The sequence below is a fragment of the Schistocerca gregaria genome, chromosome 2 (assembly GCF_023897955.1).
Source record: "Schistocerca gregaria isolate iqSchGreg1 chromosome 2, iqSchGreg1.2, whole genome shotgun sequence".
Lineage (NCBI taxonomy): Eukaryota > Metazoa > Arthropoda > Insecta > Orthoptera > Acrididae > Schistocerca > Schistocerca gregaria.
In genome coordinates, this window is record NC_064921.1 from 836,909,749 (window position 1) to 837,053,927 (window position 144,179).

Below are 144,179 nucleotides of genomic sequence, written 5' to 3' on the forward strand. Positions count from 1 at the left end.
AGCTGTAATGGTCTACTCATGAAAGGGAAGAAAACAGAGCAATTAATAGATGTGTGTTTGGAAAAATCTTCAGCAAGGTGTGGCCAATAGCAGCATCCCCAGTAAATGACATGTCTGGGTTTCGTGCAAAAGGGATTTATCCTTTTGACCCAAAAGCTATTCCAGACACTGAATTTGCTCCCTCTCGTCCATCAGAGCGTCCTGACCTAGACGAGGACATGACAATTGCCCCTGAAACAGGGAAACTGCCAGAGACTCAATAAGTCCCAAAGGCTTCCCGCAATGTTCATTTATTTTTGAACTCAATATAGTTGTAGGATGTTGCACTTACTCGGAGTTTTACCACTTACTCATACTGAATACGAAAATCCTAAACGTTAGGTGGGCCTTATTTGGTACACGTACCTTACATACGCATGCTTGTGTTTCAGCCCTAGATCGCCGTATCGTTGCCGCCGCCTACCGGCAAATCGAGACACTAACAGTACAAACAGAACAACTCCTGCAGCGCACAGTCTCAACATTATTGGTGTAAAAATGGGTAGCTATACCGCAAAGTTTTGTGTCTACCGTGGCTCATGTAGTGAAGTTTAACTATAACCACCCAGTACAAGCACTGAAAAACTAATAATAGCTTCGAATTCGTTTTCAGCTTAATTCACAGCCTGGAGACTTACATAATTCACTTATGTAACTCTTCTTATGTTATGTGTGTTAAAAACTTGAAAATGTGGCATCACACTTTGGTATTCTGATTTAACGTGTTTGGTTGGTGCATATGTTAGTAGTTTTTTTCCATAAGTCTAATAAACACAGCATATACACATATCAGAAACGCTAGTCATCAATATTATATCCTACTTCACTATTTACAACAGTCTGACAACGCTAGGCTTAATTTTTGATTCCGAAACTGTAGAAATCACGTGTTTTTGAGGCGGAGAACTCGTCGAGCCATGTTCGGAGCGTATTTTCAGCCGGAAATGGAATTCTTTGAAGGTTTTTCGATAGAGAGCGTACAAGGTAACCTGAGGGCGAAATATGAGGTGAATAAAGTGGATGCAGAGCGACTTCCCAATCCAACTCCTGTATAGCGTTTTTTGTCAATCTAAGAGAATGCAGACGGGCGCTGTTGCAGAGTAGCATCACTTCACACAGTCTTCCTGTTCGTTGTTCTTGGACTGCTTCTATGAGGCGCCTCAGTTGTTGACAATAAAGGTCAGCAGTGATGGTTACTCCTCGGGGAAGCAATATATACTACACCACACTTTCGGTATTCCACCAGATACATAACGTTATCTTTTGTGGATGCGCGTAGGTCTTTGTACAGGGAGTTGCTGCTTTGTTTGGGTTCAACAATTCCTTTCTTTTCCTTACGTTAGCTTAAGGATACGATTTCTCGTCAGCTGTAACGATACAAGAGACGAATGATCGGGTAAGCAGAGACACACGTACGGGCAACCGCCGATTTTTGTAATATTGGCTTAGAGCATGCGGTACCCATACACCCGATTTTTTAACATTCCCCATTGCATGCAAACGTCGCTCGAGGGTGGAATGATCACAGTTCATCGCATCTGCCAGTTCTCGAGTACACTGACATGGACCATTGTGGATTAATGGGTTAATGTGTTTAAACGATATTCATCAAGCCTCGAAGGTCTATATATAGTTAAGGCTCACCGGCCATTTGACCATTTTTTTTTTTTGTGCGGATGCATAAACAGTGCCCGAACTCTTACGGGAATCAGCAACAAGCCGCGAGTAGTGAATGTAATGGGAAGGGGCACTTTGAATATGGTGCGGGACAGTAAGTTGAGAATGTGGGTCTCACGGGAGGCGTGCCAGAGATGACTCCCTGCAGTCGCACTATCCTCTGTGTCCTCGATGGCTCAGACGGATGCCGGCTTAGTAGCTCAGCGTGTTCGGTCAGAGGGTTTAGCTACCATCTGTAATAAAAAAACTGAGTGAACGGATCAACGAACAACCTGCACGTGTGTCGTCGAACGTCCGCCACGAACAAATTAAAAAAAAAAGGATAGGTCGTCTGCATTGTAAACAGGAGATCACGGGTTCAAGTCCCGGTCGGGGCACACGTTTTCAACTGTCCCCGTGGACTTATATGAACGCCTGTATGCAGATAGGGGTATTAATTTCGCTGTAATTCCTCGAAGGTCCTCCTGCACATGGGGTGTAACCAATGTCAAAACGATCCAAAGCGGGAAAACCATTTTTTTTGCCCAATTTTAATGACATTTCTCGCTTTTTCAGTAAGAGAGTTGATATAAGTTTTTGATCCTATATTTTCGCCATCTGCAAAAAGATAAAATTTAAAATTTCGTAAAATGAAAAGTCTAATAGCGGCTAGCGCTAGCAGTACACCATATCTGTGTAATTCTAGTTCTCGTTGTCTATTGCTATGCGATCGAGAAGAAATTGAAACATCGTGTTTTGAGTAAATGAGATAAAAAAAATTATGGAATTACTGTGTCTGCAGAGTCCATTAGGATGTTCATTGCCTAAATCTGCAAATATTTTATTACCATTTGCGCTTCGAACCAGTTATGAGATTAGCGACTTCGAGGCTACAGAAGAATCCTTTTTGTAGTGGCCGCTAATGAAGTGTTACGAATTTGCTCCACAAGCAGTACACAGACTGCGGCAGAGATGGAACGCTGGTTATAACATTTAATAAACTGAAGATACTAACACAGGTGGAAAGAGGGCGAGAGAGTCGTAAAACAGCGTATCTCATTGTGTTATAGCACTGAATAAGTACGAAACGTCAGTGACCCACGAAAGGGTCAGCGGCGCCTGCTACGAGATAGTCGTCTTGGAGTCGGTGGAAAAAGCCTGCCGAACAGGCATCGAAGTACGTAATTCACGGCTTTTTTGCGTGACGATACATTACGGCAGTTCGCTGACACGAACGCAATATCGAACACACCTTATAGAAGAACCACCCGTGAAGTGGTAGATCGCCTCCTATATAGATAGCGTTCATAGCGTTCTATTCTGTGATGGGATTCTCACGGCAGACAAATAAACAATACAGCCCAGACAGATCGCGACGTGCTAGGGACGCTGCGTTGTTCGCTGCTTTCAATTGATCGTCCGCGGTCTTCATTCACTCCCTCGTCTGCGGTAGAAAGTTAAATGTGCTTCCGTCACTGAAGGTGTTCGTTTTACAGCTACACTTGAAAATCATATATATTGATTCCCGGTTCAGCACTAAATTTATGTGCTTCTTTGTCGACAGGTATGGCTTGTCAGAGGAGTAATAATTCGATTCGGATTTCAGTCAGTTTCTACGAGCTTAAATCGCTGAATAGGCGGCCGGTGCATTCGTTGAGACGGTAACGAGCCTTCCCCCGGTAACATCACCCGGCAGCTTGGTAACAGTGAGTTCAATCTCCTTCGTCTGGTTTTGGCCGAATCAGCAAGGTGGCTAGACTACACTCTATCAAGGAGGTTAGAATCTACTCTAATAGGCCAAATACTACATACTCTTTCCTCATTTATTGGAGTAACAAGACACGTTCTACGAATATATGAGATGAAGAAAGGAACGTTGTACTACATACTCAAGAACATTCACGGTGACACTGAAAAGCAATATTACTAAGATATCTCTGCGTTCCCAAACCATTTTTACCGTCGAGTACCGTGAAGGTACTGATGCCTTGAAAAATGTCTTCTTTTCCTATCCCTCCCTCTTGTCAGTGTCTTCCACATATTATTTTCTTCGCCGATTCTGCAGAAAATCTAATCTTTTTGTACCTTATCAGTCCACCTTATTTTCGACTTTTATCTGTAGCACCACATCTCAAATACTTCCATTCCCTTGAGTGCTGCCGGCCGCGGTGGTCTAGCGGTTCTAGACGCTCAGTCAGGAAGCGCGGGACTGCTATGGTCGCAGGTTCGAATCCTGCCTCGGGAATGGATGAGTGTGATGTCCATACGTTAGTTAGGTTTAAGTAGTTCTAAGTTCTAGGGGACTGATGACCACAGATGTTAAGTCCCATAGTGCTCAGAACCATTTGAACCTTGAGTGCTGGTTTTACCACGGTCCACGTTTCACTACCATACAATGCTATGCTCCAAACTTACGTCCTCAGGAATTTCTTCCTCAACCTAAGGCCTGTGTTTGAGACCAGAAGACTCTTCTCGGCCAGGAATGTCCTCTTTGGGTGCGCTAGTCTGCTTTCTATGTCCTTGCTCCGTCCGTCATGGGTTATTTTGCGTCCAAGGTAGCAGAATTACTTTACTCCATCTACTTCGTGACCACCCATTTTGATGTTAACTTTCCCGCAGTTCTCGTTTCTGCTTCTTCTCATTAGATTTTTCATTATCCAGTTTACTCTCACAATCCAGATTCTGTACTCATTACACTGTTCATTCCATTCCACAGTTTCTATAATTCTTCATCACTTTCATTCAGAAAAGCAGTGCCATCAGCGAATCTTATCATTGATATATTTTCACCCTGAATCCCACTCTTGAACCTTTCTTTTATTTCTGCCATTGATTTTCGAGGACTATAATGAAGAGTACGGACGATAGACTGCATCCATATTTTGCACCCTTCTTAATCGGAGTGCTTTGTTCTTTATTTTCCAATCTTATTACTCCATCGGTGGTTCTTATACACATTGTATATCACTCCTTTTTCCCTGTAAATTAGTAGTATTTTTCCCAGCATTTCGAACATCTTGCACGATTTAACATCGTCGAATGCTTTTTTCAAAATCGACAAGTGCTATGAGTGTATCTTTTCTTCAATCTTACTTCCATTTCCAAGCGCAGCGTCAGGACTACCTTTTCTAAAGTCAAATTCATTGTCATTCAACAAATGCTCAGTTTTATTTTCCATTATTCTTCACATTATTCTTGTCAGCAGGTGGGATACATGAGTCGTTAAGCTTATTGTGCGACAGTTTTCGGTGTTATCTGCCCTTGCTCTTTTCGAAATTCTGTACATGATATTTTTCCCAAAATCTAATGGGATGTCGCCAATATCATAGATTCTGAATAACAACTTGAGAAATCGTTTGGTTAGTATTTTCCCGCAAGATTTTAGAAATTCCAATGGAATGTTACGTATCCCTTCAGCTTTATTTGATCTCAAGTCTTCCAGAGATCTTTTAAATTCTCTCTAAACTGGACAGCTACGTCATTTCTATCTACTACAGTTTCTTCTTCTATCATAAGTCGTCAGATAAGTCCTCCCCATAACAGAAGATTTCACTTATCCACTCTCTCCTCTGTTTTTAATAGTGGCATCCCACTGAACTCTTAATGTTATCACCCTAGCTTTTAATTTTGCGCAAGGTTGTTTTGACTTTTCTGTATATCTTTTCTTCTCAAGATCATTCCTTTTTTTGGATTTCTTGATACTTGTCCTGTATCCATTTCGGCATGGCTTCTGTGCTCTTCCTATTTGTTCCATTGCTAAGTGATCTACATTGCATCATTCTCGCCTTTACCTGAAGATTGTCGTTCTCCTTACTTTCTTGTGCTACCCAAGGGTTTTAGAGAAGTCCACTCCTTTTCAAGTAAACTGACATTCTCTTCTGCAGTACCCATATCCTTGGCGAACTTCAAATGCGTCTCATCATTCCTCAGTAACCTCCACATTTACTCTCTCCGAGGATTCTCCTAAACTTACGTCTACTCTTCATCATTATTAAATTATGATCTCAGTCTGTCTCTACTCCTGGGAATGTCTTCCATTACAATATCTGATTTTGGAGTCTCCGTTTGGCCATGATGTGATCTAGTTGGAATCTTCCCGTTGTAACGTTACGTGTATGTAGGCGAGCTAATCAGTGGCCTAGAATTGGTACAAGGTCAGATGAATTTGTTGTATGGTTTAAAGCTTGCGCTCCCAGGTGTCAAGGCGCACCGCGCTGGTGCTGGCTTCCAACTAGGTGAGCCATACAAGAGAGGCCAGGTACATGGTCTAGCAGCAAAGGACTGCATGTGGATAAATCTAAGTGCAGGTAATATTGGCGACAGACAGTCGCTTAGGAGGACGGACAATGCTCCAGGCAATCTCAAAGATGACTAAGTAACAGCCTTTTGAAATTCAGCAATAACTGACATCAAATATCAATGCATACATGAATATATTTGAGATCTAAGAAACATGAGCTGCATCCAATGACACAACTGTATCTTTAAAACTGCACAAACTAATATTGCACGGTGAATAAACATTTACACAGTGAAGCTCTGAATTAACAAATATTAATCGCTTCACGCGATTTCGACAAAACGATGTCTCACATGATAGCATTGCACTATCGCTGTCATCGCTGAAAGCCCCTCATCGGTATGTATTTTATATATTGACTTGTGACGTCTTCTATCCACTTTTTGCTTTGCAAATCTTTGTCAGAACATCGTATTCTCCACATATACACAGCAAATGAACACAGAATCAGTGCCTCATATTTTGTGATGCCTGAGTATTTATTTAATGAAAAGTTTACTGCATTTCTAGTAACTTTACTTAAATATTGACTGCAAGTGCATTTAAAAACTGTGATAATTTAAAAGTATGCTTATGGTAGCGGACACCACAACTGAACAGAGAACCAAAAGACACTTCTCTCAGGCAGGCCTAAACAATTGGTTAAGCAATATCTAAGGACAATCCGTAGTCATTTAACACGGTCGCATTTCCGCAACAATATTGTCTTATTTATTTATGGGTAACCATTTATCTATAATCATTATGTCTGGTCTGAGGGTGGCAGCATGTTTATAAAATTTCTTTTCCTGTTTTTGGTTGGGATGGCCTTCAGACAGCGGAGAAGCAGACAGAAGCAGAACACTATGGGAGTCAAGTAGAGACTGGGACTTTTCGAGTGAAGAGTGTTGGACTTTATGTCAAATTCCTGAATAAGGCGGACCTGGCTGAGGTAACGAGCGTGATTCAGTCGTAAGGGTATTTGATTCTGGACGGTCAGTGGCCACGACCGTACTTTAACATCTGAATGGACATACACTCCTGGAAATGGAAAAAAGAACACATTGACACCGGTGTGTCAGACCCACCATACTTGCTCCGGACACTGCGAGAGGGCTGTACAAGCAATGATCACACGCACGGCACAGCGGGCACACCAGGAACCACGGTGTTGGCCGTCGAATAGCGCTAGCTGCGCAGCATTTGTGCACCGCCGCCGTCAGTGTCAGCCAGTTTGCCGTGGCATACGGAGCTCCATCGCAGTCTTTAACACTGGTAGCATGCCGCGACAGCGTGGACGTGAACCGTATGTGCAGTTGACGGACTTGGAGCGAGGGCGTGTTGTGGGCATGCAGGAGGCCGGGTTAACGTACCGCCGAATTGCTCAAACGTGGGGCGTGAGGTCTCCACAGTACATCGATGTTGTCGCCAGTGGTCGGCGGATGTTTGGGACTGGATGAAGCGTTGTCTCTCGCGGTCTGCACGTCCAGCACGAACGCTGGTCCAACTGAGGCGCCAGGTGGAAATGGCATGGCAAGCCATTCCACAGGACTACATCCAGCATCGCTACGATCGTCTCCATGGGAGAATAGCAGCCTGCATTGCTGCGAAAGGTGGATATACACTGTACTAGTGCCGACATTGTACATGCTCTGTTGCCTGTGTCTATGTGCCTGTGGTTCTGTCAGTGTGATCATGTGATGTATCTGACTCCAGGAATGTGTCAATAAAGTTTCCCCTTCCTGGGACAATGATTTCAAGGTGTTCTTATTTCAATTTCCAGGAGTGTATATTTCGAGATGTTTTAATAAGCTCCAGAGTAGAACTAACTTTTTCTATCTGATTTATGGTACTGAGAACAAATAGAATATGAGTTCTATTCGTTTAATCACGCGTGTTAATTGTGAATCATTATGTTCATCTCTGAACAGTTTTGAACTGGTGCGTATTTCGTGTACTGTGATTACGAAATGGTTTTAGAATGTCATGGCTTGTTAATGCCAACAAGTTTCAAACCATATCTGAATTTATGAGAATGTGCATTTGGAGTACAGCATCAAATGGTAGAGAAACTTGGACTGTGGGAAACCGGAACAGATGAGAATCGAAGCATTTTAGATGTGGCGCTACGAATCTTTGATGGTTATTTAGTTTGCTTCGTAATGCTTCAACCAAACTTAACTGCGTTCGGTAAGGGTATTTTCTGTCTGTATTTTAACTGAATATTGTGGGAGCACTTTCTGTTTATCTGAAACGTCCTTTCTTGAATAAACGTTATTCAATATAATTCCCTGTCGCCTACATCAACTACAGACGTTAGAATAGAACCCTAGTCATTAAATTATTCACTTAACTTTTATTTTGTGTATTTTGCTAATTCGCAGTCTATCCAATGCATAGACTATTTGACTGTAGAATCGCAGCTACAAGTTATTTGTTGCACTGAATTAGCTGCGGGGTTTGAGAGTAGATGTGTGCGGCTCAACCCTGTGACAACATCGAGCTATTCTTTTTTAAACATAGCAATGTATAACCCAAGTACCTAAGGTACGAGTAAGGATGCAGTTGGTTTGCTCGTATAGGATGCTGTTTGGAAGAACAGCTAGGCAACAGTAACAGTTAGGTACATTCGCATCGTGTTTCTGAATCTTCTCCAAATATACCGTCTCTTCTAGCGATTCTTTTACATGGTATTCGCTATTACCATCGGAAACTTATTGGAGAATTCAGTTAATCTTTCTGCTCTCTGATTCCTACTGCTAGGCCCGTAATCTCCCGTAACCCCTCCTTCTGGTTCTTCCCCTACAAACGCGTTCCAATGCCCCATCAATATTCGATTATCCATCTCCCTTGACGTACTGAATTGCCCGTTCAATATACTCATATACTTTATCTCTTCATCTTCTGCTTGTGACGTTGGCATGTATACCTAAACTACCCACTACAGTAACTTCGAGGACCGAAACTGACTTACGTCACATTTCCCATTTGAATACACAAATTTTTCAGATCATAACGAACGCGTAAAATTTCTGATGCAGCTTTTGTCTGAACTGAAGATGACATGTAGCATTTTAAGTACAGGCGTGAGGCTGAAATGTCTAGACAGTCTCAGAACTCGCATAATTTAACGTAGTTTGACGTTCAGTTAATTCTTTAGTTTCAAAATTTTGTTGACAGGGAACCAGCAACTTATTTAATTCCTTGCCGCGCGGAGTGGCCGCCCTGTTCGAGGCGTCAAACATGGATTGCGCGGCCCTTCCCGCCGGAGGTTCGAGTCCTCCCATGGGCATGGGTGTGTGTGTTGTTCTTAGCGTAAGTTAGTTTAAGTAGTGTGTAAGCCCAGAGGCCGATGACCTCGGCAGTTTGGTTCCTTAGGAATTCACACACATTTGAAAAAATTCCTTAAAGCGTTTATTAACGACCCTGTCGACAGTTGTAGCATTTATATTAGGCGGCTAGTTCTGGACCTTACAGGTTCACTTTCAAGCCTGGCCTTCTGAGGTTGCATTGACAGAGCCTCATCTGATAATGAACACCAAAGTTGCAACAGATGCTTTATAAAAGTTTGCTTCTTTAGGCCAGGCTTGAAAATGAACCTGCAAGGCTCGAAACTAGTCGCCTAATACAAATACTACAACTGTTGACAGGATCGTTAATAAACGCTTTAAGAAGTTCGGTTAGTTGTTATTAAATATTTGATTTATTGGATACTTTTGGTTTTGAGAAAGTAGTGATTCCAGATTTCAGATTCCAAGGAATATCCCCTTTCATCCTGTAGTTGTATTCCTCATTCTCAGGATGCCACAAACCTTTTCTTTCTTGTAGTATCATATTTTGCGTGTGATATTGTCAGACGATTCTACTGAGGAAAATAGATTTCCGTTCCTCCGACCTTCGTCCGAGGTACGTACGTCAGGGCCCTGAGATCGCTCACGCTGAAGTTGTACCGTACTGATAGGTGAGGGTCGGCCATTGTCGGCCACTATCGGTTGTCACAGGAATGGCCCATTGTCGGCTGCACTGTCATCGGAGCCTAAGGCTAGCATATCGTACAATAATTAATAATGCTATCAGACCCGTAGGATTTAGTGTGTATCAAATGGTTCAAATGGCTCTGAGCACTATGAGACTTAACGTCTGAGGTCATCAGTCCCCTACAACTTGGAACTACTTAAGCCTAACTAACCTAAGGACATCACACACATACATGCCCGAGGCAGGATTCGAACCTGCGACCTTAGCAGTCGCGCGGTTCCAGACTGAAGCGCCTATAACCGCTCGGCCACCGCGGCCAGCGTTTACTGTGTTTCCACTGACTTCATGGAAACATATGTAATCGTTAATGACACTGCCATTGTCTCCTTTTCTCTTTCTATAACCACTGTCTACTACCTTCCAGAATTTATTAGATGGTTCAGATGGCTCTAAGCACTATGGGACTTAACATATGAGGTCATCAGTCCCCTAGACTTAGAACTAACTAACCTAAGGACATCACACACATCCATGCCCGAGGCTCTCCACTATATTAACATCGTCGTCGTCGTCCATCCTTTTCTTTATAAAAAAGGAAGCTCTCTGCTTTTATCAGAGTTTCACGCCAACTTGAGAGGTACTGTGCTACCACGCGTGGTTGAATTTCTGACGGCGTGCGCGGCGGAAAAAATTCTGAAAATGATTAGTGCGCTTAATTGGTTTTATGACTCTCTGAGTCACGTACAGGGAATTTGCGGCGTAATGGACAGCATGTGGCTGTTGTCTTATGTACTCTACAGGCTACAAAGAACATCTACCTGCCGTAGTGATATTTGGTGCTGATATGGAGTGAAGGTTAGCTATATCGTCAGCACCATGGTGGTATATGTTCGCCGAGTGCGGTAAAGGTAATACGAGCATGAGTCATGACCAATCGAAGAAGATGTTAAGTCTTATGATCGCAAACATCCGGGAAAGAAACTGGTAAAGTCGCCTCAGTGAAGGGGTCAGATGTTATCTTTTTTCCTGTTCTCGCTGTAACAATCTGCACGATAGCCAGGTTACTTACACGTACCTTACTAACATTTCCTTTAGTAAACGTTTTTTAATGTTTCATCTTTGACTAATCGTCTGCACCACAAAATTGCGTTTCTTTGTTGCCTGTCGTTTAGCGGGTGCAACAAACAGCATGTCTGCAAGTGTAATATGGGAACAGGAGTACGTTTCAGTTGAAGAGCACAAGAAAAATCGGGTAAATAGCGCCTGCCAGTTTTTTGAGAGAGCTGAATTGGAAGGTAAGAATTTTCAGAGCTCTGTCGTGATTGGTGACGAAACATAGGTGGATCATTACATACCAGAGCCAAAAAGATGGTCGTGACAGCGGCGACACACCAGTAACCCATCTGCCAAAAAATTCAGTTTCACAAGTTTGGTCTCAGTGTTTTGGGACCGAAAAGGCATCACTTTGGTCGAATTTCTGCGACAGGGAGAGATCATCATTGCATAACAATAGCTTGAGACGCCAAGAACAATTCAAAACTAACATCCAAAACAAAAGGAAGGGAATCCTGATGAAAGGAGTGTTCCTGTTGCACAAAAACGAGCGTCTTCACACATCCTTAGGCACCAAGGCGCTCTTGCACTCATTTGTTGGGTTGTTTTGAAACACGCCACGTATTGCCCTGACTGTGTGCCTTCAGATTGTCATCTCTCCACCTTCCTGAAGGCACACATGAGGGGAATTAAAGTTTCAACCAACGAGCTGATGCCGAAAGAAGGTCTGAAGAGAGGGAAGGAAAAGGCGACAGAATTCTTCGCGGAGGGCATAAGGACGCTTATGCCACCTGCATTGAATGGGGCTGCGATTACGCGGAAAAATAGTCAACAAATGAATCAACAATTTGCTGTAATTTTGTTTTCAAACAGACGTTTTATAAAGAAGATAAAAACATAGTAAATTTACTTTCTGAACATGCCTCGTAGACAGGTTCGTTAAGCAGTAAATTATCTTAAAATTGGGATATGAAATCCCTGTGCAGTACGTCTCAGAAAAAGAAGTGGCCCGGGCTGGGAGTTGGTGTGATAGTGCTACACAAAGTATCATCTACCATACAACTATAGGTGGATTGCGGAGTGTACATTTATCAGCCAGGACATTACGCCCACCGACCTACTATCGATATAAACCTGTCCAGGAGATAGCAGGAGATGTTGTGTGGAATGACAACTAGTCAGATACACGCTTTATGCATGTAGTATCAGTGAGAGTGCTCTCCGTTTGTAGAATGGGAAAGGTCCACGATCTATCTGAGTTCGATTGAGTGCCGATTGTGACGGCACGGAGGCTCGGCACGAGCATTTCGGAAACTGCAGGACATATCGGGCATTTGAGGGGTGCTGTGCAGAATATCTTCAACACGTGGAGAAGCCAAAGCGAAACCAAGTACAGATGTTGTGGCGTTGGATGGCCGCCCCCTTCATTACAGACATCATACTTCGTGGGCTGGACAGATAGGTAAAACAGCCTTCAATGCTGGACGGAGTAAAAGTGTTTCTGAACACACAGTGCATCGTAAACTCCTAACGATGGGCCTCCGCAGTCGACGAGCCATGCGTGTACCACTGTTAACACCCGGACATCGGCAACTACGACTCAAATGGGCACGTGACCATCGGCACTGCACGTTAGTGCAGTGGCAGAGCGTTGCATGGTTTGATGAATTCCGCTGCCTTCTTCATCAAACCGATGGGAGGGTGCGAATCTGTCGTCTTGCAGGGAAACACCTCTTGACACCTGTACTGCTGGACGGAGACGAGCTGACGGCGACTCGATTATGCTCTTGAAACGCTCACGTGTGCATCCACACGTCCACTAGGACTCGTGCAAGGCACGATGACGGCCAAATGGGTGTCGTGCACTGGTTGCAGACCACGTACAACCGTTCATTACGATCATGTTTCCCGACGGCAGCGACATTTTTCCAAGGTAATGCGCCATGTCACAAATGCAGGAGAGTGATGGAGTAGTTCGAGGAAAACAGTGGCGAATTATAATTTATATGATAGGAATTAGGTGTGGGTGCAGATGTGCAGCCAACTCCCTCCAGCAACCTATCAAGGTCTGACTGCTTCCATGCCATGACGCGTCGCCACCGATATCCGTGCCAAAGGTGGACATACGGGCTATTAGATAGATGGTCAGAATGATCTGACTGATAAGTGTAGTCGTAAATGAAGATATCTGTGTAACAATATTCAATACTGTTGCGAGTGATCACATTATGATTTCAGTGACGAGAGAGCCTCTTAGTAAAAGAAGCCCTGAACTGGCAAATCCGCTTACCACCTCTCTGTATTTCGCAGAGTGGTGACGCAGTGACTGCCCAAACTGTCAGGGTGGACCTTACGTAAATAACGCGAAAATCTGACGGCGGCTGGCGGGTAGGGGGAGCCTCCAGTCCACCCCCCGAATGCGAGGCTCTCGCCAGATGTCCAGTGGGCTGACGTCAGGGCGACTGTCGGGATGCAATTAGTTAGCGGACGGACACTGGCCAGCTCCGTCCGGCATCGAGGAAATTGCATGTGGGCGCGGTCGCACACCCTCGCCGTGATATCATCCCCTCTGGGTGCGGGCCACCCCCTCTGTCCATTACCTTGCTCTGCTCTGCTCGGCACGGCTCACCCCAAGGAGACGGCGGGAATTTGCGAGGAGGGCGGCACAGTTATTCAATAACACACTGCTACCCGCAATTTGCGCGCCCGGCTCACACACAGTGCTGCTCCGCTCAACTCGCTCTGTACGAGACCGCAATGTAAACGAATCCAGTTCATTAGTGTCTTCTAATCCCGCAGTTAGAACGTATAAAACAACGTAACATAAGCGAGAAAATCCTTTGTACAACAGCTTATATCCAGTTTAGAGCCTTGTGGAGGAAACGATTTTCAGCGGTGTACATCGTGAGCGAATAGAAAAAAAAAAAAAAAATTCAAATGTGTGTGAAATCTTATGCTACTTAATTGTTAAGGTCATCAGACGCTAAGCTTACACACTACTTAACCTAAATTATCCTAACGACAAACACACACACCCGTGCCCAAGTGAGGGCTCGAACCTCCGCCGAGACCAGCCGCGCAGTCCATAACTGCAGCACCTCAGACAGCTCGGCTAATCCCGCGCGGCGAGCGAGTAGACCGTATATTTATGCAAGGTGTTGCTAAAAATAACCTGAATGAGTTTATGTCTGATTATTGCGCCATAGAAGAACTCGTTTTACTTCCGAATTGTACGGACTGGGATAATGTGATTCAGCCTGGTGAAAGTAGCTAAATAGTTTCTTGTTGTATAGCAATGTATAGTTATATGTACTGGTATTTTGCCTGTTTGGTAATGTGAAGCTGAACTCTTGGTTACAGAAACAGTTAAGCTCGTATTTAATTCCGTAACTAATCTCGTAATTCTTGAAAAGTGATCAGCAATGTAAAAGCTTATCAGAAATGCAACATTAAACGACGTACTGCAACTCTCTTGACTAGAGTACAGTGTGTTCTGTTACATTTAAGAAAGCTATGCTGTTGGCAACAATACAAATCATGTGACTGCGAGAAAAATATGGAATATAAATAACTACCAAAAATGCCCTGTCTAAAAAGCATGTCACTGTTGAAATGTTAATTGTATCAGTCGTAAATTGTAAATGGTCAACCTGTTTGCGTAATAAATAAATGTTGTGCCGCTGCTAGCCCCAAATTACTGCGGCTATTGCTTCTATGGTACTAAATTAAAACTACCAGCAACGCTATGGGCAATGCGTGCTATAGAGACATCCACAAAATGTCTGTGCAAATAAATCGCATTACTGCAGTGATCATTATCAATTAAAGTTCTATTACTGAGAAACTCGGGAAAGGAAGATTATATATGTGAAGCTTAAAAAAAGGCGACGAATGCTGATTCACGAAAAAACAATAAAGTAACTCCATTTTAACAAAACTTTACATGACTAAGTCAAAATGCTTTATTTTCACAAGTCCGTCTTGGTCACACAGATTTCTTACACTTTATTACCGGTTTCGGCATACTGCCATCCTCAGATGATTAAAATATTCTGATGTAAATCATCATCAAGTTAAACATGTACTCACCGGTAATAAAGTGTAAGAAACTCTGTGATCAAGACAGACTTGTGAAAATAAAGAGCCAAAACTGATTGCGGACTCATTTACAGACTTCATGTCTTCAATTAACAAAATACTTTAACAGCTGAAATATTAAAAATTCACTTCATATGAGTAGTGGAAAAAACCTGAACAAATTATCTTTACTTTCTTACGAACACGTATGCTATCCATCTTTGTAGAAATATCAGTAAAGCACACATTGTTACGTTGTTACAAAAATCTCCAATTTTACGTCCATGACGAAATTAATTACTGCACTTGGATGTCTCGGCAAATGCGCTGTTACAGTACCTTTTGACGTCATCTGAATGAATTTACAAAACATCTCTCCATAAATGAAAAATAAAACAAGAAAATTATTGCCCGCACACAGCACGGCCCAAACACATTTTACTCCATCAAGGGGTACAACTCGACTCCTCCTCTCTCTCTGTCCAAGACTGCACTCAACTCACAAGCAATGGTTCTACTAACAGTTTCTCGCAGCGCAACCTCTTTGGCAGAGATGTTGCCCACTATTACTCAGATGCTAATGAAGCTTTACTTTTCCACTCAACATCCAAAATATTAAATATGATTACAATTTTCTGTATGAAATAAAACCTTTACACTGGTCCACTAAATTATGTAAACAACACACAATTCCGTTACTAATGCCCTGCACACTGTAGGATAGACTACTGCACATTAACAGGTTAACCGAATCCTCGCGTTATCCGACCATGTGTCCGATTATCGGTCTGCGCTCCGCTTCGAACAGCGTGCCAGCGTTGTCGATCGATTTTGATCCTGTAACCAATAAGAAGTACGTGTACGTTGGCTGCACCGGTGGAAAAATCGTCACAACTTTAGGCAAGTTGCTATTTCAGGTGACAATCTTTCTGCTGGTGACGGTGCAGGAAGGGAGTTTGTTGAAAAAGTTGAAAAAAAAGTATCGGGAAACAAAATAGTAACTGCTCAGTTATACAATATTAATGAGACTGGGCCGCACTGTAAAATGCTGCCTCAAAAACCCCTTGCCTCAAAGAATGAAACAGCCACAAACGCAACACTGGCATAGGACAACGTGACCATTGCACCATGCAGCAACGAAAGTGGTGACGATAAATTGATGTTTGCAATCCCCGTATCTAATAAACAAAGAGCCTTAAAAACACAAACTTGTCAGCACTACAAATCTCAGAAATGTGATTGGATGAACGGTAATTTCCTTAAAGGACCACCGTTTTTGGAGCATTTGTTTTGTATTGTTAGATAATGCCCAATCCATCCATGCCGAATGTAATTTTTTTTAACTTAATTTTGATGTATTACATCAGTTTTCTTTAATTCCTCTCTGATTATCTGACAATTTTTAGCGTTCCGATCATCCCCAGGTCCCAGGAGTGACGGTTAATCGAGGTTTTACTTTGTACGTCTGTTCACTTACCCCTAGAATAATCAACAACTGGGTTTTTACTCGTGAAAGTGACGTAATATGAGTGTAAGTAAATTAATTAATTAAAAATAGTCTTCGATGCAGTTTATTGTTTTATTATTACTATTACTATTCTTATTTGTTATCATCTTAAAATTTTCCTTTTTCCTTCCACAACATTTAAAAACCATTAAATGGCTCCACACTAAGATGAAGCACGCACCAGCCTGGACTGCTGCAACAACTTTATGAAGGCGTGTGCTGGTTTGATTTGACGTGTGCTTCAGCCTGCACAGAGTCGATTCATAGTTTTTAAAATGTTGTAAAACTAAAATTTCAAGGTAATCTGAAGAAGCCTCACAAAAGTGAAATTCGTTGTTAATAAAGGAATAAACTGCCACCAAGACTTTTTCTAATTTAAATTTTATTTTAATGCTTTCTCATTTCAGATATTTCCTGTGTGTAATAAGGTTCTTTCCGCTTATAGTGGGGTACTGTAGATTAGAGGCTCTCATGATGGAAAGGCTGCCTCAAATTTCACTTATGGTGAAGGATACACTGAGCTGACAAAATTCATGGGATACCTTCTAATATCGTGTCGACCTCCTTTTGCCCAGCGTAGGGCAACAACTGGACGCGGCATGGACTCAAGAAGTTAGTGGAAGTCCCCTGCAGAAATACTGAGTCATGCTGCCTCTGTAGCCGTCCATAATTACGAACGTGTTGCCGGTGCAGGATTTTGTGCGCGAACTGACCTCTCGATTCTTTCCCATAAATGATCGATGTGATTCATGTCGGGCGACCTGCGTTGGCAAATCATTCACTCGAACTGTCCAGAATGTCGTTCAAACCAGCTGTGAACAACTGCAGCCCAGTAACATGGTGCACTTCCATCCATAAAAACGTCATCGTGGTTAGTTAACATGAAGTGTATGAATGGTTGCATATGGTAGGCAAGTAGCCAAACATGACTGTTTTCTATCAATGATCGGTTCAGCTAGACTAGAGACCCGTCCCTTTCATCTAAACACAGCCAACATTATTATGGAGCCACCATCAGCTTGCACAGTACCTTGTTGACAACATGTCTCTGTGGCTTCGTAGGGTCTGTACTGCACTTGAGCCATACCATCACCAGCTGCTATCAGGAATCATCTACAGTCGAACTTGTGCTGTTGACAAAGGTACTAGTGTCGGACGTCTACTTTCGTCATATGTCTCACATTGATTTCTGCTGTTATTTCATGCAGTGTTTTCCTGTTCTACGGCCATAATCACGTTGGAAACCATTTTCAATGTATCATCTGAGTACAAATGTCAGTGTCGCCGATACACCATCCTTTTATACCTTCCGTATATTATACTAATGCCATCCACATGTGTGAATCTATCCTACGAGTTTTATTACAGTGTATATTAAATTACGTTAAAGTTTTTTTTCTATTCTTCTCTGTATCCTGCCCACCTGTCGCAGTATATGAAAACAGTAAGATTCAGTAGAAACATAATACGTCGAAAAGTCGAGCCCTGCTACAGTGATACTGACAGGAGAACTTCTCTTATAACATATTGGTTATGTGAGAGCAGAGAAGGAAGAGTCAGAGACTAAGCAACGTCAGAGTAACATCTTTAATACTGCCCCAATACACTGAGGTTACAAAATACAGCCATATTAATCGAACCCACAGTTATGCCAGCAATAGTAGTGAAGCAAAGAGAGCATCACCCCACTCTCCATTGTTGCCCAATTTATTCCAGATGGCGTATCAAAGATGGGGCGATAGATATGACGACATCCCAATGACTTCATGGCGGGAAGTTCACATATTGGCGGGAAGATAGATCAAATGAGCTACCTCCACTAACCTACACTGATACAACATGCTTGGGGTCACACTACACAGCACACAGAGCTTCGAACTACTTGTGAATCACCGAAATAAAGCAGTACACTGATGTACATATACGCAAACAACTCGTAAATTACCGAAATAATGCATTTCACACGCTACCCGGAACTACTCATGGATCACCGAAATAACACATGTAAAACGCTCTTCAGAAACGCTTGCTAAATGTAAACCGTCCAAATAATGCATTGCATAGCCTACAGACCTGCAAACTACTCATAAATCACCGAGTTAATGAAATACATTGGTGTGCAGAGCGGCAAACAACTCGTAAATTGTCAAAATCACGCATCTAAAAGATGGTGCAAACACGATTGCTATTCGTCAAGTGTCGAAATGATGCACTGCACACCTGTTCACAAAATAGGCCAACAGACAGGAAAACAACTCATAAATTGTCAAAAGATAATGCATGTGTAACACTGACAATGCTTAAACAGCCGAAAATAATCCAATACACAAACACACAGTGCACGTAAAAAACTATCAGCAACCGCAACTATCAGAGGCTCCAACGCACGCACTCACTTTGCATGGTCAGCCAAATGCAACCCAGCACCGGAGGCAAGCCATTTGCTCTTGCGCCACTGCTGACAGAGTGTGAAAGTAGCGTCTACAGGTAGAGTTCTTCGAGCGTTATACTGACGTCACATCTCTATATAAATAAGCGCTCACTGCTGCTGGTGTGATCCCTCTCTCTACCTAGGGAAGACCGAATTGCCAAGCGACTTACCCTTGCAGACGGTGCAGAAATCAATTTCATTGCTTCCCAGAATAGCACAGGCTCCTTACTCTCTAACGATCCCAACGGGACATGCGAGTCGCATCTAATCATGCATACGTGCTTACCATTCAACCACCTTGGATCCTATGGAGAAGTCCTTTAATGATTACAGCCTCTAGTTAACCATATTTCTGGCACTCTCATATCTCGAAACGACTCACCTTTCCCGAACCTATCGGCTACAGTAAAATTTTAGTTAATCCCTACACGTCTTTCAACTGCTGTCATTTCTGCAGCTTTGTATGTGTGGTTGTTCCAGTTTAATTCGGAATTGAGCAGAAGTCGGAGAGAGCCATATCCACTACATGTTGCAACCAGTGTAGAAACAGAGTGACCTGCATTAGAGCAACAGGTCTGCGTTTTGACCATTCGGTGGAAATCTGATCAAGTCGTCATAGATCTGCCAACAGTGTAACGTCAGTGTCAGACGAAGTCTCCTCCTGCAGCTCTAGATAGTATGAAAGACAGTACAGGAACTGGGAGAAATACAAGGATTTTTCTACTTAACTGTGGTGCATCCCCAAACTACATACAGATACTACAGTCCAAAACAGATCATTGTCCCTCAGGGCGAATTCACGTGTATCAGCACAACATGCTATCTTTGTTAACCTGCACCATACAACAGAGAAAAATTACAAACTATAAAAGCTCCTCTAACTTCATCCAACAGAAAACTCAATAAGATTTTTACTGCATCTCCCTCCTTCCATATATCACAAACAAATACCGTCTGCATGCCAGCATCGAGCACATGTGACGATCCTATTAAATATACAGTATTGATCACTGCATATACCAGTTTAAAGTTTCATCACATGTACTGTAGTAGGATGACCATATCCCACGAACTATACTATAAGTCGAAGAGACCCTCCCTGTGACACTGTATTGTTTAAAACATTGTTTTTTTCTGTAGCTTTGCACACTGCCATACACTATGTTTTTTCCTCCACGACTTCAAGTTCTAGGCGCGCAGTCCGGAACCGTGCGACTGCTACGGTCGCAGGTTCGAATCCTGCCTCGGGCATGGATGTGTGTGATGTCCTTAGGTTAGTTAGGTTTAAGTAGTTCTAAGTTCTAGGGGACTTATGACCACAGCAGTTGAGTCCCATACTGCTCAGAGCCATTTGAACCAATTTGAACGACTTCAAGGTCCATGTCATGTGCTAAAGTAACATTAACACGTTCTGATCCATTGCTAGACGTCACATGGTATAAGTCATGTTGTTTCTGCTCCTACCATGTTGTTGTTGTTGTGGTCTTCAGTCCTGAGTCTGGTTTGATGCAGCTCTCCGTGCTACTCTATCCTGTGCAAGCTTCTTCATCTCCCAGTACCTACTGCAACCTACATCCTTCTGAATCTGCTTAGTGTAGTCATCTCTTGGTCTCCCTCTCCGATTTTTACCCTCCACGCTGCCCTCCAATACTAAATTGGTGATCCCTTGATGCCTCAGAACATGTCCTACCAACCGATCCCTTCTTTTAGTCAAGTTGTGCCACAAACTTCTCTTCTCCCCAAACCTATACAATACTTCCTCATTACTTATATGATCTACCCATCTAATCTTCAGCATTCTTCTGTAACATCACATTTCGAAAGCTTCTATTCTCTTCTTGTCCAAACTATTTATCGTCCAAGCTTCACTTCCATACATGGCTACACTCCATACAAATACTTTCAGAAATGTATTCCTGACACTTAAATCTATACTCGATGTTAACAAATTTCTCTTCTTCAGAAACACTTTCCTTGCCATTGCCAGTCTACGTTTTATATCCTCTCTACTTCGACCATCATCAGTTATTTTGCTCCCCAAATAGCAAAACTCCTTTACTACTTTAAGTGTCTCATTTCCTAATCTAATTTCCTCAGTATCACCCGACTTACTTCTACTACATTCCATTATCCTCGTTTGGCTTTTGTTGATGTTCATCTTATATCTTCCTTTCAAGACACTATCCATTCCATTCAACAGCTCTTCCAAGTCCTTTGCTGTCTCTGACAGAATTACGATGTCATCGGCGAACCTCAAAGTTTTTATTTCTTCTCCATGGATTTTAATACCTACTCCAATTTTTTCTTTTGTTTCCTTTACTGCTTGCTCAATATACAGATTGAATAACATCGGGGAGAGACTACAACCCTGTCTCGCTCCCTTCCCAAAGACTACTTCCCTCGACTCTTATAACTGCCATCTGGTTTCTGTACAAATTGTAAACAGCCTTTCGCTCCCTGTATTTTACCCCTGCCACCTTCAGAATTTGAAAGAGAGTATTCCAGTCAACATTGTCAAAAGCTTTCTCTAAGTCTACAAGTGCTAGAAACGTAGGTTTGCCCTTCCTTAATCTAGCTTCTAAGATAAGTCGTAGGGTCAGTATTGCCTCACGTGTTCCAACATTTCTACGGAATCCAAACTGATCTTCCCCGAGGTCGGCTTCTACCAGTTTTTCCATTCGTCTGTAAAGAATTCGTGTTAGTATTTTGCAGCTGTGACTTATTAAACTTATAGTTCGGTAATTTTTACATCTGTCAGCACCTGCTTTCTTTGGGATTGGAATTATTACATTCTTCTTGAAGCCGGAGGGTATTTCGCCTATCTCATTCATCTTACACACCAGATGGTAGAGTTTTGTCATGACTGGCTCTCCCAAGGCTGTCAGTAGTTCCAATGGAATGTTGTCTATTCCGGGGGCCTTGTTTCGACTCAGGTCTTTCAGTGCTCTGTCAAACTCTTCACGCAGTATCGTATCTCCCATTTCATCTTCATCTACATCCTCTTCCATTTCTATAATATTGTCCTCATTTGCTCCTACCATAACACACCACAACTACTGGATGATTTTAAATAAAAGATGGTTACAACTTAAGGCATAACTGGTGGCATTGTGGAGAGTTTCCTAACTGCAGTCCGAAGGTGTTGACACTTTTACATTTAAACTCATCTGTCACAGTGACAGAATAGCTGATGGCTCTGCATTCCATTTCGACTGATTTCTCATACTGCAGTCATGTACGTGATCACTGTTTTGGTGTTAGCAATCCCCAGAAGGTGTTACCCTTCAACCAAAACTCTTTCTCCAACTCGGACAAGCGATATTAGTCAGTCATTATGTGGTAACCAACAGCATACCAGTGGATGGGTGGGATGAAAAAGACAAATTTAATGTACTGTAAGATAAACATCACAGTTGATAGCGCAAACAATTTTAAATTTTACAGTAATTTCAGCACCGACCAATGATGCAACCACATGTTCCCCCAGTTTCAGTTTCATAGCTAAACCACCCCTTCTCTACTTTGCTAGTATCGTTGCAAATGTAGATAGATGACTGCCCAGTACGTTAATTCTCGAACATATACATCATCAAAGTATACCAGACGGCACATCAAGCATAGTGCTTAATTCACACTATCTCCATGCGGATGGGAGTCACAGAGCATTCTTGCAGTCTCAGGATAAAATTACAGACAGAAAAACCCCCTCGCACTGTCACTGACCAACCTGCCCTGCAGCACCATTACCAACTTAATCTGCAGCTGACCAGAAGTTGACCGCTATGTTCCACGTCTCGTGAATGAATTGAGCTTGCCGTGTCCCCACCCATCCAAGTGCACAAGGTTTCTGCAGATGTGCCCATGTCGAGGAGGTCAGCACTCCTTATCGATGTGTAGTAACAGGTTTGAAAGTGTTGTGATGTAATAGCAGACAGTTAAGAAGAATAAGAAACGGGTGATTTTTATGAATGGTGGAGCTCCAGACAGATAGTGTTCGAAATATTTTACGTAAATCAACTACGCTATCAATTTTAAAGTATTTTCTAGGCTCTGGGATCAGTACTTGGAGGGCCTTGGTAAGAGGCAACATAAACACTTTCACTCCTAAACTAAGACTCCACGGTTCTGCACTTAAAACGAGCTATAATGTTAGATCGCCTGTGTTCCGACCTATCAGTCGTGTGGAATGCAGAGTTTTTAATATTCCAATGTAAGAAACATATTTCCAACATTTGACATACATCTTTCTTGCAGGTTTCTCTACGATAAACTATGGTAACAAACTGTAAAACGAAAAAACTACTTCCTTAAAATAGTGGCTCTGTGTGATACATGCACACATATAATATTAATTACTGAAGCCGAGACATGCAGCTGAGATTGATAAAATTCAAAAACATTGTTCAGTACATTGTGACCTTGTGAGATGGTTATTGCTTTAGCGTCTTACGTTTGTGAATTATTTAATCAGAGGCTATAAAAAGTCTATAAAATATCCATCTACAACTGAACTGGAAAATTTTTCCGCAATCCATAGCATGGATGTTCAAATAGTTCGTATATACCATTCCTTCGTTTTCATATTGGCAACACACCGTTAGCTGGTGCGTTACTCCAATTATTTTCTTTCGTCACTAGCCGTCGGTCTTTCGGATTTGGGATGTCCTTCATGATAATCATCTACGAAACACGTATGATCACATTAGAATTCAGCCACCCACATCTAAACTCGTGATAATGCACGGATTGATGCACTTTATATTCTGACCAACTTGTATAAATTACTATTGGCTATATACTACCCAAACAAAAAGATTCTGTTGGTAGGATATTCCATGTTATCCATTTATACGAGAACGCTGGACGTTTCAAATTTGAAAAGAAGTACATACAAATGTAGTCCCAAATCATGTTGGTACCTGAATTTGCATACTGCACAGCATGCATTAACGTAACATATGCAAAATTTAATTAATATCAACATGTATTTAAGTTAAACAAAGGACGCTTCGCTTTCCGGATGTTAATTACGTGGGAAAGGGAAAGCTTTCTAGGCTGTACATAAATATGTGTTGATAGTAACTGAATTTTGCTTATGCTAACATAAAGTACTTATTAGCGATGTTATAACATTGTATCTGCGATATCTATCAGATGTGCATTTTTTTCGGTTTTGTTTGATGACAGGCTGAGTGCTCACCCCACATTTGGCAATGTGCAAAAAGCTGTGTTATTTATAGCGTGTGTAGTAATATTGTAAGTCGTGTAGACGGTGAAAGTTCAGATTTAGATAGCCAACAGATTACAGAATGTACGTTGCTTGTAGCAGTTAGGGCTCTGGGGTCTCCAGAATTAGCCTGCTGTGTTTGCGTAAGGCGGCTTCTGCTCTGAGCAAGTGAGGATCAGCAGATGTGCACCGCTGACGTCACAGGCAGACGGCGAGAGTGTTTACTTACCTGATTCTGTATTGAGGGAGAGAGTCATGCGCAGATTTCGCGAGCACTGCTCGCCTCTAAAGGCGATATTTTCTGGTTGATGGAAAAGGTTAACTCTAGGGGTGCATAAGTATACAGACAAAGAAACCAATCAGAACATGAAGAGAGAGTTTAACGTCCCGTCGACAAAGATGTAATTAGAGGCAAAGCAGAATGTCACACTGGGCATGCACTGGGAATGCAATCGGCCATGTTGTTTTCAAAGAAACCTTAGAAAATCCATATTAGCGGTTTAGAGAAATAACGGAAAACCTAAAACTGGATGAACACAAAGGAAATTTAACCCTGCTCCTCCTAAATGACTTAATAACTGCGCCAGATCCTTATGTCAGTTCGAAAGTAACGAGTCACGCAGACAAAATTTTCCTCTGAGATATCAACAGAAAACACGTTTAGTAACGCCATAGGAGGCAAAGAGACGAGAGATATTGAGGAACTCGACGAAATTACAAACGCAAGAAAAATATTTTATTGGTAGTACTGGAACAACTATAGCTAAAAATTTTACAGACAATAAACATAATTCATTTTTGTAGAGTTCACGTTCTCTTACTTGTATACACATTACATCCATTTTTTAGGAGCTCCATCACTCGATGCGACTGATTAACTGATTTAGAAATGGTTATTCAACCGACGAATTAATATCCTGCTTTGTTGCGACAGAATATTTCAGTCTTATACGTACTAGATATAGTGCAATATTAATTAGTAAACGAAGAACGCTTCTATGACGACAGTCGGTATAAGAAAATAGTGTGTTGATAAGTATTGAAAATCTTAGATATTAATACTGGCAACTAATATAGAAGCTACTCGGAGCCCTCCAATACAAGTACATTTTTTTGTATGTGCATCCTCCTTCATCTAACTGAAATTTCATCACGTCTGCTCTTGTCTTCCACAAGCTTTTATTGACTCAGCTCTTTGAAAGTTTGTTTTTACTGATTTAAAAAAAAACTCCGTCCCACTTACTGTTCGCTAACCTAACTGCAGTACTGAATGCGCTTGTGAGCTAAATGGCGATGCGATACTAATTTTCCATGTGCTAGATTTTTAAAGTTGAGACTCCACAATGATGAGCGAACCAATATTTACTGCCATACTTAACTCAAAATCGACACCTGAAAGCGCAGATGGAGATATTTTGAGTATTAATAAATTGACCAATTGTCTTCTTTCTTTTGTACACCCTTGCATTACGGTTTGCTTAATAATGACCCAAAACACTATAACCACTGCTCACTGCAGGATTAAATTTTGCCTGGTGGCGGTGCGGGCACATGACTCAATACGAAAAGTGTATAAGAGGAGAAAAGACGAATCGGAATCATTTTAAGGTTGGTATTCGCTGCAGATGGGGAAATGCACTGACATCAAAGACTTTGCCAAAGGCACACTGTTATGGCCTGGTAACTGCGGTCGAGCATCTCGGAAAAAACGTAGCGTGTTGCTATTATGAGCATATACGAAAAGCGGCTGAAGAGCGGTGAAATCACGTGAATGTGACAAGGTGTCGGATGTCCACGTCTCACCAGAGAATTTGGAAGTCGAAGGCATGACTGCAGCCTAAAGTAGGATAGGCGGCCATCTATGGAAAAAATGACGACTGCAGCCTAAAGTAGGATAGGCGGCCATCTATGGAAAAAATGACGGCAGAGTACAAAGCTGGTGTAGGCCAAGTGTTTTGGAGCACATCATTCAGCAGACATTCTTGAACATGAGTCTCCACCGCAACAAACGACCTCTACGTGTTCCCATGCTGATCCAACGGCAACATCAATTACAAACACATTGGGCACAGAATAATCGAGATTGGACCATGAATCAATGGGAACGTGTCGGATGACTCACGTTACTTATTATACCAGGTCGATGTACGTGTCCGCGTACGACCTCATTCAGGAGAAGCGCTGCTTGAAACATGCACCACGTCCCGGATGCAGGCTGGTGGTGGCTGTACATTGTTATGGAGATTCATCTCGGCTTTCGTATTTGTGATAGTAATTGAAGACATCATAACATCTGTGGACTACATGAACATTGTTGCAGTCCACTTGCACGCTGTTATGCAACTGTTTTTCCCAAAACTCACCTGTAACTAACACAAAACTGGAGTTAAAAATTCTAATTATATAGGAATAATTAATCCCCATCGACTAGAGCCTCAAATGTTCTACGTTAATGAGCAGTAATTGCATACAGATACTATCTGTATGGTGCGACAAGTGGCGGTTGACCCTGAATGAAGAAAAGTGTGAAGTTATTCGCATGAGTACTAAAAGAAATCTGCTAAAATTCGATTACGCGATAAGTCACACAAATCTGAAGGCTGTGAATTCAACTAAATACTTAGGGATTACAATTACAAATACCCTAAATTGGAACGATCGTATAAATAATGTTGTGGGTAGAGCCAACCAAAGACTGCGTTTCATTGGCAGAACACTTAGAAGGTGCAAAAGGTCTACTAAAGAGACTGCCTACACCACGCTTATCCGACTTATTCTGGAGTATTGCTGTGCGGTGTGGGATCCGCATCAGAAGCTACTGAAGGATTACATCGAAAAAGCTCAAAGAAGGGTAGCTCGTTTTGTATTATCGCGAAGTAGGGGAATAGTACCACAGTCATGACACATTAATTGGAGCGATTTCCAGTAGCTAAAGAATTTCATCTCAATAGGCGGCCACTCTGGACACATATTTGCCTGCAGGCGAGCATTCGAACATCAGTTCAAGGATGTGTACACCCAAGGAAGGGTTGCCGGAGAGCGCTAGCTGGCAGCTGCTCATGTCAACGTCACTTAGTCATCTGGCCTTTGTTTCTGGAGACGCCGCTGGGAACCAGCTACTGAAGTCACTAGATACGATCTCCCACAGTGTAAGGAAAGAGTCTGTCTCACAACATGCAACTGAAAAGAGGAGAAATGCCGCTTCTGACGAGGTCAAGTAGGACGTTTTTGTGAACAAAAAGCAGAAAAGACAGCTTCCTTCGAAAAACATCACACTCAAACATGAGATCGGAATGTGAAGCGTGAAGCCTTAGTCAGGCCACCTTTAAGTGTTTGGGATACACCGAGCGCAGTCACTGCAAAAACCGAATATTTAAAACACTCTTAGAGCCGCCAGGACTGGGTAACGCAAATAAATTAAGACTTAGACAGAAAAGCCCGGCTGTGCTTGCGACGGGTCAGGCTCTTATCGCGCAGTTTCCTTTCCCTGAAAGAAAATCCACCTACCTCGTTTCTTAGGTAGTTGCTGCACTCGCCTCTCCTGATAGCAGCTACTGGAAAAATTGCAGAAAAGCAGTGTTGAAGAAACTGCAATTTAATAGCCGCTCACCGGAGGCCGCGATACATGTTTGCTGAAATACAATCTATGAGCAATCTTCCTAAATAAATTGAGTTATTGGAATGGTAGTAATTGTTTACTCAAACGAGAACGCGAAGTTGGTAATTCTATTTAAGCTCTTTATTGTCTTTAAGCCTGATCATCAGCCCGCTAATCTACGTTTGAAGAAAGTTCAGTTCACAATTCTATCCACACTCAAACCCCGCCAGAATTAGCTTTCAAAGTTACGGAATTTACTTTACTGCAACACAGACGATTTTCTAACATACACGTTTGCAGTCGATGTTCAATAATAGTTCGTTTTTTAACGTTAATGCTCGCCATAAGCACTTAGTAAAAGTTTACGAAGTACCGCCACGCTTTTAATTATTAAAGTTACTCGCGTCTTTCGCGGAACGAAAAGTCACAACTCGCTCAAACTCACACTACGCGTTACTGGACTCTTCCAGTCTCAAATCGCACAGTACCGAACCGATGAAGCCGTTTTATGACTTCATTTTACACATTATTCGCGAGGACACATCAAGCATGTCTCTTCTCGATCACAGTTCCTTCGCGACTCTCCCTCCACTCGCGACTCACTCTCCTAGTCTGCTAACCGTCCTCGCATCTCATTGGCTCACACATCACACAGCCAATCAGAATTAACTCTTTGGGTGCGCCTCGCGCCAAAATCTAGCACGCACCAGTCATGACTTCTGAATCATTTACGTCATGATTTCTTGTTACACAAATTTACTGTATAATTTCACAAACCGAAAGGAAAACTAGACTTTACTTTATTTCCAGAAATTATTTAAATACTCGCGAACGTTCTGGCTGCTTGTACAATACCATACACTCTTGGACATCCGACATTCACTAAGATGGGGAACCACTGGCGACTCTGTTCCCACGGTTACATCGTCTGAACACTTGCGAGTTCCAACCTAGATTTTATACACTTGCAAAGAATGGCGAATGTCCCTCTTTCATTCACTCAGGCACACTCATTCACTCTCACCTACTCATATAAAATAACTGTTCACAAAAATTCAAAACATTTATGGTTTTAACAAAGTTATAGGTGAATTTCTAAAAGTAAAATTCTCAAAATAAATACAAAAGCACGGAAGGTGATTTTGTTTCATAGTTGGATGGTCACTGAAGGTGATCTATACATAATGGTATTTAGACTCGAAAATTGTAGAAATTTGCGTTTTCTGTAAGATTTTTCTAATTTCCAAAATATGCAGGTTTCAAAGCTCAAATTTGGATGACTTATTTTTATTCATAACAGAAACTAGTATATTAACTTTTAATTTCCTCAGGTTCCTCAGTTAGAAGTTATTAAAGATGAAAGTTCCACGTTATACACGCGGCTAGTTAGCGCACAGGTCTTACATTCTCACGGTACAGACATGCCATATGGTCGTGACGTCAGACGAACGGACACCGGTAATCTGCCCGCTACAGCACATATGCTAATCTGATGGCTACTTTACAGTCTGTCTACATTTCACAGTAAATATTTGATAGAAAACTGTGCGCTCGCACTAGTTGCGACGCCACACACCTCCTGAGGAAACTAAATTTTTTCATTCATGACAAACTTTTAGTTTTCTAAAAAAATTTCTATTAAAGATTTACTCAAACAGCTATTTAACATTTATAGTTCCTGTACATCAATCATCCACTTATACCTAGGGCTGACGACCTACAAAACATCTTATATCTAAACATGCACTTTTATCATCATTCAAAAAAAAATTTTTCAGATTACAAAATTCTATTTACAAATTCCTGAAAGAGAAAACAAACCTAAATACTATCTTGATGTACGTCACACGCACACTAACACTACTATCGCTATGGTGAGCGTCACTTTTTTACTACTTACACTTAAGATTTTGATAGCACTCGTAGTTCGACCGGGTCCTGCTTGGGAGGTCCATTTTAAGTCTCGTGCTACCACCTCTGTTTACTTCGGCGCACCTGAAACATCAGCTGGCCTCAGTTCCCTTTCTAACTGCTACGTCTTAACCTACAGCAGCGATAAATGGCGCTATCTGCTTGACTCTAAAGTCTCATATTTTTGATAAAATTTACTTTACAGTATGTACAATTTTCAAAATTTGTTTTTTTTTTTTTTTTTTTTTTAAGTGAAAAGTGAATTGACTTTCCTAATGCAGTGCCGAAGTGGCACATTTACTCTTTAATTACTTCTTCATCTCATAATCAAACAAGTTATGGTTACATAAGAAATACTAAGAAAAACAATTCCTACAAATAGTTCACAAATACATAATAAATCTCCGCCAGCACTGGTGACTCTCCAGTTCCTGTACAATACACAACAATATAAAATATACACAAAATTATCAATATTACAATTCTGTCTCCAGGCAATCTCCTGTAGTCCTGTATCATAAATTAAACACTGAAAAATACATATTTACTTATTCATTTATCAACACTACAATCCTTATACTAATCTCTACGACAAACTTGGGGAGCTTTGTGTGTCTCTGGTCAAAAATGGAATCGATGTCATGGGTACTTTCCTCATCTCACATATCTGGAGTTACTTCAATTTCTTGTCAACATCAGGTTTTCTCTAGTCACATTCGGGTTTAATTTACAACTCTCATACTCATACTTCACACACTCAGGTTAGTATTTGTTAAAGCGTTTCCTACTAATCTGCGAAACCTCGTTACCCATACTTTCTAACATACATCCACCTCCTGAGTTACCAACGTCGCCTCAGCTCTGTTTACATTCGTAGCCTCACTTCCTTTTGTTTACAAACATCTCCTCTGTTTACCAACAAACGCCACCTCTGGTTACCAACATTAAGCTTTTTATTTACTCACCTTCGTAGCCTCACTTTTTCCTAATATCGAGCTAGCCAAACACTATGCTCATTCTTTCTCCTTTTCTCACATATTTCTCTTCATTTGACAGTCAGTCCTGCTGCACTGTCCCTTTAACTTAACTTCCTTTACCCCTTTGACAGTCAACCTTGTTGCACTGTACCTTTACTCATTTTACCACTAAATCACCTCCTGAGGCTCTGACTTCATTGAACAGACAGTTTTTCTGTACTGCTCCATTTCCTTTCCTAAACATTAGCTTAATGCTACGTCTTAACATATCGTTCTGTTACTTAACAAACAGCTTCAATGTTCGTCACCATATTTTCTGAGGCTCTTACATTTCTTAGTTATTTTACCTTTCTAAGGGCATTACTCACACCTTAGGCCAAACATTTACTTTACTGAGACTTATTACTTATCTGAGGTATCTTAATCCTTTTTGATTTTCTCTTACACTCATTCCTTACGCTTAACCTATACTGCACTGAGGTTCTTTCCTACTCATTACTTAAACACTTTATCACTTAAAAACTACGATAGAGAAGAAGGAAAGACGATAGAATTTTAGTTCTGAATGAAAGAAGAGGTAGGTTGACAATACGGAAAAGAAAGTGGAAGAAATATTGTCAAACGACTCGAGACCTAGTGCTCGTCACGCACTTAGCTCTGCAAAGAGTGCAAAGCTCTCTGAGGTATCTACTCACTCCTGGCCACGTCTCTCTTTTGAACATATCTTTTCAAATCCACAATGTTCCTAAGCCCTAACACCTTATGTGATTTCACAAACTCCAGTCTATAAGCATTTGGGTGAGGCTTCTCTACGATTCTAAATGGGCCCACGTACTCATCGGTAAACTTCTTTGTTTCTGACGTAAGTTTCTTAGATCTTTCCCTAGTTTTCACTAGCACTAGATCCCCTACCTGAAAACTAGTGGGATCAGCTCTTGCGTCATGCCTTCTCTTTCTTTCCAGGGCCTTCTTTCTTATATTAATACGTGCCAGTCTCTCCTTCTCTTCGATGGCTATGTCTGTGAGATTTGGAAACTCGACCAGGTCGAATAAAATATTATTCGGCCTAATGTCACACATTAGCTCTACTGGTGCATATCCTGTGGCTTCATGCTTCAGATGGTTTATTACTTCTTCGAAGTATTCAATATAATTGGCCCAAGCGGAGTGTTTTTTATGACAATATGTTCTACACAATCTGTTTAACTCCTTCATAATTCGCTCACACATGTTCCCTTGAGGAAAGTACGCGGAGATTGTTATGTGATCGATACCTCTCTGTTGTAAACATTCACTAAATTTCTTAGAGATAAACTGGGGCCCATTGTCTGACAATATTGCCTTTGGCACTCCTATCTTCCCAAAATAGTCCTTCTCCAACTTATTCACTAATACTTTAGAGTTGGCTTTCTTAATTGGGTAAAATTTTACGTACTTAGTAAACCCATCCACCATCACAAACACATATTCACATCCCCCTCTAGACACTGGTAGTGGACCAAATAAATCTACAGCTACTAAATCCAGCCGATTTTGTGGTTCTACTGAATACATCTGTCCTTGGATAGTTCTATTGTTGGCCCTAACTTTCTGGCAACGATCACAGGATTCTAATCGCTGTTGCACCCTTCTCCACATATTATCAAAAATTACCACTTCACTTAACTTAGCTATACATTTACGAGCGCCATAATGCCCATACTTACAATGTACGTAGTCTATAAGTGCATCTACATGTTGCTCCGGAAAACATATTTTCCAATTCTCCTCACTGTCTTTCCTGCGCCTAAATAAGACATCTTTATGCACTTTATAGTAGACCAGTAATTTTGGGTAGTCTGGATGACCTAATCTACTCTTTACTAATTTAATGTTGTCATCCTGGTTCTGTTCCCTCCGTAGGTTCTTACAAATGCGCTTAATTAAGCCATCGTCCTGGAGCTGCATGATGGCCAACATTACTTCATTATTATCGGTATTTCTTAAAGATTTCCCTTCTTGTCCTGTATCTTTCACACTTCTTGATAAGGCGTCCGCCACGATGTTCTCGGAACCCTTAATGTATATCATCTTATAATTAAATTGCTGTAAATACAGGGACCACCTTCTTAATCTAGCATGTTTTAGCTGACATGAGTCTAAATATGTAAGGGCACTATGGTCTGTGTAGATCCAAATTTCATGTCCTAAAAGGTACTTTTCAAATTTTTGCAGGCCGAAAATAACAGCTAATGCTTCAAGTTCAGATATACTATAATTTTTCTCGGATTGTTGCAATGACCTGCTCGCAAAGGCTATGGTCTTGTGGACTTCCTCTTCTCCTTCTTTTTCCAACTGAAATAGTTCAACTCCTAACCCGTAACCACAAGCATCAGATCCCAAACAAAATGGTTTCGAAAAATCGGGATGGTTCAAAATCTTACTATTAATAAGAGCTTCTTTCAATTCTTCAAACGCCTTCTGACACTCAGAAGTCCATTTATAAACTACATTTTTCTTTAAGAGTTCTCGCAGGCACGGTGCATTGAATAATTGTCCAGACACAAATTTTCTATAAAACCCAAACAAACCAAACATCCCCTTTAATGCTTTACGTGTTGTAGGTGCAGCATAATCCCTTATTGCTCTAATCTTTTCTGGATCCGGCATGATACCATCGCCACTCACTATGTGCCCCAAGAATTTAATTTCTTTCTTCACAAATTCAGTTTTGTCTAGCTTCAATTTCATACCCCCCAATTTTATGGCCCTCAATACTTCATCCAATAACATACAGTGTTCCTCCCACGTTGGTGTCGATATCAAAACGTCGTCTACATACACTGTAATTCTTCTTAGTAGATGGTCCCCTAATACCTGCGACATAGCTCTTACAAAGGCACATACACTTATATTTAAACCAAACGGCACCACCTTATACTGATAACATCTACCTTCGAATAAGAATGCCGTGTACTTTCTTGATTCCTTTGCTAACGGTAGGTTCCAATATCCACAGGTCACATCCATGGATGTAAAGAACTTAGCACCTTTAAACTTTTGTAGCAGTTCTTCAATATTCTCCGGACGGTCACTCTCAGGTAGTACTATTTTGTTTAATGCTCGAGTATCCAACACTAGTCTAATTGAGCCATCCTTCTTAGGAACTATGACTAGCGGGTTATTGTACACACTAACAGCCCTTTCAATAATTCCCCACTCTAACATATTTTGAATTAAGTCACGTACTGCCTCCTTATGTACTTCTGGGATTGCAAATGGTTTTTTGAAGAAATGAGCGTCTTTCTGCACTGTCAAAAAACACTCATAATCCTTTACTAGCCCTGGTTGATCTGAGAAAACCTCGGCATGTTTGACTAGTATTTGTCTTAAATCGTTTTTCCTTGCTTCATCAATATCAATTAATTCTAGTAATTTCTCCTCGATCCTATTTCTGACACTCACAAGCTCAGACGGATCCTCTACTTTTTTGCCACCGTACTCATTATAGCCCTCCAAGAATTTCTCTGTTTTACAAATACATATAGGAAAATCATTCTGCTCAGGATCCTCACATAGCTGCTTACCGATGAAAGGTATAGTAATTAGTTTACCCTTAATTTTTACCATAACATCATTGGTAGAAAAATTCACCCATCCTTCATATTTATTCAAAAAGTCAGCCCCCACCAATATGTCTACACTCAGTCCATTTATAACTAAGAAGTTCTGTCTTATTTCTACTTCCTTAAATGCTATGGGTAGAAACACTTCCTGTTTTACTGTCTTCTTAGTCTTACCGGTTGCTACTACAATGTTCAAGCCACTTACTGGCATCTTAACAATCTGTTTACTGTTAGGGAGTTCATTTACCAAGTTCTGGGATACTGCACAGACTTCCGATCCAGTATCTATCAAACATTTAACTGGTTCATTTAATACTCTTAGCTCTACTATCGGTTGCCCTAAGTACTCTTTATTTATTTTGGGTTCTGCTTCCTCCAATAAATCTTGCACAATTTCTCTCCTTTCGAAGCCTGTCTTTTGGGTGGCAATCACATTCACACTTACAGGGTTTATTTCATGCTTATTATCACCCTCAATTCTAGTGGCAGCTCCTATTAGCCTATCCACTATTGCTAAGTCAAAACATTTTTCCAATGTTTCCCCCTCTTTCTCATTAACCTCCTTTTCTACGACCCTATCCAAGGCGTCGTCATTAACCTCTACCTCCTCCTCTAATCTATCCTCTTCTTCGTAACTATCTACAACATCAATTATCTTATCAAGCACAGTCACAACCCTGCCATTATTACTGTTCTCACCCCTATCCGACAGCTCTTCATTAGTTTTACTGTGCATAATGTCTTTCTGATTATTACCCTTATAACTAGTACTTAGTTCTTCAATAAGTGGCTTCTTATGATTATTCTTACAGTTAATTGGTTCATTAACCTCCACTTGACTTAAAGCTACTATCTCTGTCTGTTTTACGTTATCCTCCCTAAATTTTGTAGCAACAACATTTATGTTAGGTGGTCGTTCAGGCTGCTTTCTTATGAATGGTTTTGCCAGCGGATTTAACTTTAAACGCTGTTGCCTACGATCGCCAGCACACTCGTAGACAATGGTTTTCCGAGCGCGGTGCGTCATCACTATGCCTCCAGCTGACCGCCTCACCTCCTGACATCTGTCGGCCGCTGTCATACTGCTCGCGTTCATTGAACCTGTTAACATATGTTCTTCCTCTACCACGTGAACTGCCACGGTATCCGCCGCCTCTCTGAACACCCATCCTATTAATGTTTACATCCGCGCGATTGTCATTCTGCCTAGCAGGCGGGCGATGCTCCCTCCTCATGTTTTCTTCTTCTTTTTGGACGGATTCAACCCTTTCTAAATACTGTACGAACTTGTCAATGTTATCTCGGGGCGCAGATATGATCTTAGTTTTCCAGTTCCACGGTAGCTTATTTTCTACCCCTAATATGATCTGTTCTGTTTCTAACTTATTACTAAGGTAGGACAGAGTTGTTACCCACCTTTGAACAAATCGTTTGATGCCCTCTCTCTTGGGGTCATACTTCTCTCCCGACCAGAACCGATTAAGAACATCCATCTGCTTTCTCTTTCCCCAGTATTCCTCAAAGAACGCTAATTTAAATTCTGACAATTTCGCGTATTTTTCAGAGGCTAAATTCCCCCATACTCTGGCCTCTCCCATCAAATTTGAAGTGATAAAGCCTATCTTTTGTTTATCGCTCCATACTTTCGGCAAAACGTCTTCAAAATCGTTCCAAAATTCTCTGGGGTGCATGTTCTTACTTGGGTCAAATTTTAAAAACTGTCTGTGGGTAACATACGCAACCTCGGTAGATTCAATTATTCCACTGGAAATTATACTACCACTATGGTTAGAAACACACTGTTCTACTTTGGTTAGTCTGCATTCATGCCCACAAAGTTGCTCATTCACACTTTCACTGAAATGGCTTATGTGAGTCTCTAAATTATTGACCTTATTTACAACTTGCTCTCCAAGTTTCTCACACCGAATTTTGGTATCATTTACTTTACATTCTAAGGCGGCATGATTAATTTCATTGGAATTCTCTACCACTTTTATGTGCTCACATACTTTATCTAATTCTGCATCAACATGGGATTTAAATTGCTGTTGATCCTCAGTAACCTGTTCGATTCGTGTCGTCAATTCACTTTGCACTTGAACAATATTTTCTGTACATTCTAGTTTAACCTGCTGTATTTCAACATTTACTTTACTACTGAGCACTGCTAAATCTTGCTTCCAACAGTCTCTGAGATCGGATATTTTGGAATCTAAATCAGCGCCCATTTTAGTCATCTCATTACTTAAATCAGATCCTAATTTAGACATTTTTGAATCCATTTTACTTGACATATTAGTTTCCATTTGTGACATATTAGTTTCCATTTTTGACATACTGGAATCCATCTTACTTGACATATTGGAATCCAACACGTTCATCTTAGTTAATAGATTCATCAGCATACTGGCGACATTATCCTTCGCCCCCTCATTTGCTGATACAATGTCCCTATTAACATTAACTACCGGCATGGGTAACTGTAACTCACTGGGCACTGACATATTTGGATCTGACTCCAAACTATAATTAACATAGGATGAATCAGTCAAACTACTACTGAAATTGGGTTGAGACACGTCTAAACTAAAATTCATGGGGTCATTTTCCCCTGTCTCCATCCCACTATCACAACTTAGTTCCGCCTTTTTGTCACTTGGTTGAAACTCAGCCATTTTTCTCAGTTTGACTCCACAAACACACAAAGTTTTCAAAAGCACTGTACTTAACTTTGTGCTTCGGCGTGCTGCGTTGCTGCTAGATGAAACTGCGGGTCCGTTCACCATACACTGCAATGCTGTACCAGTTTCCGGGCCCCCGCTCGAATCAGCGCTGCCAACTGCCACTGCTGTCGTCGCCTCTGCGTAGTCTCCGTAGCTCGTCGTCTGCCAGACGCCGTCGTAGACTGCTATTCCAATCGGCGCGTAGTCACCGAAAAATTCTTCCGTTCCGTACAACACATTACAGTTCACGGACACTTTCACTGTCCTTCCTATTCACGTGGCGATATCAATTTGTACGCTACACAGTTCCTACACATAGCGAGCACTTCTGTATTGTCCGGTAATTGTCACTACTGCTTTTTTTTTTTAAATTCACTGGAATTTACTATTTTTATTTCCCGGCCGATGCACCACTTGCGACGGGTCAGGCTCTTATCGCGCAGTTTCCTTTCCCTGAAAGAAAATCCACCTACCTCGTTTCTTAGGTAGTTGCTGCACTCGCCTCTCCTGATAGCAGCTACTGGAAAAATTGCAGAAAAGCAGTGTTGAAGAAACTGCAATTTAATAGCCGCTCACCGGAGGCCGCGATACATGTTTGCTGAAATACAATCTATGAGCAATCTTCCTAAATAAATTGAGTTATTGGAATGGTAGTAATTGTTTACTCAAACGAGAACGCGAAGTTGGTAATTCTATTTAAGCTCTTTATTGTCTTTAAGCCTGATCATCAGCCCGCTAATCTACGTTTGAAGAAAGTTCAGTTCACAATTCTATCCACACTCAAACCCCGCCAGAATTAGCTTTCAAAGTTACGGAATTTACTTTACTGCAACACAGACGATTTTCTAACATACACGTTTGCAGTCGATGTTCAATAATAGTTCGTTTTTTAACGTTAATGCTCGCCATAAGCACTTAGTAAAAGTTTACGAAGTACCGCCACGCTTTTAATTATTAAAGTTACTCGCGTCTTTCGCGGAACGAAAAGTCACAACTCGCTCAAACTCACACTACGCGTTACTGGACTCTTCCAGTCTCAAATCGCACAGTACCGAACCGATGAAGCCGTTTTATGACTTCATTTTACACATTATTCGCGAGGACACATCAAGCATGTCTCTTCTCGATCACAGTTCCTTCGCGACTCTCCCTCCACTCGCGACTCACTCTCCTAGTCTGCTAACCGTCCTCGCATCTCATTGGCTCACACATCACACAGCCAATCAGAATTAACTCTTTGGGTGCGCCTCGCGCCAAAATCTAGCACGCACCAGTCATGACTTCTGAATCATTTACGTCATGATTTCTTGTTACACAAATTTACTGTATAATTTCACAAACCGAAAGGAAAACTAGACTTTACTTTATTTCCAGAAATTATTTAAATACTCGCGAACGTTCTGGCTGCTTGTACAGTACCATACACTCTTGGACATCCGACATTCACTAAGATGGGGAACCACTGGCGACTCTGTTCCCACGGTTACATCGTCTGAACACTTGCGAGTTCCAACCTAGATTTTATACACTTGCAAAGAATGGCGAATGTCCCTCTTTCATTCACTCAGGCACACTCATTCACTCTCACCTACTCATATAAAATAACTGTTCACAAAAATTCAAAACATTTATGGTTTTAACAAAGTTATAGGTGAATTTCTAAAAGTAAAATTCTCAAAATAAATACAAAAGCACGGAAGGTGATTTTGTTTCATAGTTGGATGGTCACTGAAGGTGATCTATACATAATGGTATTTATTTAGACTCGAAAATTGTAGAAATTTGCGTTTTCTGTAAGATTTTTCTAATTTCCAAAATATGCAGGTTTCAAAGCTCAAATTTGGATGACTTATTTTTATTCATAACAGAAACTAGTATATTAACTTTTAATTTCCTCAGGTTCCTCAGTTAGAAGTTATTAAAGATGAAAGTTCCACGTTATACACGCGGCTAGTTAGCGAACAGGTCTTACATTCTCACGGTACAGACATGCCATATGGTCGTGACGTCAGACGAACGGACACCGGTAATCTGCCCGCTACAGCACATATGCTAATCTGATGGCTACTTTACAGTCTGTCTACATTTCACAGTAAATATTTGATAGAAAACTGTGCGCTCGCACTAGTTGCGACGCCACATGCTGTCGAGGACCCATCTCATGGGCCATGGGCAAACAGAGAGAAAGAGAGAGAGAGAGAGAGAGAGAGAGAGAGAGAGAGAGAGAGAGAGAGAGCAGGACCACGTTTTTCAGCACCAATTGTTAGGGAAGAGCTAAATGCGTGCAATCAGGATGGGCCCAGCTTCTTTTAAGTCATCGGCGTTCGAAATACCGGTAGCTCAGCGAAAATGCGATAACTCAGGTCCTCCTTTTCGGAAACAGATGGAACAAAATCGCTTCACTGGCAGACTTCATCATCAGCAGCCTTCGCCATAAGGAGCAGTTCTCGCCGGGCACGTATTTGAGCAGATAAGCCGAGGGACTTGGAAATATTTTGATCTGAATTGAACGTAGTCACTGACACAAGCTGTTGGTATGAAATCAATGACTGGTTTTGCAGACACTTCAGTCTCTACCTGCAGTTTAACATGGTGAGATCCAGCCACGACAACGAGATAGATTGTAGGGCCAGTCTAATCATGTGTAGTGAGTTTCAGTAATTTTCAGATTTCACTCAGAAGATTTGTTGCAGACTTTTATGATCAATATGCTTTCACTTCCAGCGTCAGATGCAAACGCATGCTCGTCTATAGCGCTATCCGCGTCTTAATACTAAACGTTTCAGTAATCACTGCTTTACACTGAGTCGCCATTATTAGAAGCAGACCTCAGATCATTCATATAGATTTGCCAAGGTAATAATCTGATATTACCAATATTTTAATATTGTCGATTTTTTCAGATGACTTTATGCTCGCCTTAATGTAATAAAGTGAATTAATTGTGATTCTTGTCTAATTTTGTAGCTAATGAATTCCCTATTTATTATTTTGCAAACGCCTATGATTTATTTCTGTCAGATTAAGAGGCCCATATTACATAACTTAGAAGCCTATTCACGGCGTCCACAAGCAATTGCTTCATCGTCGGCATTTTCTTTGATGGTTATGGCACCTCCCAGCAGGATACCTGCACAAATCACAGCGCCAGAATCGTGGTTCGACGAACATGATAGTGACTCAATTCTTGGTCATCGAATTCTCCTGATCTGAACCTGTTGTAACACACCTGAAATGCTATCGGGTGCCAAGTGAGCACGAATAATACTATATATTGTGGCAATCCAATGGAAGGGTTTGGATTGGGGAAAGCGTGAAGAACAATACCTCTCGTTAGCGCCATTAATGCCTGCAGTGATGTACGGTAGAGATGGTGTTACGGTATACGGCAATTGTTCTTGGTTTGGAGTGAAGTTCTGTTACTGTGCTTAGTAAATCACTAAATATGGAACGATATAAACAATTTTTATAGCATCGTCTATTCCATACAGTGGAGGAAAAGGTGGGAAACGACGATTCCCTATCAGCATGACAGTGAAAAATGGCTCTGAGCACTATGGGACTCAACTGCTGAGGTCATTAGTCCCCTAGAACTTAGAACTAGTTAAATCTAACTAACCTAAGGAAATCACACATATCCATGCCCAAGGCAGGATTCGAACCTGCGACCGTAGCGGTCTCGCGGTTCCTGACTGCAGCGCCAAGAACCGCATGGCCACTTCGGCCGGCATGACAGTGAATCATATCATAAAATTAGCATTTGTGATGCAAGGGTTTCTGCACAGTTACATTCTTGAATTGGACTGGCCTGCCCAGAATCCTGATATGAGCCCAATGGTAGACCTCTGGGATGAGACAGAACGACGACCGCTCTAGATCCAGCGTCCACCATCAACACCTTCTCTGCTTTCGGATCCTGAAGAAAAATGAGTTGCCGTTCCGGACATTCCCTCACATATATACCGACACCTAATTGAAAATGTCACCGGCAGATTTAATGCCATAGCAAATGCGAATCGTGAAAACACCCCATGCTGTTAATGACCAGCAGAAAGAGTCCGAACACATTTCATCAGTAATAACTTTTGTAAGACTGCGAGATACTTCACTTTTCAAAAAAACTGTAACTGCATAGGCGGCAGGGGCACTTCAGATTCGGTGGCGGTCCCTTTAAATTCCGAAATGAAGAATACGCTGCACTTCGAAACAAAGTTTTGTAAAACGACTTGTGCTACTTCATATTGGTACTATTAATTGAAATCAGATACTAAAGAGAGAAAGAAAGAGACCATTAACGTTTTAACGTTTGTTCGCCATAGAAGTTTCAAGTGTTTTACTACAAAAAATCAATGACAGTTTGAGTTCCCTTTCTGAATTATATGAAGGCGTCCTCCTCTACTGGTGGAAGACAATTCGTTAGCTCCTCCTGCCATAAACTATTATTTTTCTGTATCGTGCAAGGCAGTCAGATACACACCAGTTCCTTTAATGGGAAGAGATTCATTCGGCTCTCCGCTGCGATCTGGGGAGCCGACCGGAAGGCGGGTGATAGCTTATCGCTGCTCGCTCAGTGAACACAAGTGCCGACGTTTGCTCTCGCAGCATTTGCTTCCAACAGGGCTGGAGTGGAACTGTGTGACACACCAGATCATGACGACCTAGGATCTGAGATGCGATGCCTCAAAACTAAACAGTGAATAGCAAATGAAATACATTGTTGCGCAAGGTTCTCTGTAGACAAAGAAAAGACCAAGTAAATCGCTGCTACCATTTCAGGCAGTTCTATTGAAACTTCTTTATTAAGATTTTTACTTAAACTACTGAATGCTTACTCATTGTTGTTAAACTGCTGAGTGAAATTGAATGCAAGTGAACCTGCTTAAACTGCTTAGTGAAACTGAACGCACTGTCTCTTTGCTTGCCTTTATCATTTCATTTCTGACCTACTGAATTTACTCTAACAGAACTCAGCCGCGCGGAATTAGCCGAGCGGTCTCGGACGCTGCAGTCATGGATTGTTCAGCTGGTCCCGGCGGAGGTTCGAGTCCTCCCTCGGGCATGGGTGTGTGTGTGTTAGTCCTTAGGATAATTTTGGTTAAGTAGTGTGTAAGCTTAGGCACTGATGGCCTTGGCAGTTAAGTCCCATAAGGTTTCACACACATTTGAACAGAACTAAAACTTTTTCCTATTCATTAATTACTCACAATATTCAAGAATAACGCGATCTGACTGCTTTAAAATTGATAACCTGACTTCAAATAATTAATACAAAAGAATGGCCCTGAATTAGAGGAAAAATCTAACAATAACCTATATCGTAAGTCACTTACCTCACTAGAATCTTCATTACACGAACTACTCCCATACAGCAAGCGCCAATACAATCAACTAAATAAAATATTCTAACTCCTGAAGGCTCTAACTGCTGATAGGCATGTGGTTAGCAAAGGAAAGATTTTTATTGCAGAGCAAACAATGTATTTACCTTAATAATGTGACAGCCGGCCGGGGTGGCCGAGCGGTTCTAGGCGCTACAGTCAGACACCGAGCGATCGCTACGGTCGCAGGTTCGAATCCTGCCTCGGGCATGGATGTGTGTAATGTCCTTAGGTTAGTTAGGTTTAAGTAGTTATAAGTTCTAGGTTACTGATGACCTCAGAAGTTAAATCCGATAGTGCTCAGAGCCATTTGAACCATTTAATAATGTGACAACCAATTCAAAAAATATATAATCGACCGTGACATCCAGTTCCAAAAATTATATAATCATTAATGATATTCAATCTCCAAGTCCGACACGTCCAGATCGTCCGCTTTCGCTAACACTTCAAACATCTTACCGCCGTCAATGCTAACTGCTCACTTCCAGCCTCCATCACTACTGGCTGTTCACGTTCAACTTCCATTACTGCTGACTGTTTACTTCCAACTGCTGAGTCCGACCAGCGACAGAGTCTCTTACAGAGTGCGCACAGCGCTGTCAGGGTTATTACTGCAAGGCGCTACATAGCGCTGCCAACATACAAACACATAAACAGCCTACATACACTGTGACCTATTCCAAAGACTAATACCGTGTTTTCTAACATGTATTTGGCTGTTTCCCATCTCTGGTTATCATCAGATCTCCATGTTAACCATCTGAAGCAAAGTATGTCGTCACAAATAGACAATTCCGACGGTTTACGTAGAGGTTTGGTTACTGCAAATCGACATCTCCGGCTTTTCTGCACTGAAAGTCTGGCTCCACGGTATGTGGCCTAGCGTATGTAGTGTATACCTATATCTACATCCGCGTCCGTGGATGAGGATACTCTGAGAACTTCTATCATTTCCTCACTTTTACTGTCCTAGTCGTGAATGGGCCGCGGAAAGAACAGTTACTGATAATAAATAAACAGTTTTATTTACGAGAGACAAACAAAAAAAGGTTCAAATGGCTCTGAGCACTATGGGATTTAACTTCTGAGTTCTTCAGTCCCCTAGCACTTAGAACTACGTAAACCTAACTAACCTAAGGACATCATACACATCCATCCGAACTGAAGTTTTTATTACAAGTTCGTACAAATGTTGTTTGTTGAAAACTAACAACTTTCTTAATTTTTCTATGAGCAACACTGCACTCTATTTTTGTTCATCTGTTATGATAGTCAGTTTGGCTTTATGAAAGGCAAAGGCACCAGAGAGGCAGCTCTGACGTTAAAGTTAATAATGGAACGAAGACTGAAGAAAAATCAAAACATGTTCAGAGGATTTGTCGACCTGGAGAAGCTTAGGACAATGTGAAATTGTGCAAGATGTTCGAAATACTACGAAAAGTGGGGGTAAGCTGTAGGGAAAGACGAGTAACATGAAAGATGTCCAACAACCAAGAGGGACCTTGAAGAGTGGCAGACGAAGAACGAAGTCGATGGATTAACAAGGGAGTAAGACAGTGATGTAGACTTTCGCCCCTGTTGTTCAGTTTATCCGTCGCAGAAGTAATGACGGAAATAAAAGGAAGATTCAAGAGAGGGATAAAAATACAAAAGAAAAGAATATCTGTGTTAAGATTCGTTGATGACACTGCTATCCTCAGTGAAAATGAAGAACAATTTACAGGATCTGTCGAGTGGAATGAACATTTTATTGAGTACACCATATGGATTGAGAGTAAATCGAAGAAAGACGAAAGAAATGAGAAGTACTGAACTGTATTACTGCTCAAGTTACGTACTAGAGAAATCAAAATTGAATACCCATAGCTACTCAAAGGAGACAGGAAGCTAGGGATCTTTGCTGATGGTTGGTATATAATTTTAATTTCAACTAAAGAACAAATTTCATTATTACAGAATTACAGAATCAGAATAACAATATAGAATATTAATTCGGACCTTTCTCCTCTTAAGAAAATATACAACTGACTTTAACCGACAGCACCAATTTTTTTTTTAAAAAAAAGGATACAAATGGAATTATCAAAGATCAAGTCTTTAAATTTCGGACCCTTGTCCTTCACCAAACTTAGGAAAACTATGTGATTAGATCATGAATTAATATAACAAACATTATTTTAAAGATAATAATTAGATCTGATTACTAAAGGATCACAGACAGTAACCACAATAAGCACACTAACAAGTTCATTGCTTACGTAACCAAAATTTATACAACAATAATGATTCACCTTCAGTTATTTATGAAAAGATCTCGTCCGTCCCGGCGGACAGGCCGGGTATTTAACTAAACGATGGAAGCGCGGCTTATACACAGTGGTACTCGGAACAAATGAGTAGAAAACAACCGCCAAGCAATTCTGAAGATGATCAGGCTGTAAGCCAGGGCATAAAACACGCAGAACACACGATCTCAGCCTGCCCAGCAAATAATACACACGGCAGACAAATTCAACTCGTGATTCACCTTTTTCAAGGCCATGCAGGCTTACTAACTAAGTGACTATTTGTAACATAACTGAAAACCAAACTGAGAAATTTACTGAATAAAAGAACAATTAAAATTACACTGGCTTAACAAAATCTCTACTCTTCATATTAAAAGAAAGTTTAAAACCAAAACTGGACGAAGAGCACACTAATTAACTTACTACATCAAATTAACACTGCAAGGAACCTTTAAATGAAGCAGTAAAACTCTATTCTCCTTTGCATTTGCCGAAATAGACTACTGGCCATTAAAATTGCTACTCCACGAAGATGACGTGCTACAGACGCGAAATTTAACCGATAGGAAGAAGATGCTGTGACATGAAAATGATTAGCTTTTCGGAGCATTCACACAAGGTTGGCGCCGGTGGCGACACCTACAACGTGCTGACATGAGGAAAGTTTCCAACCGATTTCTCATACACAAACAGAGTTGACCGGCGTTGCCTGGTGAAACGTTGATGTGATGCCTCGTGTAAGGAGGGGAAATGCGTACCATTACGTTTCGGACTTTGATAAAGGCTGGATTCTAGCCTATCGCGAATGCGGTTTATCGTATCGCGACATTGCTGCTCGCGTTGGTCGAGATCCAATGACTGTTAGCAGAATATGGAATCGGTGGGTTCAGGAGGGTAATATGGAACGCCGTGCTGGATCCCAACGGCCTCGTATCACTAGCAGTCGAGATTACAGGCATCTTATCCGCATGTCTATAACAGATTGTGCAGCCAGGTCTCGATCCCTGAGTCAACATATGGGGACGTTCGCAAGACAACAACCATCTGCACGAACAGTTCGACGACTTTTGCAGCAGCATGGACTATCAGCTCGGAGACCATGGCTGCTGTTACCCTTGACGCTGAATCACAGACAGGAGCGACTGCGATGGCGTACTCAACGACGAACCTGGGTGCACGAAAGGCAAAAGTCATTTTTTTATGAATCCTAGGTTCTATTTACAGCATCATGATGGACGCATCCGTGTTTGGCGACATCGCGGTGAACGCACATTGGAAGCCTGTATTCGTCATCGCCATACTAGCGTATCACCCGGAGTGGTGGTATCGGGTGCCATTGGTTTCGCGTCTCGGTCACCTCTTGTTCGCATTGACGGCACTTTGGACCGTGGACGTTACATTTCAGATATGTTACGACCCGTGGCCCTGCCCTCCATTCGTTCCCTGCGAAACCCTAAATTTCAGCAGGATAATGCACGATACGACCCGTGGCCCTACCCTCCATTCGATCCCTGCGAAACCCTAAATTTCAGCAGGATAATGCACAATACGACCCATGGTCCTACCCTCCATTCGATCCCTGCGAAACCCTACATTTCAGCAGGATAATGCACGACCACTTGTTGCAGTCCTGTACGGGCCTTTCTGCATACAGAAAATGTTCGACTGCTGACTTGGCCGGCACATTCATCAGATCCCAAACGAATTGAAAACGTCTGGTCAATGGTGGCCGAGCAACTATTTCGTCACAATACCCCAGTCACTACTCTTGATGAACTGTGGTATCGTGTTGAAGCTGCATGGGCAGCTGTACCTGTACACTCCATCAGAGCTCTGTTTGACTCAATGCCCAGGCGTACCATGGCCGTTATTACGGCCAGAGGTGGTTGTTCTGGGTACTGATTTCTCAGGATCTATGCACCCAAATTGCGTGAAAATGGCATCACATCGGTTCTAGTATAATATATTTGTTCAATGAGTACCCGTTTATCATCTGCATTTCTTCTTGGTGTAGCAATTGTAATGGCCAGCATTGTTCAAATGTGTGTGAAATCTTATGGGACTTAACTGCCAAGGTCATCAGTCCCTAATGTTACACACTACTTAACCTAAATTATCCTAATGACGAACACACAAACACCCACGCCCGAAGGAGGACTCGAACCTCCGCCGGGACCAGCCGCACAGTCCATGACTGCAGCGTCTGAGACTGATCGGCTAACCGCGCGCGGCGCTCTCTTATTCAAACCACCCTTAACTGATCTCCGGTAGATAAAACATGCCACCATAAGTTTCACAAATCTTCACAGGTCAAGAGCAGAATATGAGTCATAAGTAACTTCATGCTTCCAATTACGCAATGACAAGATGTCCAGCATGAGATGACGGACCCGCCACCGTTTCGCACGCAAACGCGCCGACTTATCAGCACCGTACTCCCGGCGCGCGGTCATACGGCAAGAACGTCGAGGGCGGTGACAACGGCGAGGCCCAGGCACAGCGAATCGAGACGAGGGCCTGCCTTCAAAACACGTTGCCTTGTTGGACGCCGACCGGAGATAGACCCCGGCCACACGCCAAACCTGAAAAACAAAGGCGGGACAGTCAGAGATAGAATACCAGACGAGTGTCAATATCAGGGGTGTCGATATCAGCGACATAAATGGAGCATAACTAGCGCCAGTCGCCACGGCTCAGTACCAATGAAACATCATAACTGGTAATCACGAAGAAGATAAAACTGAGGAACTCCGCCCGTAGGCAGCAAAATAACTCATGACGGACGGAGCAAGGAGGACACCAAAAGCAGACTAGCAATGGCAAAAAGGTCATTCCTGGCCAAGAAGCGTCTTCTAATATCAAACGTAGGTCTTAATTTTGAGGAAGAAATTTCTGAGAATGTGCAGTCGTGCTCAAAAGTAGCCGGACGACATGAATTGCATTTTGCCTGATTCGCATGCGACCCACATAAGGCAGCTGTCTAGCAGATCCTCTAATCCCTCCTCGGTACACTAGTTTGACTATAGAAAATGGTTCCAACAAGTAACCACTAGGAAACACTGCTCTTTATCGCAATATCTCAAGATGTAAATTTATACCACGATACTACAAATATCGGGGAACATCTTATTACAGATAACACTGTTCTTAAGGCTTGTAAGCTCACATTTATTACAATAAATGACATACCTGGAGTGTTACCACACTCATTTTTACGTCAGATAGGTAATGCACGTAGTAAGTTCATCGTATTCATGATTTCCTCTTCAAAGTAACATACTGTACGTATTATTTAACACAAAATGACATTACAAATTTAATTATTCACGAGCTGCTAGTTTGAATATACATGAACTTAAAATGACACGAGGAAGCGTCTCTTTTGGCATATGGATTCAAACCCAGGTCATGCAGACTAAGCAAAGATTTCGAGACTGACAGGAACTAACAGTCATTCCTGACTATGCATACAGAGAGTGATATACCTCGGCTTTAGACAGTTTCAGTAGGCAAAAATCAACTTTAAATTACATAACGTAAACATTTTTAACAGACGGAATTCCTATCCAGGGATGTTAAATATTGCTTCTTCGCAAGTAACTTACTTGAAATGCTTGAGGTAAAGCTTTGTGTTGGACAGGGATTCGAATCCAGAACCTAATCAGATTGTTATCGAAGCACAATCAACTGCTCATATCGGATTTTCTCGTCAGTAGCTAAATGTTTTAACTGAAATTACGAGACGAAACATTGATTTTTTTCCTTCCCAGGACTCCAACCCGACACCTATCGCTGTTACGTTCTAGAGAAAACGAACATGTTTGCTTGTCCTTAGGATAATCTAGGTTAAGTATTGTGTAAGCTTAGGGACTGATGACCTTAGCAGTTAAGTCCCATAAGATTTCACACATATTTGAACATTTTTTGAACTAATATCAACCACACACATATCGTTGTTGATTACACACAAAGAGACGTCAGCAACCGAATTTTTCTCCACCGGCATCCTGGAACTTACAGTGATCTCGCAAATAGTTCTGTGTCTCACTGGGAGTCAAAAACGTCAGATATAGTTAGTGTTGACAACGAATGAAAATACATTAAAAATCAAAATTATTACCCACCAGCAGATAGGTATTCTCATGCCAGAGCTTGATAATACATAATGAAAAGTTTAGTGCTGCGCCAAGATTCGAACCCATTCACGCGCAGTATGTGGATATGTTGAAGAATCTGCAGTTTTGAACAAACAACAAATTGTAGTCGAGCTGTATTGTCAGGAAAGGATCAAATTCCGCGTTAAGGGCGGTCTGAGTTGCATTCCCAGTTCAGAACCAATTTTATCGACATACAGAAGCTCAAATAGAATATGGAATAAGCGTCCTGTGACCCTACATAGCGTTTGTCTCGTCACTAGAAATAAATAACTAGTATAATAATGGTTACAGGTGATGGAGTTTCTACATGTCGCCACATCTGACTTAATTGTGGATCAACCTAACGTCTACTTGGTAGAGAAGGAATATCATGATTAATGGGAATGTCAGACCACAATACAGTTATACCTTCTTCACTTGGCTTATCCAGAAGAGAATAGAATCTGTCTCTCCCTATCAAAAACATTTAGAAAAATTTGGAATCGAACCCAGACCATAGGCACACAAATCTATTATGAATCCAACAGACCACCGAATCCTCTGTTCATACTGCCACACTGGATCAGGATTCTGACACACAGGCTCCCTGTAGTGGTTTGCAGCATGTTCAATACAGTCATTTACTTGGTTGACCGAATCGCCTTCAACTAGCTGCCACAACTACCCAGTGCATACATTCGATACTATTTTGTAATCACCGAAATGAAATCACGTAACTGCCACCTACACAGAAGTGCCAACAGTGTAGGATGCAGAAATGTAAATAGGCAGTGTTCCTTTCCACTTGAGCTGTTCTATTGCGCTATCTGTTTGTTGAAAACGTCATGCAGTGCAAAAGAAAAACTGTAATTGTCTGTCTCTCAGAAGTCTATATCGGGCCATATGCGTTAACTCACAGCACCGTGGAATGCGGAAGTTCTGGAGGCATTGTAACTATAATGTGGAGACGCCGCTTGTCTGTGTCAGCTGGTAGCATAATGGTAAGTTTCTCGCCCTGTAGGTAAGCTGTCGCGAGTTCGAGTACATTCACTCCTACGTTTTTTAAAACACAATTCTGCTCTCTGCTGACGTTATCAATCTAATGGAACTTTGAACATAATTCTCTTCACTTCTCATCCCAAAATAGTCGCATGAGGAAAAACTGCTAACTTCTGCGACATTTTGTTCTTTTCAGGTTTAATAGACGGCCAGGCAGCAGATGCATTTTGGAACTTTTGTATTATGTATGGGGGAAGCGCATCGTGCCAAAATATGTCAGAAAAGTCTTTTCTACACGAGCTGTCGAGTGGTAGTGGCATTTTATTCTTCTTCAAACATTGTTTGACAGCTTTAACTCAGAACAAGTTTTCTACATACATGTAATCAATAAACTGCATGTGCACTCTCAGACTGTTATAAAGAACATCAGAGAATTCGTTTATACCATTGATGATTAATTTCTCTCTCATGTTTACTATTGTTTTAACAACACTAAAAGAAACCTTACAAAAATTGAGCACTGTATTATAAGAAATGAAATATAACTACCCACTATAACTTTTGGACGATAGTCTGTTTAATAAAACTGAGTATCTGTACACAAGCGTGCCTCTATTGGCACGAATTAGTAAAACACATATCACTTAGATTTCAATTGGGACTGTGTTCAATTAGTAGGCTGTGTCGTACTTAAGAGGTATGCAGATGTGGCATTTCTTAAATAATGTTATGTATTAGTAGAAACCCAAAACTTGCCTGTCAGCAGCGGAAAGAGGCGTTACCTGTAGTGCAGTATTTTAAGTTTTCACTATTGAACTATGAGCTGAAAGTATTTTCTTGCGATTTCCTTATCGATGTTTGATCAGACTGCTTGCAGCTCTTTCACAGAAGGGATAAAAAGTTTATTGTCAACGAAACTGGAACCGTGAACCGTAACAAACCCTTTTTCAGAGGTCAGCATGGAACCACAGAGCCAATGAATAGGTATGTCTTAAAACTCTTTCTTATGAGGCCAAAAATGCCTAGAACTCGTAAACAACTATTTAAAGGACGAGATTTGTTGCGATTTCCACTTGCAACGACTTTCCTGGGCTGAAAATCATAAATTTACAAACTTTTGTTATACCTCACGTGATAATAACTCAGATTATTCAATGGAAGTGACAAGGAAAATCAAGTGAACTTTGATGCTTAATTCCGTGCACACCAGGAAGTAACTCGTCGATCACAGAGTTGCCAAACATACCTTGCCTTGTTGCCAAATCTCAGTTACACTACCAGCAGTGGGCTGGGCTGGGCTCTGACAGTAGTTGGCGTCTCAAAGACACAGCTGCTATGGCCTGGAATACGTAATGCTTCTGATTCGCATTTCAGTAACCAGGTTTTGGGACTGGAGCGTAGTTACTAATAATACTCAGAATTGACTGCAAACTAAGCATCATAAGTCAGTAACTCTCATAGTTGTTTTTATATTTCTTTTGAAGTGTACTCAAAACTACGAAACTCATTCACAGTCGTTTTTGTGCTTCACCAACAGCCGAGGGCAACAAACAAATAAAAAAATGTGCATGTGTGTGTGTGTGTGTGTGTGTGTGAGAGAGAGAGAGAGAGAGAGAGAGAGAGAGAGAGAGAGAGACAGAAGAGAGAGAGAAATAAACATAAAAACGAACTAGAGAGAGTAACAAATTGTTGTAAGGAAATTGAATCACAGTATGTAAAGAAAGCTTTCAGTAAAATGACACGTTCCACATCATTAAAAAATGTTGTATTCATGATCTATGGAAGAAGTATGGAAGAGTCATGAATTTCGGAAATTTTCGCCAATATCAGTAACCAAATCTAAACTTGAAAATAAAAGACGACAGTTTTTGTAATAAACCAGGACTCACATCAAGACCCTTTCGTCCCTGTTAACTAACCATGAATGATTGTATATTTACGGTTTTCAGTCCAGGGAAATCATTGCAAGTGGAAATCTCAACAAATCTCGTCCTTTAAATAGTTGTTTTCGAGTTCTAGGCATTTTTGGCTTCGTAAGAAGGAGCTTAAAGACATACCCCTTCATTGGCTCTGTGCTTCCGTGCTGACCTCTGAAAAAGGGTTTGTTACAGTTCACGGTTCCAGTCTCGCTGACACTAAACTATTTATCCCTTCTGTGAAAGAGCTACAAGCAGTCAGATCAAACATCGATAAGGAAATCGCAAGAAAATACTTTCGGCTCATAGTGCAATAGTGAAAAACTTAAAATACTGCACTACGGGTTACGCCTCTTTCCGCTGCTGACAGGCAAGTTTTGGGTTTCTAGTAATACATAACTTTATTTAAGAAATGCCACATCTGCATACCTCTTGAGTACAACACAGACTAGTAATTGAACACAGTCCCAATTGAAATCTAAGTGATATGTGTTTTACTAATTCGTGCCAATAGAGGCACGCTTGTGTACAGATACTCAGTTTTATTAAACAGACTATCGTCCAAAAGTTATAGTGGGTAGTTATAATACAGTGCTCAATTTTTGTAAGGTTTCCTTTAGTGTTGTTAAAACAATAGTAAACATGAGAGAGAAATTAATCATCAATGGTACACACGAATTCTCTGATGTTCTTTATAACAGTCTGAGAGTGCACATGCAGTTTATTGATTACATGTATGTCGAAAACATGTTCTGAGTTTAAACTGTCGAACAAGGTTTGAAGAAGAATAAAATGCCACTACCACTCGACAGCTAGTGTAGAAAAACCTTTTTTGGTGTATTTTGGCACGATGAGCTCTCCCCATGTATAATGCAAAAGTTACGAGATGCATCTGCTGTCTGGCTGTCGATCACACCTGAAAAGAACAAAATGTCGCAGATGTTAGCCCTTTTTCCACATGCGAATATTTTGGGTTGGGAAGTAAAGGGTTTTATGTTCAAAGCGCCATTAGATTGATAACTTCAAAAGACTGCAGAATTGCATTTTAAAAATCTTAGCAGTTAATGTGCCCGAACTCTAACTCGCGACATTGCATCTATGGTGCGTGACACTTACCATTACACTACTAGCTCACACAATGCGCTGGCACCTCCAAAGTTCAATAACGTTTCCTCCGAAACTTCCGTATTCCACAGTGCTGTGAGATAATGCATATGGCCAGATCTAGACTTCTGAGAGGCAGACAATTACAGTTTTTCTTTTGCACTGCACGACATTTTCGACAAACAGATAGCGCAATAGAGTAGCTCAGGTGGAAAGGAACACATCGTATTTAAATTTCTGTATCAACTGTTTGCAGTTCTGTGTAGGTGGTAGTTACGTGATTCCATTTCCCTTCCTGACAATACAGCTCGACTGCATTTTGTTGTTTGTTTAAAACTGCAGATTTTGCAACACCTCCACATATTTCACATGAATGGGTTCGAATCCTGACCCAGCACTAAAGCTTTCATTATGTATTATCAAGCACTAGCATGAGAACACCTCTCTGCTGGTGGATAATAATTTTGATTTTTAATGTATTTTCATTCGTTGTCAACACTAATGACATCTGACATATCTGATGCCCAGTGAGACACAGAACTATTTTCCGAGATAACTGTAAGTTCAAGGATGCTGGTGGAGAAAAATTCGGTAGCTGACGTTTCTTTGTGTGTAGTCAACAACGATAGGTGTGGGGTTCGATTCCCAGTCAGCACTAAACTCTTCGTCTCATTATTTCTAGTTCCAACGTGCTCACATGTCACATGTCGTTTTCTCTAGAATATAACAGCGATAGGTGTCTGGTTTGAGTCCTGGGAAGGAAAAAATTAATGTTTCGTCTCGTCATTTCAGTTAAAACATCTAGCTAACGCCGAGAAAATTCGATATGCACAATTGATTGTGCTTCGATAACAATCTGATAAGGTTCTGGGTTCGAATCCCTGTCTAACACAAAGCTTTACCTCAATGCACTTCAGGCAAGTTATTTGTGAAGAAGCTATATTTAACATCTCTTGTAGTTCGTTAACAGGAACAATAGATGCTGGGTAGGAATTCCTGTCCGTTAAAAATGTTTACGTTATGTAATTTAAAGTTGATATTTGGTAACTGATACCATCTAAAATCGAGGTATATCACTCTCTGTATGCATAGTCAGGAGTGACTCTTAGTTTCTGTCAGTCACGAAATCTTCGCTTAGTCTGATGACTTGCGTTTGTATCCATATGCAGAACGAGACGGTTTGTCGTGTCATTTTAAGTTCATACATATTCTGAACTAGCAGCTCGTGAATAATTAAATTTGTAATTCCATTTTATGTTAAACAATAAGTACGGTATGTTACTTTGAAGAGGAAATCATAAATACGACGAACTTACTACGTGCATTACCTATCTGACGTAATAAGGAGAGTGGTAACATATCAGGTATGTCATTTATTGTAATAAATGTGAGCTTACAAGCCTTAATAACAGAGTTATCTGTGATAGGAGGTTCCCTGATATTTGTAGTATCGTGGTATAACTTTACATCTTGAATTATTGCGATAAATATCAGTGTTTCCTAGTGGTCACATGTTGGAACCATTTTCAATAGTCAAAAGACTGTACTAAGGAGCGATTAGAGGACCTGCTAGACAGCTGCCCTATGTGGGATGGATGCGAATCAGGCGGTATGCAATTCAGGTCGTTCGGATACTTTTCAGCACAACTGTACGTTTGGAGCACAGCACTGTACAACAGTGAGACGCGAACTGTGGGGAAACCAGAACAGAAGAGAATCGAATCATTTGAGACGTGGTGCTATAAAAGAATGTTGAAAATCAGATGGACTGATAAGATAGGAAATGAAGAGGTTCTCCGCAGACTCCCGTGGTTTTTGATAGTATTTCGTCCACCCAGGGCATTTCATTTTCCCAGTACCTCGCATATCTGGAAGGATTCAATCTATCCACCATATTGGGATGCGCCAGACATTATCTAACAACGTCACACCTAAGTACTGAGTACGAACAATCTCTGTACTTGCAAATTAACCTGTAAAAATATTGTTCAATTGGTTCAAATGGCTCTGAGCACTATGGGACTCAACTGCTGTGGTCATCAGTCCCCTAGAACTTAGAACTACTTAAACCTAACTAACCTAAGGACATCACACACATCCATGTCCGAGGCAGGATTCGAACCTGCGTCCGTAGCAGTCGCACGGAAAAATATTGTTTGTATTGCTTGTCCAAGAACGGTGTCAATAGCTAGGATTATAAGTATAGGAAAGCAAAAGGATGGAAGGTCCTCTGTGAGAAAGAGGCAAAAGTGCTCCAATGGAAAAGGACGAAATAATACTCAGGTTTCAACTGTCAAACAGTGCACCTCCTGGCTTGAATACGACGCTAAAATATACACAGTTACCAGAAATTTGAGCCTCGGCTCTGCTGGAACAGATATGAAATGTTTAAACAGTGCTCCATGTCAGTTACTGATTGGAGGAAGAACCATGTGTGAGACGGTGCTGATGCATCTTCACCTCCATGTACTGTACAGCTTTCTTTAGTGTTATAAATCACATGGTCCAATCTTTTTTGTGCATTCTTTTATCAATATAGTGGGCAGCTAAGTTTACGTGTGTATGCTGACTGATTTTGACAAAAGTCAAGTTACCTGTGACAACTTCCTGGTTTGATTTATAACAGTTGTCTTACCGCCATAATTAAAATAAAAAACTGTCCGATTTCTTAGCAAAAACTATCAGAGAAATGTTAACCGGAAAAAAATTTACCAATTGTGGATAGTTAAAAAAATTTCCAAGTTTAAATTTTACGCCCTGTCGTAATACAATCTGAATTTCATGAATGGTTAACCTTCATCCTAACAGTAACCCAATTCTCACAGCAATATTAAAAAACATACGTGAAAATTGCTTAAAATGTGGTTATCATTGCAAGGGAAAGAGTGACAAGTTTATGTTCATGTACGTGTATCGTTATTTAGGGGATATCCACATGAAGAAAGTAGGGATGCAGATTAACTTCCATGGTTAAGTTAGATATTGGGACGCTCAGAATCGTCCAGAATATTTTCGTAACCATTAATGTGAAGGAGTGATTCTCTGGTTAATTACTGTCTCACACCAAAGTGAATAGTCAATAATACAGTTAAAACTTAGATCAGTAGGTTACTTATGAAGTAATTAATGAACAGAGTTACTTACTGATTGAGATTTTGGGTTAAACTATAGCAATTTTCTTGCTCACTAAGATATATGTGCGATTTGGATCGGCAAACTTCACATTACCTTGCCACAACTCATAACCGCAGTTAAGTGTTACCTAGCAGAAACGATTAACAATCCACGTGGTTTTGAACATTGATTACAATATGTTTCGGGGAAAAATAACTTTCAGTCCGATGGCCTAAGGAAATCATTCGTAAATAAATCACAGTTAAAATTCAGTAGTATAACAGCACACATCTTATATGCACGAGGGGATGTTATTTGTCGCCAGCAAAAAAAAAAAAAAAAAAAAAAAAAAAAAAAGGACAGCTAGCGTTAGACAATAAACTTTGCAGTTTAAGGTGCTGTTAATGAGTATTTGTCAGGTACTGTAACGAAAATTTAAAAACAGAATCTTAAGTATCTTTCTTATCCGCAGCTGCCGATGTTGCCAAGATCCAACGACCAGTCCGCTGTTCATTTGCTTCCAGCTAGCGCTCGTCTGCGAGATGTTGGCGAAGACAAACGGCAGCAATTTTCAGGGAACACACTCGCATCTCCGCCATGACAAAGTCCGTCGTTTGTCACGGAGCTCTGCCTAGGAACATCATGAGGAGCCGCACTGAATCACCGCACGGCTGTGGGGAAGCTGCACATAGCCGAGAACTTTGTGTGACATATGGAGCAACCTTTCTGGAATACGCCCCTTGCAGATAACGGTGATAGCTAAGACGTGAAATTGTTTTTCTTTGAATCATACCTCTATACTTTTATGTATTGACATATTTAAGGATAGTTATATCCGAGTTATCAAACGCGCAACTTCCCGCACTCAGGAAGTGACTGCAATGTATACAAGTATTATACTTATTTGTCGTAATGGCGTCATATCTTTATTAGTTGTCTTTAATTTTATACAACTGTAATAGTAGCAAAGAACATCAGCGCGAAGATATTAATCTACATAAATAACACTGGTTCACATAGATTTCATGCGCTGAAAACGAGAATGGAAGTTAAATTTGCCTCCTAATCAAGGATTACACATAAAAAGGCGTTTCCGTTCCACAGTCGCACTTATGGGTCCTTATAAAAGCTACCTTCAAAGGCACTCTGACAGTGCTTCCTGTGCTGCAAGTGAATTAGGTGGATGCTTCTCGCAAAAACTGGCAAAACTTGTTTCCAGTCTATATCTACATCTACATTTATACCCCGCAAGCCACCCAACGGCACGGAGGGCACTTTACGTGCCACTGTCATTACCTCCCTTTCCTGTTCCAGTCGCGTATGGTTCGCGGGAAGAACGACTGCCGGATAGCCTCCGTGCACGCTCGAACCTCTCTAATTATACATGCGTGATCTCCCCGGGATGTATAAGTAAGGGGAAGCAATATATTCGATACCTCATCCAGAAACACATCCTCTCGAATTCTGGACAGCAAGCTACACCGCGATGCAGAGCGCCTCTCTTGCAGAGTCTGCCACTTGACTTTGCTAAACATCACGCTTACCAAATAACCATGTGACGTAACACGCCGCTTTTCTTTGGATCTTCTCTATCTCCTCTATCAACTCGACCTGGTACGTACCCCACGCTGATGAGCAAAACGCAAGTATAGGTCGAACGACAGTTTTGTAAGCCACCTCCTTTGTTGATGGACTGCATTTTCTGAGCACTCTCCCAATGAATCTCAACCTGGCATCCGCCTTGCCAGCAATTAATTTTATGTGATCATTCCACTTCCAAGATATTTTACAGAAGTAACTGCTACCAGAGTTTGTTCCGCTGTCATATAATCATACGATAAAGGATCCTCCTTTGTATGTATTCGCAATACATTACATTTGTCTATGTTAAGGGTCAGTTGCCACTCCCGGCCACAAGTGCCTATCCGCTGCAGATTTTCTGCATTTCGCTGCAATTTTCTAGTGCTGCAACTTCTCTGTATACTACAGCATCATCCGCGAAAAGCCGCATGGAACTTCCGACACTGTCTACTGGGTTGGTTGGTTGGTTTTGGGGAACCAGACCAGACAGCGAGGTCATCGGGCTTATCGGGTTAGGGAAGGACGGGGAAGGAAGTCGACGGTGCCCTTTGTAAGGAACCATCCCGGCATTTGCCTGGAGCGATTTAGGAAAATCACGGAAAACCTAAATCAGGATGGCCGGACGCGGGACTGAACCGTCGTCCTCGTCTACTAGGTCATTTCTATATATTTTGAAAAGCAATGGTCTCATAACGCTCCCCTGTGTTTTGTTTGCTAAAAACTCTTCAATCCAGCCACACAGCTGGTCTGATATTCCGTAGGCTCTTACTTTGTTTATCAGGCAACAGTGCGGAACTGTATCGAACGCTTTCCGGAAGTCAAGGAAAATGACATCTACCGGGGAGCCTGTATCAAATATTTTCTGGGTCTCATGAACAAATAAAGTGAGTTGGCTCTCATACGATTTCCTGAATCCATGTCGATTCCTACAGAGTATATTCTGGGTTTCCAGAAATGACATGATACGCGAGCAAAAAATATGTTCCAAAATTCTACAACAGATCGATGTCAGAGATATAGGCCTATAGTTTTGCGCATGTGCTCGACGACCCTTCTTGAAAACAGGAACTACCTGTGCTCTTTTCCAATCATTTGGAACCTTAAGTTCCTCTACGGACTTGCGGTACACGGATGTTAGAAGGGGGGCAAGTTCTTTCGCGTACTCTGTGTAGAATCGAATTGGTATCCCGTGAGGTCCAGTGGACTTTCCCCTGTTGAGTGATTGTGGTCCTCTGTGAGTGACTGCTGAGTCACGTGATCATTGTTGGATGTAGCGACCAGAAGCGATTTTAGTTGTCTTTCGTCAAGGCAGCGTGGTCCTGTAGTGCGTTAGTTCACTTCTTACTGGAATGAGAGTCGTGGCGGTCAGCAGTGAATGTCTGTGAGGTGAAGTACAGGAATTGTGAGCATGTACACTTTCATGAAAGTGCCCCACGCCTGCCGTAGCAAACCTGATAGCTCTTTTTGCGTTTGTTATATGTGATTCAAGAAGGCGACAACTGACTAAAACAGTGTAATATGCATACACCTTGTATTTCGGGTGTAGAGCTGGAGCTCAAGATAAATCGTCGGCTCCACGCATGGGTAACATTTGTGGTAAGCTTCTACAGGACTAAACTGCTGAGGTCATCGGTCCCCAGGCTTCCGCACTATTTAATTTAATTTAAACTAATTTACGCTAAGGACAACACACCCACGTATGCCCGAGGGAAGCCTCTAACATCCGACGGGGGAACCCGCACTTACTGCGAAAAGACACCTGAGACCGCGCGTCTATACTGTGTGGCCTCCATGCATGGGTTGCACCTAGTGTTCGTCTACACTGAATGCTTGAATGCATGATAGAAACGTCTCAATAAGGTTTGGTGTGCCTGCTATTTGGCGTGAACCCACGAATCATGCATCGGACTTCTATTTTTGCTTGAATTCATAAATCATGCATCGGAGTTCTAGTTTTGCATGCTACCTCCCTTGAGAAAAGGAGTCAGTACGAAGAGGCAGAGGAATATTCAATACTCTCATATCCCACCTGCGATTCACCCTGTCACTCATGGTGAAGGATTACCATTTCCTTTTCTCCCACATGTACCACTATAAAGCAGTGATAACAATGTAACATGTAGTTATTTATTTGAAAGTGCTGGTGGGTAAAGCTATTTTGTAATAGCGCGCAAGTGGATAACGTATCTTAATGTCTTCTCAAGCCCAGGGTGGTAAGCAGACATTCTATATAGCTGTAACACCGCTAATGTTAGGTGCGGATCATCTCAAATTATTTATAAATTCTGCTGTGACATAACAAGAATGCACAAATTGATATAAATGAGAGGTTGGGATTTTTTATAAGATGATAACACAACGTCTCCCTTTTTAATTCTACATTTATCACTGCTTTCAGAGTTCATGTGATACATAACAAGCAAGTTCAAATACTTTCAACTCTCTACAAAATAATTAACATTCAGACATTGAATATGTGATTATTAAATCCTTATCTCTATATATGCGAATGTTATAAATAGCAAAACAATTAAATCTTCATCAGTGAAATTTACATTTACGTTGTCGTAGCTGTTCAATGGACTAGGTTAGTGGAGAATGAAATTTTATCTTTTAAACTAATCAACCTCTCATGTACTCAATGGAGGGTATGTTATTATTCAACTCTTGAAATTCTATAGTCAAAGCGTATGCAGGATGGAGTGGGCTACGATAACATGTTCCCATTTCCACTGGATGGTCAAAACTCGCTCCATCACACTAACTCAGGTCACTTTGTTTCTACACGGGTTGCAGAAGGTGGTGGATATAGCTCTCTCCGACTTCTGCTCAGTTCTGACTTAAATTGGAACAATCACATGCGCAAAGCTGCAGAGATGACAGCAGTTGTAGAAGGCATAGGGACTATCTAAAATTTTACTGCATCTGATAGGTTCTAAAAACGTGACGCGTTTCGAGATATGAGAGTGACAGAAATATGATTCACTAGTGACAGTAATCGTTAAAGGACTTCTCCATAGGATCCAACACAGATATGTGACTGAACTGAAAGACTTGATTTCTAATTCCAGACAGCATTTCTACCGGAGAGTGGAACATTAGAGATCTGAAAAGCGTGTGTACATGTCTTACGACCTCAATCAGCACACCATCCACGGTTTGTGATCCTTCTCAATCAACCTTAGCCTGTAACCCACAGGATACATAGCAGAACCTCTGACATGGCATCGAAACAGAATACGTTACAAATACTGGACAAGTATCTAACGGTGGCATGAGGGAGTTGCAAATACCGGTTTCATACCACATTCCTTAGCCAAATCGGTTTCAAAATTCTGTGATTTTATCACTAGCTTGCATCGTGAGCTGCATGTAAGCGCACTGTTGGTCTGGTAATATACACTCTAGCAATCACCGTCTGTATTCAGTGTCACAGTATTTGCCTGGAAAAAGCAATTCATTTGGAGGTAATGCCATAAATCGATTTACAAAGCGTGTGTAGCTTATAACACGAATACTTGTGTGCAACTATAGAATCAAGTCCGATTGTGACAGTAATATGGTCGCGTTTCTTTAATATATAACGGTTTGTACTGTGATTACGCCGCTCTTTCTAAGACACCAGTGGTCGCACTCGCAGGAGAAACTTATGAGACATGTCCACCCATCACTGATTTTCTCTCAGTGTTATTTCGTACTGCCAATAATTAGATTAGTGGAGGTAGCTCAATTGAACTAGCTTCCTGCCAAAATTTTAACTTCCAGCCACGACGCGTTTGCGACGTTAACATATCTATCGCCACCATCTTGAATAAATTTGGCAACAATGAAGAGTGGGGTTACACTAACTTCGTTTCTCTACTCGCAGAAAAAGTCTCTTGACCTGTTTCTATTTTTGCTTGAATTCATAAATCATGCATCGGAGTCCTAGTTTTGCATGCTACCTCCCTTAAGAAAAGGAGTCAGTACGAAGAGGCAGAGGAATATTCAATACTCTCATATCTCATCTGCCATTCACCCTGTCACTCATTGAACTCTGGTGGTCAAAATTCTTAACTACATTAAAGTTCTTTCTGTTTAGTCATGTCCGCTACTGTCCTATAATAGACGGAAATTAGAACTAAGTACTGGACTGAACCCGCTTCAGACCATCTGTCACTGTGGATGCATGAGTCTTTCTCCCGATACACAGGCTCTAGGCAGGAGGGGTATAAGGCGCCACACTTAACAGTCGCTTACATCACTTTAAACGATGTTTTTAGGAAAGATGTATATAACAACTGCAATAAGAAATTTGAAGGTGGAGTTCTCGCAAAGTGTTCAGAGTAACGTTTCGACATTGCAAGCAGTTTGCAATAGGCGATAGATTCCATGACACTCCACAAGAACGCGGTACTGTAGGCCAAAATTAACTGGATCTAATACATACACAAGACTGTCGTTATAAACACAATAAAACTAACACACGCAATATAGCGTGGCAAAAGATAGCTGAATCTCGCACTCTCGGGATTATTTTCAGCGATTAGCAGCCCTGTTTCCTTAAATATCAATCTGTTTTACGATATAAGAAAGTACAAGTAAAAAAAAAAAATCCTGGTACCTGCTGGTATAACAGAAATCTACAACAAATTTAGATAATTTTTCATCTATTAAGAGAAGTAGAAATTTTTTGATTTCCAGACCCGTACTACTGGTCTTAAATAGACAGTTTCATTAATACTAAGAGAGCCCAGGCTGAGCCAATTCCACAAGGCTGGCCGCAGGAATACAGATGTCAGGTTGTCTCACCAAATGGCCAATGCAAGAAACACCAAGCACGTAATTAGAGGGAACGTTTACCACGGGAGGCTGAACCTTGTCAAACATATCAAATGATTTAAACAGCAAGATGATTGTCGGCTTCCCTCAGATGTACGCCCAGTTAACGAGCACTGTCCAAGTTAGCGCACTTTGCAAGACACTCGGCTGATTTAACATGTCGTAATTGTAGTTTCAACAGCTGGTGGACTGCAGAATGTAAGGACTTACTTCAAGGTCCTCACTGTGCACTAAAGGAGAGAGGTAAACATGCAGTTTGCGGTCCCCTGGCGGCACGTAGAGTAGAACTCTGGCACAGGTGGTGGTTTCCAGCACCAGTCCTTAGGCCGCGGTGGAAGAGGCCACTCTTCCCGCCATGCCATCAGCTACGGCGAAACGCGGCCCGCACATCTGTCATCGAAATTACAGCAGCCAGCCCTGAAGTGCCAAGTGCTTCACATGCCCTTGAGCTTTATAGCTAAGAACCATCTGCCTCCTAGGAGGGCTGTCTGAGAGTCAGCTCGCTAGAGACCTCTTAGAAGCCTCCCGTGGACAACATCTAGGCAAAGATAAGCATACACGAAAGCCTGGAGTGATAGGGCGATTCGCGACACGGGTCAGCCAGCTACTGACTTCTGGCCCCATTTCGGCTACAAGTGAGGTTGGATTCTACCTACATGTCGATCAAGAGAACTGAAAATGGCATAGTGAAACGGTGAAACTGGTCACATGATAAAAATATGAAATATATACCGCCGGAGGAGTTTTGCTTGACATTTCCTTTCATTTGAGGTTACTGATCGATCACAAGCAAACACCTCGTTGCACGAATAGACGTCCCTATTGGTAGTGCTGGCACGCTCGAACACCAGTTGGGTTCTCAACGGTGTGTGCCCTGTATCTCATTCATCCTACAGCCCAAATCTGACAGCTTCCGGCTTTCATCTGTTTCGCCCAATGGAGGATGCGCCCCGCGCGAAGCTGTACATGGATGATGGAATGTTATTGATGCTACAAGACGCTGGCTCCGATATCGACTCGTAAAGATGAAACGTCCCACAGCGAGCGCCACTACTGCCAGCCAAATAAAAGATTCAAACTTCGGAAGTCACTAACTACTGATAGGCATAGTTAGCAAATGAAAGATTTTGATAGAGAACAAACAGTGTATTTACCTCAATAGTGTTCAAAAGTCATAATGTATATAGCAGTTCATGAGATCCAGTCTTACAAGTTTCAAAACTCCGCCATCTCTCTCCCCATATCCACCACTGCTGGCGGCTCACATCCAACTGCGCAACGTTACGCGCTGCAAACAGCCAACTGCCCAACACTACAACAGCCAACAACAATGCAAAGCAGCCACAGACTGCACACAGCACTGCCAGTGATTTTCATACAGAGCGCTACATGGTGTTACCATTAAAAAAAAAACTAAATACCCTACTTACATAGCCCCATGCTCCCCACAAAAAATTTACAAATTGTTTTAGGCAGTGGCCAAAACAGGTTTGAAAAAAATTTTCATGATGACAATAACAAAGAAATCAAATGCACACACTTATCGATACCATGTTGCTCAAAAGCTAAAATTTTCTCACAGTCCATAAAGACAGTTCTGATCGTTCATCACAGTAAAATAGCAGTGTTTTTCTCTATGTCTGAGCAGTAAAAGAAAATGCACACGGAAGTAGTGGATTTCCATGCAGTCTTGAAGAGGTAGTGTTGTCCTTCCAACAGAAAGACAGTGCTGACTCTTGACATGCTGACAGGTAATGGCCCACAACAGAGCAAACTCACAGCAGAGTCAGTCGAAGTTGAAGGATATTGGTAGGTAGGTCATCACAGAGCAGACGAACTGTAGTCCTGGCAGAGACTACGGTATTGGTGGGCCACCAGAGGTGCAGACCCAGTGCAGTCTTTGTAGAAATAATGGTATTGGTGGGCCATCAAAGGTGTAGACCCACTGTAGTCCTTGTAGAAATAATGGTATTTGTGGGTCATCAAAGGTGCAGACCCATTGCAGTCCTTGTAGAGATGGCCAGCAGCCATCTGTTTGACTGTGCAGGTGCCCAATCACCATCGAAGAGTGTTGCGGAGAATATAGCAAGTCCGTAAACCATCACTTGTCCACTCACAAATTTTTTTTTTGAAATGTCCTTAGAACCAGCAATGCTGTTATCCAGTCCCTTGCTGAATTATCAACACACATGCAAACACTATCAGTCCCTACTTCTCACATATTTTCCATATACTATGACCAACAGAAATGTGTGCAGTCAAATGTAACTTACAAGTTACTTAATTTGATGAACTGGTGTCAATTACGATTTTATAACATAAGAATACAATAATAATGGAACAAAATACTTCATTAAAAACATAACAATACAGATAACATTTGTAGTAACAGGGGCTTTACAAAAGAATAAAAATAAACATATACATCAGTGTTACAGGAATTATGACATAAGTAAATACATAAAAGATCAGAATAACTTTTGAAACATCAACTTCACACATGAGCATTAAAACAAAACAGAATTAATAATGTCTAAAATCTTTACAAAGTAAATAACATATTATTAATGCAAATTATATTTGAGGATAACAGTATTCCTCATCATAGTTCATGTAATTGAGTATTCGAAAAATTCTACAACATAAGTCTTATCAGATAAACATATAAAGACAGGAAGAACATAAATACACAAGGGTACACAAACACATAGTGGGATAACACAAGGAAAGGACAGGGCTTGTTTTACTGCAGTGTTTTGCAAACAAACCTTTCTTTTCTTCTCGGAGATCTCCCTTCATTCTTCATTATTTCCAAAAAGTCCTATCTATACCTGCTTTGTGTACTTTTTTCGTATAACTTCTCAGTGCATTTCTTCCAATTCATCGCAACTCATTCTCTTATATAGTCTACCCCCTGTTAAGCTAACCTAAATCTACTGAGCTCAGATGCTAAACTAAGGGACGAGGCAATGCAGCAGCACAAAACAATTAATACAATCAGCAATGAAAAAATGGAAATTTTCAATTTAAGCAGCAGCAAATGCAATAACTTATATCTAAACATGACAAAGCTCAAGCAGAAAGAATATTACAGTAAAGATGGCCGTGTCTAATACCTATGTCACATCTTAACACTAGAGTGATGCATCACCTTGACTTACTCTAGCAGATAAGTTACAAAACTGTTAAAAAATTATTTTTGCAATTCCTGTGAAGGGAAATGTCTATTTTTGCTCTCCTTTCTACGAACGTACATCATAAAATTATTCTTTACTGGATCTATAGACAGAAAATAGTGATATTAGTACATCTATAAAATTTTATTTTAACCAATGCTGCAGTCCAGCTAGAAGCAAGATATTACACAAAATGAGTAAATAAATACATAAAGCAAGCCATATGGCATATCTCTCAACTAGCAAGACGATAGCTGTGAAATGTTTCTCATTGCTTCATTAGGCATTTTAGTAAATAAAAAGTACTGTGCTCTAACGTATTGTTGTGCTATGGAAAAGGCTGTCTCATGGTAGCTATATCACAAAAGTTACTACTAAAACATGTTTTACTTTCCAAAATAATACAGAAAAATTGTGCAGATGTAAAACAGATACACCGCAAAAGCAACAATGTAAATTGTGTCACATATTAGTAGCGTCGTGATATAATCGTGTAGCTGTCAAATAAACTAACCATTGTGACATATGGTATCTCTCAGAAAGTACTTTAAATCTAGAATGTGTTTTGAAGTAAACCAAAATATTGCATCAAAATCTCATTAGCAGTACCGGTACATGTTTTAAGTATGTCAGCCTCATAGTCGTTACGTAATCGTGCAACTAACAAGCAAGAATGTACACACACAATAGCACTGTGTCGTCTGTTCACTATGACAATGCACTCGTAAATACTGTCTAAATAAGTTCTCTTGGTTCTTGACTGGATATTTAACTTCAAAACATTGTTGCATGTTAACAGTTTCTAAGTCTGACAAAGCATACTAGTAACGTGAAGTGAAAAGTTTTATGGCAAAGACAAAGTTTAAAAGCAGATTATCTTTCAATGAACGGTTTCACATGTGAAATGTGGTGTAAACCTTTACTCTTCCTAGTGGACAGAGTTTAAACTTCAAAGCAATTATCCTGTTGTATATGTCGGTAAGGAATGCTAAAATTTTTTTCAAGGTTAGCTGAGCCAACCGGCGCATGTGTCTGCCTGCGGTGCGAGTCATTGTCTGTCTCTTCGTTGCCGTACGTCATTACTTGGATTTGGAAGTCTAACTTCTACGAATTCACCTTGTCGAGAGGGCCCTGCCCTTTTTAAATCCCGCCAGTTCTGTTGCAATTCAGTTCTATCGTTACGATCATATCGTCTGTCGTCTTGTCGGTAGATTCCATAGTTTCTTTCTTGTCGGTCACATGGTGGAGAATTTCTCCCTGAATCGTAACTGCGCGCTGGACCGTTGCGTCTAAAGTTATTCTGTCTCCGTTGATAATAATTATTTTGGTTCCCATATTGTCTGTTTCTCTGATTGCCTCTTTGATAGTCACTACCGCGGAGAGGTGATCTTTCCCTGTAATTATTACTACCCTGCTTACGGTTATCATACGGGTGGTGTCTGTTTTGATCACGATATGTGTTGTGAGAATAGCCTTGTCATGTCCAGTTATTATTTCTTTCATCGCGGAATTGCGACGGATGTGACCTGCAATTGTTGTGTTCCTGTTTTCGCGTTCCGCGATTGTCAGTGTCAATTTCTAATTCTGGTAAGAACCCCTTAAAAGCTTCAATGTCGTCTTTGCAACGTCCTGCCAAAATAATATGTCGTAAATGTTCAGGTAATTTGATTAAGCAAATGCGGATGAGTTCTGAGGGGCTGTATGGGTTTGACAGGTACTAACTCTTGTGCAACATGTCTTCAAAAAATTTTACAAGACTGGAAAATTCAGATTGTTGGAAACGTTTCATCATTATGATGCTATGTTTTACTCGGTCTTGTGTAGCTTGAGACCAATATTCTGAGAGGAAGGCATGATAAAATTCTCCTTCACTGCGGCAATCGTGAATGACCGATCGCATTCTTACAGCTGGCTCATTCTCTAAATTGCCACACATAAATTCTAATCTGTGCTCTAATGACCAGTTGGGAGGAAACCAATGAGAGAACTGATGAAGCCATGCTTGTGGATGAATGTCGTTGTCAGAATTCTTCAATGTTTTGAATTTACGTGTAGTAATGAACAGCTTATAGTCAAAATCATCGTGTCGGCGAGTAGCATATCGGTCATTATTACGTCGTGTCGGCGGTTCCATCTCAAAATTCGGTGCACCTTGCCAATTTCTTTCATGATTTCCGAAATGCCCTGTGTTATTATTTTATGGTTGTTCTGTATTTCTATGTCCCTCTTCGCATACTTGGGCCAACAGGTCTTGTACATCCCGCATTTCTCTTTTGTACTGTGTGTTGATTTGATTTTCATTCTGTTTGAATAAACTAATTTGTTCATACTCTTCAGTGTCAGTGAAGGTTACAGGTTTTGTGTCATTCATATCATCATCTACAGGGTGTTTCAAAAATGACCGGTATATTTGAAACGGCAATACAAACTAAACGAGCAGCGATAGAAATACATCGTTTGTTGCAATATGCTTGGGACAACAGTACATTTTCAGGCAGACAAACTTTCGAAATTACAGTAGTTACAATTGTCAACAACAGATGGCGCTGCGGTCTGGGAAACTCTATAGTACGATATTTTCCACATATCCACCATGCGTACCAATAATATAGCGTAGTCTCTGAATGAAATTACCCGAAACCATTGTCAACGTGTCTGGCGGAATGGCTTCACATGCAAATGAGATGTACTGCTTCAGCTGTTCAATTGTTTCTGGATTCTGGCGGTACACCTGGTCTTTCAAGTGTCCCCACAGAAAGAAGTCACAGGGTTTCATGTCTGGCGAATAGGGAGGCCAATCCACGCCGCCTCCTGTATGTTTCGGATAGCCCAAAGCAATCATACGATCATCGAAATATTCATTCAGGAAATTAAAGACGTCGGACGTGCGATGTGGCCGGGCACCAGCTTGCATAAACCACGAGGTGTTCGCTGTGTCGTCTAAGGCAGTTTGTACCGCCACAATTTCACGAAGAATGTCCAGATAGGGTGATGCAGTAATCGTTTCGGATCTGAAAAATGGGCCAATGATTCCTTTGGAAGAAATGGCGGCCCAGACCAGTACTTTTTGAGGATGCAGGGACGATGGGACTGCAACATGGGGCTTTTCGGTTCCCCACATGCGCCAGTTCTGTTTATTGACGAAGCCGTCCAGGTAAAAATAAGCTTCGTCAGTAAACCAAATGCTGCCCACATGCATATCGCCGTCATCAATCCTGTGCACTATATCGTTAGCGAATGTCTCTCGTGCAGCAGTGGTAGTGGCGGTGAGGGGTTGCCGCGTTTGAATTTTGTATGGATAGAGGTGTAAACTCTGGCGCATGAGACGATACGTGGACGTTGGTGTCATTTGAACAGCAGCTGCAACACGGCAAAGGGAAACGCGATGCCGCTGTTGTATCACCTGCTGCACTAGCTGCGTGTTGCCCTCTGTGGCTGCCGTACGCGGTCGCCCTACCTTTCCAGCACATTCATTCGTCACGTTCCCAGTCCGTTGAAATTTTTCAAACAGATCCTTTATTGTATCGCTTTTCGGTCCTTTGGTTACATTAAACCTCCGTTGAAAACTTCGTCTTGTTGCAACAACACTGTGTTCTAGGCGGTGGAATTCCAACAGCAGAAAAATCCTCTGTTCTAAGGAATAAACCATGTTGTCCACAGCACACTTGCACGTTGTGAACAGCACACGCTTACAGCAGAAAGACTACGTACAGAATGGCGCACCCACAGACTGCGTTGTCTTCTATATCTTTCACATCACTTGCAGCGCCATCTGTTGTTGAAAATTGTAACTACTGTAATTTCGAAAGTTTGTCCGCCTGAAAATGTACTATTGGCCCAAGCATATTGCAACAAACTGTGTATTTCTATCGCTGCTCGTTTAGTTTTTATTGCCGTTTCAAATATACCAGTCATTTTTGAAACACCCTGTACCTTTGTAGATAAGTTTGTGAACTGATCTGAAAGTTCGGCTACTGTATCCGATAGTGAAATTATTTCCTTTGTATGTTTTTCTGAACAAAGTTTCAGAATGACCATTTGTGTTGGAATCGTATCTACTGTGTTCTTTAAGTTTTCCTGAGTTTTTGCAAGTTGCATAACTGAATCGGTAGATGCAACTGAGTCAATTTTAGCTTGCAAGGTCTCATGATCTTCATGAACAATAGTTTGCAGTTCTTTTATGGCTGCTTCGTGATTCTGTAATGCATTTTCATGCCGCGAAAAAAGGTTGAAAATGCTCACAAATTTGTGTTTTTACGTCATTACAGACTTTTTGACATTTCGATTCGATTTTATGTAACTCAGTCGTTAAATCTTCACGTGATTGTTCAAGTGTGGAGTCTAACTTTTGAAGATTTTGTTCCATTATGTCTAACTTCCGAAGATTTTGTTCCATTGTGTCTAACGTTTGAAGATTTTGTTCCATTGTGTCTAACTTTTGAAGCTTTTGCTCTGTTTGTCTCTGGTTTTGTCCCATTTGTTGCATTAATTGTAATAATAATGTACTAGTGTCTGGAATCTGTTTCTCTATGCTTTTTGGCAGTGCATTTTCACCGGCGACATTCACATTTTGACAAGCAGAAAATGTGTCTTGACTCATATGAGAAAACGGTGAGGACCCAAATCCTGAGTCTACAGTTTTTGCAATATTGTGTTCCGTCATTTCGGATTCCTGAGGCGAGCTGTTGCCGACCGATCGATCGATAACGCTTCCCTGTTCACTACTTGTTTCATTGTCTACACCATTATGTGCTGCCCGCTCCATTTCCCTATGCACAATTACCAAATTACTATTTCGAATGCCGGCCGGAGTGGCCGTGCGGTTCTGGGCGCTACAGTCTGGAGCCGAGCGACCGCCTCAGTCGCAGGTTCAAATCCTGCCTCTGGCATGGATGTGTGTGATGTCCTTAGGTTAGTTAGGTTTAATTAGTTCTAAGTTCTAGGCAACTGATGACCTCAGAAGTTAAGCTCATTCACTACACAGTGGTGCTGATAAGCTACGCTCGTCGTCACTATGATTTATCAGTTTACTTTGGAGCCTAGTGTTACGTTTTTCACACGCCATTATTGTCACACTATTTCACACGGTAACACAGAAAAGTATAATTTGAAGAGCAAAAATAAGAGAACACGTTAACATAGCACTGAAAATAATATGTAGTTAATTGCAAGTGCAGATGCGAAATACTTGGTGCAAATATACATGCATGCCACAACTGTTTTACTGTACAACAATGAAAGACTGCAACTACAAAGGTGATTCTCTCTACAATTACGTGCTAGCAATAAACAAAAGCTACTCTAATTACACAAACTAGAAGAAAAAAATCAGAAGATTCCAGTGAGGTATCTTCGGTTAAGGGTTCACGTATGAAACGTCCCCTTACAAAAATTATACATGACTGTGCTTAAACTGACACACAATATTTTTTTAGCGCAACACAATCTGACTTCCGATAATCCCTACAAAAGAATAGCCCTGAGTATCATTAACCTATACGTTTCACAAATCACTTACCTCACAAAAATCTTGGTTACTCGAACTACTGCAATACAGCGAGCGCCACTACTGCCAGCTAAATAAAAGATTCTAACTACGGAAGGCATAGTCAGCAAATGAAAGATTTTAATGGAGAACAAACAATGTATTTACCTCAATAGTGTTCTAAAGTCATAATGTATACAGCAGTTCATGACATCCAGTCTTACAAATTTCAAAATTCCGCCATCTCCCTCCCCACATCCACCACTGCTGGCGGCTCACCTCCAACTGCGCAACGCTACGCGCTCCTAACAGCCAATTGCCCAACACTACAATAGCCAACAACAATGCAAAGCAGCCACAGACTGCACACAGCACAGCCAGTGATTTTCTTACAGAGCGCTACGTGGTGTTACCATTAAAAAAACCTAAACAGCCTACTTACAAAGTGCTACCACGTGGACATACAGGCCCTCCCATTAAACATCGCTGGAAAGTGGTACCATGCGAGCATAAAGTCCCCCCCCCCCCCCCTCCCCCAGTGTAAAGTGACATAAGGTCATCGCTTGGAACGGAGATTATGTTGAAAAATAGGGTTTTGTAGCCAAAAGAGTGGGAAAAATATGGTATACGGGAATCCTGAATAAAATCAACCTACTTACAGAAACAAAGTGCTGGATTACTTATTGAACGCATCTCATACATTGACCTCGCGCCAAACTCTTTCATCTCCAATTACTTGTGGCGCATTAAAGACATCTGTAGAGGAACAGTGAGCAAGGACTGATGAAACATACCGCAATGCGTTTCGCAATTGCGTTAATAACCAAGATACAGGAATATTGAATCTAAGGATTTTTTTCTGCTGGTCCCGGTGGAGGTTTGAGTCCTCCATCGGGCATGGGTATGTGTGTGTTCGTCCTTAGGATAATTTAACTAGTTTGTAAGCTTAGGGACTGATGACCTTAGCAGTTAAGTCACATAAGATTTCACACACATTTGAATATTTGATTTTTTTCTGACGTTGAATTGTCTGCCACAGGAAGTATGGAAGAATACGACACTCTTCAGGTAAAATCGGGCCACTGGGATAGGACGCAATGTCATACTTTTGTGTTAGAATTAAAGAAATCATAAACTTGTTTTGTACCAAATAATGTGTTATTTTGCTGAAAAGTCACTCGTTCGATATTAAGATGAGGCCTCCCAGAAAATCGGACAAACAGATATCCATGAGAACGTCTGATGCTCGGAAAGGAACGTTTGTTAATGACAAACTAATTAGATTTTGCAGGATACATTTATTATCAGAAATACGTTAAAATATTAAATGAAATAAATGGAACCAAAGGTTATGAAGATATTATTATATGCTGTCACATTTCTGTTGGTGGATTTTTGAACATTATGTGCAGAGTGAGAACTCTGACACTTTCATACACTCTGCATCGCTGATGAACTGACTCCTGTTAGACTCTCTAACTGCTGTCAGCATATTTGGAGTAATGGGTTTACACACATCAATAATTCGCTCCAACAGGTCCTCCAACTCGTTGGAACTTCCTTATTGACCATCTATTTTACAGAGCTCCAGGCGAAGAAGTCTGTGGACGTCGGACACCCCCCATTGCTATCCGGTGTAATTTGAATGCCGTGCAGTATATGAACAGGATCATTCAGTATGTTATCCACAACATCCCAGTGATGGTTGGAGTTGTGGAACGTTAATGCATGATCACACTGTACCCATCTTGTGAACATATTTCCTCAGACGTCAAGAGCCAACCTAATGGAATAGCGTTTTGTATTTGCTGACATGAGTAGCTCCTGACGTGATCCCAACTGAACATTTTTATGAAATAATTTAGTTTAGTTTCCAAATAAAGTACACTAGGGAGGATAGTCCTGTTTATAGGAAAAACTAATCAATAGAGTTACCCCTTTTACAGGATTTGACCATATGATGTGTCTAATGGAAAAGTAAATCAGACCACGTTTTTCCTAAGATCTTTCTCAGCAATTAAATAGAAACACAGTATGAATAATATTATACTGAAGCTAGGACAACTCAGTTCCAAATTCATTTAGTTTTTTAAAACAAGAACTAATGGCCGCCAGCTTATCCAGGGAATGAAACAGTGAAGTATTGGAAAAGCAGAAGTTTGCCGATCTTCTCGCTGCTCCTTTACTTGGTTCTTCAAATAAATATTCTATATATATATATATATATATATATATATATATATATATATATATATATATATATATACGAATCCCGCTCCAGCTCCTGCCGGGTCTGGGTGCTGATGAGTCCTCTCCATTTGGCTCGGTCCTCCCACCACTTTTCTTCCTCCACTTGCTGCCAGGTCAAACCTCTCCTTTCAGCAGATATTCTCACCCTCGTTTTCCACCGTGTTCTTGGCCGCCCTCTAGGTCTTTTCCCATCCATCTTTAGTTCTTCCATAATTTGCGGGGGGGGGGGGGGGGGTCTCTGCCCATGCATCCTCTTAACATGCCCATACCATCTTAATCTCTTTCTTTCAATTTCTTCTGTCATAGGTCCTTTCTAATCTCTACATCCCTTACTCTGTCCATTCTTGTTTTTCCCTTAACTGCTCTGAGAAATTTCATTTCCCCTGCTTGCAGTCTGCTCCAGTCCCTTTCTGTCATTGTCCATGTTTCTCCACCATAGGTGACAATAGGGATGTAATAATTCTTACACAAAAGGAGTTTTGCTCCTTGTGAAACTTCATTATTCCAAATCAGGTGTTTTATTGTTTGGTAGAAATTGCCTCCCTTCTGTAACCTCCTATTAATTTCGTTAGTTATTCTTCCATCCCTAGATATTTCACCCCCTAAATAAGTGAAACTTTCTACCACTTTGAGGGGTTCTCCATTCAAGGTAATATTTCCGTTGATTCCTTTCTCTTTTCCAAATACCATTACTTCACTCTTATCTTTATTTATTTTTAATCCATACCTTTTCATTATTTCCTTCCACGTATCAAGCTGTAACTGTACATCTACCTCTTTATCACCCCATATTACCATATCATCTGCAAAAATCTTATTTTTGTCTTTTTATTTTACTGTATCTTTAACTGCCCTATTCATTCCCTCCATCACAACATTAAAAAGCGCAGGAGATAGAATACTTCCTTGCTTAAGTCCTTGTCTTATTTCGAAGTATTCAGAGTTCCCCAATGGTGTACTAATTCTGCAATTGTGGCCTCTGTACATTGTCTTTATAACATTAATGTATCCATCTTCTATATCTTTCTTTTTCAGTTTTTCCCAGAGTCTTTCCCTATCAACTGAGTCATATGCCTTTTCTATGTCTATAAAAACCATTATCACCCTATTGTTATACTCCCAACTTTTTTCCATCAGTTGACAGATAGAAAATATGAGGGCGATCGTGCTTCTTCCTTTCCTAAACCCATGCTGTTCTTCACTCAGCTCCTTTTCTATCTTTTCACTTATTCGATTTAGCAAAATTCTTTCAAAAATCTTGGCTGTATGACTCGTGAGGGTTATTCCACTGTAGTTTTTACAAAGTCTTTGTTGAAGATGGAAACGATGTCTCCTGTTCTCCAGTCGTCAGGTATTTTACTATTTCTCCACACGCTTGACAGTACTCTATACAGCCACTGCATTCCCACTGGACCTGCTGCTCTTATCATGTCTACTGATACTTCATCAGGTCCTGGGGCTTTCCCCTCTTCATTTTCTTCACAGTTTTTTCCATTTCTTCCCGTGTAATTTGTCCTAACTCTGCTTCCCAACTTCTCTCAGTTTCTCCATTATTTGTAGTTTCCTCATGTACCTGCTCCTCACCGTTTAACAGCTTCTTAAAATGTTCTTTCCAGAGATCTTTTATATTCCCTGGATCTTCAATAATGGTACCGTCCTCTGTTTCCATCTTTACTGGTACTTAAGAAGCCTTCCTTTTATTTTTTCATCATTTTATAGAACATTTTCTTATTGCCGTTCACATCTTCTTCAAGTTCTTCAGATAAATACACTCCTGGATATTGAAATAAGAACACCGTGAATTCATTGTCCCAAGAAGGGGAAACTTTATTGACACATTCCTTGGGTCAGATACATCACATGATCACACTGACAGAACCACAGGCACATAGACACAGGCAACAGAGCATGCACAATGTCGGCACTAGTACAGTGTATATCCACCTTTCGCAGCAATGCAGGCTGCTATTCTCCCATGGAGACGATCGTAGAGATGCTGGATGTAGTCCTGTGGAACGGCTTGCCATGCCATTTCCTCCTGGCGTTCGTGCTGGACGTGCAGACCGCGTGAGACGACGCTTCATCCAGTCCCAAACATGCTCAATGGGGGACAGATCCGGAGATCTTGCTGGCCAGGGTAGTTGACTTACACCTTCTAGAGCACGTTGGGTGGCACGGCATACATGCGGACGTGCATTGTCCTGTTGGAACAGCAAGTTTCCTTGCCGGTCTAGGAATGGTAGAACGATGGGTTCGATGACGGTTTGGATGTACCGCGCACTATTCAGTGTCCCCTCGACGATCACCAGAGGTGTACGGCCAGTGTAGGAGATCGCTCCCCACACCATGATGCCGGGTGTTGGCCCTGTGTGCCTCGGTCGTATGCAGTCCTGATTGTGGCGCTCACCTGCACGGCGCCAAACACGCATACGACCATCATTGGCACCAAGGCAGAAGCGACTCTCATCGCTGAAGACGACACGTCTCCATTCGTCCCTCCATTCACGCCTGTCGCACCACCACTGGAGGCGGGCTGCACGATGTTGGGGCGTGAGCGGAAGACGGCCTAACGGTGTGCGGGACCGTAGCCCAGCTTCATGGAGACGGTTGCGAATGGTCCTCGCCGATACCCCAGGAGCAACAGTGTCCCTAATGTGCTGGGAAGAGGCAGCGCGGTCCCCTATGGCACTGTGTAGGATCCTACGGTCTTAGCGTGCATCCGTGCGTCGCTGCGGTCCGGTCCCAGGTCGACGGGCACGTGCACCTTCCGCCGACCACTGGCGACAACATCGATGTACTGTGGAGACCTCACGCCCCACGTGTTGAGCAATTCGGCGGTACGTCCACCCGGCCTCCCGCATGCCCACTGTACGACCTCGCTCAAAGTCCGTCAACTGCACATACGGTTCACGTCCACGCTGTCGCGGCATGCTACCAGTGTTAAAGACTGCGATGGAGCTCCGTATGCCACGGCAAACTGGCTGACACTGACGGCGGCGGTGCACAAATGCTGAGCAGCTAGCGCCATTCGACAGCCAACACCGCGGTTCCTGGTGTGTCCGCTGTGCTGTGCGTGTGATCATTGCTTGTACAGCCCTCTCGCAGTGTCTGGAGCAAGTATGGTGGGTCTGACACACCGGTGTCAATGTGTTCTTTTTTCCATTTCCAGGAGTGTATTAATCCGCTTAAACAATGTCGGACTACACCCTTACACACTACGCTTTTTTAAGAAAGATAAATCTCGGTAGATAACTTCAAGGAAGCTACAAAAATTTGCTCAGCCGAACCTTTAGAAAAGCAATTTCCATAATCAACAAATATAAATACTAAGATACTAGATACTAAAGCACACACTTTTTCTACTGAACATTTCGCTTTAAGAAAACCTCTTTCTTACTGGAATTTACTTTCAACTTTTTGTTTGAATTAACTCTGTATAGACACTTAACAGATTCTAATAATTTGGCTACACTCTGACTTTTACATAAACAAAATTTTATTATAACACTTTTCAGTACTTAAGAAAACACAAAATTAATTTAAATAGTGCCTCTTTATATTAACTTGGCACTTCATAAGTCTTTAACATAGGATAATCAAACACCAGGAAGGAACCCTGTATAGGTGTATGATTGGAATGAAATAACAGGGTGAACCACTTGCTTTAAAGTTGAGGAATGATTATTAAAACACAGTTTAAGTTAATGGTTCACGCTGTACAAAAGTAAAAATGCAAAAAAAAAAATTATCTAGTGGTTGTAGACTTGGGTGTGGCGACCAATTATGACGGCTACACTACCCACAGTACAGCCAGCAAGAGTCTTGCTGTATGGGCTCAATTTCTCATTTTGGCGTCGTTCAGTTTTATGTACAGTAGCCCAACAACTCGCAGCTATGCCGTAAGCCCATAAGCCGTTCGCAGTCTTCATCTGAAGCATTTTTGTGCAAATCTGCAGGCAAAGCTTCTCCTGCTCCACAAAGGTGTCGTGTCAATCATTTCTGTCTACAGACTATGTGACTTACTTACAGTGCTTGCTCTAAGTAGAGTGCCAATTAGCCCTTGGCACCTTTTTCATTCCCCAGAGCCACTTTCGTTTCAAACAAAGAGACACTGGCTTTTACATAACACTTATTTCTTACATTGCTCTTAAGCGTCATCATTTCTTAAATTGTCAAATTTACATCAACATGATCAATTTATACAACAAATATATTTAAATACAAAATGTCATCAGAAAATTATTTAACGTAATAAACAATTTACATAGTATGTTACATGCATTACACACATACAGTACAAGAACTTCAAACTTTACATTCACAGAAAATGTAGTTCCAATATGCGAAAATTTTAAAGCAAAAAAAAAAATTTAAAAATGTAAATGAACTATAACAAATAAGGTTATAATATTACAATATAAAAGACGGATCATCACGTTACAGAATATTATCCAATTTCATAATTTGAATCCATTGTAGCACACTTTCAAACTGCCTTTATTTTATTTGTTGTTTTCTTTCTATTCATTTCATAATTTTTCTAAATTCAGTTTCCTAAGGCGTATTCCTTCACAAGTTCGCTTATACCCAGGAGGTGGAAACTTTCTTCGAGCAGTTTACAAAGTTTGCTTTCAGTCTCTTAACTAGTTCTGTTTCGAAAAATGAACGCTAACGGATCGGGTCTTGTTGCTCCGTTTTGATGTTTTGTGTTTCAGTGCATGTACACATGTTCTTTTCCGTTATTTCTTGTACCAGCGTGGCAGCATAAAATAATCCTAGAAACACAGGCAGTTTCACAACCAGTAGAATGAAACACGCCGTAACAACAGCACTCAGCTGAAATGTAATATTCGTTGCAATACTACTTGCAGAAAACAGATAAAATGACATTTACGTTGTTTATCATCCAAAGCACTTGGATCCATTGGGGTCAGAAACGTCATCGTTCGTAATTTGAAATAATTTTGTAACTGAAAGCATAATTTGTATACATGACGTCCAAACTCCGTAGGATCTAAATTTTGTAGGCAGTAAAGAATACTGAGAACAAGGGCGCAGTATTGAGGTCAGTTCTTGTATCCTTACAAAATTTCTGGAGAGGGACTCTCATTTCTGTGGAGAAAAGGAGGTAAATAAGAAAATAACCGTATCTACTCTCCACTGTGAAAACTATCCAGCGTTTTAGTGGCAATCACGCGGATTTCATAGGAGGTAATGGCTCCAGTCAACACTTTTACTCAGAAGTAAGGCATGATCGACGATAGCTGTCACAAGTCATGTTTAGCATACAGATAAGAAAAATTCTGTCTTTTTCAACTGGATGCTTCGTCTTTTCGTATTAGTTATCATCAGTGGCCTATAAAATAACGAAAATTACACAAACCAAAAAAAGTTTTGCATCACCCCAGTTCAGAGAACGTCTGAAGATAGACGTTGACTGGATAATCACAGACACGGTCCCTTTCACTGTTCAGAGAGGTCACTAAACCAGGCCAAAGATGTAAACAACCATGCACGAGCAGCGTCTATTAGACAGAGGGCGTTCGAGGGCCTATCAGTTCCAGCCATTCCACCAGGAATGAAGTACACGGCTCGTGTTGTCTGCAGTTCAACCGTGACTAGACGGTCAATACCGCGGTTCGATCACGTCCGCATGGTTACTTTGTGCCAGGAAGGGCTCTCACCAAGGGAAGTGTCCAGTCGTCTCGCAGTAACAAAAGCGTTGTTCGGACATGGAGGAGATACAGAGAGACAGGAACTGTCGATGACATGCCTCGCTCAGACCGCCCAATGGCTACTAATGCAGTGGACGACCGCTGCCTACGGTATGGCTCGGAGGAACCCTGACAGCAGCGCCACCCCACCATGTTGAATAATGCTTTTCGTGCAGCCACAGGACGTCGTGTTGCGACTCAAACTGCGCAATAGGCTGCATGATGCAGAACTTCACTCCCGACATTCATGGCGAGACCCATCTTTGCAACCATGACACCATGCAGCGCGGTGCAAATGGGCCAAACAACAAGCCGAATGGACCGCTCAGGATTGGCATCATGTTCTCTTCACCGATGAGTGTCGCATGTGCCTTCAACCAGACAACCGTCGGAGATGTGTTTGGAGGCAACCCGGTCAGGCTGAATGCCTTAGACACACTGTCCAGCGAGTGAGTACGGTGGAGGTTCCTTGCTGTTTTGGGGTGGCCTTATGTGGTACCGACGTACACCCGTGGTGGTCATGGATGGCGCCGAAACGGCTGTACGATAAGTGAATGCCGTCGTCCGACCGGTAATGCAAGCATATCGGCAGCATATTGGCGAGGCACTCGTTTTCATGGACGACAGTGACTTCCTTCAGGATAACGACATCGCTCGACTAGAGTGGCCAGCATGTTCTCCAGACATGAATCCTATCGAACATGCTTGGGATAGGTTGAAAAGGTCTGTTTATGGACGACGTGACCCACCAACCACTCTGAGGGATCTACGCCGAATCGCCGTTGAGTATTGGGACAATCTGGACCAACAGTGCCTTGATGAACTTATGGATAGTATGCCAAGACGAATAAAGGCATTTGTCAATGCAAGAGGACGTGCTACTGGGTATTCGAGGTACTGGTGCGTACAGCAATCTGGACCACCACCTCTGAAGGTCTCGCTGTATGGTGGTACAACATGCAATGTGTGGTTTTCATGAGCAATAAAAAGGGCGGAAATGATGTTTATGTTGATCTTTATTTCAGTTTTCTGTACAGTTTTCGGAACCATCGAAACAGAGGTGATGCAAAACTTTTTGATGTGTTTATTTAGTTACATATATTTTATACCTTGAGCAAGCAGTGCACGAAATTAAGGCAAAATTTGGGGAAGGAGTTAAAGTTCAGGCACGATGAATAAAAATTTTGAAATCTGTTGATGACATTATGATTCTGTCAGAGACAACATAGGATTTGGAAGAGGAGGTGAACGGAATGGATAGTGTCTTCAAAAGATGTTATAAGATAAGCATGAACCAAGTAAAACATGGATAATGGGATGTAGTGGAATTAAATCATGTGGTGCTGAAGGAATTAGATTATGAAATGAAACACTAAAAGTAGTAGATGGGTTCTGCTACTTTGACACTGAAATAACTGATTATGGCCTAAGTAAGGACGATATAAAATGCAAACCGCCAATAGAATGGAAAGCACGTCAGAAAAAAAAGAAATTCTTGATACTGAATAAAAACTTGAGTGAGAGGGGGGGGGGGGGGAGGTTGAAGGGACCAGACTACAAAAGCCATCGGTTAAAAATTTAAGTGATGAGAAGAGTTTTCTGAAAGTTTTTGCTGGACTGTAGCTTTATATGGGCAATGAAAGGTAGACGATAAAGCTATAGAGACAACAACAGAAGCCTTTGAAATGCTGTGCAGTAGAACAATGCTGAAAATTAGATGGACAGACCGCGTAACTAATGAGGGGGTACTAAGCCGAACTAGGGCACATCTTGAATAAAAGAAGGGGATAGCTGATAGGGCACATCATGAGATATAAAGGAGTTGTCAATATTATTTTGGTGGTTATATAACAGGGTGGGATAGGGGGGAGCGGGGGTGGAGTTAAAATTGTAGAGGGATATCAAGTGATGAATGCTACGACCAAGTTCAAATGGGTCATAGTAGTTATTCGGAGATAAAGAGGCTTACATAGGACAGAGTGGCATGGAGAGCTGTATCACACCAGTCTTAGGACTAAGGCCACTAAAATATATATATATTTTGTTACAGGATCTTTGCTGTTTCATAACTGCACTTTTAACAAATCTAAATGCACTGAAGCGCCAAATAAACTGGTATAGGCTGGTGTATTCAAGTACAGAGATATGTAAACACACAGAATACGGCGCAGCGGTCGGCAACGCCTATATAAGACAACAAGTGTCTGGCACAGTTGTTAGATCGGTTACTGCTGCTAAAATGGTTATCAAAATTTAAGTGAGTTTGGCTCTTCAGTGTATTTACAGACATACAGTTGTGATTCACCACGTAGTGTCATTCTCTATTCTTTTCACGTGTCTACCAGTCATTCAGCAATCACTAGATGCACACAATACAGTTTCCAATTTATAGTAGTTAAATAATTTAAATGTGCTGACAGGAAGCATTACAAATCTAGAAAATGTAAAAAATTATATAATTTCCTGAAACTTCCTGGCAGATTAAAACTGTGTGCCGGACCGAGACTCGAACCTTTGCCTTTCACGGGCAACTGCTCTACCAATGAGCTATGCAAGCACGACTCACGCCCTCAGAGCTTCACTTCTGGCAGTAACTCGTCTCCTACCTTCCAAACTTTACAGAAACTCTCCTGCGAAACTTGCAGAACTAGCACTCCTGAAAGAAAGGATATTGCGGAGACGGCTTAGCCACAGCTTGGGGGATGTTTCCATAATGAAATTTTCACTCTGCAGCGGAGTGAAAATCTCATTCATATAATTTCCCTTATATTTTAGACCACTGATTATGCCTTGTACGGACAGGCGAAATATGTTACTTTGAAATTAAATCCAGTTGAAAAAGGCGGAATTCACTCATATTTACTGCTGCAGCAGTGCATATGGTGTAAATTAAATCATTACATTTCCAGATCAATAGCACAAGCGGTTCTAAGGTAGACAACCACATTAGTACTTGGTGTAGCCTCCACAGGCAGCAACGCAGGTGATGATTCCGGCAACCAGTCGATTGAACGGACAGCGAATACCGTCCTGAGACACGTGATGCCACGCCTGCTCGACCTCTTCACGTAATTCTGTAAGAATTGTTGACTGAGGAGTCGCACGAGTCACTTATCGTTCCATCATATCCCACACGGTCTCTTTTGGAAACAAGTCCGGAGAAGCCAGTGAAGTTGGTGCACGTCTTGGCGAGCTCTTTGAGTCTCTCCGGAAGTGTCTGGACGAGCATCAGCTTGTTGCAGCAATACGTCACCTTCCTGTTGCATGAACGGCAAAATAACTGGTCTAACAACATTCTGCAAGTACCAAGAGCTGGTTAGCGTCCCCACCAGAAACACCAAATATGAACGAGGGCTGTAGAGTATCGCACCCCAGACAAGTCCTTCGGTGGGGCCGGTGTGTCTTGGGTAAATGCACTTTACGAGGCAATGCTCATCGGTTGTACGTCGCATGCGCAAACGACCATCACTTGCGTGGAGGGAATAAGCAGCTTTCATAGCTGAAGACCACGGCGCGCCATTCCAAGTTAACCCCTGATGGCACCAGTCACGCCGTGCACGTCGATGCTGTTGGCTGAGTGGATGACGGGATAGAGGTGTACAATCCAATAGTTACATTGCTAATAACTGATTCGCAATAGTTATGAAAAAGAAACCAAAGAAATAGTTAGTACTGATTAATGCATCGGGGTTTGATATATACTAACACATAACAGCAGTAATATCGAAAGCGATCTACGCATCCACAAACACAGTGACAGTCTATGCCAAAAACTAACAACAGAAGAAAACTACTACCTAAAAAGGCTACAGTAGAAGAGAAAAACGTAATAAACGAAAACACAACACTTTGCAGGAACACACTCCTTACCGCTTTGAGAGAACTGACCTAGACAGAGAGAACACACACGCAAAAGAACCACTTCCCCATAACACACAGAAACATAAATAAGATACAGAAGTCGTCAGAACGCCCGCTGCAGTTTTCATTTCAAAATGGTTCAAATGGCTCTGAGCACTATGGGACTCAACTACTGTGGTCATGAGCCCCTAGAACTTAGAACTATTTAAACCTAACTAACCTAAGGACATCACACACATCCATTCCCGAGGCAGGATTCTAACCTGCGACTGCGCGCCTAGAACGGCGAGACCACCGCGGCCGGCTAGTTTTCATTTCTCGCGACACACGCAAACAGAAAGATGGCATGTTCTGGATTATAAACAAAGTGCGAAATTCTTTTTATGTGCATAAAATTAGCTGCATGCCGTTCAATTAACACGAGTGCACGACAAACTAACTGACAACCTAGTACGCACTAAAACTGTATCCACAACACTGCCGCAATCACAAGTGTATAACTTTGACATACGTTAAGTTCACCTTTCAGTATTTGATTACTAACAGCCCCTCACACAGTAGCTGGTGACACGATGTATGCCGAGAAAAATCGCAACAGAAAACCACAGAAAATATGCCACAAACAGCGACAACTCTTAAAAACACGCTATAACGTAAAATAAACAAGGTAGTATGAAAGTACCCACAGAAAACTATATTCAAAAAACACACAGTAGAAATGTAATGATGTGTTTATAAGTATGTTATTTTCCGCATGTTTTAAATTTAAAGAACCCACTCATGACGGCATTTTTGTCGCTGAAACTGGTTTGGGGAATACATAAGTAAACAAATAACGAAATGTGTTTCGCATCAAGGCGGACTCACAATTCCCATATTGTTGATACTAAGGCGTGTTCCAAAAAAAAAATTCTAGACATAGAAATAGGATAAACGCTCTGTGAGTCCAAAATGTTCCGAAACTGGTTTTATTCGTGACGATCAGCGACGTTAGTAGGGTACTTCGGTGGTAGTTTGAACTGGCAACTGTAAGCGATAGATGTGTACTCGACCCTGATAGTTGCGAGCAGGTAGTGTTAAGTAGTGGATGTGAGGCGCGATTGTGTCAACGTTGTGTTAAATATCGCAGTCAAGCAATATCTCCGTATCAAGTGCTCGAGACAGTCTCCAGAACGTTTCGAAGAAGAGAAAAGTGTGTCCAAAGTCTCTAGCGCTCATCTTGACACCCGAACATAAACAACATGTGGACGCCAGCCGCGACTTGGAAAATGGAAAATGGGGAAAATGCTTTTCTGGAAAAAAATCGTCACTGTTGAGGAGATCTGGTGTTAACAATACGGATCTCCCACAAAATGACTTAGTGTAGAAATCCACATCTAGGATCAACGCTTTGATGACACAACCGACAACGAAGCCAATGTGGCGTGCGAGCTGAACAACTTTCCGAAGAAAACCTTTTGCGGCAGTGTCACATGGTAGTTGAATGCTTTGAACACTGTACTCAGGTGTGGAGCAGACGATGTAGAACATTTGAAGCATTAAAACTACCATATATCGTCCTGTCTCAAAACTTTTTGTTCTAAGCTGTGTAGAGATATTGTGAAGAAGGACATATAGACAGCTGCGTGCCATGCACTTCATAAAATAGTTGAAGTGGCAGCTGAGGAAGAAATGCTGCAGATATTAACAGCTTTAACAGTACGTTGTTATACCGCAGTGCTGCAGCCGCGAGCTCTTAGCTTGAAGCGGAACACGACGTGCCTCAGAACGTAGCGGGGTTCTTAGGGGGCGGGGCGGGGTGGAGACTGCCACGTCATACCTGCCCTGGGTCCCCGCGTTCCAGAGCTTAGAGGCAATCTATTATTTATTGGGTTCGACGTGTATATCTTTCTCCCCACGCCGGCGGCAGCGACGGCGAGAACTCTTAATCATGGCGACCCCAGCACAGGGGGCGGCCAGTGTAATAGCGGGGTAGTTGGAGCGTGACGCCCCGCCGGGGAGGAGAAAGTAAACCGAGCCAGAGGGCTGTGACGGGCGCCGCGGGCCACGCCTACAAGGCGCAAAGGCCGCTCGGCTGCTCCGGACTTGGCGTCGCGTCGGCGTAGCACAACAGAGGCGGTGGCGGGCGCTTTGACGGCGCTCGCCTCTTTCCTCAATGAAGCCGCCCAGTGAGGGGTGCCACTTCCTTAGATACTCGGCGTGTCCGCTCATCCGAGTTTGTGCCACGGTCCATCATTACTGATGATGTGTGGAAAAGACTTCATCCTGATTCGAGGCATGCTGCCATAGGATGTTATGTCCGCAACTGCTCAATACCGAGGAAATATCACACACACACACACACATATATATATATATATATATATATATATATATATATATATATATATATGAAATGGAGATCATAAATGGGTATTCAACGGACAAATATATTATACTAGAACTGACACGTGATTACATTTTCACGCAATTTAGGTACATAGATCCTGAGAAATCAGTATCCAGAATCAAGATCAACCACATCTGGCCGTAATAAAGGCCTTGATACGCCTGGGCATTGAGCTTGGATGGTTTGTACAGATGCCCATGGAGCTTCAACACGATACCACAGTTCATCAAGAGTAGTGACTGGCGTATTGTGACGAGCCAGCTGCTCGGCCACTATCGACCAGAAGTTTTCAATTGGTGAGAGATCTGGAGAACGTGCTAGCCAAGGCAGCAGTCGAACATTTCCTGTATCCAGAAATGCCAGTACAGGACCTGCAACATGCGGTCGTGCATTATCCTGCTGAAATGTAGGATTTCGCAGGGATCGAATGAAGGGTAGAGCCACGGGTTGTAACACATCTGAAATGTAACGTCCACTGTTCAAAGTACCGTCAATGCGAACAAGAGGTGACATAGACGTGTGCGATAGCGTTCTCGCTTCCCGCACCCGGGTTCCCGGGTTCGATTCCCAGCGGGGTCATGGATTTTATCTACCTCGTGATGACTAGGTGTTGTGCGCTGTCCTTAGGTTAGTTTGGTTTAAGTAGTTCTAAGTTCTAGGGGACTGATGACTATTGATGTTAAGTCCCCTAGTGGTCAGAGCCATTTGAACCAGGGCAGTCAGTCCATGATGTCCTAACAGACGTCCTATCGTCCTGTCCCTTCTCCTTGTCAGTGTTTTCCAAATATTCCTTTGCTCTCCGATTCTTTGCAGAACCTTATCAGTCCACCTAATTTTCAACACTCGTCTGCAGCACCACATCCAGCGCGCTGGAATGCCACGCACGGGAACCCGGGTTCGATTCCCGGATTAGGTGGGAGATTTTCTCCCTTCAGGGACTGGGTGCAGTATTGTCTTCATTATCATTTCATCCCCATTGTCGACGCGCAAGTCGCCCACTGTGGCGTCGCACTCAATAAGACCTGCACTTGGCGGCCAAACTTACCGCCTGGGAACTCCCGGCCACTGAAGCCATACGATCATTTCGTTTTCCAGCACCACAACTCGAATTCTTCGATTCTCTTCTGTTCCGGTTTTCCCACAGTCCATGTTTCACTACGATACAATGCTGTGCTCCAGACATACGTTCTGAGATATTTTTTCTTCAAATTAAGACCTGTGTTTGATACTAGTAGACTTCTTTTGGCCAGGAATGCCCTATTTGCCAGTGCTAGTCTGCTTTCGACGTCCTCTTTGCTCCGTATGTCATTGGTTACTTTGCTGCCTAGGTAGCAGAATTCCTTAACTTCCTCTACTCCGTGACCATCAACCCTCATGTTAAGTTTCTCGATGTCCTCATTTCTTATACTTGCCATTACTTTTGTCATTCTTCGATGTACTCTCAATCCATATTCTTTCCTCAACGACTATCCATTCCATTCAACAGAACATGTACTTCTTCTTTACTTTCACTCAGGATAGCAATGTCATCAGCGAATCGTATCTCTGATACACTGTCACCTTGAATTTTAATTCCAGTGCAACCATTGAGGCTTTCTCAGTCAAGGCGAAGAGATTTCAACTCTTTCGGCAGTCATTCGACAGTAGTTAGGTTGGTGGCACAAAGGATTCCTCTGGTCACTTCCGGCTACCTGAGGGATTTTCGTTGCAGGGAGAGCGTCCTCTTGGCACTCGAGACTGGAACTTTGCTTAATGAAGATGGTACTCTTAAGAGCGACTTGACGCTGGTTACTTTGTTAATGTGTAATGGTATGTAGCTATTCCAACTGAAGTACACGTTTGATCTGCTAGTTCGTTTTCAAAATGTTTTAAAATGCAGTTGTCTGCCTTCTCTTTTAACCGGGTTGTAAGTGTGAATTTTCCTCGTGTGTATGTGATTTCATTTCTTCTATATTTCATTTCGTTTCAGTTTTAAGATTGTGAAGCTTTTTTCATGTGATGTGATGATAATTTCACCGTGTGTTATTTCAGTATCATTTTGAATAAGTTTTACTCTTAATTCCAAGTGATGTTTAATTGATATTTTAGTCTCTACAATTTACATTTGTGTTCTTGAGATTTTTACTAGTCTTCAAAATTTTGCCTTGTTCATGAATATTCACGGCATTTGCTAGTATTTCGCGCCACCGTGGCTTAGTTTGATGTACAAGGTGATGCAGATAAATTTCTTCGTCGGAAAGTGTTCCTTAGTATTCTTGTTCATAATAATTCAACCATAGAGATAGGGATGAACCTCGGTCCGCAGCTCGTGGTCGTGCGGTAGCGTTCTCGCTTCCCGCGCCCGGGTTCCCGGGTTCGATTCCCGGCGGGGTCAGTGATTTTCTCTGCCTCTTGATGACTGCGTGTTGTGTTATGTCCTTAGGTTAGTTAGGTTTAAGTAGTTCTAAGTTCTAGGGGACTGATGACAATAGCTGTGAAGTCCCATAGTCCTCAGAGCATTTGAACAATTTGGATGAACCTCTGAGCCTGTGAATTACTGTGGAGGGCAAAATTCTTTTTATCCCTAGTCTTGTGTGTGAATCGTATGGGTTTGTGTGAACTTTTTCCAAGCCTTCCTTTTTATTTATCACCGCACTGTACCACAGTACTCAGTATAATAATAATAATAATACAGGGTGTTTATAAATGAATATCGCGGTTTTAACGCTTTATAATATTTATTATATAAAACTTACAGTTATAAATGATATGTCAAATTAAAGAGCAACTCAAACTGTTTTACCAGAAACCTTATATATGTTCAGTGTTAGCACCATTTGTCACACGGGACACATCAAGTCTATAGCTGCGTTCTTCCTAAACGTTGATAAGTGAGTCTTCAGTGATTGTAGCAACAGCAGCTTCAATTCGGTTTCTTAATTCAGGGAGGTCTGCTGGTAGCGCAGGCACGTACACACGATCTATGATGAAGCCCAAAGGAAAAAAATCGCATGGCATTAGGTAGGGTTAACGTGCAGGCCATGCAAAGCAAGCCCTGTCATTGGGCCACTTACCTATGTTTGCTAAGAACTCGGCTATAGACTTGATGTGTGCCCTGTGACAGATGGTGCTCACATTGAACATTTATAAGGTTCTTGGTATAGCTATTTGACTTGCTCTTTTATTTGACATATCATTTATAACTGTAAGTTTAATATAATAAATATTATAAAGCGTTAAAACCCTGATATTCATTTATAATCACCTTATATAAGTGAGTTAATCAGTTAAATAATAGGGAACGACAGATCATTGTGGAGAATTATTTTCTGAATTTTTAGTATGATGGTTTATTTTAATAAAGTATGTTAAACTATGTTGACTGTTTCTCAGACAAACCTGTCCCCTTTTTGTAAGATTATTTTTACCACCTGGCATTTCTCAAGCGTAAAAGGCTGGTCTTATATTCTTAAACTTTGTTTGATTACCTTATTCTTTTTGTTGAAGCTTAAACACCTGCTTGCTCTGAATTATTTGATTTAACCATTACACTTAAATTGTTACCGTATACTCATTCCATATATTCACTAGGATCATTTTATTAACACGTTAGACCTGCTTACCAAATCAGTGATTTGGCCGTGCGGTTCTAGGTGCTACAGTCTGGAGCCGAGCGACCGCTACGGTCGCAGGTTTGAATCCTGCCTCGGGCATGGACGTGTGTGATATCCTTAGGTTACTTAGGTTTAATTAGTTCTAAGTACTAGGCAACGAATACCATACCCTCGAATCGTGCAAGAACGGGAAACCACCTTGAGAGAGGAGTGGGACAATATCCCTCAAGGACTTCTCAACAGTTTGTTAGCTAGCATGAGTAACAGGTGCAAAACGTGCGTTAGTGCCTCAGGAGGACATATTCTTTATTGAGAATCCGATGTAGACATTTACAATGGGGGGTCTGACCTGAGCTGAACATGAACTTTATTTATGTCTGTTATCCTGCTTTCCAATGTAGTGAAATCTGTTGTATGCCGCGTTATAAACATACCATTCCACCTCTATATACCTCTATGTGCTACGCATGGCGTCCACCGATGGCTGTGAATACTCCTGTCTAACAATGTCTCTGTTCCTTAGTAACTGTAGCGTGGTGTAGATGTCTTTGTAAAAGGCTCGCAGTTCCTATAAATTAGGTCCATTTGTTTAGAGACGCGAAGCCGGCCTCGACAATGTCCCAGACGTATTCTATGTACCAGGCTAATTTGATGGCCATCTTGCCGCTGACGCACACTGTGCGTGGTATCTTACGGTCAACGGGAAGGAAGTATCCTGGTCACGCCTTCACGTGATTCACATTGCATACACCCCGTTGTGTGTCGGCTGTAGTGCTGTCGACAAGGGCGAGCAACGCATGGTGTGCGGATCAGCGATAGGTGTGTCGTTCTTGGTGCAACAGATGCTGGCCCTAATTACCCATACGACTCCTCGTCAGATACCTCTTCACCTGCTCCCCTTTCCAGACTCGGGAGACTTCCCACAAATGAAGACGAGCACCGTGAAGTGGATTTGTGGGCACGCAGTTCACTACTTGTTTACTTTCGGTGAGAAAAATGTTCTCGTTTTTGGCCCTTCCTTAATGAACGCCCTAATCCAGATGTCCACAATCTTAAACACAATTTTTCACCAATTTTCTTTGCAGCGCCTTTCTTAACCCACCCCAGGACTGAGGTGTCACCGTAATGAGAAGTTAATACATGCCTCTGCCACCCTTAAAACCGGTTGTTCTCTGGTCATCGGTATGTGCTTCTCCAAAAAGCTATGCATCGATAGTCTCAACGAATCTGGCAACTTGCCGCACCTTTCTCCTCGCTACGTCAGTTTCCAGGTATTTTCGGAGGTATTAATAATAATTTTAAAAAATAAATTAATAAATTATAGATATACTTGTACCCCTACTCCACGTTCCCTAAGCTTTCCTTGGTTCCTGGGTGGAGGGAATGATGGACAGGCCCCTCGTTGCGGCACCGGTCCACTTTGCCATCACCCCTGTCCCTTTAGGCGTTGAGAAGATTCCTTTGTAGAAAAGAACAAGAAAAAAAGGGGTAGCGTCTTTGTCTGCTAATCAAAACGCCCTCGGTCGCGTGTTCGAAACCCATCACTGCTTAAAATTTGAATAAAAATCATCCATATTGGCAGGTGAAGAATTCCGGAATAAGAAGTCACCCTATTCTGCTAACGGCCTTGTCAAAGAGGACGGAGGATCGCACAGAATTTCAGGGCACTGTTTTGCCCTTGGACGGGTAAACTACCCCTAAAGGAGGAAGAATCAGCACTGATCAATGGCATGAGGATGTAGAAGGCAATTGAAACCACTTCGTTAAAGACAAATGATGTATATACACAGGACATTTAGCCGATATCTGAAAAAGTGCCACGATGATCTTTCCGTTGGCAAAAGATTCCTGTATAGTACCGCAATCGGATCTCCGGGAGGGGATTGCCAAGGGGGAGGTGCCCATGAGAAAAAGACTGAATGACAAATGAAAGGATAATGTTCTACAAGTCGGGGCGAGGAATGTCAGAAGCTCGAACGTGCTATCAACAGCAGCAGTAAATGTATAACGGGAATACGATTTCTTGTGAATAGAAATGCGGGGCAGTGAGTGTGTTGTTGTGAACAGTTCAGTGACAATGTTGTTCTCATCAGAATTGGCAGCAAACCAATCCGATATCGATTGTTAGGGTATACATGCCGACGTTACAAGCTGAAAATACAGATATAGAGGAAGTATATCAGACTGTCGAACAGGTAATGCAGTACGTATATGGAGATGAAACAGTAATAGCCATGGGGGACTGTTATGTGTTTATAGGGGTTGGAGCAGACGACAGGGTTACGGGAGAATGTGGGCGTAGTATTAGAAATGAGAAAGGAGAAAGACTAATTACGTTCTGTAACGAAATTCAGCTAGTAATAGTCAATATTCTGTCTAGAATCATAAAAGCAGGATTTATACTTGGAGATACGGGAAGATGTCAGATTGCAGCATCGTCAGACAGAGATTACGAAATCAAATACTGGATTGTAATTCGTACCCAGGAGCAAATATAGACTCAGATGACAATATAGTAGTGATGTAGAGTAGACAGAAGTTTAAGAGATTAATCAGGAAGAATCAATAAGCAAAGAAGTGGAGCACGGAAATACTAAGGAATGACGAGATACACTTGAAGCTGTCTGTATTAAGGAATAGCTCAGTGGATAGTTAACACATTAGTCAGGAAGAATTAATACTCAAAGAAACGGGATACGAAATACCAAGGAATGAAGAGATAAGATTGATGATCTCTGAGGCTATACACACTGCAATGCTGCAATAAGGAATAGCTCAATAGGCATTCAATTGAAGCAGAATGAACATGTCTAAAAATGACAATCGCAGTAGTTACACAGCGATACATAGGTAAAAAGAAGGTGACTGCGAAGAAACCGTGGATAACAAGAGAAATATCTCAGTTGATCGATGAAAGAAGGAAGTACAAAATTGTTCAGAGAAATACAATCGCTGAGGAATGAAATAAATAGGAAGAGTAGGGAAGGTAGGATGAAATGGCTGAGTGAAAAATGTGAATAAATAGAAAATGAAACGGTTGTCGGAAGGACTGACTCATCACACAGAATAGTCAAAACAACCATCGGTGAAACTGAAAGCAAGTGTTGCATCATTAGGAGCGCCATGATAATTCCATTAACAAATGCGGAGGAGAGGGAGGAGAGAGCAAGTAGTTTGAAAGAGTCCGCTGAAGGCCTCTACGATGCGGAATATTTGTCTGATGTGATGAAAGAAGAAACAGAAGTCAATAAAGAAAAGGTAGGGGATCCAGTATTAGAATCAGAATTTAAAAGAACTTTGGAAGACATAAGATCAAATGAGGGAGAAGGGCTAGATTGAGGAAGTGGGCGACTATTCGCGTTGGTGTGTAGCATGAACGAGTCTGGCGATGTACCACCTAACTTTCGAAAAAATATGAACCACACAGACCCGAAGACTGTAAGACCTGGCAAGTGGGAGAATTATTTCAAATCAGCTTAGCAGCTCATGCATCAGGTTGGATGGAAAAGAAAATTGAGAATGTGTTGGATGACGATCAGTTTGAGTTAAGGCACTGGAGAGGCAGTTCTCACGTTTCGACAACTGAAGCAAGACCATTGAAAAACCAAGACAAGTTCAATGTCAGACTGAGCAAGATGTTCGAAATTCTGAGGAAAATTGGGATAAAGTAAAGGATGTGACGTGTAACATACAACGTGTACAAGAGCCAAGAGGGATCAACTAGAATTGAGCACCAAGAACGAAGTGTTCGGATTAAAAAGTGTGTAAGACAGGGGTGTAGTGTTTCGCCCGTAGTGTTCAATCTATAAATTAAAGAAGCAATTAAAGACATAACAGAAGGGTTCAAAAGTTGAATTAAAATTCAAGGTGAAAGGAAATCAATGAAGAGCTTCGCTGACGACATTGTTATCCTCAGTGAAAGTGAAGAAGAATTATGGGATGTATTGATGGAATGAACAGCCCAATGAGTATAAAATACGGACTGAGAGTAAGCTGAATAAAGACGAAAGTAATGAGAAATAGCAGAAATGAGATCAGCGAGAAACTTAACACCAGGGTTGACAGTCACGATGAAGGTAAGGAATTCTGCTACGTAGGTAGAAAAATAGCCAGTGACGGATAGAGCAAGGAGGACATCAAAAGCAGACTAGTACTGGATATAGGGCATTCCTGGCCAAGAGAAGTCTGGTAGTATCAAACATAAGCCTTAATTTGAGGACGAAATTCCTGAGAATGCACGTTTGGAGCACAGCATTGTATGGTGTGTTACATTTTGTTGAAGAAACTGTACTTTCTGCAGCAGAAAATTGGATGTACTGTGTTTTTTCAAAGTTTAGAGCAAGCCTATTTGCAGAAAACCAATTAATGACTTTTCCAAAGACCTTATTTGTATGATTTTCAATCGTAATATCTTTTACTGGATTAATAATGATGCTTGTATCATCAGCAAACAGTGTCAGTTCAGCTTCCTGTTTCAGATAGGAAGGGAGGTCGTTCACATATATCAAGAACAGAAGGAGACCCATGATTGAACCCTGTGGAACACCTAATGTAATTTCACCCCAGTTAGATGCAGTAGCAAACTTATTTAAGTCGCTTGACCCATATACGGAATATTTTGCTTCCTGTTCTGCAGATATGACTTAAACCACTCATATGCTATTCCACTTATACCATAGAATTGTAATTTCTGTAACATAATGTCATGGTTCACACAATCAAATGCTTTAGAGAAGTCACAGAAAATTCCTATTGGTGACTCTATTATGTGAACATTGAAATTGTATACTGCTGTATCAGTGGAACTGTGATTTACTAAGTGTTCCATTACTGTTGAGATGGTTAACCACTCTCGAGTACACTGCTTTCTCGAAGATTTTTGAAAATGTTGTAAGCAAGGATAGTGGCCAATAATTAGTGACAGCTGTGGTGTCCCCCTTTTTGTAGCGATGCCTGACAATGGCATATTTTAACCTGTCTGGGAAAATACCTTGAGTTAGTGATGCATTACATATGTGACTCAGAACACCAGCTGTAATTGCTCCACATTGTTTTAATATCTTATTAGAAATGTCATCTACTCCAACAGAACATATATTTTTCAAATATTTAATAACTTTACTTATTTCACAAGAGGTTGTTAGGTGAAACTTAATCTGACAAAAATGTTTTCAAAACAGACTCCTCCATGTACTTCCTGGCTTTTTCTTTTGAACTGTTCTTACCAATTTTTTCTCCTACACTTAATCAGTGATTGTTAAATACATTAGCTACTTGTATACTGTTGGTTATGATGGTGTCGTTCTCTTTAATAGTAATACTACCTCCCCCAATGGTTACTTTTCCTGTCTCTCTTCTAACATTTCATAATGATTTTATTTTATTGCTGGAGTTGTTAATTTCTTCTCTAACATACATATTTCTTGATTTCCTTACAACTTTCCTAAGTATGTTACAATAATTTTTATAGTATGAAACTACTTCTGGATCTTTACTAGTTCTTGCTGTCTCATATAGTTTTCTTTTTCTTTCTGAAGACACTTTATTACCAGTTGTAATCCAAGGTTTCTTTGAGAAGTGTGTGGTGTTCCGTTTAGTTATTTTCTTTGGGAAACAATGTTCAAAGAGGGATAAAAATTTATCAAGAAATATGTTGCATTTATCATTAGCATTTGACTCATTATATACATCTATTCAATGAAAATTTCTTAAGCTTTCTCTGAAGTGCTCTACAGATACCAGGTTGAGCGACCTCACAGATTCTAAGTTATGTGTTGTTCAAAAAATGGCTCAAATGGCTCTGAGCACTATGGGACTCAACTGCTGAAGTTATAAATCCCCTAGAACTTAGAACTACTTAAACCTAACTAACCTAAGGACATCGCACACATCCACGCCCGAGGCAGGATTTGAACCTGCGACCGTAGCGGTCGTGCGGTTCCAGACTGTAGCGCCTAGAACCGCTCGGCCACTCCGGCCGGCTATGTGTTGTTAATAACACTTGTAGTTCATTTTTCCTATCAGAATTACTTGGAAAGTTTACATTGAAATCACCACAGATTAATAATTTCTTCTTTTTGTCTGACAGACAGCATAATAGGGGGTCAAACGTTTTATGAACATCTCCCAGATTCCTGATGCGGACCTGTACACTGTTGCTGATATCAATATTACATTATCTAGCTGAAGTTCAAATGCACAAACCTCAAAGTGATGATCAACACAAAATTTGCTTACTTCTACAGTTTTGCATTTATACCCTTGTTTTATGGAAAGGGCAACCCCTCCTTTATCCATCCTAGATCTACAGGTGTAAGATGCCAAATTATACCCATTTATACTGACACTATCCATGCCCACAGCTACATAGTGTTCAGACAGACAGAGTATATCACTCTCATTCTTACTCTTGAGATCATCTAAATACACTAAAAGCCATCTACTTTATTTTTTATTTCCCTGATATTTTGATGAAGTAAGTTGATACTGCCCTTAGCTTTACCCCTATTTCCTGTACATGACGTTTCTTTTATTCTCTGTATCTTAATTGTCATATGTCTGGACTTTGGCTTTAACCTAAAAAAACTGTCTGCCTGGACCCATTAACCACAGGGATCACCCCTTGTGTGACTGTAGACCCTCTTGCCGTTTCTGGTAATAGGGAAGCTAACTTATTTTTCCCCGTCCTATTCAGGTGCAGGCTATGTGTAGTGTATCCCCACCTACCAATAGCATTTACTGGAACAACACTTATGTGAAATTTTGCTGGTGTATGAAGCATCCTGCTCAGATCAATGTTAACATGCCTTACAGCAGTGTTTACCCAGGGCAGATCATGACGCTGAAAGACCTCCACAAAACCCACGTTTGTGTGTCCAGTTGCTGCTCCTGTTTTATCTAGGTCACTCCTCATACTGTATCTTGGATTCATAGCCAGGGTGTTTCCTGCTCCCAGAACTATAATTACATGAGCTTCCTTCTCACAGTCCCTGCACAGCTGACCTGTCTAAGGCTAGCACTTGGTTTCACAAAACTTGTGACCTGGTACCTTGCACCTAATTTCTCCTGAAACTGCTGGCCCCCACCCCTCCCATGACTGCTGCCTATAAGCAGAAATCCTTTTTTTCCTATTCTGGTTTGATCGCAACCTGTCTTTTTTCTTTAAGCTAATATTCTGCTTCAACCTACTTTCAACTACATCTGGATGAGGCCCTTCCTCCACTTCAGATAGAAAGCCAAACTGATTTGCTAATTGAATTTGTGGAGGTTTTTCAATTGTGTTCCTTTTTAGCTGTTTGCTACATAATTCCAAGTTCGCTTCTTCTAATTCAGCCATAAGGGCACAAATTTTTGCCTCGTGTTCAGCGATTTTTCTGTCCTTTCTACACTGACATGGAAGAGCCTCATTTTCTGCCCTCGTTTCCTTGCCTCTACATTCGCCCCAATGAAACCATAACATACAGTCTACACAGAACACCAACCTTTTCAAATTTCTACGGCAACTACCACATTTGTCACACATGGTTTGATAGACAAACTTAACGCAAAAGCAGAGAATGAGTTGGCACAAGACCACAGTAGTTTTGTAACCTGTGGCCTACTAATCCCTAAATAAACACTAATGTAAACAAACTTTTAAACTTACCTCCGCAAGTTTTAACTACCTAAACTCTGTGTGACCGACACGAATTAATTTGCCTTTGAAGCGATAACTCTAGTCAAAAACTAAAATCTACACTCGCGCGAAATTTACGCCTAAAAAATGTAAGCAAAACTAGCGACTGCCTGCCTTTTACGAATTACTTCCTTTTCGATGTAAAGACGGTCAGAAAAGCGAAAACTTCAATAGGTAGCCTAGAGAAGGACTATGTACCCTAGTCTAAAATGTAATATTAACTAAATTAGCTCTTATTTCAATATTAATCACTTAACTTAGCGAGAGCTTCTTACACTCGAGTCTGCCTAGCGACGGGACATCATGCCATGTGAAATACGTTTAATGCAATATGCACTTTTTTCTTTAATTGTCTTTATTAAACATAGCCGTTATAATACCTACAACAATGATATTATTCTATAATTTATACATTATATAAAATTGTATTTCATCTATTTATTACTACCTTACGTCACTTTATCTCCATCTATTCTACTTGTTTAACAGATTTCTGGTCCTGCCTACTAGAAGTTACTGCCACTATCCCGTTCTGATACATTACCTAACCTGGTACCTAAAACTAATTTAAATTTGATACAAAACGCCTGTTACGAGGGTCATTTAATAATGTAAAGCGATAACACACCGTGCCTAGTGAAGGCAATTCCGAACACAGGGAATCAGAGCTTTTGTGTTATCTGGTATGTGTGCGAGAAGTGTTAGTCATTTGATCGATTAATATTTATGCAAATATAGCATCTAATTTTTTACTTACGAATCCTTGTCCTCTCGAAGAAAGTAGTTTTGAATGACAGCGTACTGTGCTCCAATTTTTATATTTTGAAAGGGTTCACCTATTAGAAATACTTTCTCCGATGAGATGGTAGTTCTATGAACCATAAGAGCTTTTACTTATGGGTAGAACAGTATGAAAGTGGCCGCAGAAGCGTATACAACGAGCATCGCTTCAGGAGTCTTGTAGCAGAATCGATCTCGGCCTAACAAGCTAATATTTATTCATTTATCCAAGAAGATCGATGAAGTGAAGTTGAACAGATTGCTGATACGACTCATTCTATCATTCGGAACAAAATAAACTACTCAGAGATCTTACTTTTGATCACAAGGAACAGAGATTTCCCATTTGTAGCAAACCAAACAATAGTTTCAATAGCGAAGGTGATGTACTTTTGAGCTAAAGTCCCAGTATAAAAGAATGCAATGAAAATATCCTAATATAACACCATATAAAACTGATAGCGGGAAAAGTAGACACAAGACTGAGATTCATCGGAAGAATCTTAAGGAAAAGTAGCTCATCTAAGAAAGAAGTGGATTAAAAGGGGCTTGTTCGCCCGATTCTTGAGTATTGTTCATCTATATGGGATCCCGATCAGGTAGGACTGATAGAGGAGACAGAGAAGATCCAACGAGGAGCGGAGCGTTTCGTCACGGGATCGTTTAGTTGGCGAGAGAGCGTTACGGGGATGCTAAAAAAAACCACTGGCAGACGTTACAAGAGAGACTTTGTGCATCACGGAAAGATTTGCTATTGAAACTTCGGGACTGTACTTTTCAGGAGGAATCAGATAAAATATTAGTTCCTCCCACATACATCTCGCGTACTGACCACGAGGAAAAAATTCGAGAAATTAGAGCCAATACAGAGGCTTACCGACAATCATTCTTACCACTAACTATTCGCGCCTGGAATAGGGTTTGAGGGATCAGATAGTGGTACCGAAAGTACCCTCCACCACACACCATTAGGTGGCTTGCAGAGTATGATGTAGATGTTTATGAACCGGCTGTCCATAAGATATTCAAACCACAGTCGTGATAATATTGTATCACTTGTCTTCTGGAGCGCACATAAGTAGCATAACAAGGACAGTTCTGCTTCAATGATGTCACGCAATGTTGCTGTTTTCACATCCGCTTCTAACACAGGCCAACTGCACTTGGTAGGGCAATAAAAAAACGCTAGGAAATTCAAAAAATGGTGGAAAATTGCAAATAACTCGGTTGTAGTACAGGTTTTCCCAACTTCTATTACATCACTGTGGAAGCATAGCTGTTGTCCAAAATATAAAATGGCAGGAAATTTAAAAATCCATAATGGGGCAGTGTCCTGTTGATGTGAAAATCAAAAATGCCTGGGCAGTTATACGAGCAAAGTCTGCATTGTTGCCAGATTTCCTGGATTCTCCCCACCCATCATGCCAGTCTGAGCCTCCTTGGGAGACAGCCAGCAGAAAAGATGTTTGTTATCCCCTGCAGGTCCAAGATGCCTCTTAGACAAAAAAATTTCTCCTCCAGCCAGTGTGAGCTAGTTGGCTATTTACAGGATTTTTTAGCATTTCAGGGTCCTCACTGGTGCCCTACTGTGTTCAGTATGGTCAGTGAAAGTTCCTGGATGCACTGGCAGTGTCATGAAGAGAAGACTCAACTGTCAGTTAAGTTTTTTTAGTAATATTACAGTGCAAACAGCATTTTCCATCCTCTGCTAGATCCAGGGGGTCTGCTGTTGTGGTCCCAAGGGTGCCCTTCTGGGAGCATGTGGCAGTGCTTCGTCCCCTCCACGACCCTTCTCCCTTCCCACAATGCATTATGGTTTCGTCAGGTACAGCGATGCTCAATGCTATTGCTCTACCAGGCACTGCATGTTACCATGTTTTCAGTTGTCATTATGACTGACGCTACTGCCCATCAGGTGACTGCGGTGTCGCATTGTCGTTCTGTTTGCCAAGGCTGACCCTCCCTTTAGCAACCCAGAGGTGGATCAGAGGCTGCAGAGGGTCTGTTCGGCGGAGTTTAGGCCTTTTTATTATTCACTCAGACATGTAGTGACCTGCAGGACTACTTTTTTTAGCAGTTAGGTCACTTTTTGTGAGTATAGAATGACTACTGGGTTTTCCCGCCTCTGACATTACACGTACTGCTTGTCCAATTCTCTCCTGATTTGACCTCAGGTTTAGATTTGTTCACTTTTGCTATGCTGGAACAGGATAGAGATGTTTACATCTTTATTTTAAACCAACTGGCCTCATCCACAGTCTTCAGATACGCTGGTCAGAAGCCGTCTAGCAGCCATGCAAAGACATGGACTGCACGCTATACTGTGTCTCAGATGACAAGCTGCAGAACGCCAAAGCTTCGGTCTCACTGTGTCGTGTTAGACGGCAGGGACATTCGATTCCAGCACAACACTAGTCACGAAGCTAGGAGACGGTCTACTGTGCACCGGTGACAGTGACGCCAGAGGATGTACATAATACGGAAGTAATCATGCCTTTTGGCCTCTTTGAAAAGGTACGGATGTGTGCTTCACAAATATGGCAACGTTTTGTTGATTAGGTTCTTCGCAGCCCCAATTTCTGCCTTGTGTACCACGACAAAGTGTTAATTTTTCCTGCATCTGGTTCTGAGCATGAAATTCAAATATGTACTATTTTTAGAGGATTTCAAATTATGTATTGAAGATAAACAGTGACAACTGCGTGCTTAGCAGTGGACTTTTTGGGCACCTGTTACTCACGAAGGTATTAAGCCCGTTACAGTCTAAGATGGACTTCTTTCAATTGGTTTCCCTTCCCAATGTGTACAGGCTCCACATACCGCTTGCAGCAGGTATCAAGGCATTGTTATCAGCAACCACTTTGTGACTTCATGAGGAAAACGCTGCGTCGCGCGGGCACCTGAAATGTTGTCCAATTTGTTCACCCTCGGCCTTCACCATCACTGGCTGTAGTAATAGACACCAGCCAGATTGCCTTGGGGACGGTGCTAAAACAGTAAGTAAAAGGGTGAAGGTAGAGCCTCGATTCCCCCCCCCCCCCCGCCCCTCCTCTCCCCCCCCCCCCCCCCCGTAGCCCCCCGTAGCCTGACGTGAAGACTAAATGGAGTGCCAACGACCAATAACTGTTAGCAGTCTGCCAAGCATTTAGATATTTACGATCACAAGTTGAGGAACACCACTGTCTTTACAGACCATAAAACAGTTTCTTCAGTGTTTAACAATCCACACAATTCCTGCTCTCTTCGGCAGTTTCGACAGTTTGAATTCGCTTGCGATTTTCGTCACTTGCGAAGGGCTGACAACGTAGTTGCCGACTGTTTCTCAAGTATCAACGCCATGTCTGTAAGAGTGGATCCAACCCAACACTCTCTAGCACAGTAAATGGACGAGGATTTACATGAGTTCATTACAAAACAAACGATTGGACTGCAGCTGAAACAAATACCTATGGGGAACTTTCTCATCTGGTATGACATTTCTGAGTGCCAATCTCTACCTTCTTTTCCTTTCATTTGTAGGTAACAGGTTTTTAACGCAGTTCACGATCTCGAACATTCTGGAGCCAACACAATTATTCGTATAGTAACGGAAAGGCACGTTTGGCTGGACGTACGAAGTGGTTGTCGTTTGGGGGTTAAAATCTGCTTACCTTGTCAGTCGGCCACTTCCAGAAGCCTCTAAGCTTCTTTCTTCAACCAACATGCCATGTTAGTCATGTCCACATATACCTTGTAGGGCCACTGCCTCCATTACTGGGATTCAGATTATTCTCATGGCCATTGACAGGTCTATTCGCTGGGTCAAAGCCACGTCCAACAATACCTTGTAATTCATGGCAAATCCTCACTTGTAGTTTTTACAGTCTGATTCCGTTTGCTAACAGTCGCCCTAAGTTCTGAGAGGGAGTTTACATCGGGTATGTTACTGTCGCCTGTATGGATACCGTTCCTGATACAGACGTAGTGCAGATTACATAAAACAGCTTAAGTAGCGGTAACTGAATCACCCTATATAGGAAACATAACAAAACTGAAACATGCCTACTATTAAAGCACAGTGACTCACCAAAGGTAAAGACAAAAGTGCATGCAGTTATCAATATAAAAACGAATACTGTTATGACAATTTAAATTTACTGTTATTGCAATCCCACAACCAGTGACCCTACCTGCTTCTGAAACATGGAAGGCATTTACAAGGAACCGCCAAATTCCACAAATAGAAAGATACATGACTCACGTACGTCAGTTACGTCAACCGCAGCGCAATTGTTGCATTTAAATGTACTGGATCAAATCGTGACAAATTTGCAAGGGGACAAGAAATTCTTTAAAACAAATATCCAATACAAAACTGCAAAAAAAGAACATAAATGACAAAGTGCATTCATTAGCTTAATACTCATCGAGATTCCCTTATAGCCTTGTCACAACTGGTGCATTAATCCTTACAGAATCAAATGGCACCAATCTGAGGTCAGCAGCTTCATACATCATTGGCCATTAAAATTGCTGCACCACGAAGATGACGTGCTACAGACGCGAAATTTAACCGACAGGAATAAGATGCTGTGATATGCAAATGATTAGCTTTTCAGAGCATTCACACTAGGTTGGCGCCGTTGGCGACACCAAGAACGTTCTGACACGAGAAAAGTTTCCAACCGATTTCTTATACACAAATGGCAGTTGATCGTCGTTGCCTGATGAGACGTTTCTTGTGATGCCTCGTGTAAGGGGGAGAAATGCGTACCATCACGTTTCCGACTTCGACAAAGGTCGGATTGTAGCCTATCGCGATTGCGCTTAATCGTTTCGTGACATTGCTGCTCTAGTTGGTCCACATCCAATGATTGTTAGCAGAATATGGAATCGGTGGGTACAGGAGTGTAATTCGACGACGTTTGCAGCAGCAATGGACTATTAGCTTGGAGGCCATGGCTGCGGTTACCATGATGCTTCATCACAAACAGGAGCGCCTGCTATGGTGTACTCAACGACGACCTGGGTGCACGAAGGGCAAAACGTCATTTTTTCGGATGAATCCAGGTTCGGTTTACAGCATCATGATGGTCGCATCCGGGTTTGGCGACATCGCGTTGAACGCACATTGGAAGCGTGTATTCGTCATAGCCATACTGGCGTATCACCCAGCGTGATGGTATAGGGTGCCATTGGTACCCTTCATTCGATTCCTGCGAAACCCTACATTTCAGCAGGATAATGCACGAGTGCATGTGGCAGGTCCTGTAAGGGCCTTTCTGGATACAGAAAATGTTCGACTGCTGCCCCGGCCAGCAGAGTCTGGTCAATGGTGGCCAAGCAACTGGCTCGTCATAATACGCCAGTCACTACTATTGATGAACTGTGGTATCGTGTTAAAGATGTATGGGTAGCTGTACCTGTACAAGCCATCCAAGCTCTGTTTGACTCAATTCCCAGGCGTAATCAAGGCCGTTATAACAGCCAGAGGTGGTTGTTCTCGGTACTGTTTTCTCAGGATCTATGCATCTAAATTGCGTGAAAATGTAATCGCATGTCAGTTCTAGTATAATATATTTGTGCAATGAATACCCTTTCATCAGGTGCATTTCTTCTTGGTGTAGCAATTGTAATGGCCAGTAGTGTATATTTGGAACTATCCACTTGACAATCTCAGCACTAAGAGTGCAATAAATATGTGACAGTATTGGAATGGCTGAAAGCTTCACAGTTTAGCCTCTCAATAAAATATGGATGTGCTTGCAGCACATAAAACACTTGGACACAAACATAGGTACATAAAAGACCAGCCAAGCTAACCACTAAATTCAGCCGACAGGAGCGGACGAGGAGAAACTTCACAATCAAAAACAGCTCACTCAGTTGTACCAGAGCCCACACACACAGCCTGTGATCTGAGATACAGTTTAGCAAATGCAGTCACTCAGACGTGGCAGGAAGGACTATTACAACTGTATCAGCTGTACAAACATGGCATCAAAGGCACCAGAAGAAACATGATATCGTACAAGTCACGCCCGCGACGAAACAATGTCGTTCCCACACATGATCGATCTCTTGTAGCCGAAGCTGAGCGCCACGCTAATTTGATCCCATCAACTTGGCATCCGCATCAACTGCGTCGAGACAGCCATACAATGTACCTAGGTTCTGTCCTTCACACACAGTGGCGAGAAAGTGGCGATCCGACAGCTTATGTCCGTCACCGAGGAGCTATCATCATCGCACACGGCTAGAACTCCAATACACAAGCCGGTAGCTACCCAAGGAGCCCCAGACGACCTTGCTTTCCCGGCTCCATACTCAAAGCCTGTGCCAGTTAACGCTTCTGCAACTGCGCCTCGACCACAGATAACTAGCCCCACTGCAAACTCGTGGCAAGGCTCTCTGATTACTATACGCACAGATGTGGTGGCACAGCTCACAAGGTAAGTCGTAGCTGGTGCTGCTATTCCGAGAATTCGAGTGCTGAGACTACGTGATTGCACACCATCGCAATCATCACACGCACTAGATGTTACATGTTACTAGGCAAAGTAGATTACAGTTGGCAAAGACAATTGTCCTAGCACGAATAGGACTTATAAATTGCGACCTTCCCATTTTTGTTGCGTTTTGCGGGCGCTCACTTCTTTCTATCGTTAATCAAAGAGCAAATCAAGTGGTTGTTGTTGTTTTGGTCTACAGTCTAGAGACTGGTTTGATGCAACTCTCCATGCAACTCTATCCTGTGCAAGCTTCTTCAACTCCGAGTAACTACTGCAACCAACAACCTTCTGAACCTGCTTCGTGTATTCATCTCTTGGTCTCCCTCTACGATTTTTACGCTCCACGATTCCCTTCATCACTAAATTGGTGGTCCATTGATGCCCCAGAACTTTTAATACTAACCGATCCCATCTTCCACTCAAGTTGTGCCTTAAATTCCTCTTCTCCCTGATTCTGTTCAGTACCTCCTCATTAGTTACGTGATCTACCCATCTAATCTTCAGCATTCTTCCGTAGCACCACATTTCGAAAGCTTCTACTCTCTTCTTGTCCAAACTATCTATCATTCATGTTTCATATCCATACATGGCTACAATCCATACAAATACTTTTAGAAAATACTTCCTGACACTTAAATCTATACTCGATGTTAACAAATTTCTCTTCTACAGAAACGATTTCCTTGCATTTCCGGTGTACATTTTATATCCTCTCTACTTCGACTACCATCAGTCAGTTTGCTCCCCAAATAGCAAAACTCATTTACTACTTTAAGTGTCTCATTTCCTCATCTAATTCCCTCGGCATCACCCGACTTAATTCGACTACATTCCATTATCCTCGTTGTGCGTTTGCTGATGTTCATCTTATATCCTTCTTTCAAGACAATGTCCATTCCATTTAACTGCTCCTCCAAGTCCTTTGCTGTCTCTGACAGAATTACAATGTCATCGGCGAACCTCAAAGATTTTATTTCTTCTCCATGGATTTTAATACCTACTCCGAATTTTTCTTTTCTTTCCTTTGTCCCTCGACTCTTATAATTGCCATCTGGTTTCTGTACAAATTGCAAACAGCCTTTCGCTCCCTGTATTTTACCCCTGCCACCTTTAAAATTTGAAAGAGGGTATTCCAGTCAGTATTGTCAAAAGCTTTCTCAAAGTCTACAAATATTAGAAACGTAGGTTTGCCTATCCTTAATCTTTCTTCTAAGGTAAGTCGTAAGTTCAGTATTGCCTCACATGTTCCAATATTTCTACGGAATCCAAACTGATCTTCCCCAAGGTTGGCTTCTAGTAGGTTTTCCATTCGTCTGTAAAGAATTCGCGTCAGTGTTTTGCAGCTGTGACTTATTAAACTGATAGTTCGGTAATTTTTACATCTGTCAACACCTGCTTTCTTTGGGATTGGAATTATGATATTCTTCTTGAAGTCTGAGGGTATTTCGCCTGTCTCATACATCTCATCTTGCTCACCAGATGGTAGAATTTAGTCAGGACTGGCTCTCCCAAGTTCGGCCGTAGTTCTAATGGAATGTTGTCTACTCCCGGGGCTTTGTTTCGACTCAAGTCTTTCAGTGCTCTGTCAAACTCTTGACGCAATATTGTATCTCCCATTTCGTTTTCATTTGCATCCCCCTCCATTTCCAGAATATTCACCTCAAGTACGTCGTCCTTGTATAGACCCTCTACATACTCCTTCCATCTTTCTGCTTTCCCTTCTTTGCTTAGAACTGGGTTTCTGTCTGAACACTTGATATTCATTCAAGTGGTTCTCTTTTCTCCAAAGGTCTCTTTAAATTTCCTGTAGGCAGTATCTATCTTGCCCCTAGTGAGATAAGCGTCTATGTCCTTACATTTGTCTTCTTGCCATCCCTGCTTAGCCATTTTGCAATTGCTGTCGATCTCATTTTTAAGACGTTTGTATTCTTTTTTGCCTGCTTCATTTACTGCATTTTTACATTTTCTCCTTTCATCAGTTAAATTCAATATTTCTTCTGTTACCCAAGGATTTCTACTAGCCCTCGTCTTTTTACCTACATCATCCTCTACTGCCTTCATCCCTCAGAGCTACCCATTCTTCTTCTACTGTATTTCTTTCCCCCATTTGTGATAATTATTCCGTTATGCTCTCCCTGAAACTCTGTACAACCTATGGTTTAATCAGTTTGTCCAGGTCCCATCTCCTTAAATACCCACCTTTTTGCAGTTTCTTCAGTTTTAATCTACAGTTCATAACCAGTAGATTGTGGTGACAGCCCACATCTGCCCCTGGAAATGTGTTGCAATTTAAAACCTGGTTCCTAAATCTCTGTCTTACCATTATGTAATCTGTCTGAAACCTGTCAGTATCTCCAGGCTTCTTCCATGTATACAACCTTCTTTTATGATTCTTGAATCAAGTATTGGCTATGATTAAGTTATGCTCTGTGCAAAATTCTACCAGACGGCTTCCTCTTTCATTTCGTAGCTCCAATCCATATTCACCTACTACGTTTCCTTCTCTTCTTTTTCCTACTGTTGAATTCTAGCCACCCATGGCTATTAAATTTTCGTCTCCCTTCACTATCTGAATAATTTCTTTTATTTCATCACACATTTCTTCAATTTCTTCATCTGCAGAGATAGTCAATCATCCAGACTATTGCCCCTGCAACTACTGAAAAGGCTGCTGCCCCTCTTCAGGAACCACACGTTTGTCTGGCCTCTCAACAGATACCCCTCCGTTGTGGTTGAACCTACGGTACGACCATCTGTATCGCTAAGGCACGCAAGCCTCCCCACCAACGGCAAGGTCCACAATGGTTCATGGGGGGGGGGGGGGCGGTTACATTTCCTAACTACACTCCTGGAAATGGAAAAAAGAACACATTGACACCGGTGTGTCAGACCCACCATACTTGCTCCGGACACTGCGAGAGAGCTGTACAAGCAATGATCACACGCACGGCACAGCGGACACACCAGGAACCGCGGTGTTGGCCGTCGAATGGCGCTAGCTGCGCAGCATTTGTGCACCGCCGCCGTCAGTGTCAGCCAGTTTGCCGTGGCATACGGAGCTCCATCGCAGTTTTTAACACTGGTAGCATGCCGCGACAGCGTGGACGTGAACCGTATGTGCAGTTGACGGACTTTGAGCGAGGGCGTATAGCGGGCATGCGGGAGGCCGGTTGGACGTACAGCCGAATTGCTCAACACGTGGGGCGTGAGGTCTCCACAGTACATCGATGTTGTCGCCAGTGGTCGGCGGAAGGTGCACGTGCCCGTCGACCTGGGACCGGACCGCAGCGACGCACGGATGCACGCCAAGACCGTAGGATCCTACGCAGTGCCGTAGGGGACCGCACCGCCACTTCCCAGCAAATTAGGGACACTGTTGCTCCTGGGGTATCGGCGAGGACCATTCGCAACCGTCTCCATGAAGCTGGGCTACGGTCCTGCACACCGTTAGGCCGTCTTCCGCTCACGCCCCAACATCGTGCAGCCCGCCTCCAGTGGTGTCGCGACAGGCGTGAATGGAGGGACGAATGGAGACGTGTCGTCTTCAGCGATGAGAGTCGCTTCTGCCTTGATGCCAATGATGGTCGTATGCGTGTTTGGCGCCGTGCAGGTGAGCGCCACAATCAGGACTGCATACGACCGAGGCACACAGGGCCAACACCCGGCATCATGGTGTGGGGAGCGATCTCCTACACTGGCCGTACACCTCTGGTGATCGTCGAGGGGACACTGATTAGTGCACGGTACATCCAAACCGTCATCGCACCCATCGTTCTACCATTCCTAGACCGGCAAGGGAACTTGCTGTTCCAACAGGACAATGCACGTCCGCATGCATCCCGTGCCACCCAACGTGCTCTAGAAGGTGTAAGTCAACTAGCCTGGCCAGCAAGATCTCCGGATCTGTCCCCCATTGAGCATGTTTGGGACTGGATGAAGCGTCGTCTCACGCGGTCTGCACGTCCAGCACGAACGCTGGTCCAACTGAGGCGCCAGGTGGAAATGGCATGGCAAGCCGTTCCACAGGACTACATCCAGCATCTCTACGATCGTCTCCATGGGAGAATAGCAGCCTGCATTGCTGCGAAAGGTGGATATACACTGTACTAGTGCCGACATTGTGCATGCTCTGTTGCCTGTGTCTATGTGCCTGTGGTTCTGTCAGTGTGATCATGTGATGTATCTGACCCCAGGAATGTGTCAATAAAGTTTCCCCTTCCTGGGACAATGAATTCACGGTGTTCTTATTTCAATTTCCAGGAGTGTAAAATTATAAATCAGTTGCCCAATTCTGCCCTTTATTATGACTGCGCGGTCTAATATCACTAACGCGAAGTGACTGACATCCTCTACGTACCTAACATTAGATGACGCTACATTCAAAGATGATCCACGGTGGTGTGGAACTTCAGTGGAAATAAACTAACATGATCACAGTTGTTTAGCTTTACAGCCCTAATAAGCCATAGCAACTGGCGATATCACAGTATGTACTGCGTCCGGTGCGTTGAAGTGATGGTTCTTGTTCTCGTCTGCGAGGGTGGAAGAACTCCAGCCACAAATAAACGCTTTCAGACACTAGGACGGCAGAAGGCGGTCGTCTGACTAATATACTCTAATACTGACGTCTCCTCTCTGTGTTCTACAGACGAGAAATGCGAACTCCCAGCCACAAGGACGGAGTTCATATAACGTCTCAACGTAAGTATAAGCAGAAGAAGTAAAGAAGTGCTCTCAATTACTGAACGCTGCGTACTCAGTGACGACTTCCAACCCAGAATCGTATAGGTTCGCTACAGTACAGTGCCTAACTGTTGTAACTATAAACTCTCCTGATAGCAAAGATAGCAAATCCGTCTGTACCAACAAAGTTGATGCCCAGCGACTGTCAAACACGGGCGCTTACAACAATAGACCCCGTCTCTCCACCTCTGGCTTCCCATCGAGGCTCGTCTCCCCACCCTCGTAAATCCGAAAACGAATCATATTCTTTCGAATGCCGACCAACCATATTTTAGTCTTTTGTTGTCCAGCGCGGAAAGTTTGCGAGGAAAAACCTACAATCGTAGAATGGTACGCTTCTGAGTATAAATCCTTGGAAATAACCCAGCCTGTATTGTTTCTGAGGTGCCACTTCTTCGTTCCTATCTGCGTCCAAGATTTTCAGAGTTCCTGGTTATCCTTACGGTCCTTCTACAATAGCGGCCGGCCTACACCGTATTGTGCTCCAGAGCTCAGGTGGCGCGACGTCGATCTAGCTACTTCCTGTTATTAAGCACGGCCAACACCTGTGTGGGCCGTCCACCCAGAGCTTGGGTTCTGTCTGCCGTTTCATCTCCACTGGCGTTCCATCCTCTACTTATATAGGCAATCGTTCATTACGCCGTTCTGTTAATAAAGACACTCCGCCACCTTTCAAGCCATAAGCGTTAACAATTATTTACAAGGAGTACGTGACAACGTCAGTTCAAATGGTTCAAATGACTCTGAGCACTATTCGACTTAACTTCTGAGGTAATCAGTCGCCTAGGACTTAGAACTAATTAAACCTGACTAACCTAAGGACATCACACACATCCAAGCCCGAGGCAGGATTCGAACTTGCGACCGTAGAGGTCACTCGGTTCCAGACTGTAGCGCCTAGAACCGCACGGCCACTCCGGCCGTCACAACGTCAGTCCCCTTTTAAATATTCATATATACGATGTACAACCTATCAAATGATACCTAATTGTGGTTGTAGTTCACGGTAAAGTTTGTGGATGAGTGCTTGTAAGGTGTGAAAATATAGCCATCTTACAGGGGAACTACAGAAGCGCTCCTCCACAACTGGCCTTGGAGAACGTCTTCGAAAACTTCCTCTCGGTTTGAGAGGCAACACCTCGTGAGTTAAGGGTTAAACGCTTCACCTACTGGTAGAGGTAGTGCCCATGATCAGTAAAATGGATTGCTTACGGCCAGTAGGAAAGTTAGTACAAGCACGCGAAACCGAAAGGTCCACAATTCCGCTTGGGAGCCTTTGGAGCGATCTATCTGGTAAACTTACAGCGAATCTTACTCCGTGTGGCGCAAGCTTTAAGCGTGGTATCTCACGCGCTCGTAAGCGCGCCAGCTGGGGACCGGCGCGGCGCGGGGAGAGGACGAGGAGAAGCGGCGGAAATCACTCGGGTGCCGGCTGAGCGTCGGCAGCGCCTGAATGCCGGGGATTTGCATGCTGTCAGCGGCACGGCCCTTTCAGAGGGCCCTCGCGCGGGCCTCATTTCACGGACGGCTGGGCTGTACGCGACCTGCGCTGCCGCTGCTGCAGCTACTCGCGGAGACAACTGCCGGCGGGTGGCGCTAGGTCAGGCGGAGCCGAGTAGGCTCGGGCGCAGGGGGAGCCACCGGCAGCTCAGCTCGGGATCCCCGCTCATCCCCTCGTCTGTAGTCTCAATGTTAAGTCCGCAAGGCGGGGACTCAGAGGGGCGGAATTGTGCCTAAGGCACTGGAACCGTATTGGAAAGAATGCGGTATGTATTCGTTTCTTTTGTGTCTCGCCTGGATAGACGGTGCTAGGGTCTGCTCCTGGGAACTGCTTCTGTAATATTTGCCGTGAGTGAAGGAGGCGAGTAGGAGCAGCAGGGGTGAAGCACTTCGGTACTGGATATAACACTTTTAAAAGAGTCAAAAACACAAGTAAATATCAAATGCATACATAACTTTGGTTAGGATGAGCACGTAAGTGTGAACCCGTAGTCCATGACTAATCCTGTGAAGTTAGACTGACTGTTCTGTATAATGTCAAAACTAACAAATACTCGTTGCTGTCCAAACGTTAACTGAACGTAACTAACACAAAGTATCAATAGCAAGCTAGCCCACTCGGTAGTAGAAGCGACATTTCCAGGCCGTCTGTTCTTCATGAAATAGGAGAAATTCGAGACGGCACTTGCTGATCTCCACAGCGTCGGCCAGAGGACGCTGTGGTCAGCGTAGTTAGTCTTCGCTCTTAGTGCCAACTTACGAGAGCGTACACCTACGTTGTGGCATCGTAACTATCGACGCCACAGTTTCCCTGTTGATACGTGGCACTTAGTGGGATTAAGGGAAACTTGGAAGGGAGAACCCACCAATATAACTTTCTTTTCACACAACCTCTTTATTAAACAATATATAAACTGAGTTTTACAGATAATCTAAACATTTAACCATCAAATTTGACCTTAAACCTCAAGTTGCATAAGCTTTTAATCTTCGCAAAAGAAGTCTGAAGTGCTGTATTGCAAAATAGCAAACAATATGACAATGATTGCAAGAAGGCTGGACCTGCAGCCCGCCCATTATCGAGTGAAACACCGGTGTTTACTACAGAATAGATGACTTAACTTTTAACTGGAAGGCTGTATGTTGAAAGGTTCAGGGTTAAGATGCGCACCTATGCTTAAAGGTTAAACAGATTAGCAAATAAGATGACAATGATAGGGCTTACTTCAAAGCAACCAACTTCTTAATTCCAATCGGCAACAAAGATGAGATTGGATCCCAACCCGCCCGTTCAGACAATTTTATTGGGTCTAAGGCCATGGCGACAGTTCGCTATAAACATTTTCAAAGTTTACCTAACGGTCAGTTATTAAGACCGCTCTGAACGAACGTCTTAAGACGTCGCCTGCGAACAATTATTACAAGAGAACTTGCTCGGCGGAACCACAAGGTTCACCTAAAATACACTAACAATGACCCGGTCTTTCAAACACAGCAACGAACAGTTTAGTACAACAGGTTGTTCAGATTACAACTAATGACTGAGAAGTGCAATTACAATCAAAGAACTGAAGCTGTTAACATCTAAATCTAACTACAAGGTCCCTCTTTTGTTTAACAGCAACCTGTGACTTCGTACAATTGTTCCGACTATATTTACGACCAAGAGCCGATTATTTAGAACATTAATGATTGGGTACAAACCAGAAAGGAAAGGCAATATAAAAGCAGGACAACTTTTCAAACGACAACTACTGTCTTACCACAATACTACTGCCTGTATCCGGTCGACCGACTAAAACTCTGAGTGTCGGGTACAAACCAGAAAATAATAAGGTGGACAGGTAGACAATGAAACAAATCACCACGAGGATTACAGAATTCTACTCCCCTTTGCCAGCAAGCAGTTCCATGGATCCACTGTGTGTCGCAGCGGTTTCTCAGTGGTCCCGACGAAAACCAGGTTGAAGAGGGCAGCCAGGCCACGAGCGGTCGTCCGACACGAATGTTGCCAACCTACCGACGGGATGTCCGCCTGCTCCTAGCACTCGACGTTGACGCCGGTGAAGTCCTCCGGTATCTTGACTCTACGCAGGCTCATCTTGCGCACCTCCTGTCTTCAGCCGCTCGGACCTCGTGACCATCTCTTGTCCCGATGCTACCGCCAATCCCCAAACTTCGTGCCTCTCTCTCGAGTCAGCGAACCACGTGTATGTATCGGCAAGCAAAAACAACCCACTCTGGCCACACATGGGGTCTGGATCCCTCCACCATTCTCCACACCTAAAAGTCTCTCACCGGCCCTATCATCTGCTACGCTCATCCCGCCTGGATCTCCGTCCCTCCTATCTTTTACAAATCCCTTCAAATCCTAGAACGCCATGCGCTCCACGTCGCCTATCGCATCCGCCTCCCATCCCCCACGCGGATCCTATATGACCTCATCCCGTTCCCGCACCTCCTCCTTTTCCTCGAATGGATACGGATCCTCTACACCTACCGCAAACTTGATCCCCCTCACCTGCTTGTCTCTCCCATTCTCTCCCACCCCAGCCGCTGCCGCGCCTCCATTCCCACTCCCACCTGCTCTCCCTCTCTCCACTCTCCATATCCTCGCCCAAGGTGGCTTCCACCAACTCAACTTTGGTCCTCCCCATGCACTCCCTGTGTTTTTTACCAAGGGCACCCTCTCTCCCTCCTCCCTCCCTCATCTCCCCCAGGCCTCCCCTACCCCCTACCTTCTTTCCTTCCCCTCCCATCTCCTCTGCCACTGGCATCTACACCCTCCCCTCTCGCTCCTCCCCCACCTTTTACCTTTTGGTAGGTCCCCAGACTCGTACATGTACAGTGAACATTCGCGCGCCGGAGATCGTCGCCAGTGTTTTGTGTATGCCATCATGTTAGTGATTCCGTGCCACATCATTTCTGCTCCTTCGTTCACGTGTGCCGTTTCTGTCGTCTCTGTTAGTGTCTGAGTGCTGCACGTATTTCTTTGGACTTTACACCTGTGAAGGACTTCATTAAGTTTGTGTGTCAACTGTTGTCTATCCACCGTGTTGTTTCGTTTTTCGATGTGTCAACTTGTAATAATTGTATTATCTGTGGCCGAAGAGCGGCGTGATATTGCCGCTGCCTGCGTACCTTTGTATAAGGTGTCAAAATAACAATAAAGGACAAAAAAGAGACAACCCACAGATACCAATACTTCCTCATAGATATTGCAAGAGGGATAGTCGATACTACACCTGAGCCAGTGGCGCCAGACAGAACCGTCTACTAACTCAGTGGCGCCATGGCTCACCTACATACTTTTCTTTTTTTATCGTTAGGAATCTGCTTCTTTTGACATGGCTCGCCACGAATTCCTCTCTTTCTTCGTCTCAGAGTAGCGTTTAAAATTTTATTTAGTATCACGTTTTTCTTAAGTCACATTACCTGTCCCTGGAGAGTGGTGTGCTGCCCACATGCCCCACCATATCCGCATTCAGAGACGCCTGTTGATGAGGATGACACGGTGGTCGGTCGGCACCATTAGCCCTTCGGAGAACTGTTCGGACTGAGTTACTTGCCTGTGTAGTTGAACTTTCTGATGTGCTACAGACCTGAAATTTTAAGCACAGCTCAGGACAGGGTTACAATGCAATATTAACTTGTTTTCTTGTCTGTCTGACACGGCTAGCCTGGTAACGCCTTACACCTGATTGCCCTGCAGGACCGGTGTGTTTTGCAACTGGTATCGGAATCATTCGACGTGGCATTCGAGCGGACGGTATAATAACACATATTTTCGAACTATTTTTTTATCTGTATCGATATTTCTATGTCATTTTGTAGTGTTACTTAAACAGAATGTTGTATCTGTCATGGAAATTCTTTAACTGTGTATACGTGTTTCAGTTATATGAACTTTTGAACGATGTTGTTTAAATTTTGCTTGTTTATTTAAATACCTAATGGCATAATTTTTATATAATGTACCGCAAATGACTTGGCCCATAGTTAGGGAACGTAGGGCTGAATGTTAAAGATGTGGGGGAACCCCGCAGCTAAGGAAGTAGCCTGACGGAGTGGGAAAGGTGTGGTTGGCGCGCATGTGGCAACTCGTCCTTTGTGGTTGGTAAGGAGTCTCGGCTGAGCAGTGCTGTGATTAAATCTCGCTAGCTGTAGCTGATAATTGTGGCTCATATTCTTGGAGTTTTGTGGCCAGAAGAGGTTAAGAGCAGTATTTATGGGCCTCGGGTGTTGTCTTCGGTGATATTGTCATGGCATGGTTTTTGGCCCTATAAAAATATAGTTCTGACGCCACGAAGATCTGTAATACTGCGAGACCAACAGTACTGCCATGATTGCATCGCCGCCAGGTTAACAGCCACTGCAAATTACGCCACCAGTACTGTCAGCCTTCCACTAAATGTCTGTATTTGGCACTTTGTAAATGGACCAGGTATTTGTGAAATTTGGTTGATTTTAATAATAATTGCGTGTTGCTAAAAACTCTATCGTGCATCGGTGATTTTCCCAAATCACAAAGCCGTACAGGAATCCTACCCTAGTGAATTTAATTCCGAGTGCCCTAATTTATTATGAAAAGACTTACTTGGCAGCTGTAAAAATAGGTATGTTTGCTTTGTAATGAGCGGAGTTTTAAAGTTCAGTTTTATAATTTGACAGACTGAACTGTGGCTGGCTCGCGTCATACCTCGTCTTTTTTATCATTGGTTGCAGTTCAGTGGTGTCTTATTTCTTCTTCGGTTACCGCCATAACATTGCTATCTTCTCTCTGTGAGTGGCAGCAGCAATGCGTATCGATCCTAGTGCTGCTGTACTATCTTTGGTGTGGGGGATATATTTTCCGGGTGTGCTGTGTGTGGCAGTCGGTCGGTTGGGGCAGAGCAGCGAGGAAGTCTCCGTGGCGTATTGTCAGGCTGGAGCCGCTGGCGGCGTGCACGTGCTGTTGGAGTTGTGAGCCGCTTCTTGCGAAGGTTACCAAGTTCGTCACCCACCGATCCTGGACACTAAAGTTGAGTGCTCACTTAACCTACTATCAAGACTCAAATGATACATCTCTTCATTCGATCCTGGTTGACGCTTTCTGGGAGATTCCAGCGAGCAACAACGTGTTTGCATTGACGTCGGACAGAATTGCAGCCGTCTTCCTGTGTGGTGTTCAACTTAATTTAATCCATTCCTTCATTAATGAAGTTCACCATTGGTATCTTCTGTCTTGTGGCTGTTGACGTTCCGCTTACCTGCCCTGGTCGTTGACGTAGTTTTCGGCAGTGTATTTTCCTTGTCATGTTGATGCTGTCCAGCACAGCGTGTAGTTCGACAGCTGAGGTGTTGTTGATAGTTTTGGGCGTTTATTCTGACTTGGCTGGATTGGGTACCAGTATCCAGAACATTGTGTTATTGACATCTTGTTGTCGTTTTGCTGGTCGGGCGGAGCAAAACTGATCTTGTTGGTTGGTTCATCGGTTGGGTTGCTTTCCGATTAAGAGGGTGCCTGTCTCACCTAAATGTGCGTTAGTGTTACCTTCCCAGGCCGATCCTTGGAAACTTCTGTTCCTTGTGTTTCACATAATTTCCTTTTTAGACTTAAGTACCGTTGATGGCCTTCAGCCGAACTTTAGCTTATTAAAATTGCAAGGCTTTTCTTCTTTGACCTTAAGCTGTAAAACAAATATTGTTTCTTGTTTGGTATGTGGCCTTCAGCCGAAATTCAGCCTTTCAAAATTAAAATTGAACGTTCCTTGGGCCTAGGCCTTAAGCCATTAATTTGTTTCAAGTTGGTATGTGGCCTTCAGCCGAGTTTCCAGCCTTTTCAAATCAAAAGTTGAAAAATGTTGTCTAGGCCTTAAGCTGTAAGAAATATTTTCTAGTTTATATGTAGCCTTCAGCCAAGTTTTCCAGATTAATTTTAAAATTGGAAATTTCTTTGTCTGGGCTTTAAGCTGTAACACTGTTCTTGATTAAAGTGTGGGTTTCGTATGTGGCCTTCAGCCGAGTTTTATGTGAGGTATTTTAGGATAAAGCTTTTAACCTATTTTACTTGAAATTTAGAAGCTCTTCCCTTTAGGCCTTAAGTCGTAAAATTGTTTTCTTCATGCTCTGTGGCCTTCAGCCAAGTTTTAATCTCTCTTAAATTAAAAATTCAAAATCCTTGTATTTCCCTTAAGTCATAAGATTGTTATCCTTTACTATGAGGCCTTCAGCCGAGTTTTACATGAAATATTTTAAAATAAGGCCTTCGGCCTTTTCAAATTGAAAGCTCTTCTTCCTAGGCCTTAAGCCGTTAAATTGTTTTGTTGATATGCGGCCTTCACCCGAGTTACCAGCCTATTTAATTTAAACATTGAAAATCTTTGTCTCAGCCTAAAGCCATAACACTGTTCTTGATTAATGTGAGGCCTTCAGCCGAGTTCTATGGGGAAAGATTTAAGCTAAGGCCTCCATCCTGTTTACATTGAAGATAAAATTTTTTTTAAAAAGAAGTGGAACCTCCAGAAGAACTTCTGTACGTTACTCGATTCCTTGCTTAGGCCTTGCGCCTGGGATTTTCGATGTGGCCTTCAGCCGATCTAAATTAAATCAAAGGAGGTCTTTCGTTAAAACCTTGAGAGTTTTTGATTCTAGCTTGTGTGACTGTGTATTTTAACAAATAAAGTTTATAAGTTGAGTGCAGCTGACATAACTTATTTGGGCCCCTTTCCACAAATATAACCTCATCCGCTCTGTCCTGCTAGCCCAGAGATTTCAGAAATACTCCACTTCCAATACAATTTTAAATCAATCTGAAATTATTTTCTTAAAAAGTTTGCCTTGCTAGAAAAGCAGTCTAAAAATAGTGAAGTGAATCTATAATTAAAAAGATTATTGATTGTTGCATTTATGTACTTAATCAGAATTACGAAGTTTTATCAATGTTCATTTCATGAGAAAGTGTTTGAACTTGAATTTAACGTTGTATTGCCATTTGCACAACCAACTATATTTTGAATAGGTTAAAAGACTACTTATCAAACCACATTTGTTATCTAAAGAGTTATGGTCTGTTGTGCTTTAGATAATAATGAAGGAAAGCAAAGGGTCTTTCAGAGCCACCGTAGTTAGATTTGCATTCTGTTTAATTGCTTCAAACCGAGTTACAGAAAGGAATATTTACAGTGTTAGCCAATCTAACTAAATGGCGTAGAGAACCTGTACTAAGCAATTAAGTTATAGAGGATGATCATAAGAGACCCTCTGCTTTAAATCAGAATCATTTCATGCTCTTCCCTGCAATTCCCGGTACTGCTTAAGAGCCAATTGATGACAAGCAAAGAGATATGCACATAAGGCCACCGACATCTCTTTGTGATTTTAGCTTAAAGCATGCTCTACCCTTACACCCGATATTTGAACCTTCATCATTGTGCGCGTTTACGCATAGGTCACATGATGGTGGAATGATCGCAGTTCATCACATTCTCCAGTTCTTGAGTACACAGATGTGGATAATGATCTCATCAAACCCCGAAGATCTTTCTGGACGTGGAAAGTCACTAATGTCAGAATGATGCGGCTTAAAACGAAAATATCGTTTTCTTACTGTCTTTCCTCTGCGAGGCATTGGGGGATTAAACAAAAAGCTCCGAACACTAAGCCGCTTCTTTAATTTAAGTAAGGCGTTTGACTGCGTTGATTTCGAAATATTACTGCAGAAGTTGGACCATTACGGGATGAGATGAGTAGCTCTCACTTGGTTTTTGTAATACATTAAAAACAGGCAGAAAAATGTCGTTCTAAAGGCTTAAGTATTTCTGTTTACTGATGGCACTAGCTTGGCAGTGAAGGATGTTGAGTGTAACATAGCCAATGTATCAAATAATGCAGTTCAAGACGTAAGTTCATGGCTTGTATAAAATAAACTGATGCTGAATCACAGTACAACTCAGTTTTTGGCAGTTTCTAAGATATAAATCAGTACAACTGACAGATTACGGGTATATGATTAATGAGTCTGAACAGTCCACCCAATTCCTAGGTGTCCAGGTGGTAAGCTGTCATGGAAAGCGCATGTTTAGGATCTTGACCAAAAACTTAATAACTTAATGCTTCTATTTACAATCAGAACAGCATCTGCAGTAAGTGATAGTCGAACACAAAAGTTATTCTGCTTTGGTTATTCCCTTCCCTTATGACATACGGTACTATATTCTGGTATAACTCTTCCCATTCACAGACGGTATTTTTGGAGAAAGTGTTTTATACTTTTTAGTCTAATTTAAGATCGTGGCATATTAAAAGTTTACTTTCCTTAAATAATTATTTTATGCTTTTTTGTCTTGTGTGTTTGAAATTTATTTCAAGCATTTTGATGAGATTACAACTAGGACATATGGTTAAGTTCTGGTTTGTTTTAGTTTCTCTTCATCTAATTCAACCAATGTAATGCATTCTCCTACGTATATCTCGCGAAAAGATCTCGAAGGTAAAAATGAGAAGGATTCGAGTTCACACAGATGCTTACCTGCAATCGTTCTTACTGTGAACCATTTGTGACTAGAACAGGAGAAGCAAGTAAAGTTAGTGTTACGCAAAGTACCATCTGATATACACCTGACAAGTGGGGGAGTTAATACTACATTGTTCTCCAGTTCTGAGATATGTGGACTGTTTTATGTCTCTAGCTCATTGGGAAATGGCAGTGGTAAAGAAAGTACCATCCGAAACACATCAGACAAGAAAGTGCGTTAATATTGCATTAAGTTGTGTGCTACATTTAAAATTTCTGGTATCTATCTCATTGTGAAGTTAAACTCAACAGAACAAATTGTACCGTACCGTACAGACAGACAAGAATGCGATAATCATCTCCGCCCCCCCCCCCCCCTAACCCCTTCCCTATCTGCTCAGCTATGCCGTTGTTAAGGTAACATCGACCATCTTAAACGGCAATCGATGCTAACGTTATACCTCTGCTAGGAATTTTTAAGAAGTTGTGTCCATGAGATAACCTAATGGAAACAGAACAATCAGACCGGGATTCGCTTCCGAAACACTCCAGCAGAGTATAGCTAACGGTAAACAAGTGTCAGGGAACGTTCTCCAAGCACAAAAGCGAATTATGACATTAAGTTTCAACATCGGTCGCCAGCCTAATTAGGCATTCTTGTGTCAAGTAATACAATGAATCAGACGCCAGTGCTACTTCTAACCTAACCTAACCTAACCTTCCTTGATCCACACACTAAACTCTTCCTTTATAGCTGTTCGCACTGTAATCCAACCTTGCAGATAAATGTAATGCTAACTTAGAAGACAGATAAACAAGTAGCCAATGGGATAGCAAACAGTAACATATGCCTCTTAACAACACATACTTTAAATGAACTAGATGTAGCAGTTTATAGAACCAACACACATATAACTAGTTGCAAAAGTAACCAGGGAAGAGCATGAAATGATTCTGATTTAAAGTCTCCGTTATACATATCTGGATATGTATGTGGACAAACGCTAAGAACTTATTTATGCACCAGCTCAATATGACTGAAAAATCACGCCACCGTAAGTACCACCATCTTCAATCTTTATGGTGTAAAAGGAGCCAGACAGACGCATATGATCAGTCTTCTGTGATAGGAGAAAGCATCTACATTGGTCGCTCCAAAGTAATAAACATCCCTCAGCTATCAGACAAGAACAACAGACAGACATTTTGGTCTGTGATTCAGGAAAGCCTGAACAATCTTGCTAGTGACATTGGCAAAATAAATAACACCGAAAATGGTACGATCTTTAGCAAGAGGAATTTAAATGTGCCCATTACAGAACCGTTTTGCAACAACATTGTGGTAGATCAAGCGGACTGTCAAGAACAACTAGAAAAAGGATAGTCTGTGATTTTGAAGAAGGAGATGCGTGGCTAATTGAAATACTATCTACGTGATGAGATACCAAGGCGAAGCTGTCATTTCTCCCACACGGGAGCGACTCGACAGCAAGAGGAATTTTGTGAAAAATCGGTAAGGAAGCATTGAAAACCACTTCGGAGAAATATAAGTGGTACTAGCCGTTGTTTAAAACGGATTTTCTAGTTAAAGAGCATCCTGGAATAGTCCAACAGCTCCGTGCACACGAATATTAGCTTTTGGATTTGCTGGGACTTCTTAGCTAAATGGAAATGTGCAGCTACCTAATAAAAAAGCTCTGCTTTTCCAAAAAAAAAAAAAATGGCTCCGAGCACTATGGGACTTAACAACTGAGGTCATCAGTACCCTAGAACTTAGAACTACTTAAACCTAACTACCCTAAGGGCATCACACACATCCATGCCCGAGGCAGGATTCGAACCTGCGACCGTAGCGGTCGCGTGGTTCCAGACTGAAGCGCTTAGAATCCCTGGACCACTCCGGCCGGCCATGGCTTATCTGTGGAAGGAGACTACCAGGGAAACAGCAGTATGATGGTGTACAACGACATGACAGATGGGACTGACTGTTGACTAAGTTAAGCTCCAACTATAGAATAAGACACATACACATAAAAAAAAGTTTTGCGGCACCTCGGTTCCGAGAGTTCGGGAACCTGTAGTGCAAAAAATTGGAACAAAGATCAACATAATCATGATTTCCACCATTTTTATTTCTCCTAAAAACCATACATTGCATGTTGTACCACCATACAGCGAGACCTTCAGAGGTGGTGGTCCAGATTGCTGTACACACCGGTAGCGCGTCCTCTTGCATTGATGCATGCCTGTATTCGTCGTGGCATACTATCCACAAGTTCATCAAAGCACTGTTGCTCCAGATTGTCACACTCCTCAACTGCGATTCGGTGTAGATCCCTCAGAGTGGCTGGTGGGTCACGTCGTCTATAAACAGCCCTTTTCGATCTATCCCAGGAATGTCCGATAGGGTTGATGTCTGGAGGACATGATGGCCACTCTGGTCGAGCGATGTCGTTATCCCGAAGGAAGTCATCCACAAGATGTGCAAGATGTAACTCCATTCCCCTTAAGATCGGCTTAAAAACCCCGGTTACATTCTGTCTGCCCTTGGTCTAGGTGTAGTTCTAAACATTCATGGTGGTGTCTGTTTGTTCTATATCGTGTCTCCCTACCACTTTCGCGCAACGATGCTCTGAGCGTGCTTTTTTAGGGAATTAACTAGTTTGAACCTGGGACCTGTTGCTGGTAAGGAGACGCCAGACCACACATGACATGTAGAATTCAGAAGAGTTCAGTGAGACTAGAGACGATATAACCAAATACTTAATGATCTCAGCGTCAGCTCCATTGCACTCCCTGTAAAAGAATCTTAATACTAACTAAATTTAGTGGAAAGGGTTCAAGGCTTTCCTATTTTTAGTTAGCTGGTAAAATAACGTCGAAAAAGCAGTTAAGTTTACCATTGATAATTTTATTCTACTCTTAAAACATCGTTTATAAATTGCACTATTGACAAAAGGAAGTGTTTTAATACAGGATGGTAAAAACCAACTGCGTTCAACAAAAATGTGAACGAATATTCCCTAAATGGGTTTCCAAGTTCTACAATCGATCGAAGGATGACCTATGCCATATCACATCTATAATCTAGGTTTAATTTAAGTTTCACAAAACAGAAAACTATCAAAATGGTCTATAGTGACCCTCAATTATCTTTAATAACTTATCTAACTTGTCGTAAATTACAGTGGCTGATGTGGCTTCTCAATTACTATATAAAAGAAAAAATCATCGCGTTTCAGATCTGTTCTTCAAGTGGCAAATGTGAACACCATGAGTTTTAATTAACGATCGACACTAGTATTACGCAAAAAGGGGGTGTAACAGATGAGACTTCTGCAGTTCTGAGTGAAGCCTTATGCGCTCAAAAATGCGGCATCGCGTGCGTTCATTACCTTGTCGGTGTTTAAGCAGCGTCAGGGCGGCAGCGGCCGGCGCAGCAGCCATCCAGCTCGCCGTCTCGGAACCAACTCTCCTCTAACTTCTCCTTACTACAATTTACCGAAGTTAGTTTAAAAAAAAACTATCTGGCTATGAAACTTCCTGGCAGATTAAAACTGTGTGCCCGACCGAGACTCGAACTCGGGACCTTTGCCTTTCGCGGGCAAGTGCTCTACCAACTGAGCTACCGAAGCACGACTCACGCCCGGTAATCACAGCTTTACTTCTGCCAGTATCCGTCTCCTACCTTCCAAACTTTACAGAAGCTCTTCTGCGAAACATGCAGAACTAGCACTCCTGAAAGAAAGGATACTGTGGAGACATGGCTTAGCCACAGCCTGGGGGATGTTTCCAGAATGAGAGTGAAAATCTTTCAGGAGTGCTAGTTCTGCATGTTTCGCAGAAGAGCTTCTGTAAAGTTTGGAAGGTAGGAGACGGATACTGGCAGAAGTAAAGCTGTGAGTACCGGGCGTGAGTCGTGCTTCGGTAGCTCAGTTGGTAGAGCACTTTCCCGCGAAAGACAAAGGTCCCGAGTTCGAGTCTCGATCGGGCACACAGTTTTAATCTGCCAGGAAGTTTCATATCAGCGCACACTCCGCTGCAGAGTGAATATCTGGCTATGTTTTCATCTGACCAATCAGGGTCTCAATGTTAACCTTAAGCTCCGCCTACAAAAATTCTGTCTATCCAATGAGAAACGTTTTACTTTTCGTGGTGGGGCAATGTTTTTAAAGTTTGCAACGTAACAGAGACGCTAAAAAGTCTCACGCTAAAACCTGCAGCTGGTGTGGTCCTTTCAGCGTTATCGTGAGATCTATACTGTTCTTCTGGATGGCTCTATCTTTTAACATGGGCTGGAGGATTGTCCTAATGTAACAGACACGCGAAAGAGTCTCACGCTTAAGCTTGCGGGTGGTAGTGGCCCTTTTTGTGTTATCGTAAGATCTATACTGCTTTTCTGGAGGGCTCTAGCTTTTAACATGGGCTGGGGGTGATCCTTGACGTACCTGAGACGCGAAAAAGCCTCACGCTAAAACGTGCGGGTTGTATAGTCGTACAGGTAGGCTCGCGGGGTGGGTGCCCAGCCCCTACCTTATCTAGCTTAACACGGTTCTGCTCTCGGCTTCTGTCCTCGTTTCTCCCCTCAGAACTGCGTCTGCCTCACGGTGGGAAGGTACGACATGCATTTAGGCATTCTTGTGTTAGTCTGTGGTATTCCATTTGCTCACTCGTTACTCGTATTACTTTGGTTAATTTAATGTCACGATTTATTCCGAGCTATGTGACATACTACTGGATATGCTTATCATGTCAGGGTTTTCATGTAAGGTGTTGGATTTGCCTGACACCTTACATATCGCCAACCTTCGTACTTAATTTTTGCACTGAATTTGGCAATGATTGAATCGTTGTCTAAGTCAGTCAAAAATTTTCTAATTTATCTAAATTTTGTTGCATATTGTTCAGCCACGTTGTTCTGTTCTATGCTAGTTTGTATTACTAATTTATATTTTTATATTCTTCCACATTATAATTAAAAATGACAAGAGAAGAATATTTTTATGCTATTATTAATATTTAATTATTTTCTTTCTTTATTTAAGTGTGAAGCTTTTTTTTAAGAAGTTTGTTTTCGAAAGTGAGGAGTCTTTCACATCGATTTTCTTAGAAATATTTTTTTATATAAATGTAGTAATTGAGTAAAATCTATTCCTAACACATTTTCTAAATATCATGTGCAAGTAAAATGTTTTTGTTTCGAGACACTCATTTCAACATTGTTACACTAACAAATAAGAATTATTTCCTAGAATTGCGGTCTGCCACAAATTTTCACTGTCGTCATTCAGCTCTACAGCTGATAGTTGCCGATATTCGTAACCGCCAGTACATTTAATGTTCAGAAATACAAGTCAGTTGGGAACGAAATAATTAGGAAATGCAGAGAAGGTAAGATGAAATCGATGCGCGAAAAATTTGAAGATATCGAAAAATAAACGATTGTCGTTAGAATTGACAAAGCATATAAAAACGCCAAAACACCTTCCATGAAATTAAAATCATCGGTGGTAACATTAAGAATTCAATGGGGATTACACTGTTAAATTCAGAGGAAAGAGCAGATAGGTGGAAAGAGTACATTGAAGCCCTCTGATATGACAAGGGAAGAAACAGGAGTCGACAGGGAAGAAAGAGACAGGGGATTCAATATCATCATCATTATTTAAAAGAGCTTTAGAAGACTTAAGATCGAATAAGGCAAAATGGATGGATAAAAATTCACTGGAATTTCTAAAGTCATAGGGGGAAGCGGCAAGAAAACGACTATTTACATTGGTGTGTAGAGTATGGGCCTGTCGAAATACATTGAAACATCCCCTTAGAAAATTTTATAATTACTGTGCTGGTAAACCCCTTACGTTATTTTATTTTCAAACAGCTGAGCAAAAATGAACGTACTCATGCATTTCTCTCTTTACTTATTCTGATCATCACTAAACTGACACACAATATTTTTAGTGCAACGCAATCTGACTTTCAATAATCCCTACAAAAGAATGGCCCTGAATAACAATAACCTATAACTTTCATGAATCAATTACTTCACAAAAATCTTCGTTACTCGAACTACTGCAATACAGCGAGCGCCACTACTGCCATCTAAATAAGAGATTCTAACTACTGAAGGCACTAACTACTGATAGGCATACTTAGCAAATGAAAGATTTTGATACAGAACAAACTATGTATTTACCTTAATAATGTTCAAAAGTCATCATATATATATCAGTTCATGATATCCAATATTACAAATTTACTCTCTCTGATGGACACACGTCCAGATCATCCGCTCTCAAAACTCTGCCATCTCTCTCCCCACATCCACCACTGCTGGCGGCTCACCTCCAACTGCGCAACGCTGTGCCCAACAATAGAATATTCCAACAACGCAAACCAGCCACAGACTGCACACAGCACAGTCAGTGATTTTCATACAGAGCGTTACATGGCGTTACCAACATAAAAATCTTCGCAGCCTACTTGCAACATCGGCCATACAATTCCAAAGAGTGCAAAAGCTGACAAGTGCGTGAATTACCGCACAATCTGCTTAAGAGCTCATAAATCTAAGTTTCTGACAAAAACAATATATATAGAAGAATGGAAATGGAAATTAAGGATGTGTTAGACGACGATCGATGTGGCTTCACAAAAGGTAACGGACCAGAGCTCTAGAGGGTAAGAACTGCAGTAAATGAAGCGATTGAAATACATCCAGCAAATAATTGAGAATGTAGGTTGCAAGTGCTACTCTGAGAGGGAGAGTTTGGCAAAGGAGAGGAATTCGTGACAGGCCACATCACACCAGCCAGAGGATTGATGGCGCAGAATAAATAAATAAATATCCCGACTGGTCTGAGGTGGATCATGCCCCTGTCGCATTCTAGGTCAGTCTTTTTGGATTCAGACATCATATATGGGCTACTTCTCGTATTCCAGATCTCTGATTGCGGCGTCATAGAGCGAGCGTCAGTATTCCATGTCAGCCAGCATGATAATGCATCATCTTTGATTTCTCATCAGTTTATATTAAGGGCAACGGCCATAGTTTCATAGGAACCAGACTAGCGCAATTGGACTACTTTTGAATGTCCACCCAAAATTTTGAATTATCTGCCAAAATGAGAATTCTCGCCATTTTATACACAGGGCGATTGACCTTTGTCAGGAGGTGTGAGGGTAGCGGTGGGGGAAGGGTGGTGGTGGTGGTGGTGATACCCCATCATGTCATTGAAGAAGTTATCGATGATATCAACACACCAGAAAATCACACTTAAATAAGTAATGTTTCTGCTGTGCTCCTGGGCTCAGGACAATGCGACAATCGACAGTTTCAATCTAGACTGGCAAGTATACGCAGACACGATATTGTGACTCTGCTGTATAGTTCCTTTTGCAACACAATTATGAGCACTGTTCCCTAGCATTATCTTGCTGCACAGAGTCATAATACAAGACACAAGACTGGTTCTCACTGCACTAGTCCTTCTTGTCTACAGTTCAGAGCGGAGTTATGTAGACCTACTCTACTATTTAACAAGCTCTCATCTAACAGACAACAAGGTATGGAGAGTCTCAACCTGTTCAAAAGAAAGTTAAATCAATACTTTCAAAGCCACTTTTCCTACATTTTCAGTTTCTTTAGATTTTTCATGCAGTCACGTTGCCTTAGCTTCCCTGCACTTCCTATTTATTTTGTTGCTAAGTGACTCGTATTTTTGTGTTTCTGAACTTCTCTGAACATATTTGTATTTCTCTCTTCCATCGATCAGCTAGAGTATTCAATCGGTTAACCATGGTTTCTTCGAAATTGTCTTCCTTGTGCTTACGGTTTCCTTTCCAACATCTGTGATTTTCCTGTTCATAGATGTCCATTCCTCTTCAACTGTACTGCTCGCTGAGCAATTCATTATCGCAGTTTTGTACTCTCAGAAAACTGCGAACGTAATTCTTCATTTCTTAGTACTTCCGTATCCCAATTCTTTGTGCGCTAATTCATCCTGGCTAGTGTCTTAAATGGTTCAAATGGCTCTGAGCACTATGGGACTTAACATCTTAGGTCTTCAGTCCCCTAGAACTTAGAACTACTTAAACCTAACTAACCTTAGGATATCACACACATCCATGCCCGAGGCAGGATTCGAACCTGCGACCGTAGCAATCCCGCGGTTCCAGACTGCAGCGCCTATAACCGCACGGCCACCGCGGCCGGCACTAGCGTCTTAAATTTCAGCCTTCTCTTCATGATTACTAAATTGTGATCTGAGTCTGTGTCTGCTCCTGAGTCCGCCTTACAATCCAATATCTACATCTACATCTAAATAGATATTCTTCAAATCACATTTAAGTGCCTGGCAGAGGGTTCATCGAACCACCTTTACAATTCTCTATTATTCCAATCTCTTATAGTGCGCGGAAAGAATGAACACTTATATCTTTCCGTACGAGCTCTGATTGCACTTATTTTATTGTAGGTCGGTATCAACAAAATATTTTCGCATTCGGAGGAGAAAGTTGTTTAGATTTCGTGAGTAGATTCCGTCGCAACGAAAAACGCCTCTCTTTTAATGATTTCCAGCCCCAATCCTGTATCTAATTTCTGTCCTACATCCAATCTAACTGAAATCTCCCAGCCGTTTCCATGTATATCTTCTCCCGTTACCGGTTGTGACTCCTGAACAAAGTATTCGCTGTTACGAACTGACATTTCTTGCAGAGCTCAGTTAGTCTTTCTGCTCTCTCGTTTCTACGATTAAACCTATATTCTCCCGTAACCCCTTCTTCTACTCCTTACCCTGCAACCGTACTCCTATCCCCCATTACTATTAGATTTTAATCTCCCTTTACGTAGTGAATTACCCGTTCAATATTCTCATACACTTTCTTCGTCTCTTCATCTGGAGCTTGTGACATAGGCATGTACATCTGAACTATCGTCGTTGACTTTATTTTTCTGCCGATTCTGATGAGAACAAGCCTGTCTCTCACTTAACTGTTCACAGTAAGTCACTCTCTGCCGTACCTTCCTGTTCATATCGAATCCTATTCCCGTTATACCGTTGTCTGCTGCTCGTCTGACCATAAATCCCTGTCTTCTTTCCATTTCACTTTACTGACACCCACTACATGTAGACTGAACCTTAGCATTTCCGTTTTTGATTTACTAGCTTCGTAATTACGTTCAGACTTCTGAAATTCCACGCCTCGAGTCGTAGAATGTGGGAGTAGTCCCGATTTTTTTGGCAATGAGAGACCATCATCACACTTTTCAGTCACAGGCCACATGCCCTGTGGAGACACGTTATGTATCTTTAAGTGCGGTGGTTTCGATTGCCTTCCCCATCCTCATGCATTTGATCTTGGCTGATTCTTCCGCCTTGTGGAAGCAGTTTACGCCTTGTAGGATCAGTTTCCTCCAACAGTAGGTGAGTGCCCTGAACTTGTACGCTCCTCCACCCTCTTTGACAGGGCCATTGACGGAATAATGGTAATTTCTTTTTCCGGAAGTCTTCTGTCGCGATTGCTGATGATTTTTTTCCTAGTTTAAGCGTTGGTAGTGTCAGAACAGGGGAGAGAGGCCGATTTCATGATTAACCAAAGACGGTGGAGTGAAGTTGTTTAATTACCAGTGTTCTCTTTCTTGTTGTATACTTTTTTCCTCGTTTCTTCCGTCCTGTCTGAAATGATTGTCCCTAAATACTTATTTGATCCACAGTACTTTACTATAGGTCCACCTCCTTAATAAGATATTTTCATATATCCCTTGAAACGTCCCCATAGAAAAATTAATGAATTACTGTGCTGATAAACCCCTTGCGTTACTTGATTTTCAAACAGCTAATCAAAACTGAACGTACTCACACATTTCTCTCTTTACTTATTCTGATCATCACTTAACTGTCACACAATATTTTTAGCGCAACGCAATCTGACTTTCAATAATCCCTGCAAAAGAATGGCCGTGACTAATAAGAACCTATACCTTTCATGAATCACTTACCTCCCAAAAATCTTCGTTCCTCGAACTACTGCAATACAGTGAGCGCCAATACTGCCAGCTAAATAAAAGATTCTAACTACTGAAGGCACTAACTACTGATAGGCATAGTTATCAAATGAAAGATTTAGATAGAGAACAAGCAATGTATTTACCTTAATAGCGTTCCAAAGGCATTATATATATATATATATATATATATATATATATATATATATATATATATATCAGTTTATCACATCCAGTCTTACAAATTTCGTTTTCTGACAGACATACGTCCAGATCATCCGCTCTCAAAACTCTGTAATCTCTCTTCCCACCATACACCACTGCTGGCGGCCCACCTCCAACTGCGCAACGCTATGCGCTGATCACATCCAATTGCCCAACACTACAATAGAAATATATTCCGACAATACATACCGGCCACAGACTTCACACAGCACAGTCAGTGATTTTCTATAGAGCGCTACGTGGCGTTACCAACATAAAAACCTAACCAGCCTACTTTCACCCTCACAACCAAATACTCAGTCTTTGTGGAGTTTATTTTCCTACCCCCACTCCTCATATTCTTCTTTACACTTTCTTAGCCTCCTCTTCTCCCTCGGCGAAAATGACCTGTTAGTTGGCGAAGTACAGAGAGAATAGTGTGTCGTCACCCACTCTAGTTGTTCTTCTTCTAATAGGTTCAATATGGCCTATTACTCGTATTTGGTCTGGACCTCACAAACTTGAACAGTATTGTAGGATAGGTCGAGCGAGTGGTTTTTAAGCCATATCCTTCCCAGATTGATCGCATTTTTAGTACCTTACCTGATAAGTCTATGACTGAGCCTAGGTGATCATTCCATATCATACCCTGTATGTATGAGTTGAATAATTGCACTCGTGACTCGTTTAGTTGGTTTAGGACTCTAGGTTTTCTTTTCTTTTATTTTCATGTAATACACAGTTTTTCATTTCTGAACATTTTCAGCAAGTTGCTATGTCGAAATCACATCAAGATTTGGCTATATTTCAGCCTAAGTTAAGCCATGAGTCTTCACAGCTTCACTTCTGCCAGTACCTCGTCTCCTACCTTCCAAACGTACCAGAAGCCATGTCTCCGCAATACCCTTTCTTTCAGGAGTGCTAGTTCTGCAAGGTTCGCTGAAGAGCTTCTGTTAAGTTTGGAAGGTAGGAGACAAAGTACTGGCAGAAGCGAAGCTGTGAGGACGGGGCGTGAGTCATTCTTGGGTAGCTCAGTTGGTAGAGCACTTGCCCGCGAAAGGCAAAGGTCCCGAACTCGAGTCTCGGCCCGGCACACAGTTTTAATCTGCCAGGAAGTTTCATATCAGCGCACACTCCGCTGAAGAGTGAAAATCTCATTCATGAGTGTTCCTTTAACAAATCAAGCTGCAATAATGAAAACTGCTTTACATGCTTTTTAGATAATTCAGCTATTCCTTGACGCACTACTTTGACCAGTAAAGAAATCCCTGCAATCCCTCACCCTCCACTTGAAGCTCCAATAGCGGATTTCGCGCAGGAGGCCCTAATGCCGCCTGCAGCATGACCTTGCACTCAGGACTCGGGCTTGCGTCACCAGCCGAGCAGAGTGTGGAAGGGGACGAACCATTGATCCCTCATTGATTGGCCCGGAGAGAGTGACGCCAGTGAATCACACACCGCGGCTCTCCAGGCGAGACGCGGGCGAGTAATGCAATATGTGGCTGCCGGGCTCATTAATCAACGTCGCACTTGTGCTCCCTTGTGGGGAGACCAGTGACAACGAGCTGGTGCGAGTCCGCGGTCACCTACATCCACAGAGAAACAATTAATTCACCCAATTTTCTCCAACATTATCAACTCAAGCCACAGTAGTTCCGTCCAAATTGTTGAAAAAGATTCGTAACACATGCCGAAATAACGTGAAGTTTTGAGCCAAGCAATTACATGCAAGATAAATTTGTGTTGGTGGCAAGTTCTTGGATGTCTAAGTTCATTCACAGAGTACACATTAATGTGGAGATATCTGTAGCTGCCTTACTTTGTGGACGATCTTTATTTTCATGTTCATGAATTCTTTCCATCTTTTCTTGCTCTAACAGTTTCATATTTAAAGATGAAACGCACCCAAACTATGTTTCGTAGATTTTTAATAGGAATTCGCCTTTCTCATACTGCATATTAATTCCTTTTTTATTTTATGCTCTCTGAGGTTTCTCCTTTTTTAACAAGGTATACCCAGTCGGTGTCCTTAAATATTACATGCTTTCGTTGCCACATTTTGGCTATAAATTTAAAAATATTTCATGGAACCTGTTTTATAATAAAATGCAAAGATACAGTAAAACGTCCGATTCATTATTTGAAAACATCCAACTACCCCTCGTGTATAAAACCGATTGGAAAGTTCCACTTTCTAGTTTAGTCACTGTAGTTTCGTAATAACATTTCAATTGCCATAATCGTTGTCGAGAGTGTCATTTGTTTTTGAAAGTTTTGCTAACTAAATGTGTGTGTGAAATCTTATATGACTTAACAGCTAAGGTCACCAGTCCCTAAAAGTACTCACTACTTAGCCGTAATTATCCTAAGGACAAACACACACACCCATGCCCGAGGGAGGACTCGAACCTCCGCCGGGATCATCCACACAGTCCATGACTGCAGCGCCTTAGATGTTGCCAACTTTCTCGCGCTTTGTTTTTGATTGTTTCTTGCCTCATAGTATGTATTTTGATGTAGATTTGTGCTACAGTCAATCATGGTAACTTTCTACCTGCCAGGTTGGGCCGTGGCTGCTCTAATCGTGGCGGGATTGATTCCACTAGCGCCGCTAACTATACCACTAGCCATTAAAATAGCTACACCACGAAGATGATGTGCTACAGACGCGAAATTTAACCGACAGGAAGAACATGCTTTGATATGCAAATGATTAGTTTTTCAGAGCATTCACACAAGGCTGGCGCTGGTGGCGACACCTACAACGTGCTGACATGAGGAAAGTTTCCAACCGATTTCTCATACACAAACACCTGCTGACCAGCGTTGCCTGGTGAAATGTTGTTGTGGTGCCTCGTGTAAGGAGGAGAAATGCGTACCATGACGTTTCCGACTTTGATAAAGGTCGGATTGTAGCCAATCGCGATTGCGGTTTATCATATCGTGACATTGCTGCTCGCGTTGGTCGAGATCTAATGACTGTTAGCAGAATATGGAATCGGTGGGTTCAGGAGGGTAATACGGAACTTCGTGCGGGATACCAACGGCCTCGTATCACTAGCAGTCGGGATGACAGGCATCTTGTCCTCATGGCTGTAGCGGATCGTGCAATCACGTCTCGACCCCTGAGTCAACAGATGGGGACGTTTGCAAGACAACAACCATCTGCACGAACAGCTCGGCGACGTTTGCAGCATGGACTATCAGCTCGGAGTATCAGCTCGGAGACCATGGCTGCGGCTACCCTTGACGCTGCATCACAGACAGGAGCGCCTGCGATGGTGTACTCAACGACGAACCTTTGTGCACGAATGGCAGAACTTCATTTTTTCGGATGAATCCAGGTTCTGTTTGCAGCATCATGATGGTCGCATCCGCGTTTGGCGAAATCGCGGTGAACGTACATTGGAAGCGCGTATTCGTCATCGCCATACCGGTGTATCACCAGGCGTGATGGTATGGGGTGCCATTGGTTACACGTCTCGGTCACCTCTTGTTCGCACTGACGGAACTTTGAACAGTGGACGTTATATTTTAGATGTGTTACGACCCGTAGCTCTACCCTTCATTCGATCCATGGGAAACCCCAAATTTCAGCAGGACAATGCACGACCGCATGTTGCAGGTCCTGTACTGGCGTTTCTGGATACAGAAAATGTTCGACTGCTGCCATAGCCAGCACATTCTCCAGATCTCTCACCAACTGAAAACGTCTGGTCAATGGTGGCCGAGCAACTAGCTCGTCACAATACGTCACTACTCTTGGTGAAGTGCGGTGTCGTGTTGAAGCTGCATGGGCAGCTGTTCCTGTACACGCCATCCAAGCTCTGTTTGATTCAATGCCCAGTCGTATCGAGGCCGTTATTACGGCCAGTGGTGGTTGTTCTCGGTACTGGTTTCTCAGGATTTATGCACCCAAATTGCGTGAAAATGTAATTAAAGAAAATGTTGAAATGTATGTGAAATCTTATGGGACTTCACTGCTAAGGTCATCAGTCCCTAAGCTTACACACTACTGAACCTAAATTATCCTACGGACAAACACGCACACCGGCCGCTGTGGCCGAGCGGTTCTAGGCCCTTCAGTCCGGAACCGCGCTGCTGCTACGGTCGCGGGTTCGAATCCTGTCTCGGGCATGGATGTGTGTGATGTCCTTAGGTTAGTAGGTTTACGTAGTTCTAAGTCTAGGGGACTGATGACCTCAGATGTTAAGTCCCATAGTGCTTAGAGCCATTTGAACCATTTTTGAACAAACACGCACACACACATGCCCGAGGGAGGACTTGAACCTCCGCCGGGAACAGCCGCACAGTACATGGCTGCTGCGCCTTACACCGCTCGGCTAATCCCGCGCGGCAAAATGTAATCACATATCAGTTCTAGTATAATATATTTGTCGAATGAATACCCGTTTATCATCTGCATTTCTTCTTGGTGTAACACTTTTAATGGCCAGTAGTGTACTTAGGTTGCCGATACCGATTCGATCGCGTGAAGCGAGCTAAGGTCTTTGGTCGAGATGTGTGTGTTCTTGGTTCGGCTGGGCCTGGAGAGTCAAATGGCTAGAGGGCACGTTGGTACAAGTTGTTGCTTTTGGGGGACTCCGGATGTCCATCGGTGGAGGGGGAGGGGGGGGGAGGGGGATGCTCGAGAAGCCGCGAAAAGATAAATCGGTTCGGAGTAAGCTTTGCCGGCTCGCTTAACAATTGGTAGCGGCGGGCTGCGGGAAGTCCTACGGGCGTCGCGTGCAACGTGGTCGGCAAGTTCCCCGCCTACTCTACAAGCTTAAATTTTACTGCACCTCAACGACCGCCTGTACGGATTGGAGGCAGTAGCACCCCTACAATCCTGCAAGTCACGGTTCCTTTACAATTGAGTGGAGTTAAGAGTTGTTTTCTTAGTTTTGAGTACTTGGTGTTGCAAGGCCACCACTGTGTTATAAGGAATTGGACCTGTTATATTAACGCGCCTGCGAGTAATTGACTGCATATTCATCGGCCAGCGTTACTAATTGCAAATTGTGTTCCAGGCCACATGTCGTACAAGTGTACAAGTGTCCTCTGTTACAAGTTCCATGAAGGGAATTAAATTGTAATATAATTTGTGTGAGAGGCAAAGCGATCTCTGTATATGCGTATGCTTGAGTTACTGCATCAGCAGGTGCTGATATTTTCACTTCCGAATGATAGTAATTTTAATGAGTGTTAAACTTGTAACCTGTATCGGTAGTCACTTGTGCCATTATTTCACACTTTATGCTCGTTAGGCGTTCTTGTGCGTAGCCTTATTTGCTTAGATTACTGTTCTCTTTTGGTGTGTGTTGGCAGCGTAGATTTGGTGGCAAACGACGCGTTGCTTTTCCATAGACGTGGAGCAGAGCCGTGTTTGCTTTCTGCCACGGCGGCGCTTCCGTCGCCGCGTGGCGTCGGACTTGGCAGGCAGTCTGGTGCCCCTACCGGTCGCGTCGTGGTGGCTCAAGTTAATTAACGCGGATCGTTTGGTGCGTGCCACTGCCGAGTGTTGCCGATTACGTTGTTACCAGTAGTTTGCTCTCTTTGGTGAATGTAATAGGCTTGCGAGGTTTAAGGTGTGTTTCCGAGCACGAGGATCCTCCTCGTTACACATTTTTAACCACTCGTTTAAACCTTGCACTTTCATTACTACTTCTCACAGAGTTAAGTGTAAAATCTATTACTTACGAATATCAACTGCCAAACCTTGCCTTAGTCCACTGTCATCAGCTAACGCCACTTGTTGCGAAACTTGGCTGCTCGTTCCTTGCTGGCTGTGATAGCCATCTGCTGCAGCTCTCAGCTTACTTTGTGTATTTATTAAATGTTAATTTCAAAGTTTCTTCTAGTTTGTACCATTTGAAACTACATTTCAGTTGGATGTACTCCCAACTTATCTTGAATTTTGGGCAATTGTCATTTTCAGTGTTTGGTTGGAGTGTACTGGTTGGGATTTATATTTAAATTTTGTACCTTCCCAGTTTGTCTGTTTTGAGGGACTGTGTATTTTATGGCTTAAGGGACTTTTTGTTATCAACGCTTATAAGTTGCTAAGCGGCCTTCCAACAGCTACAGTGGCGTGGCTTGTGATCCTCCTTGTATTTGGATGAATGTTATCTAACTGTGTAACCGTTACCTTGGTTTGGAAATTCTTAGCACATTTAATGGCTCTCATTGTAATTCATTTGGGTCATAAAATTGTTTGTTGAACCTGCTAGCAGCCATGCCCAGTTGGTGTAATCTTTTCTTATTTCTGGGTAACAAGACGTGCTCTTAATGATATAATTGCTAAAATTTGTTTTGAATGAATTGAGCCTGTTCAAGTTCTGATTGTGAGGAATCAGATTTGTTTAATAAGTCTTTTTTTTAAATTTGATAATATTATTGTTAAGTAATAAAGTGTATTACATGAAACAACAAATGACGAAATACGTAGGTCCACCTTCCATGTGTTTTTCTATCCCAACCTTAGTCGTGAGGAATCATAGGGTATGCTTGTACCACTTACCACTTTTACTTCAGGTAGATGCTGCTCCACATACTGCCATACTTAATCTGAAATACTAAATTTTGGAAGTAGAGTTAATGAAGTTGCTGGTTAAATAAATGACTGACTCTAACTGAAACTTTGCTTCGTAAAAACTCACTTTCAGTAACCTCAGCATAATGTAATGCAAAATTTTGAAAAAGGCAAGCAATTTACTTTAAGCAAATGAGCAACTGATTTACTTTTAATATAACAATTAGGTACGTACCAAGCCAGCAGAAGTCACTCGCTAAGCTAAATGCGGAATAAACTATGTTGTGCTGTCTTAATTTGTGCAATATATTTAGTTATTAATTATGCCTGTGAAATTTTACGTTGCTTTAAGTGACTGAAGTTGATATTCCAAATTGCAAATTAGTTAAACCTCTGTTTTGCAATACAAGAACGAACAGTTAACTGAGACACCAGAATTTAAACTGGAACTCGTCATTATCAAACAAACAAAACTGCCAATAAATAGTTAATCAATTTTCATATTTTTACGTCACTCGGTGATTGCATGGAAAGGAGAGGGACTCTGCATGGTAATAATGTCTGATGATAATGACAACACAGGTCCCCTACAAGTTTTAGCTACTGCAGGTTATTATTGATGAAAATTATTAAATTTTGTGAAAGAAATGCCACTGGGTAATGCCTGTACAATATTAGTTAACAACCTTACGATTATGTAGCTGTGCGGACGACGAAGAATGTAGTCTACGACAATGCTGAGCTGCCGTTGTTGCTGCTGCTGCTGGTAGAGACTCACGAGTCACAGGCAGAGCCACGGATAATTACGGGACGGGCCATAGTTACAACTGCAGCTTCCTCCGCCTGTCCACTCCTACAAGTGTTCTCAACACTCGCGGGTAGTGTTACTTAAACACCGATAATCTATTGATTAACCATAGTGATTAAAATTCTTCTGGGTATTATGCAGCGTCATTGCTAAAAACTAACAACAATAATAAACTAAAACCGACGTTTCGGCCGAACTGCAACGACCTCCCTCAGGGCACGACTGGTTTTGCATGGAGATAGGTTCTTCTGTTTATTACAGACTATCGATGTCTGGCTTGACTGCTGCAAAACTATTAATTGGCCATCTAATATGATTGGCTAGCCATGACGCAAGGGAAGATGGAAGGAAAGAGGCTATTTTTGGTGTCCACGTCGTCTACGATTGTTAGCTGTCCGCCAATCAGCGTTCGGCTTCTGGTCGGTAAGTTTTCCTCCTGGTGTGCGCGGAAGTGGACTGACAGTTGCTCAACAGCTGTTTGTGCAGATACGTCCGTGTCCCGTGTAGCTTCTGCCCCGCGACCGCTCGCGGCCCGTTGGACTGGGATGGCCGGCAGCCAGGACGCCGGGAATTTTACCCATATTCAAAGTGACAAAAACTGCAGGTCATCACAACGCGCCGGCCGCGGTGGCCGAGAGGTTCTAGGCGCGCAGTCCGGAACCGCGGGACTGCTGCGGTCGCAGGTTCGAAGTGTCCGTAAACAGAACACAAGTGACACGATGATTTCTGTCGAGAAGAGGGGTGAGGGGGAGTGTGGGCGGGGAGGGGAAGGGTGAAACTGTCAAGAAATGCCTTACAAGAGTTACGCCGACTTGACTTACTCCGACACGTACCGATCACAAAAATGAAACGAAACTCAGCATGGCAGTGACGAGTTAAAGAAAGAAACTTTTTTTTTTGAGTCTGCGTTGTGATGAAAATGGTTCAAATGGCTCTGAGCACTATGGGACTTAACTACTGTGGTCATCAGTCCCCTAGAACTTAGAATTACTTAAACCTAACTAACCTAAGGACATCACACACATCCATGCCAAGGCAGGATTCGAACCTGCGATCGTAGCAGTTGCGAGTTTCCGGACTGAAGTGCCAAGAACCGCTCAGCCACCACGGCTGGCCAACGCAGTTTCAATCTTGTTATTCCCATGTAGAGTGTATACCTTTTCTTCTGCAGTTTATCAGCAAGCATGCATACTTAACAGCATTGCATGGCAGACCAGTAAACACTTCCCCTCTGGCATCCTTATTCCTTATGGTGACCTTCCTCTTCCTGCTTTCCCCTTGCTTCTAACATGCTGAAGCTCAACATAACACCGACAAATAACATATTGGCCCAATTTTTATGAGAATTATTTTTTTAATATACGAAAGAAATTTTCAGATAACACGACACTGAAAACAAGAATACTGGCAGGTTACTTTAGCATTACGTTTTCTCAGGTCGTCATTCAAATCTGACTGGAATACAGTATCCGTGATAACACAGCAGCAGTGGTGACAGGCAACGCTGAAGTTAGGAAAAAGCTGCCTAAATCCTGTCACCCTGTTCTGCCAACTGCATCAACTTAATAGTACAAGATTTTTCTCAGGCAGAAACCTTTTGAAAACAACGGCTATTGTGACTTCCCTTCATAACTCTACACTAGGCAGTGACAAACTGCGCAATGTTCAAAAAAGAGCAAACAAAACAGAACTGAGACTGATACAAGAGGTGCCGACTCGATGCTCGATGGAACAGCTCATGCCACACGCTCAAAAGAATTTAGAAGTACGCACTCAGCTTGAGATTACGATCAATGAAAATGCAAAAGCACTGCCTACCCTCACATCAGAAAATTACTTACCTGTACAAGAGATAATAGAGCGTCTTGAGCCGGCCGCTGTGGCCGAGCGGTTCTAGGCGCTTCAGTCTGGAACAGCGCGACCGCTACGGTCGCAGGTTCGAATCCTGCGTCGGGCATGGATGTGTGTGATGTCCTTAGGTTAGTTGGGTTTAAGTAGTTCTACGTTCTAGGTAACAGATGTTAAGTGCCATACTGCTCAGAGCCATTTGTAGAGCGTCTTGAACCTTTTGAAGTAGCAGGTAAGAGGTATTGCTGCAAGGTTTTCAGACTTGTAAAGCACCTTAACAACTAATGAAGGACGAAGTTTTCTGGATTCCTTCCTTAAATCGGTCAATGAAAGAGTGAAACCAATTAACACATTGACAGCTAATATGCGTGTGACATTATTAGATCCTTGTTTAAAAAACTTGAGTCAGGACATTTCAAGAGGCGGAGAACGCTGCGAAAGTACTTCAGAAAGAGTATGATGCTATCATCGCATCAACTACAAGAATAATATCTGAAACACAAGCATCTATGAGCACTGCTAATATGTCTATTGATAAGTCTAACAGTCTGAGATCGAATGATCCACATTTTTTGCTCAATTAACAACAGCGCAACGTCGATGCAGTTAAACCAATCAGTGGTTCCATAATTGATCTACATCAATATTTTGAAAACCCTGTAATAGACGAGCATGTTTGTGTATTAGAATATTGTACAAAATCTAATAGTATGTGGCGTGTAATGACCATTAAATTTTTTTGGTGTCCAAGGACTTCAGTTCCTGCGGAGAGGATTTTTTCCATGGCAGGATAACATTGCTTTCACTTCTCATTAACACTTGATCTTCTTCTGGCACCTTTTATTTTTACACAGAAAATTAGACGTAGGAAAAATTCTGTTTTTTTAGTCTGGTCTAATGTTATCCTGAATGACAGTGTTCATTTGTTTTAATATTTAAATTTTATACTAACAGGGCATAGGTAGCACAAGTTAGTACTTTTCCAAGCACTCAGTAGTTAAAAATGTGAAATGTTTTGATTTATATGCGTCCAGTATTTTCAAAAATGGTAAGAAGTGACACAAAGTTATCCCAATCGACTGTACCACTACTAAATGAGCAAGTGAATGAGGCACTGTTTACATCCTAATAGGTAATCACAAATCCTATTCCCCTCGTAAGTAGGACCTGAGCCATGCTGCGGCACACATTGGTGCTGTTTGTAGGTTTCCGCCCTCTGTTGGAGGCCAGGTGGTATCATTTAGTTGGCATGGTTGTGGTTGTTTGTATCCTTGTCGTGTTGACTAGCGCCACTCGGCTTCGGAAGAGTTGCGGTTATCGATATGTAGTAACTGTTGCCCTATCTTTGGGGCGACGGCGTTTATTTTCGGGGTCGTGTGAGTGTGCGAGTTCGGTTGGGAACTCAGGAGAAGCCAGGTCCGCACAGTACGAGAACACGCCGGCAGGCGGCACACATGGACAGCCGGATGAAAGGGCTGTGGTCACGTGGGGACACGACAGCGTCGTAAAGCGGACCCAGCAAGCTGTAAGATGAGTGAATTTCAATCCAAGTAGAGAAACCTCCACCACTGTGATATCTAGCGATTATCCAGTGTCTTGGGTTCGTGTTGCTGCTCGTAGTTTCGCCGAGAGGAAGAACAGCGAGTGGAGTGCTTGGGGAAGACGAATCTAATTAGCTTTCCTCTACTTCTTATTGCTATTTACTGCGTTCAACTTGTTACAATTTTTTTAAGTTCAACCAGCGGTAATGTTTCTTGCCTGGTGGCCGCTAACACCCCAGTTACCTGCCCTGGAGGTAAGTGTATGTAACAGCAGTGTACGTTTCCTCACCTTGCCCCTGCTGTCCGGTAAGGAGCGTAGTTTTGACAGCTTTCTTGTTTGTAGGCGAGTTGGTGATTCTTCTACTCTGGTGCTAGTGATTCGTTTCTCGTTCCGGTTGCTCTAAGCACAGTATTCTGGGGACGTAGTGCAGACCACCAGTTCCGGCTTTGGCGTGTTGCTCCATTATTGCATTTGGTTTATCGGACGCCAGCTAGCTTCATCAAGATTATCATTAGTCATTTATTAGATTGCCACTAGTCTGAGTTACCATCTTGAGGCCGGCCGCGGTGGCCGAGCTGTTCTAGGCGCTTCAGTCTGAAACAACACGACTGCTACGGTTGCCGGTTCGAATCCTGCCTGGGGCATAGATGTCTGTGATGTCCTTAGGTTAGTTAGGTGTAAGTAGGTCTAAGTTCTAGGGGACTGATGACCTCAGATGTTAAGTCCCATAGTGCTCAGTGCCATTGGAACCATCTGAACCATCTTGTGAAGTGAATGCAACTCTTGGCTGCGTATCTCATAGCTCACAAAAGTGTTTGTTGCCGGACCTTCTCAGAGATCGAGTCCTAGAGCACCGTCTGTGGCCCCATGGTTCTTGTAAGACATGTATGTTCTAATAGGATGTCTGATGGCCAGTAATTCTGTGTAACGCTTCTTTAGTCCACGCCTTCTGTGGGTATAACCTGCCTCAGTACCCTTTAAGGAACTTAAATACTGTTCCTTGTGTTTTACTATTGTGTTACTTATTACAATATCTTGTAATACCTACATTAAAAGTTATATATGCTACTTAATAGTTCTGGTCGGCTTTTGGAATAAACCTAGCAGTGTAGTGTTCAGTGGATGTTAAGGGTTTTGTCACAAAGTTTACCATCATCTTATTTCACCTGTTTGGTGATCAGTTGCTTGTTTTTTTTAATCAACCTTTGCTATTGTATTTGCTGTTTTACACCAGGCTTCTAATTTTTTTATATTATTGCCGTTCCTGCAGTGTATTTCAGCCGTGATTGTGGTCGTTTGCCTTAAAATTCTAATTTGGTATTTGAATTTTAGCAGTAACCCTTAAAACCTTGTCTGTGGCAACTTATCTTTAATTTTTCAATACCTGCAAGTTGTAAATTGCAGGGAGTTCTCAAACAATTCTTAATTTATTGCCGCTCTTGGCGTGTAAGGCCTTCAGCCGTGATTGTGGTTCAAAATGGCTCTGAGTACTATGGGACTTAACTACTGAGGTCATCAGTCCCCTAGAATTTAGAACTACTTAAACCTAACTAACCTAAGGACATCACGCACATCCATGCCCGAGGCAGGACTCGAACCTACGACCGTAGCGGTCGAACGGTTCCAGACTGTAGCGCCTAGAATCGCCCGGCCACATCGGCCGGCCGTGATTGTGGTCACTTGCCTTAAAATTCCAATTTGGTATTTGTATTTACGCAGTAAACCTTAAAAACTTATTTACTGCCATTCCTGGCGTCTGATGTCTTCTGCTGTGTTTGTGGCGACTTCCCTTTAATATTTCAATACCTGTAATTTGTAGGTTGCAGCGATTTTTTAAAAAAATTCTTAATTTATTGCCATTCCTGGAATGTAAGGCCTTCTGCCCAGATCTCAGTGGCTTGCTTTTAAAACATTATCTGCTGTAATTAATGGTGATTTGCTAAATTGTAGCTCAGTGAAAACAGTATTATGTACACAGTTGTTCATTCCTTCATTAATAACGTATGGTATCTTTATTTATTATTGAGTCTGATTGAGTCTGGATCTACTGGTATAAAATAAATTGTGTGTAACTGCAAAAGGCAACCAGTAGTAACTGAAAACCCGTCCACAATAGTAACCGAATCCTGCCTTCCCTTGACAACCAAGTTTCAGTATGTATATACACACACACACACACACACACACACACACTTACTTATATGGACATACATACCCTCAGACAAAAAAAAAGTGAATGCAGAAACCCCTCTCTATAACTTGCAAAAACTTTTCAAATGTTGTGTTCGCAACTTTTTCTTCGCGTGAGGGAAAACTGCATTGTTTTCAAATAAGAAATAAGAATTATTACCTTAAGTACCTCTCCTTTTTATTACACAAAAATTGCATGAACTTTTTTTTAATTCTATAACCAGTTCGTGACAAAAAAAGGATGTAAAAGGTGACATATATCTTTGCGCATAAATGAAACCAAAAAAATTGCAGCATGGAAAAGGGGTCTTTCTTGCAAACTGCAATCTATATGCAGGTGCTGCGAAAATTAGCCACCACAGAAATAGGTTAAACTGCATTTTGTTCCATTAATATTTTTAACAAACCTGTTAGTGGTATTAGGTCATTTTAGCTCTACCACTAAGATATTAGGGACAGTGGTACAGTAAACCTCTTGAAAGCCGTGATGCTATGTGGACGGCATGACGACAAAAGCAACCTGCTCCAGTCTTTGTCTGGAATGAAGGATGTCAGGCACTGCCTACAACTGTATCACATTCTGAGATACTACTGCAAGAAGGTCGTGGTCTTACTCCCAAACCCTGGACACTTCACCAGTCCTGCATCTCCAGCTCAACTTCGTAACTGTATAGTTCATGAAATTCCTAGTGCAACTGTCAGTTGACCATTACGCTTTTATTTTCTCTATAGAATCTGGATCACATCAGACAAGCCATCTTGAATTTTTTGTAACTGAAAACGTCATTCCTCTTTATATGACACGTTTTTGCGTACTTTTGTCCTACAATATGTTAGTCTTATATCTTTCTAATGTTATTTATTTGTATCACATTCACACTTGGCACAGCACAGTATTTTCAGGCATTCATTGTTTTTTTATTTTAGTCAGTGAAGTGTTTTCGAGCAACTTTTGGTCATTTTCAGTGCCGTTATCATTAATTCGCTTACTGTTAAATGTCTTAATGTTTTCTGATGCTAGAAACTTCGACGTCTATTATACACACATTGGTTTGGTCAATGTCAGTTTACTTTGTATCATATGATAATAATATTCTAAAATTTTTGTCACATTGATCAAAAAATTTAATCTGCTTACAGTTGTTACAGTTATATGTGTCACACATATTATAGTTTACAAACAATGATTTATATGCTCATTACATTTTGTGATCCACTTACACAATGATCTATATCCTGTAGCTACACATTTACGCATTTTATCTCTTGTTTCCAAAGACACTTACCAGTGTTAACCTGTTTATTGAGTTTGTTCTGTGTATGAGTGTTAGATTACACGGAGTTGTAGAATGCGTTGTCCCTCAATCAGTTTCAACCCTCACTATCAACACAGGGAGACCATAGCTTGGTGGCAAAATAGAGATGAATTAGTATACTCTTTAGCTTGTGTTACGCTTTTTACCAATCTGTCCTCAGCAAATTGACTTAAATTTTCTTTACTCATGGGATGCATAACTGTATATTTTTTATTGTTGAATTGTGTTGGCGATGATTGCTGGGACCATCCAGTTCAATATAACTATGTTAGCAATGTCTAGGATGCCCTTAAGCCTTGTATCCTACATTAGAGTAACTACACATACAAATATCTTTTAATATCGCTGAGAATATTCCTGTACTGGGAGGTTTTTATTTTCTGTGGTGGTGGACAGATTGATTTCCATTTTTGCTTTTTTACAAAATCATATTTAGTTAGATTTGTTTACATAACAGCTTTTTGGTGAGGTGAATACAGGGTTATAAATACAAAATCAAATAGAGGTAATGCAGGAGTAGGTTGAATAATGAATAAAAAAAATAGGCGTGCGGGTAAGCTACTACAAACAGCATAGTGAACGCATTATTGTGGCCAAGATAGACACGAAGCCCACGCCTACTACAGTAGTACAAGTTTATATGCCAACTAGCTCTGCGGATGATGAAGAAATTGATGAAATGTATGATTACATAAAAGAAATTATTCACATAGTAAAGGGAGACAAAATTTTAATAGTCACGGGTGACTGGAATTCGAGTGTAGGAAAAGGGAGAGAAGGAAACATAGTAGGTGAATATGAATAGGTATCAGATAGATTATATAATGGTAAGACAGAGATTTAGGAACCAGGTTTTAAAGTGTAAGGCGTTTCCAGGGGCAGATGTGGACTCTGACCACAATCTATTGGTTGTGAACTGCAGATTAAAATTGAAGAAACTGCAAAAAGGTGGGAATTTAAGGAGATGAGACCTGGATAAACTGACTAAACCAGAGGTTGTACAGAGTTTCAGGGAGAGCATAAGGGAACAATTGACAGCAGTGGGGGAAATGTAGAAAAAGAATGGGTAACTTCGAGGGATGAAATAGTGAAGCCAGCAGAGGATCAAGTAGGTAAAAAGACGAGGGCTAGTAGAAATACATGGGTAACAGAAGAAATATTGAATTTAATTGATG